Source organism: Hemitrygon akajei, chromosome 20, assembly GCF_048418815.1.
Source record: "Hemitrygon akajei chromosome 20, sHemAka1.3, whole genome shotgun sequence".
NCBI lineage: Eukaryota > Metazoa > Chordata > Chondrichthyes > Myliobatiformes > Dasyatidae > Hemitrygon > Hemitrygon akajei.
The window spans coordinates 11,663,883-11,793,453 of NC_133143.1; the positions used below are offsets into that span (position 1 = coordinate 11,663,883).

At 43.6% G+C, this 129,571-nt stretch overlaps 1 protein-coding gene across 2 annotated transcripts; it reads left to right on the forward strand.

Annotated features, from left to right (window-relative positions):
• The first annotated feature begins 6,666 nt into the window (after positions 1-6,666).
• Positions 6,667-113,421, forward strand: LOC140742217 (solute carrier family 22 member 23-like). 2 transcript variants are annotated; one of them, XM_073073045.1, is made up of 10 exons: positions 6,667-7,473; positions 24,801-24,904; positions 25,726-25,880; positions 61,857-62,025; positions 62,952-63,079; positions 63,179-63,281; positions 74,509-74,735; positions 81,402-81,525; positions 106,012-106,096; positions 112,237-112,338. In XM_073073045.1, exons 1-9 carry the CDS (start codon positions 7,171-7,173, stop codon positions 106,073-106,075), a joined length of 1,377 nt encoding a protein of 458 aa, XP_072929146.1. In that variant the 5' UTR covers positions 6,667-7,170; the 3' UTR covers positions 106,076-106,096; positions 112,237-112,338. The 2 variants fall into 2 exon arrangements, with proteins under 2 accessions (XP_072929146.1, XP_072929147.1); XM_073073046.1 differs by lacking the exon at positions 106,012-106,096 and having other exon boundaries at positions 6,878-7,473; positions 112,237-113,421.
• Positions 113,422-129,571: the final 16,150 nt, after the last annotated feature.

A 129,571-nucleotide genomic window follows, 5' to 3' on the forward strand; every position in this document is an offset into this window, starting at 1 on the left:
CTCTCTCTCACACGCACACTCTCTCACACACGCACACTCTCTCTCACACACGAACTCTCTCTCTCACACACGCACACTCTCTCTCTCACACACGCACACTCTCTCTCTCACACACACACACTCTCTCTCTCACACACACACACTCTCTCTCACACACACACTCTCTCTCTCACACACACACACTCTCTCTCTCACACACGCACACTCTCTCTCTCACACACACACTCTCTCTCTCACACACACACACTCTCTCTCTCACACACACACACTCTCTCTCTCACACACGCACTCTCTCTCACACACGCACACTCTCTCTCTCACACACGCACACTCTCTCTCTCACACACACACACTCTCTCTCTCACACACGCACACTCTCTCTCACACACACACACTCTCTCTCTCACACACGCACACTCTCTCTCTCACACACGCACACTCTCTCTCACACACACACACTCTCTCTCTCACACACGCACACTCTCTCTCTCACACACGCACACTCTCTCTCTCACACACACACACTTTCTCTTTCCCAAACACACACGGCCACTGATTCACATTTTCCTTCTTTCACATTTGCAAATACTCACACAATTACACAAACACATGTACATAGAAAAATTAATATGCACATGCACACTGAAAAATTATATTTAAAAATGGGAAAAGGAACTCTCATGAGATAGAGCCAATCCAATGTAGAAAAGTTTTGTTGGATAGGTGGGTTTTAAAGAGAGAGAGGAGATATAATACTAAAAACAGAATTATGTATTAATACTAGCAATTTAACATCTGATTATTTTGATTCATCTGAGAGGAATGTATCACGTGCTCTCCTTGTAGAGCCTAAGACTAACATATCCTTTGCTTAAAAAGGAACTTACATTCTTTAATTATCAGGGACAACTTCCTGTGGTAAGTTTAGTGGCATATTCAGCAGGTTTTTGAAAATTCACACAAGATGATGGAGAAGGAAGTCATGAAGCAAATGGCAGTCTAGTGTAAATCAACCAGTGAGTTCCATTGGCTCACAGCTGAATGTTAATCTCTTCAGTCTGATGCATTTGCACAATAATGGTGTGGATCATGAACAGGTAATTTTGCTCCTCCACACCAGTGGTTTTCAACATTTGTCTGCTTGTGGCCCACTTTGACTTACATTTCCCTCTGCGGCCCCCACCCTCCATCATCTCTGTTAGTTGCTGAAGTTTTTGATCAACTGTACTAATTATTCTAATATGCAGTCAATATTTATGTTATAACATACTACAGATATTATGATGAGTTAAATATAATGCTATGGGTGTATATAAATAATAAACCTATTTCAAAGCTCTGAATAGAACGTTTTATTTACAAAGCATATAATATTGTTCCAACCAGCAATGAAAAAGTGCTTAATATTGTTTCTTCGGGTATTTGGTGAGATCCTTGCAACTGATGCAAACTGGTGAGTTTTTCAATATCTGGTTGCAAGTTGGTTAAAGATAATTGAAGATCACCTCCTTCACAACATCAAAACAGTTATGAGCTTTTGATAACAGGTGGAGCTTGACAAAAACCACATTAACTAGATGAGGTGAGAAGTCCAATTTAAAACAACTTTGCTTTCTCCCAGAGCCGCGGAAACTTATTTTGAATATCACTAGTTATTCAGAAATTTTGCTTGTGTTGTTCTATCACTCTGCAGTTCAATAAGACACTCTTACAAAGTGATGTTAATATTGTTCACATTCACCCCAAATGGATCCACCACCCAATCGGGAATATGTATCTCCAGCAGGTCTCTGAACCAAAATTCCATGTCAGGGTGCAGATGTTTCAAATGATCAAAATATATAATCAGTCTATATAATCAAATATATAATCTTGCAATTTTATTTTAATTGAGGCCAGTGAAGGAATTTGCATAAACTCACGACAACCAACATTGTTGCTGAAAAGTTTAAGGTTTCCAAGGGAGGTGGTAATAGCCTCTTTGTATATCAGATCACAGGCTTTTCCTTGTAACTATTTGTTTAATAAATTCAGCTTATATATATATCTGACAGGTAAAGTATTTCAGACTTAGCAGTGACAACTTGTTCCCCAAGCTGCTTATCACTTAAAAATGCTACAATAATATCTCAAAGTATAACAAAGTGACAAACTTCTTAACGTGCAGTTGTGCAACTATCTGTTTATCCACAGCATTTGACATTTCATGTATACACCTTGGTACTGATGAGTTGCTCAAGGGGATGGTTTGAATAGTTTCATATGCGCTCTGACTCATAACAGTAGCAATTACAACAGAAACTGCAGGCACAATCAATGATTCACCTATGTTAAGTAGCTTGACAGCTTTTACAATGAAGTCTGAAATCTCATAAGATACAAGTAGACCTTTGTCAATCTCAGCCTCTTTTATACTAAACATTTGCTTTAGTCAACCTTGAGGAAAATTATCACATAGTTTTTTGAAGGCATCCAGTGTCGTCTTTCTTGCCTCCAAGTACTTCCTCAACTTCCGCATGCTTTCATGTTTCATAGAAATTAGATACAGGGGCGTCCTTTTGCACCATGTGGCTGGATTAAAATCATGGGCAAGATACTCAATGGAATATTGCCACCATTTTGTCTTTGCTGCAGTTGCCAGGGATAATCTGATATAAAATAAGAAAGAAAAATGTTCAAATATGCACACACGCACACTTGTGTGTGTGTGTGTTTGTTTATCTGTCTGTATATCTATGTATATCTGAAGGAAAATTATGGTTAGCTTATTCTGCAACAAAGACAAGTCAAAGCTTGGCTCTGTAACGACAATACATAGGCTCTATAGAAAATTAGTAAACATCAAAAAGTTGTAAGTATAATCACATAACCTCACATGAAAAAGCATCAGTATTGAATATACATGTAAAACTAAAACTAGATTTTTAGACAGTATTTTTTAAAATAATTTAATTTTCAGGCAAATATTTTTAAAGTACTATTATAAATGCAAATTTTTGTGGCAATAAAGAGCACGTATTCACCATGAAAGTAAATTGAACTTCCTTTCAAAATATGGTAATTATCAGGGATTGAATGGAAGTTGTAAATGGATTTAAAGGAATCACACCTTCTCACCTCTCTGCAGTTTCTGACAGATGACCCCACTGCAGTAACTGCAGCCTTCATGCCACGTTTTATAAATATTACAAGTATCGCTGGAAGGCAAACAGAACCGTACTCGCTGACTGGCCTTGCTGCAGACCCCCCCAGTCTGCAGTTTGTGATCTGGGGGTAGTTGTGCAGCGGACTCAGCAGGCCACCCTGCAAGGTGTGAACAGTGATGTGTGCGGGAGCAGAGAGAACAACTGATGTGCTACACCACACACACACACACACACACACACACACACACACACTCACACACACACACACACACACACACACTCACACTCACACACACACACACTCACACTCACACACACACACACACACACACTCACTCACACACACACACACACACACACACACACACACTCACACTCACACACACACACACACACACACACACACACACACACACACACACACACACACACACACACACACACACACACACACACACACACCACCCCCACCTGCTTTGTTGCCTCATTTGCATCATCCAGTATATTTTCCCTTTCATTTCAATCAGGGTTCCAATTAAATTATGTATTTCTTTTTTTATTGATATAGTTTAGTAATATTTCATTAAAACAGTAAACTTATCATGGCCCAGACAGATACTCCTGTGGCCCCCAGTTTCTTGGCTTTTGTTTGTAGCTCCTATGAAATCTGGGGGCTGTTGTGAACCACTGCTATACACTGTTGAGTTGGCAATGGTTTTAAGTGGTAATTGCTGAAAACATGAACACTTCAAGAGCTGTCAACAAAAACTGATTACTTAATAATTGAGCAATGACTTACAGAATCTCCTTTATGATATCAATCTGCAGAAAACAAGGCACAAATATTTGTATTTGTTGTTTACTTCAAAAAACCTCTCTGTTGCCAAGAAAGTGCTTCAGGGAAGTTACAAAGTGGTGACTATAAACCTCTGAAAGAAAATTATGCTTATTTATTCTGCAAGGAAGACCCATGTAAATCAAAGCTGTTTTGGCAAAGACTTTACTGGTTAACTGTTCACAATGGAGCCAGGGTCACACGCCTCTAAACTAGACTGAGAGGAAGAGCTTCCAGCGTTCACCATCCAATGGCTGTGCTGCTTGTAAAGGACAGCACTAACTCTCCCTGCAACAGTGTGACAATCTCCAATGGCCATTCTGGTTTCAAGGCCAAGGATCTTGTCTCATTATCAGCTACAAATAATCTGCTGAAAGTACTCAGCGGGTCAAGCAGCATCTGTGGAGGGAAAAGAATTCCCAATGTTTTAGACTTCTGACTGAGAGTGGAAAAGGAAGGTGGCCAGGATAAAGAGGAGCAGGAGAGTAGTGAGATAGGAGCCTGAGGTGATTGGTGGACTGATGAAAGGCAGATTGATACAGGGAGGAGGAGAGAGTGGTTGAGTTGGGAGACAGTGGCAGAGGGATGGAGGCAGACAAAGAGGAAAAAATGCAAGGCAGATGAAACAGTATGAAAGGAAAGGTGGATGAAGGTTGGAGACCACTCTTGTGTCTGCTTGTCTCATTAACAGAGTTCCCTGTACCAGTGGTCCCTGGTTGGTTGTTCTCTTCAAGACAGAGACTGAGAGATTCTTGGAAATCAGGGAATATTGAGGTCGAGATGGCTGAATAGAGTTGGGACCAACACCCTGCCAATGCCTTATGCTCATTGTGGCAATGAAGGACTTTCCCTTTCTTGCAGCTGCATTCTTTTGGAAGAGTGCCCCATTTTCCATTCAGACCCCGTAGCCGTAGGATCTTGCCAACTTCCCTCACCGGCACAAATTGACGAAGCTCACAAGAAGTCATGGTCACTATGACCATGCCCCACAGACACATGCCATGTGCTGGCTGTACTCACGTGCCTGTGATGCTGCTACAAGCAGGTGTTCTTCACTGTACCTGTACCACACTGAACATGTCTTGTTTTGGGATGAAGGACTAAAGAAACCCAATATACTTATAATGTGTTAAAATTCACTGTCTTGTTTTTACCAGTTAACCTGCTCAATCAATTCACTGTTAGTTTAAAAATGTGACTTTTAATTGTCTGGTAACTCAGGTTTTCTCCCAGGCAGGTCATTGAACACAACTGTCCCCTGGTGTAGGTGATGAGTTGATGGACATGAGAGAAAGAAAGTAAGTTACTGTGGAAATTAGACTGATAGAATCACTCTGAAATGGGCTGAATGGCCTCCTTCCCAGTCATAAGAAAATCACAGAGCAATAAATATGAGAAAAAGATATTTTTGTGACTGTGACTGAAATGGGCTGTGGTGAATTCCTGTAGTGCCAAAATGCTCTTGTATCAGCATAAACCAATCATATAGTATTAGTGAGTCAGAGCCTGGAATGAATTGGATTATCATCTATCTGACACCATGGCAACAGCTCAAATCTACATGAAGAATTAGATATCACAGCTCTGAGATTGTGCTGTGCTCCCTGATCCACAACTGTCAGGTAATTGTTTAATCTCAGATGCAGAAGTTAATGACACAATGCTAGTCCCTGACACTCATACATCAGATACCTAGAATATACAATACAAAGGTAGAAATGAAACTATTAAAATGTGGAATTTTAATTTTATGCAGAGCACGCAAGAGGCAGCAGAGAAGACACTCGATGATATAGGTGGGAGACTTCAGGGGAGATTTAATTGAGAATAATATTATCAAACACCCAGTGCTCCTTTAGCACAAAGATGATGGGGCGGATGACCTCATTTTCTGTGAGTTTTACTGATTTCCCTTTGGTTTTTGACCCAATGTTACTTTACACTAAGACTTTTCATAACTTCATAAATTCTTCCCTTCTACCACCCAGCCTGGAGAACAGGAACCTGATTTATCATCATAATTACAGCTCTCCAGCTACTGGCAGTATCCTCATTTTCGGCATCCTGTCGCTGTCTGTAAGGATTTTGCATATTCTCCTCGTGACCACTTGGGTTTCCTCCGGGCGCTCCAGTTTCCTCCCACAGTCCGAAGACATACTGGTAATTGGTCACTGTGAGTTTCCCGTGATTCGTCGAGGGTTAAATCATAGTAGTCAATTGGCCCTTCCAGTCCAATGGGCTGCACCTCCCAGTAACCCTCCTAATTAACCTTGACCTAACCATGGGACAATTTACAACAACCAATTAACCTACCAGCCAGTACGTCCATGGACCGTGGGAGGAAAACGAGCACGCGTTCACGGGAAGGACATACAGAACCCCGAGCAGTAATCGCGTTGAGCAAGCGGCAACGTTACTGCGAAGCCCTGCACAGTTATAGCATTACCACTTCTATTTTATACCTTGGTTAATAAGGGCTATTAATCGTTGGGTAATACTTTGCTGAGTAACTGGTCAGACCATCCATTATCTCCCTGCAGACTCAAGAATTTCTTTACATTGTAAAGAAATTCTTGGATCACCAGAAAACTTCGTTATTCTGCGCCTCCCCCGCATTTACATCTAAATCATTGATCGATACCACAAAATAAAAACGGGCGTCCTGCGCAGCCTCACTGGTTACAACCTTCCAGTCAGAAACAGATCCATCGCCTCGTACCCTTTGTTTCTGAGCACCCACATTGCTAAGGCCTAGAAAGCTAAAGACTGCGGCGTAGGCTTTGGTCACTAGGTATCGGTCATCACTAGGCATTAATCACCAGCTGGTTTTAGTCACCGGGTAATGGTCATTGGGTTATCAAGACCTGTTTTCATTAACCAGGCTTCATCACCAGGTTTCAACCAGCAGGAATCAGCACTCGATTTCAGTATTTCGCTAGGTATCAGTCAAAAGGTTTTAGTAACCAGGTGTCGGCTCAGAGCTGGAGTCCCAAACCCGTTGGTAGGCGGGAGAGGGCGGAGATAGGGACGGGACTGGGAGGAGTCTACAGCCAGGAGTTGCTGGGCGGTTGCACCCAAGGGTGTCGAGTTTTGTCGGCTTTCTCATGTCCGGGCTCCCAATGGATTAATTCCGCGCCCTCTCCTCCCAACCTCCGACCATCACCCCGTGCTGCCGCCGGTTCCGACCGCATGTCAGGAGAGCGGAACGCCGGCACGGGCTCCCCGGTCCCAGCCCGTCGGCTGTCGGCGGCGGCGCCTTGGCCGACCGGCAGCACCCAGCGCCTGCTGTTGTTGCTCAGTTGCCTTCCTGCCATCCTGCTCGGACTCAGCCGCAGCTCCGACTCCCTCCTCACCTCCGAGCCGAGCGTAGTGTGCGCCAACAGCAGCCAGGGGCTCGGCGCGCTGCGGCCGCCCGTCAACGCCAGCGAGTGCCGGTGCACACAGTGGGAGTACCGGCTGGACACTGGGCTGTTCCAGAACATCGTGACTCAGGTAGGAGAGGGGATGGGGGTGTGATGGGGGGCACTGGGGAGCAAGGATCAATGGGAGTGAACGGGAGAAAGGTGGCAATGTATGGGGGGGTGAGTGGACGGGGAGTCTGTAGGAAGCTGGAGGGGCAGGAATTGAACAGGGAGGGAAGGAGGGAAGAGGATGCGAGTGAATGGAGTTTCTGTTTGCACACTACTTCCAGAGTTCTATATTTGTTTCGGCTTTCTGGGTTTATTACCATTTCTGGTGGGCCTGCTGTTGACCCCGGACCATGATGTAGAAGCTTGAAAGGACACCGTGACGTATGCTGTGAACTGAGGTTTGAAATCGAAATGTTTCTGTGTCAGGTTTTAAAATGTTCCCTGTGTAGCCATTGAGGGAAGGATACATCAACACAAGGGTATCTTGTAGATACTGGAAGTCTTAAGCAACTCACAGAAAATGCTGGAGAAACTCGGCAAGTCAGGTTGTTAGACTCCAGTGATCCCTGAAGACAGGTCGGTGGACACTGAGGATGAGCACCAGGCGTCAAGGACTGTGGTCTGTGGGTCCCGAGGATGGGAGCTGAGGACTAGGGAAAGGTTTGCTTTGCTGTTGTCTGTTTTGTTGTAAGTTGGCTGTGTGGTGTTGGGCTGAACATTGTGGCATTTTATGTTGGTTGTGGTGACACTTGCGGGCTGCCCTCAGCACGTTGTTGGAATGTAATTATTGTTAATGCAAACAACACGTTTCACTGTGTGCTTTGGGCTGGTGAGAAGAAAAGAAAGGATGAGAGGTTCCTAGAAAGGGGAGCAGAAAAGGAGAAGGACATAGAAATTCCCTCAAGTTAGATCAGTCGCTGTTCATGCCATCAAGTTAGAGGCCACCCAGACAGAATATGTGGTGGTGTTGCTCCTCCAACCCGAGTGTGGTCTCACCATGAACAGACATCAGAATGGGAAGTTGAATTGAAATGGGTGGCCATGGGGAGATTGGAGTGAAGGTGGTTAATGACGTGGTGTCTCTGTGGGTCTCACTTGTGTGGAGGAGGTTGCATCACACTGTAGGTGACTGTGAAATCTCACTGGTGAGGTGTTGCCTGGTGATAAATAGCAGGAGACAGATCAGTGGGAATGGACAAGGGGTCACATAGAGGGATATGTAACCTCTCACTAAGCACATGTCTGTAAGGTCTCGAGCAAGATTCCTTGTTGACCTTGCTCGCTTTAGAGGCTCCCAATTTTGTGAGTCAAACTCTTAGCAAAGGCTTCAAGTGTGGAAGTTAGTTACTTATTGGACAGGTTGAAGGTAACTGGTGTTTTTAAAGGTTTCTTTGGGCTTTCCTCGTCCAGCAGGATAATGGTGGGTTATCGAGCCAACACTCGAGACTGGTGCAACAGAGCAAAGCTGAGACGTTGAGCAGGAGGAGAGGTTTCATTAGGTTTTTACCTTTCTCATGTAAATCATTTCTCTGAACTGTGGGAACTGGAAAAGGTGTTTCTTGTAGCTGGGCCTCGAAACACAATTTGCCTTTAATATTTATCGGCATGCATGAGCTCCTGGGTGGGGTGTTTAGGCTGGGAGAGAATTGCATGAAATACAGTTGCTATATTAATTCTGCTTGAGCTGAAATAATGTATTGAGTTTTGCAGAGTGCAGGCTGTGACATCTTTTATACAAAATTCTCATAGGCCAATAATATGTAATTTAAAACCAGTTCACAAAACATGTTTGAAATGTCTGCAAGTGGTTTTGTTTTTTTCCAAGTTTAGAGTCTTGAATGCCTGTGATTTCTATTCATTAGTGCTGTTCGCAGTCTGGTGGACAGACAGCCAGGAGGACTTTGCAGTCAGTGAAGTTCTTGAAGTTCAGTCTGTTGTAACGAAGGGACAGTGGCAGCCAATTTGTGCAGGGTTAGCAGCAATCCCACGGTGAACAGGAAATCTGTTTTCCATTGTAATGGTTAAAAAAATAAATGGACGGCAGAGTCCAGCTTCTTACTTACCCCTTTCAGCTGAAGAAAACACAAAAATTGGCCACGTTGTTGTTTTCCACATTTTGATACAGGAAAGGAACCCATTCAGCCTCTCAGGTCAGTGTTGGCTCTGAGATGATCCCAGCCCCCCTCCCCCCACTAATCTTCCCGTAAATATTCTTCCCGCAGTCCTTTAACCTACCCCTCACCTATCCAACTATTCACCTGCACACTGAGGTGGGGAAAACTTGCAGCAGCCAATTAACCTACTGACCTGCATGTCCTTGTGATATGGGAGGAAACTGAAGCACCCTGAGGAAACCCACACATGAAAATTCCAAATAGATGGTACACAAAGATAAGGCTTGGTCCTGGGTCACTGATGCTGTAGGCAGTGGCTCTGTTAAATGTGAATAATACCTGCTATTCTGTGAAGGCTCCCTTTGTGAGAATAGCCTGTTGTTATGGAGTTTTTGTCTGATATGTTAATGAGATTACAGTGGAAGAGTAGGCTCTCCATCCTTTGAATCTTGATGATAGTACAACCCAGTTTCTCAATTCCATTCAGAATAAACTGCAGCTTTGCAGAAACCATTCGCGATAGTCGAACTGTTCCCAGTACAGTTATGAGGGAGTTGCCTGCTCTTACCTGCATTCTTCACTGCCTTTTGTTCGTTTTTTAAAACACACTCTGATCGCGATTTCATCTTTCTCCTCAATCTTGGGAAAGCATAATGGCCATTTTAGCCTTTAAATGCCACTGCTTTTTAAGCCAATTTTCAGTAAATTGGTTTATTAATGTCACATATACTGAGGTACAGTGAAAAGTTTTGTTCGGAGTGGCATTAAGAGATTATTTCATCACATTGGTTTATTGAGGTAGTAAAAGGGAAAAGCAATAACAGAATGCAGAGTACAGTTGGAGAGTGAAGTGCATGGTAAGCTGTGAGATCAAGAGCCCATCTTATTGTACAAGGGATCTGTTCAATAGTCTTATAACAGTGGGATAGACATTGTCCTTGAGTCTGGTGGTATGCGCTTTATACCTTTTGTATCTTCTGCTCAATGGGAGGGAGTATACGAGAGAATGTCTGAGTTGGGTGGGACCTTTGCCTTGGTAAAACAGCCAACATAGTCAAAGAGAAGTATAGACAGTCTAGGGAGTGGAGGCTTGTTCTTTCGTGCCTTTCCCAATCTCAAAGTGCTTTACTTTTTTCTGTAGCTAATCACTGTGGCATGCAGGAAGCAGAGCAGGCAGTATATGCAAATATTGTGGTATACACTGATGCAGTTGATAGAGCTGCTGCACAGCTAGAGACTCAGGCTCAACCCTGTCATCTGGTGCTGTCTGTGTGGAGTTTCCATATTTATCCTGTGACTGTCAGTTTGTCTCTCACATCTCAAAGCTGTGAGGGTTCCCAGGTTGATTACCTGCAATGAATTCTCTCGTGTAGGTGAGGAAAGAGAAAGTGGGGGAGGGGGGGGTTTACTTCTGAGACGATAGGTTGCAGGACTGGGTTTGCTGTGAGACTTGGGAAAGGATTAGATGGGCTGAAGAACTTCATTCTTTGCCATGGGGAAATAAGTGAAATGTATGTGTCTTCTATAGAATGTTAGTGATTCTGGTGTGAGGTTAATCGATCTACAGAACGTGTTGGACTTTGATGAGACAGTGTAGGCAGATGACAAGAGACTTGCAGAGGGAAATCATGGTGAAGGAGCCAGAGCTAGGCTAAGAATTAACTGAGCATCCTTTCAAAGAAAAAATCATTGATCAATTGGCTTCATCCTGGGAATTGATTCCATGAAATCATGAAATACAAGAACCTGTTCAATTATAAGAGCCTCATCTGTTGGAACTAAAGCTTTACCTCGGCAGAAAATAAATGCAAGCTGCAAAGCTGTCAGTGTCTGTTTCAAAAAACAAGTTTGTATTCTGGGAAAAATCTTTTTCTAGACCTATAGTGAGATATGCCTGTCATGTTGTAGTTTGCTCAGTGATATAATTTTCTAATTTTGGGGAGATTTGTCTATATAGGTCGTATTGACTATATTAATAATTCTGTCTAGGTAGCCTCCAACCTGATATCATGAACATTGATTTCTCCTTACAGTGATTTATTCCTCTTCTTCCCCGACTCAGGTCTCTTACCTCTTCTCCTCACCTGCCTATCACCTCTCCCTGTTGCCTCTTCTTCCCTTTCCCCCATGGTCCACTTTCCTCTCCTATCCGATTCCTTCTCCATCCCTTCACCTTTCCCATCCACCTGACTTCACCTATCTCCTAGCTAATCCTCCTCCTTCCCTCCCCCCACCTTTATTATTCTGGTGTCTTGATCCTTCCTTTCCAGTCCTGAAGAAGGGTCTCAGCCCAAATCGTCAACTGTTTAATTCATTTCTATAGATGATGCCTGACCTGCTGAGTGCCTCCAGCATTGTGTGTTTTGCTCTGCATTTCCAGCATTTGCAGAATCACTTGTGTGTGCAGTATATTAATAATTTAATGTTTTGTCTGTTAAGCATCATTGATTTGATTGGATGCTGAATAGAGATTTTCCCATTGGTTAAATTGTTTTGTCCTTTTAACATCTTACTTTTGTGTGTGTCTCTCCAATTATCTCAATCTCTAGAACTCCCCGAGATCTGTGTTCCGTTTCTGGAGTCTTAATCCTTGATTTTAGTTCAATCATTAATAGCCATGCCTTCAAATAAATACTAATTTCCTAAGAACTGGGATTTTCTCCCTAGTTCCCTTTTTCATTCTAGTTGCTTCTTCCTTTTTAGATGCACTTAAAAAACAAACTTTTTGCTTAGATTTTTTTGGCTTATGTATCCTTGCCCTTTAAACCACGTGTCCTTGTTTCACCTTGGTGAAAGAGGTTGCTTGATAATACCTGTAAAATGCCTTGCTATATTAAGGCTTACAAGGACTCTTCAAACAACACACACACAATGCTGGTGGAACGCAGCAGGCCAGGCAGCATCTATAGGAAGAAGTACAGTCGATGTTTTGGGCCAAGACCCTTCATCAGGACTAACTGAAAAAAGAGATAGTAAGAGATTTGAAAGTGGGAGGGGGAGACCCGAAATGATAGGAGAAGACAGGAGGGGGAAGGATGAAGCTAAGAGCTGGGAAGTTGATTGGCAAAGGGATACAAGGCTAGAGAGAGGGAGTGTCATAGGACCGAAGGCCTTGGAAGAAAGAAAGGGGGAGGGGAGCACCAGAGGAAGATGGAGAACAGGCAAGGAGTGATTGTGAGAGGGAAAAAGAGAGAGAGAAAAAAAAATTTAAAAATTATGTATGGCGTAAGAAGGGGAGGAGAGGCATTAATGGAAGTTAGAGAAATCAATGTTCATGCCATCAGGTTGGAGGCTACCCAAACAGAATATAAGGTGTTTGTTCCTCCAACCTGAGTGTGGCTTCATCTCGACAGTAGAGGAGGCCATGGATTGACATCGCAATGGGAATGGGATGTGGAATTAAAGGGTGTGGGAGATCCTGCTTTCTCTTGTGGACAGAGCATAGGTGTTCAGCGAAACAGTCCCCCAGTCTGCGTTGGGTATCACCAATATATAGAAGGCCACACCGGGAGCACCGGACACAGTATATTACACAGCTGACTCACAGGTGAAGTGTCGCCTCACCTGGAAGGACCGTCTGGGGCCCTGAATGGTGGTGAGGGAGGAAGTGTAAGGGCAGGTGTAGCACTTGTTTTGCTTACAAGGATGACTTGTTCTGCCAAGAGGGAGATCGGTGGGAAGGGATGGGGGGACGAATGGACAAGGGAGTCGCATAGTGAGCGATCCCTGTGGAAAGCAGAAAGGGGAGGGGGGAGGGAAAGATGTGCTTGGTAGTGGGATCCCATTGGAGGTGGCGGAAGTTATGGAGAATTATATGTTGGACTTGGAGGCTGGTGGCGTGGTAGGTGAGGACAAGGGGAACCCTATCCCGAGTGGGGTGGCGGGCGGATGGGGTGAGGGCAGATGTGCGTGAAAAGGGTAGAGATGAGTTTGAGGGCAGAGTTGATGATGGAGGAAGAGAAGCTTCTTTCTTTTAAAAAAAAAGGAAGACATCCTCAACTCATTTTCTCGATATGTATTCATTGTTATTTTTTCTTTTTCTTTCCTTTCGTATTTGTAGCTTGCCATCTTTTGCACACTGGTTGTTCGCCCTGTTGGCGTGGCCTTTCATTGATTCTATTATGGCTACGGGATTTATTATTTATTTATTGAGTATGCCCACAAGTAAATGAATCTCAGTGTTGTATATGGTGTCATAAATTTGCTTTGAACTTTGACTGCTTTATACTGTAACTGGAAATTGCTCTGCTCAGTTAATTCCTTTCTTTAAATTGCATGGCAATGCAAGATACACTTGAATGCTTTACTTGAATTTAGAGGACAATGCTTTAGCTGATATTTCTTGACCTTTCAGTAGGAAATCAGTATCACAATGATTCTTCCACTGAGGCTTTTCTTACCTCTCCAAACTGCCAGTGCACAGTGCGACCCTGTCATCAGTTCTGTCTCTCTGTCTCCACAGCTTTCAGTGAAAATTGTTCTGGGAGTTGATATTTATCAACTAAGAATGACATTCTGTTAGAACAGAACAGTGTAGCATAGGAACAGGCCTTCTGGCCCACAATATTGTAGCAAGCCAATTAGCAATCAAATTGCTAACTAAACTAATCGGTCCTGACAAAGGGTCTCGGCCTGAAACGTCGACTTATAGATGCTGCCTGGCCTGCTGTGTTCCACCAGCATTTTGTGTGTGTTGTTTGAATTTCCAGCATCTGCAGATTTCCTCTTTGTTTCCCTCACTTTAATTGGATGCCCTCGGGTATTAGCCATTTCAGTCCTGGGAAAAAGTTAGTCTGTCTACTCTGTCTGTGCCTCTGATCATCTTGCAAACCTCCATTAGAGTAGATCTCCCCTCAGACTCAGCTGCAGAGAAAACAATTTAAATTTGACCAAACTCTAGTTATAACACATGCTCTCTAATGTAGACAACATCCTGTTAAACTTCTGCACCCTCTCCAAAACCTCGACAGCCTTCCTATAAATGGGTGACTAGAACTGTATGCAATACTCCAGATGCGGCCTAACTGGATTTTTATAAAGCTGCAACATTTAACTTTCTGACTTTAGAACTCAGTGGCTCGACTAAAAGCCAAACATGCCATAAGCCTTCATAACCACCCTATCAACTTGTGTAGCCACTTTCAGGGAGCTGTGAACTTGGATCCCAAGATCCCGCTGCTCAGCAAACACTTGCCCTTAACAGCATGCTGCCTCTTTGCATTTGACCTACCAAGGTGTAACAGTTCACATTTGGTCAGGTTAAACTGCACCTGCCAATTCTCTGCCCATATCTGCAACTGATCGACATCCATTCGTATTCTTGCCCAGTTTTCTGTGCTATCTACAGCACTACTGATCTTTGCATCATCCGCAAACTTGCAAACGCACCCATCTGCATTTCATTCTAGGTCACTTATATGCATTACAAACAAGAGATCTCAGTACAGATCCCTACAGACGCCACTAATTACAGACCTCCAACTTGAATAAGTCCCTTCAACTACTGTTCTGTCTTGTGTCTTACCCACTATCCTATGCGCAAACCAGTTCTACATCCAAACAGTTAATTTGACACAGACCCCACAAGAGACTTTGTCAAATGCCTTACTAAAATCCACAGCTTACCTTTATCAATCACCCTTGTTGTCTTGTCAAAAAACTCAATCTAAGTTAGTAAGACACGACTTGCCCCACGCAGTCATGCTGGCTCTCCATAATTAAGCCATAGCTTTCCAAATGCTCCTAGATTTTGTTCTCTCCAGTAACTTTCCTACCACCTACATGAGATTCACTGGTCTATAGTTTCCAACATTATTCCTGGTTCCCTTCTTGAATAATGGAACATTAGCTACTCGCCAGTCCTCTGGGACCTCACTCGTGGCTAGAGAGGACACTAAGACATTGGTCAAGGCCCCAGCAATCTCATCTCTTGCCACTTTCAATTACCTGGGGTAAATCCCATCAGGCCCTGAGGATTTATCCATGCTAATATTCTTTAAGAGACCGAACTCTACCTCTGCCTTTACCTCAAAGTGCTCATTAAGGACCTCATCCACATTTCTGTATGCAAACAAATATTCTTCCCTTTATTCTTGAGCAGTCCTACCCTCTTCCTAGTTATCCTCCTGCTTTTCATGTATGTATAGAATACCTTGGGATTCACTTTAATCCTACTTGCCAAGGTCTTTTCATGGCCCCTCCTGGCTTTCGTGATTCCCTTCTTGAGTTCTTCTCTGGCCATTTTATAATCTTCAGTGGCTTTGTTTGATTCCAGCTTCCTAAGCTTTGTGTACTTTTCCTTTTTCTTCTTGACTAAATTCATCACCTCTATGGAGAGCCAAGATTCTCTTGCCTTGCCATCCTTGTCCTTCTGGAATATTCCTGTCATGTGCTCCGTGCAATTGGTCTTTAAATGCCTTCCACATGTCAGGTGTGGACTTGGTCAAAATCAGCCTTTCCCCGTTAACTCTCCTGGTTCCTGCCTAATGCTCATAATTTGCCCAGCTCCAGTTTAACATTCCTGCAAGGTCCATTTAAAAAAAACACTACCTCTGGCATCGTCCTTGTACCCACTTCCAAGCACCTTAAAACTATGCCCCTCGTGTCAGTCATTTCAGCTCTTGGAAAAAGCCTCTAGTTATCCACACGATCAATGCCTCTCATCATCTTCTACACCTCTATCAGGTCACCTCTCATCCTCCACTCCAAGGAGAAAAGGTCAAGTTCACTCAACCTATTCTCTTTCCTGTCTGATTCCTCCATCTGCCCTTTACCTCTTCCACCTATCTCACATAGCTCCTAGCTTTTTGCATATTTTCCTTCCATCCTTTTCTCCCCTTCACCTACCTTCCTCTTCTCCTGGACTCGCCTATTACCTGCCAACGTGCACTGCCCCCTCCATCCTTTTATTTTGGCTCTGTCCCCTTCCTTTTCTGTTCCTGATGAAGGGTCTCTGCCTGAAATATTGACTTTTTTCCACTATCGAAGCTGTCTGACTTGCTGTGTTCCTCCAGCATTTTGCGTGTTGCTCAATATTTCCAGCATCTGACATATCTTTGGTTTCGTATCGATACTTCTGATTGTGGGGAGGGGTGTGCCAGTGATGTATTAAGGTGAGTCTGCAGCCTTTTGCGTGCCTGACCATTCGAATTGCTGCACTAGACCATCACCTCCCTTGTGACTGCAACTGTGCTGGGTCCATTCACTAGGTTTAAGTTTATTGTTATTCAGCCGTATACATGTATACTGCCAAATGAAACGACATTTCTCTGGGCCAAGGTGCGCAGCACCGTACATATATCTCACACACAAAGCAAGGTAATATTGCCACAGATAAATTGACAAATAATATGGTGCATTTACGATACAAGTCAAAACGTAAACAGTATAATGCTAGTGACACTTCATACAATTCACTACATGAATGCTCTGGAATTGAAAGGTGCTGACCCTCCACTGCTGATTTCCCGGAGTGTGCACTGACACTTACTTGACCTCCTTCCCCAACGTTCAGTTTTTTTCCAGTTTACCTGTTGGATACAGCACAGAACAGACCCTTCAAGCTGTGCCACCCAGCAAACCCTGGTTTAACCCTAACCTAATCTTGACACTATTTACAATGACTAATTCACCTCCTAACTGGTATGTCTTTGGACTGTGGGAGGAAACTGGATCACCAGGGGAAAACCCACATATTCCAAGGGGAGAAAGTATGGACTCCTTACAGGTGATGTTGGAATTGAATTTCAGAGTCCGATGCAATCGCGTTATACTGCTGTTGAGCAAGCAGCCGTTACCACTCAACTTGATGTACTACCTTGCTCTGCGTATTGGCTCATCTGTAATTTGTCCAGCAGCAATGTATGTGTGAGCCAAGAGCCAATTCGCCAGCACTGTTTACAAACTAATCTTTATAGTTGTGGTACTGTATATTGGCAGTCTAAATCAACCCCTCCCCTATCTTGTTCAGATTCCATGTGTTATTCATCACTCCTGTAATGATTCCATTATCACCTCCTTTACATTGCAGATTCAACCCTTTTGTATTGTTTATTGCCTTCCAGCAGCTGTCTCGAACCTGCACAATTTCCCCCCCACCCCACCTTGCTCCATCTGCCCCATTTTTTTCTTCTCCATCTGGCTCCATTCACCTGTTCCTGACTCCCAACTCCAAGCCAATGGTGCAACTTATTATCTTTGAAACAAAACTGCTGGAGGATCTCTGCAGACCAGGCAACATCTATGGAAAAGAGTAACATCTGCCATTTTGGGCCGAGATGTTGACTTTTTATTCTTTTCCATAGACACTGCTTGGCCTGCAGAGTTCCTCCAGCATTTTGTGTTGCTTTGGATATCCAGCATTGGCAAATTTTCTTGTGTTTATTGTCTTTCACGTCTCAGTCCACCAATTCCTTCGGATTCCTGTCTCAGCAATTATATTCCTGTCTTATCTTGGCCACTTTTCCTCTCCATTCAATTCTAATGCAGGGTCCTGGCCCAAAATGTCACCAATCCCTTCCCCACCCCAAACAATTCTGAGTTCCTCCAGCAGATTAAATGTTCTTCCAGATTCCAGCATGTCAGTCTTTTGTCTCCAATGCTGTCCCACCATGGTGTTTGTGGGCACCAGGGGGAGGTGCTTTTTGTAATTTCTGCCCAAGCCTGATGCTTCTCTTGACAGCACTGAGATCTGGAGATCTATGGCTCTCATGGTGAGTTGTCCACGTAAAAGAAAGTTTTTGCATGAGACACCCCTCAGTGTGGAGCAGCTGTAAACCTCTCTAAGCATTTGTTTTGATTTTAGCCAAAGAAAATGTTTCTTCAGTTGAGCTTCAGTAGTGTTCAACTGTTTGAATCCAGAAGTGCAGATGCCAGCATATCTAACATCATGTTGCATCCAGGATTGTGACTTCCATTATTTCAGTGGTGTGGTACAATGGCAGGGAGCTTTGGGGATGCATATTAAGTGAACGTACATCTGTCAGTAGGAGCACTACACATACGTAAGAGTACTCCTGCATTAGAACATCTGTGGGAGATGTATGTCACTTGTCCTCTGACCAGGCTAAAGGGCTTCAGCACCTTCTGAGTGTGGGTTATGGTTGCAGAAATGTGGAACTCAGTCTTTCTAATGATCCAGCTTACAAATAGTTTAATGATGTTGTTCTTATTCCCCTTTATTCCTCCCCGTAGATTGCTGCTTGACCTGCTGAGTTCCTCTAGGATTTTGTGTGTGTTACTCTGGATTTCCAGCATTTGCAGAATCTCTTGTGTTGAAAATATTTTGTTAGCTGGGGACAATCTCTGATTTAATGTGCACTTGATAGTTACTGTGACAGCAATGAATGTGTATGTGTAGATGTGCATCAAAACATTATACTTGAATATTGTGAAACACTGAAGTATCGTGCTGATTGGAGCACACTTTCCTTGTGTTTTTCTTGGCTTAATGAGAGGTCTCAGTAAATAGATTTAGGACTATTAGGGAAAGAGTATTTACTTCAAACACAACTGAATGTTTCTTATTTGTGTGGTGAAGATCATCGTTGTGGTTGATTACTCTGGAAATGCTCTGAAACACACAAAATGCTGGAGGAACTCAGCAGGTCAGGCAGTATCCATGGAAATGAATAAACAATTGACATTTTGCCCTGAGACCCCTCAAGGAGGAAGCCAGATTAAGGTGGAGTGAGGGGAAGGAGTACCAACTAGAAGGTGATAGGTGAAACCAGGTTGGGGAGGAATGAAGTGAAAAGCTGGGAGATCATCACAGGTGGAAAAGATAAAGGGCTGGAGAAGAAGGAATCTGATAGGGAAGGAGAAGGGGATGGAGGAGGTGCACCAGGAGTAGGTGATAGAATGAGGGGGGAAATTACTGGAAGTCAGAGAAATCTATGATCATGTTATCAGGAGGCTATGAACCAAAATATGGGAATGGGGATTGTAATTAAAGTGTTTGTCCATCTTGCTTGTTGCAGATGGAGCAAAGGTGCTTGGCAATGTAGTGCCCCAATCCACATTGGGTCTCACTGACATACAGGAGGTTGCAGCAGGAACATTTAGAATGCCCCCCACTCTCCGCTCTCTGTGATCCCCTTATCTATTTGTCCCTTCTGCCTAATCTCCCTCCACTTATCCCTTCAAGTGAAGTACTACCTCGTTCACCTCCTCCCTCACTTCCCTTCAGGGCCCAAACAAACCTTCCAGGTGATGCAACGCTTCACTTGCAAACCAGTTGGGGTTAGCTGCCGTAGTTGGTGCTCCCGATGTGGCTTCCTCTACGTTGGTCAGACCTGACGTGGATTGGGGAACTGCTTTGTCGAGTCCTTTCTCCCTGTCCACAACAAGCAGCATTTCCGAATGGCCACTCATTTTAATTCCAATTCCCATTCCAACATGTCTGAGAAATGGAGCAGATGCAGGCGAGGACAGTATCGCTGGTGGGGGAAGAGAAGCCCTGTTATTTGAGGAAAGAGGATATCTCTGTTCTAGAAAGGAAAGCCTTTTCTTGGGAACAGATGCAGTGGAAATGGAGGAACTAAGAAAAGGGAATGGTATTATTACAGGTAACAGCACGGGAGGAAGTGTAAATAGCTGTGAGATTCAGTAAGCTTGTAAGATACCAGTAGACAGTTTGTCTCCAGAGATGGGGGCAGGGAGATTGAGGCTACATCCATACTAGACCGGATAATTTTGGAAATGCCGGTTTTGTGTGAAAACGATAGGCGTCCACACACCAGGCGTTTTTGAAAATACCTCCGTCCACGTTAAAACGGGTATTTGCGCAAATCTCCTCCTACTGGGCACGCACAGGACACACCTACAGAGAGCAAGCAAAGAGGAAACGGTATACTATTTCCATTTCCGCAGCGGTGTGGTGCTGTTTCCATTGGTCAAAAACCAGAGTACCTACAACCACAGCGAAAGAAAGTTTTCAACAATGTCTTCGAGGAATACAAAGCAAACCTCCGCTGGAAAAAGCAGGCCAGACTTCTTTGTTTGGCCGTCCGCCGTTGTTGTTCTGGTGTTGGAGGTTGTGTTCAAGTAAACAATGAAATGCCGTGCTGCCGCCACCATCTGTTCCGGCACGTCATGACAGTGTTTTTAAAAAGCTTCGGTTACCCCATCCACACTACACCGCCCAACCAGCGTTTCCAGATTTACGCACTCTGGAGCACGTTTTAGAAATGCTCCATTTTCAGGAAAGGAAAACGCCGTTTCAGTGTGGACGGAGTGTCAAAACGAAGAGAAAAAGCTTCGGTTACGGATTTATCTGGTCTAGTGTGGACTTAGCCTGAGGAAGAGGAGAAGGGCATCAGAAATGGACCAAGTGAATTTAAGGACAGGGTGGAAGGTGGAGGCAAAGTTGGTGAAATCGATGAGTTCAGCATGGGTGCATGAAGCAGCACCAATGCAGTTGTCAATGTGGCTGAGGAAGAGTTGGGACGTCACCAGTAAAATGGGTGTCCTTGCTGTCTACTCAGTGGCCATTGATACACGTGGTGATGTGAAGAATCATTGAAGTCTGACTTCCATCTTGCCAGCATACCAAGACCTGATTGACCATGTTGACAGTGAGGTTTAGCAAATCCTGGCTGTTTATCAGGCCACCTGGTTGGTCCCAGCACAATCTATTCTTTTAAGGATATGTAGCATTGCTGTAGACACGGTTTTCCCTCGCCACATTAACTATCAGAGATGATGATCTAAAAGTAATTTGGATCAAGGCTTTGCAAGTATTGATGCCACATGAAATGGCGTTTGTTAAAGTACAGGACACAATGTACTTTGTGTGCTCGGAAAATGGGCCATTAGGTGGAGTGGGAAGTGCTTCATTGCTCAGTCAGAATTTGATTTGTGTGTGGAGAATGGAAGAGGACTGGCTGAGTAAATTGGCAAAGAGAAGGATGCTTGTAGACTTAAAAAGCTGCAGGTGGTCAATGTGCAAGAAGTCCTCAGTGGATCAGCTGGTATCTTGAGGTAGAAATAAAATTAATATTTTAAACATTGCCCCATTACAAAATAGTCTCAGATACCATTGCTAACCTTATTAAATCTGGAGAATTCCCATCCACTGCCATCACACTCATAGTTCCTTTAACCTGCTTTGAGTGGTTGGTCATTGCTAGAATCAACTTCTGCCTCAGTAAGGACCTGGACCCACTGCAATTTGCCTATCACCACAATAGGTCTACAGCAGATGTGATCTCACTCTCTCTCCATGTGGCCTTGGATCACCTGGACAATACAAATACCTATATCAGAATGGTGACTAAAGCTCTGCATTTAACACCATCATTCTTATAGTTGTGATTGAAAAGCTCCAGAACCTGGGCTTCTGTACCTCCCCCTGCATCTAGATCCTCAACTTCCTAACCGGAAGACCACAATCTGTGCCAATTGGAAATAACATCTCCACTCGCTGACTATGCTGGTGTACCTCAGTGATGTGTGTTCAGCCCACTGCTCTACTCTCTCTACACCCACGACTGTGTGGCTAGGCACAGCTCAAATGCTGAAGTTTGCTGTTGATACAACCATTGTTGGCAGCACCTCAAATGTTGATGAAAGGCCCTACAAGAGCGAGATATACCAGCTAGTTGAGTGGTGTTGCAGCAACAACCTTGCACTCAATGTAAGTAATACCAAAGAGCTGATTGTGACTTCAGAAAGGGTAAGACATGGGAATCCTCACACAAGGGTCAGAAGTGGAAAGTGTGAGCAACTTCAAGTTCCTGGATGTCAGTGTCTCTGAGGATCAAACCTGGACCCAACGTATCGAAGCAGCTACAAAGAAGGCTTATTTCATTAGGAGTCTGAGGAGATTCGGTACGTCACAAAAAGCAATTGTAAATTTCTACAGATCTCCTGTGGAGAGCTTTCTAACTGTCTGCATCAACATCTGGTATGGGGGGGGGGGGGGGGAGGGATAGAGGCTACTGCACAGGATTGAAGTAAGCTGCAGAGAGTTGTAAAACTAGTCAGATCCATCATGGGTACTAACCTCCATAGTATCCAGGACATCTTCAAGGAATGATGCTTCTAATTGCTACCATCAGGAAGGAGATACAGAAGCCTGAAGGCACACTTGGGGATTCAGGAACAGCTTCTTCCCGTCTGACATCCAATTTCTGAATGGACATTTAACCCATGAACACTTCCTCAATACTTTTTTCCTTTTTTGCACTACTTATTTAATTTAACTATTATATATATATTGTAATATATAAATTAAAACATAATATTTGAGCATATGAGTATTCTGCATTGTGCTGCTGCCACAAAGTTCATGACATACACTGGTGATATTAAACCTGATTCTGATTCTACCAAAGATCCACAAATCTGACTGTCTGGATCTGCCTTTTGTCTCTGCCTGCTCCTGCCTCACTGAACTAGTGTCTATATCCCCTAACTCCATTCTATTCCCCCTTGGTTCAGTCCTTTCCTGCTTACATTTGTGGCTCTTCACATGTTCTCGATAGCCTCAAAAACTGTTAATACCCTGACCCTGACTGCCTCATTTTCACAATGGATGCGCAATCCCCATTAAGAAAACTTTAAAATGTTCTGCTTCTTTCTCAAAAGAGCCAACCAGTTCCCCCTCCTCCTACTGGCAGAACTGGTCTTCACCCTCAACAATTTTTCCTTCCGCACTAGCCACGAGCCCCAGCTATGCCTGTCTTGTCTTTGGCTACGTAGTACAATCCATGTTTCAAGCCTTCATTGGCAACGCTCCCAAATTCCTCCTGCTCTACATTGACCATTGCATTGGTGCTGCTTCATGCACCCATGCTGAGCTTGTCAACTTTGTTAACTTTGCCTCCAACTTCCACCCTGCCCTTAAAGTGATTTAGTTCATTTCTAACACATCTTTCCCTATTCTTGATCTCTCTATCTCTGGAGACACTGTCAACCAGCATCTTTTATAATTGTACAGATTTCCATGGTTATCTTGATTATACCTCTCCCCATATTGTCTCCTGTAAAAATGTTCCTTTTCTCAGTTCCTTCATCTCCATCTCATCCCAGGGTGAACTTTCCCTTCCAGGATATCAGACATGTTCTTCTTCAAAGAACAGGGTTTTCCTTCCTCCACCATCGATGCTGCCCTCCCCCACATCTGCCCCATTTCCCAGACATCCGCACTCACCCAGTCTTCCTGCCGTCATAATAATGTCCTCACCTATCACCCCATGAGCCTCCATGTCCAACATATCAGTCTCCGGAACTTCCACCATCTCCACCAACATATCGGTACCACCCCACACCCCCTACTTTTGACTTCCCACAGGGGTCTCTCCCTTCATGAGTCCCTAGTACATTCGCCCCTTGCCACTAATCTCCTTTCTGGCAAATATCCCTGCAAGCAACAGAAATGCTGCACCTGCCCATTTACCTCCTCCCTTACCTCCATTCAGGGCCCCAAACAATCCAACCCTTCACCCGCAAATCCTTTGAGGTAATCTATTGTATCCGGTGCTCCGAATACAGCCTTATCTTCATTGGCGAGACTCGATGTAAATTTGGGGGCCTCTTTGAGCATCCAGCAAACACAGAGTTTCCCAGTGGTCAAACCAATTAAATTCGCATTCTGACATGTGGGTCCATGCCCGCCTCTTTTACTGTGAGTGAAGAAGAGCAATACCTCATATTCCAACTGGGTAGCCTCCAACTCAATGGCATTAGCATCAATTTCTCCTTCCGATAATTTATGTTTTTCTTCTCCTTCTATTCCTTATTCTGGCCCATCGTCTCTTCTCCTCCACTGCCTATCACCTCTTCCTGGTCCCTCTCCATCCCTTTCTCCCATGGTCCACTCTCCTTTCCTATCAGATTCCTTCTTCTCCAGCCCTTTACTTTTCCTTTCACCTGACTTAACTATCACCTTGAGGACAGTCCTCCTTCCCCTTCCCCCACCTTTTTATTCTGGCATTTTTTCCCCATTCCTTTCTATTCTTAAAGAAGGTTCTTGGTCCAAAACGTTGACTGTTTATTCATTTCTATAGATGTTGTCTGCCTGCCAAGTTCCTCCAACATTTTGTGTGTATTGCCCCTTCAGAAGTTTTTTGGGTCATTCACCTGAAACATTAGTGCTTTATAAATGTCACCTGACTATCTGAGTGCTTCCAGCACTTTATCGGGAATAGAGGAAAGGTTCTCCTGGGGCAAAAGTTAATATCAAAAGTAAGGCGCATCAACAAACCTCAGGGCAGATGAAAAAGCGCTTGGTAGTATCGTAAGAGCTTCGATATTGCTAATGATATTAATAATGTTTTTTGTTCATCTTCTCCAGTGGAACCTGATTTGCAATTCCTCATGGAAAGTCCACATTGCCAAATTTTCGTTGCTGGTTGGATTGATTATTGGTTACTTGGTAACAGGAAACTTGGCTGATTGGTAAGTGTAATACCTCTGTTTGTTAACTGTCAGCCCTCCATTGGTCATGGATGTTGCATCCTTGCTGTCTACACAGCCAGCACAATATGATATGGAGAGCAAGCTGTTTCCCATGCAGCGTGCTTCCCCTCTCTACCCGGCTGATGAATCCAAAGGAACGGCAGAGACCTATAAAGTTTGGCCATGGCAGCATCGCAGGAGTTGCCAGTCAGCATTAAATTCAATATAGGACTGCTTTAGGGATTCCAGCTCCAGATTGTTCCCTCTGGGCTTTACTACACAGCCTTCCCCATGAGTGGGTATAGCCACAAGACAGCTGAGGTTTGAGACCAGAGTTTTCTTTCTAGATGAGCTGCCAACTATGGCTGACCAGCCTCTATCTGCTGGAAGTGACTGGCTTTAAAGCGCAAGTCCCTGCCTTTATCCCTTCTGTCAGTAGAAGTGGTTCTGCCGGGCTTAGTAGCTAAGCCAGGAGCTGGACTTGTTTGTCAGAGGCTATTTGAGACACCCACCATTTGGAGTATTTAATAGGCAGTGGGAGTTTATCCCCACTACTTCACTGCCCCTCTGTACGATAACTTTAAGGAACCGTTTTATAACTAGTTTCACAAATAAAAGTAGGGTAAAATATCTTGCTATTGAGTACTCTTTGCTGCACGAGTGAGTACAATATCTTGATGTTTTACATTGAGGCCAAAAGCGTAACTGTTTGGGAAAGAAGCTATGGGTTGATCTAGCAGGTTTTTTTTAGTGTATGTTTTAAAAATTGGAATTTTGCTGCTTGAGTTTAAATATTTAAAAGATTGCCTTTTGATTCCTAGGGTTGGCCGACAGCTGGTTCTGGTTATCTCAGTGTTGTTTGTGTTGATCTTTGGACTGACAGTGGCTCTATCTGTGAACGTCACCATGTTCAGTACCCTGAGGTTCTTTGAGGGCTTTTCACTAGCCGGGGTATTTCTGACACTCTATGTCACACGTGAGTAACACTTTTGATAAAGCAGTTGTCTTGGGTGTCTCTGAATCTGGAAGTATAACTAATGCTGCTTTACACTGTTCTGAACCAGATTCTAGGAACATTGTGTTGTACATCAGTTCAGCAATTGTTAGAGAAGATGGGGAAATAAAGTTAAAATCCCAAACTGGAGATTTGAACATGTGACCCAACTTGTTTTTTGGAATGTGTTGTTAAACCTGTTTCCTGCCTTGGGTGGATCTTAAGAACTTCATGGTAAACCAGCCAACATTTGTGATTCATACATCATCGAAAAGAATCATTGGGTAACTTGAATGGTTATTATGTGTGGGAGTTGTTTGCAGAGGATCAAAACGTCTTGTGTCACAGCTGTAACTGAGCTACAGAAATGCTTAATTTGAAATATGTGAGCATGTTAGTAGCTACGTAATCCATTAATTAGCTCCCCATTGTTGGTTCCTACCACTTGCTATAAAATGATTTGGATTGGGAGCTTGTTTTTTTATAAATGCATTTCGCAACTAATTGGACTGAAAATAATTGGTGGTTTATCATTCAGCTGTTTCTCCAATTTGTTCCAAACTTTTCACGGTCTTTCTATAAGTATGGGACTGGTCGATTGCCACTGCTACTGTTTGGAACTATAGCCCTATATTCTTGACATCCTGGTAAACGCATAGTAAGCAGTGTCTTTAAAGTTTTTTGTAATACATCCCAGAACATGTACACACTATCTTATTACTATCATGACCTTTTCCTCACTTGCATAATCCTATAATCTGTTTAACAAAAATTGAAGACTCCTTTGGGATGTTTAATCACTCTGTTCTGCACTTTCCAAGTATGAAAGGTTTGAACACCGAGGCACCTCCTCCTTGTCCTTCTGTGACCTTTTCTTCACAGCATGCACCCATATGTAATTTTTCTTCTACACACTTCACCCTGTTAAACTAACTGTCTCGTTTCAGACTCCAGGTTCTGAAGACACAAGTGAAAATTTAAGCTGGTTATTCATTATAGAGTGATTCCCAACTTACTGCCCAGTGCCTGTGATTGAATATCTTATTTCTTCCCCATTCTAATATTTGGTCTGAACAACACCTAAGCCTCTTGACCATGTCCGCATGCTTTTGTGTTGAATCGCTGCCACGTGATTAGCTGATTAGATATTTGCATTACTGAGCAGGTGTGCAAGCGTACCCAGTAAAGTAGCACTGAGTGTATCGCAGAAATGGACTGTTCATATGCAGGTGGGAAGCGGATTACCTGAAGTAATGATGGATACATTTTGCAATGCTGGAAGATGTACTGTTTCTCAAGCTTACAGTGACTTATTGGAATAGTGCGAGAAGCCAAGGACTGAGAGATAGAAGTGGGATAGAGAATTAAAGTGACGGCTAACTCCAGACTGAACAGAGGAGCTTGTAAAGCAGACACACTATCTGTATCTGGTAACAAGCCACACTGCAAGCACTAAATGCAGTGTGCTGGATGGTTAGTATTCGAGCAAGTCCTGGGGTCTATGGACTCCTTTCTTAATGGTAGTTGTTTCACAGCATAAAGGTTGGGAACCCCCTGACCTAGGACGGCCTGTTTCCATCAATGGATGATGAGAGGCACAGGGTAGAAGGGCAGGTGGTGCATCTCCTAGGAAGTGATGGTGATGGAAATAGTCCATTTGGATCAATCAAGTTCTGTCTCTGCTAGTGTAGCCTGATCTGTGCGTTCCTTACAGATTTGTACTTCACAGCTGTCCTGCTCTTGTTATCATTCAGCAGATGGCTTCAGCAGTTTATCTGCACAACAGTCCAGTCCTTTAAGGGAAATTACCTTTGTTCCATCCTTCCATGTCCCACCCTCTGCAGTTTTAAACTAACCCAATTTCTATTTCCCAGTTCTGCCGATCATTAATTTGAAATATTAACTTGTATAATTCGTATCTCTTCACAAGACTGCCTCAACTGTAGAACATTTCCAGATTTTATTTAAACTTCCAACACTGATTTTCTTTTACAATGAAAATTATGACTTTTTAATCTATTCTGCAAGTTTTGTGGCTTCCTGAAGCTTCTACATATTTCCTCCTATTTTTATAAGTTTGACATATTTTCCCTGTTCCCTGTTCAAGTGAAATCATCTAGATGTGGAATATGTGTTCTACACCCCTGATAGGTGTGTGTCACAGTCCTCCAGCCAAGCAGGTACTCGTGTTTCTTCTCCCCCCCCCCCCCCCCCAGTACATTAAAACAAACTCTATTGTCATGTTTTGGGTGATACTATTGAGGGGCAGTAGAAAAGAAATGTACTTGTCTCTTTCATATATGGTTTGTTTATAAGGCCCAGAGGTATAAAAGTTGGTTTGTCTACAGCAGAACAAATGCAATTCCATAGTAACTTCATTGGAAGTGCTGTGGTTTTTGATGGAAGAGAGAGCTGGTATTTCAGAAAATTAATGCAAATTTATTACCGAACTTCCTTCGTGTGGTATAAAATCTAAAACCAATAATGTGCATTTTCTCAGATGATAAATGCACGGCAATTGGTCAGAAAAGAGATTTTATTGTTTTGAATGCGAAATATAAAACTTCAGTTGAATTTATCGAGATAGCAAGTTTAAGAGAGAAGAGAAGGCAACATACAAGATGTTGGAGAAACTCTGGGTACAGCAGCATCAATGGAGTGGCAGGCTTGTGTGTCCAGGAGAAAGCATGTCCTTAACTGCAGACCCTGATCAAGCACTGGAAATGTGTGAGGTAGGGCCAGTGTCACAGTGATTCTGAGATCTAACTTCCTGTGGTAAAAGATGGCAGGACTTTATCATGGAAAAGCCAGTTTGGAGCCAAGCCTTTTTTTTGGGGGGACAGGATGGAAACTGAGTGGACACCTTTTCATAAATCAGAGGAGCATCGGGAGACAACAACCCTTAAAAGGTCCCTGGGTCCACGTTTGTCCCCTCGCCCTCTAAACCTCTCCAAACTATTCATTCATTTAAACATTGCTCATGTGTACTTTGACCACTATTTCTGGCAGCTCTGTCCAAATACACATCACTTTTTGTCTGACAAAGTTACCGTGATATCCTTTTTAAACCTCTTGCTTCTGATTTTTAACCACCTACCAAATTGTTTATTTAGCATTTGGTATGTTCTTGTATACTGGAAGAGGCCATTGTTCTATTTGTTTGTGCTGGTTCCTAGCCAAGCAAGCCAATTGGCCCATTTGCTCTGCTATGGCCATGTAACCAGTGACTTCATTGGAGTATTAGATGGCATTAGGAGCCTTTTAGTCCAGTTAGCTGGCTGCCAGGCAGAGAGAGGAAAGTTTTAAAAAGTAGCCACAAAGTCCTTCTCTATTCTGAGTTACCTTGCAGATTTCCAGTCGTGTATGCACAGGCTCATGGCTGCTAGTCGACAGGAGGTACATCAGTGTCCATGTTGTTTGCACCTGGTGTCTTCCTTCGTCTGGTTGCTTCAGTGGCATTACTGAATGAGTAGTGTTGTGCTGTTGGATTACTCGTGTCTTCTACCCACACACAGACTTATTGAGCTGTCCATTGATACTTCATGCTTATGGGTGAGCACATCTACATATCTGATCTGCTTGTTCCTGTAGCCCTGCCTCTTCATTTATTTTTCTGTAAACGTCAGACACTTGGCATATGTTGATCTCTAAACAGGATCACAACTGATCTACTCTGAATCATTCTCCTGCCAGAGTAGATAAACTATTCCAAGTTAAAGGGGTTTTGCCTCCCCGTCTGCCTGGGATGCCGGCTCAAACTTTCCATGCTTTGTGGTAACACTGAATGGATCTATCAGATGGGCATTCAAACTTGATAAGTTTCTGGTTATCAGGGAAGTGTGGAAAGTGGAGTTTTGAACCAGATATTTCACACTGTTTCTGATGTGGCAGCTGTAATCCTTGTTCCTCTGGCCTGTCAGTAATTTCAGCTAAGCCTCTGATTGAACCCTAATTTTAACCAACTTTAATCTCTTTGTGTGTGTGTGTGTGTGTGTGTGTGTGTGTCTTGGTGAAAAATGTGTGAACAGTACAGAAGACTGGAAATTTTCAAGTTGGGCAACATCAATAGGCAGGAGACTAACAGGGTCAGATCCAAATCCTTCATGGCTTTTCAGGTGCCTAGCTGAAACATCAGCACCTTGAAATGTCATCCATTGGAAATGCTGAGGATTTCTTGCATTTCATCTGTTTCTATGAATTGAGTCTGATTCTAATCAGCAAAGGTACAAGCAGTCTTTATCTCAGGGTTGGTCAATTCTACTAGAGGCTGTAAGAGGAACTTGAGTAATGTTTTCATACAGGATGCTAGAGGAAGTAGTTAGGAGGGTTTAATAGCAACATTTAGAGAGATACAAGGACAGGAAGAGCTTGGAGGGATTTGAGTCAAGTACATGCTACTTGGACTGCCTTAGATGGGCATATGGGTTAGCATGGATGGTTGGGATGAAGGGCTGTTTGCTATGCTGTAGGACAGACTCTACTTTTAAAAGTGAAGAACTGTTCTCAATTGTCTCTACCCTAACCTCGTTAATGAGGTTATCCAATGTACACCACTCAATTGAGACCTTGAAGCTCCAGTCCATGGAAGTAATTGCACTGTTTTCTGATAGTGTATTGATTGAACCAAAGGAACACAAGTTACAGAAGCAGGAGAAGATTCTGCAGAACTTCAACCCAGCTCTGCTGTTTGGCCTCCACGCCTTTGCTGTTGACTTCCATAAGCTTAACTTCTCTTCTGTCCAAAAGTCTATCTCCTGGGATAGATTTTTATACAGGTCCTGGGATAAAGATTTCCATAGATTCACAGCTGGAAGAAGAAACCCCTCCTTGCATCTGTCTGAGCTGGCCATGTTACTGTGTGCTGTTGTATTAGATTGCCCATGAGGGGATATGTCTTCTCTCACCATCTGTCCTGTGAAGTTTCTCCATCTTTTGATCAGACCACCCCTCATACTTCTAAACCCTAGTGAGCAAATACTCAAAGCGAGGCTCGTTAAAGAACTAAGATTAGAGCAGTAAGACTTTTCCCCATTCTTGTACTTGATCCAATATTCTATTTTCTTACTGATCATCAAACCTGTATTTCCTGCAGGGCCACTCAAATTTCTCTGAGCATAGATTATCTTGCTCTGTATAAATAACACTATTTTTACCACTGTGGTTGGATTCAAGTTACTTGCATCATCAATCTGTCTATACAACCAACCTACCTGTATACTTTAGCTAATTAATCGTCTTCCTCATAATTCGCATTACCACCTCTGTATCTTTCACAAACTTGGATTCTTGAACAAAAAGCAGAAAACAAGTAAAACTGGGAATGTTGGAGATGATCGGCAGATGAGACTGTATCTGTGGGGAGAGAAACAGTTAATGCTCCATTAAAACAAGTGAAGTCAGAAGGCAAGCTCCTGAGCAGTGGAGTGGGTGTAGAGAACAAAGGACTGCCTCTGGAGTGGGTGGAACCTGCTGCTAGTTATGGTACCAAAACACGGTGGTTCATTACAGCTTACTGCTAAAGGCGATGTAAATATGTTAATGAATGAAGTCAGGGAAGGAAAGAATTCAAAATGCTGGAATGAAATTGTTGCTGGAAATCTGAAGTAAAAGGGTTTGTTGGAAATACCCAGCAGGTCAGGCATCATCTGTGGAGAGGGAAAACACTGTTTACATTTCAGATGAATGACATTGCATTAGAAGTGTCCATTTTTGTCAAAACAAAAAGACAATCTATCCTTAACTATTGAATTCACTGAGTTCCAAGGGCTGTAATATGTCCAGTACTGCCCCTCAAGCTTGTGATGTGCTTTGGAGCAGTGTAAGAGGCTTTACACTGAGGGGTCAGAGTGGGAAGGAGGTGAAGAACTAAGCCAACAGACAACTGGAAGCTCAGGATTACCCTGTGCTGCTGCCATTAGATCTCAACACCGAGTTCAACGAATTTAAAATATCAAAATTGCCACATCGCTATTTACATGTATATCTCCACCTATCTCCTCACTCCTCCTCTCTTGCTGGAGTGTTCACTGAGATCTTTAACTTCTCATTTCAGCAGTCTGAGGTACTCACCTGCTTTAAGGAGGCTTGCTTTATACCGATGCCTGAGAATAAAGGCCATTAGCACTTGCATCCACAGTGATGAAGTGTTTAGAGGTTAGTGACGAAACATATCAACTCCTGCATGAGAAGCGACTTGAATCCACTCCATTTGCCTACTGACACAACAGGTCCATAGCAGATGCCATTTCATTGGCTCTTCACTCAACCCTGGAACATCTGGACAGCAAAGATGCATACATCAGGATGCTCTGTATTGACTACAGCTCAGTATTCAAAACTGATCAAGAAGTTTCAATACCTCCTTGTGTGACTGGATCCTTGATTTCCTCACTCGGAGACCCCAGTCAGTTTGGATTGGCAAGAACATCTCCACAATCTCCATCACCACAGGGCTTTGAGCTTGGCCCCCTGCTCTACTCACTTTACACTTATGACTGTGGCTAAGCACAGCTCCAGTGCCCTATTCAAGTTTGCTGATGTGCAATTGCAAAAAAGGCACAGCAGTGCCTCAAATTCCTTAAGGAGTTTGCAAAGATTTGGCACAACATTTGTAACTTTTACTAACATCTATAGTTGAGTAGAACATATTGATAGGTAGAATCACAGCCTGCTATGGAAACGCTAATGCCTTTGAAGAGAAAATCCTACAAAAATAGTGGATATGGCCCAGTCCATCATGGGAAAAGCCCTCTCCCACTCCCCTCCCCCATTGAGCACATCTACATAGTGCAAATGTAAAAAGAAGAAAAGATAATATAAATGAGCAATAAATATCAAGAACAGGAGATGAAGAGCCCCTGATAGTGAGTTCACTGATTGTGGGAACATTTCAGTGATGGGGCAAGTGACAAAATATCCATTTTGTTCAGGGTAAGAATAATCCTTTTCTAGTTGCTGTAACAGGTGTGTAACACTCTTGCCTTGCTCCAGGACTCGATTAATTAATTGTTGTAATTTGCCCTCTGGTAGAATCTGGGGGGAGTAGGGAGAAAACGAAATGGGATTCTTGATGGTCGGTGTGGACTTGGTACACAGTTTACTTGAAAATCTTCAACTGGACTGGTTGCCTTTTAGCTCAAGACTCTTCATCTGTCCATTTTCCCCCTCCTGTGCTGCCTGACTTGCTGAGTTCCTCCAGCACTTTTGTTTTGCTCCAGCTTCCAGCATCTGCAGTCTCTTGTAACATGTATCTTGACAACACTCAAATTGCCAAACTGTGGATCAATTGCTGGGAAATGATGGATAACTGATGGTTAGCACAGATATGGTGGCTGAGGGCCCTGTTTCTGTGCTGTGATGTGCTGTGTACCATTCAGCTACATCTTCTAATATAGAGTAATAAGTCAAGTCAAGTCAACTTTTAATGTCATTTTGACCATAACTGCTGGTACAGTGCATAGTAAAAATGAGACAACATTTTTCAGGACCATGGTGTTACATGACACAGTACAAAAAACTAGATTGAACTACGTAATAAAAAAAAAACAGAGAAAGCTACACTAGACTACAGACCTACACATAAAGTGCACAAAAACAGTGCAGGCATTACAATAAATAATAAACAGGACAATAGGGCAAGGTGTCAGTCCAGGCTTTGGGTATTGAGGAGTCTGATAGCTTGGGGGAAGAAACTGTTACATAGTCTGGTCGTGAGAGCCCGAATGCTTTGGTGCTTTTTCCCAGACGGCAGGAGGAAGAAGAGATTGTATGAGGGGTGCATGGGGTCCTTCATAATGCTGTTTCCTTTGCGGATACAGCGTGTAGTGTAAATGTCTGTAATGGTGGGAAGAGAGACCCCGCTGATCTTCTCAGCTGACCTCACTATCCGCTGCAGGGTCTTGCGATCCGAGATGGTGCAATTTCCGAACCAGGCAGTGATGCAGCTGCTCAGGATGCTCTCAATACAACCCCTGTAGAATGTGATGAGGATGGGGGGTGGGAGATGGACTTTCATCAGCCTTTGAAAAAAGTAGAGACGCTGCTGGGCTTTCTTTGTTATGGAGCTGGTGTTGAGGGACCAGGTGAGATTCTCTGTCAGGTGAACACCAAGAAATTTGGTGCTCTTTACGATCTCTACCGAGGAGCCGTCGATGTTCAGCGGGGAGTGGTCGCTCCATGCCCTCCTGAAGTCAACAACCATCTCTTTTGTTCACATTAAGAGACAGGTTGTTGGCTCTGCACCAGTCCGTTAGCCACTGCATCGCCTTTCTGTAAGCTGATTCGTCATTCTTGCTGATGAGACCCACCATGGTCGTGTCATCGGCGAACTTGATGATGTGGTTTGAGCTGTGTGTTGCGGTACAGTCATGGGTCAGCAGTGTGAACAACAGTGGACTGAGCACGCAACCCTGGGGGGCCCCTGTGCTCAGTGTGATGATGTTGGAGGTGCTGCTCCCGATCTGGACTGACTGAGCTCTCCCAGTCAAGAAGTCTAGGATCCAGTTGCAGAGGGAGGTATTCAGGCCCAGTAGGCTCAGCTTTCCAATCAGTTTCTGAGGGATGATTGTGTTGAATGCTGAACTGAAGTCTATGAACAGCATCCGAACGTATGTGTCTTTTTTTGTCCAGGTGGGTTAGGGCCAGGTGGAGGGTGGTGGCAATGGCGTCGTCTGTTGAGCGGTTGGGACGGTACGTAAACTGCAGGGGGTCCAGTGAGGGGGACAGCAGGGTCTTGATATGCCTCATGACGAGCCTCTCGAAACACTTCCTGATGATGGATGTAAGTGCAACGGGACGGTAGTCATTTAGGCAGGACACTGAAGACTTCTTCGGCACGGGGATGATGAATAAACTACAACAAACACAGTGTGGATCAAGTTATCAATGTGCTTGCAAGGGAAAATCTATATACTTAACAATGACAACGTAGCTTCAATCTTACAGCTCAAAACAGATTATTTACAGAGTTCGGTAATTCATCAACTTTGTCTTTGAGACGGTTCCATCCCTTAATTGTATTCCTGTCTTATCTGCATTTGCCTTGAATGAGTTGCATTTGTCTTTCATGAAGCGTGTAATATTTATAAGAGAAATCTAAAATGTAAAGCAGATGGTCCGTGTCAGGCAAGATCTGTGGAGGGGAATGGTTTGTTTTGTGCAATGCAGTGAGTTGAAATGGGATGGTAAGGAAGGACCAGCCTTTATGATGGCCACTCACACTGGCCTGTATGAGCATTTAGTCATGGTCATAGAGTCAAAGTCACCAAGCAAGACACCACAGAAACAGGTCCTTCAGCCCATCTAGTCTATGCCAAACTATTATTCTGCCTAGTCCCATCGAACTGCACCTGGTCCATAATCGACCATATACCACCTATCCATGTAGTTATCTGAACGTCTCTTAAGCTTTGAAATTGAACCCGTATCCACCATTTCCACTGGCAGCTCGTGACACTCTCAACACTGCCGAGTGAAAATGTTCCCCTTAAGCATTTCACCTTTCATCTGTGGTTTCCAGTTCTAGGCTCACCCAACCTCAATGGAAGAACCTTGCTTGCATTTACCCTATCTGTACCCCTTATAATTTTGTATACCTCTATCAAATCTCCTCGCATTCTTCTATGTTCCAAGGAAATAGTTTTAACCTGTTCTACCTTTCCTTCTAACTCAGGTTCTCATGATACAGCAACAGCCTTCTAAATGTTCTCCGTACTCTTTCAATTTTACTATCTTACCTGTAGATAGGTGACCAGAACTGCACACAGTACTCCAAATTAGGCCTCACCAATGCCTTATACAATTTCAACATAACATAAAGGGTACAGAGGAGATTTATAAGGATGTTGCCTGGATTGGGGAGCATGCCTTATGAGAACAGGTTGAGTGAACTTGTCTTTTTTCCTTGGAGTGACAGAGGATGAGAGGTGACCTGATAGTTGTATAAGATGATGAGAAGCATTGATTGTGTGGATAGTCAAAGGTTTTTTCCCCAGGGCTGAAATGGCTAACACAAGAGGGCACAGTTTTAAGGTGCTCAGAAGAAGGGTTAATTTTTTTTCCACAGAGTGGTGAGTGTGTGGAATGGGCTGCCGGTGACGGTGGTGGAGACAGATACAATAGGGTCTTTTAAGAATCTCCTGGATAAGTACATGGAGCTTACAAAAATATGGGCTATAGGTGACCCTTGGTAATTTCTAAAGTAAGTGCATGTTCAGCACAGCATTGTGGGCCGAAGGGCCTGTATTTTGCTGTAGGTTTTCTGTTTTTCTGTTTTTTTATCCCAGTTCCTGTACTCAATACTTTCATTTATGAAGACCAATATGCCAAAAGCTTTCTTTATGATCCTATCTACCTGTGATCCAACTTTCCAAGGATTATGGACCTGTATTCCCAGATTCCTCTGTGCCATTGCACTCTTCTGTGTCTGACCATTCATTGTGTGAATCCTACCCTGGTTTGTTCTCCAAAAATGCAACACCTTACACGTGTCTGTATTAAATTCCATCCAATGGCCATTTTTCAGCCATTTTTCCATTTGGTCCAGATCCAATTGCAAGTTTTGATAGCTTTCCTGGCTCTCCACTGTGATTCTAATCTTGGTGATTCGGTTAACCATATTATCATCCAGATCATTGATATAGATGACAAACAACAACAGACCCAGCACTGATCACTACGACACACCATTAGTCACAGGCTTCCATTCAGCGAGGCAACCCTCTTGCTTCTCCTGAGAAGTCAAGTCAAATCCAAGTGACAACCTTGACCAACCTCCCATGTGAGACCTTGTCAAAGGCCCTGCCAAAGTCCATGTAGACAATGTCTTTCTCCTTTTATTTCATCATCTTTCCTGGTAACCTCCTCAAGAAACTATGATTGGTTAGATACCATCTACCACGCAAGAAGCCATGTTGCTTATTCCTGTCCATCCAAATGCCCGTATATCTGGTCTGTTAGAATATCTTGTCCACTACTGACATTGGGCACACTGACCTATAAATTGCCCATTTATTCTTAAACGATGGAATAACATTGGGTATCCTGCTATCCTCTGGGACTTCACTCATGGCTAAGGATGTTTTAAATATCTCTGCTCTGGCCCATGCAATTTCTGCACTAGGCTACCACAAGGTGTGCAGGGAAAAATAAGAAATAGGTGTTGAAGATTAGGACACGAGGTAGTTCATACACAGATGGACATAGACTCAAAAATTAAGATACTAAGAGTGTTGAGTGCATTTTGAGGGGGACTTGAAAAACAAAGTAAAGTGGGTTAAGCTTTCAATTCGGAAATTGGTGCTAGGACGGGTGTGAGCACACCCCTCTGTCTCTTGGCTGAACGGTGTGCACCAGATGCAATATTCTGTGGGTGGAGTGTGGAATGGTCCAGCAGGACGTGCTAAGCCCATGGTGTGGAATGATGGAGAACCCACTGAGCTTCATTCCTTCCGATACGTGCCAAAAGTTACGGTTCATTATGAAATCAGGGTCAGAAACTCCAAAGGAACTCATGGAAGTAGTGAGATGTATCTGAATAATAAATAATCTGCTGGAATTGTTGGTCAAGCAGCATCTGTGGGGCTGAAAAGGTCCTGTGGAGGGTCTCAACTCATATGAACATAAGAAATAGGAGCAGCAGTCGGCCATCTGGCCTGTTGAGCCTGCTCCGCCATTTAGTAAGATCATGGCTGATCTGCCTTGGACTCATCTCCACCTACCTGCCTTTTCCCCATTACCCTTCATTCCCCGACTATGCAAAAATCTTGTCTTATGCAATGTCTTGTCCATTGTTATGCAATGGATCACATAACTGTGTTTTGTTCAAATATGTCAGGAACTGATATAAGAAATTGTTGGTTATTGGAAAAAGCATTAAACCTTGATGCTTTTAGTGAGTTAAGAATGGATAGTTTACCAATCAAGTACTATGCTAATACGAACGTGTGAATGACTTTGGAAATTTTTAACATGATGAGTTGGAATATAGAGCTACAGTGAAAATCAAGCAAAATTCTTCTGTTCATTGACATTTGTACAACTACCCAAATAGAGAATGCCGGAGGAAGATCCAGCTGGAATCTTTCCTGCCAGTGCCACATCCTTGTTGCAGCCAATGGATGTGGAAATCATAACAGAATTTAAAGGTGTTGTATTGCAGAATGTTGGTGAGCCACATTCTCGAAGCAATGGAAAAAAATCTGACTTCAACAGCCAAGGAAATGAGTTGGAAATGAAACCTTTTACAGACAAAACAGTTTGTTGGTGATACTTGGTGAGAAATAAGCAGCAAGACATCTCAGAACTGTTTTGCTCACTGCAGTTTCAAGCCTTCAGGCTTGGAGATGCCAGAAACGGCCAGGATTGGAAATGAAACAATTTCACTATAATGCCATAAGACATAATAGCAGAATTGGGCCTCTCGGCCCAAAGAGTTTGCTTGCCATTCCATCATGGCTGATTTATTATTCCGCTGGTACCATTCTCCTGCCTTCGCTCCTCTTTGATGCCTTGACTAACCAAGAACCAAGCAACCTCCGCTTTAAATATACTCAATGACTTGGTCTTTATGGCTGTCTGAGGCTGTAAATTCCACATTCACTACCCTCTGGGTAAAGAGATTTCTTCTCATCTGTTCTAACTGGACATCCTTCTATTCTTAGGTTGTGCCCTCTTGTTCAAGACTATGTCCCCAACTATAGGAGGCATTCTTACTACATCCACTCTATCTAAGTCTTACAATATTCAATAGGTTTCAATGAGATTTCCACACCCTCCCTCCCCCTCTTTCCCCCCCCCCCCCCGGCAAAACCTCAGCCTTCTAACAGGCCCAGAGACATGAAATGCTCCTCGTCTCCTTGTACATCATCCCTGGAATCATTCTTATGAACCTCTTCTGGACCTCGTCCAATGCCAGTACATCTTTTCTTAGTTAAGAGGCCCAAAACGGTTTACAATACTCAACAACAACAACTACTTCAAGTTAGGAACTATACAGAATTTGAAGGTATCAACAATCATCTTGAGTGTCACAATGAAACTGCTGATTTGGAGGATACAATCGTTGAAAGCATTGTACCAAAACATTAAGGTGGGGAAGACAAAGATGAGGAAAGTGAGAAGTGAGGATGACTCAATTGAACCTGAGTTAGTGACTTCACAGATGCCAGGAAATTTATTGTTGGATTACGAAATTATATCATGCAGGAAGGCAAAGAAGGCAGTCCACTATCTGCACTAGGTGTGTGTGCTGATTTTATTCATTTACAGTCAAAGGAACACGCAAGGCACACTCGATTAATTCCTCTGTCAGTAGCCATTACAAGTTAGTACAGTTTTATAGTAATGTAGTAATATTGGTAGTGTTCTAAATTGTTCTGCATTTCATTTAAATACATAATCTGTTATTCAGTTAAATGGTAGTTTGTCTTTTTAACAACTGCTTAATTGAGCCAAAAGGTACTGGTCTCTCTGTGTCCCAATTAACTGGAATCGACTGTATCCGTGACCTGCAAGTTGAATCAGGTGCCTTTTCTGCAGGGTTGGTGTCGATCTTGAAAAGACTGTGACTAGCTACACAAACAGGAGTCGGGGGCAACTGAGGGAATTATTGGCCAACTGGCTGGAGTCTGTGAGCTGTTGGGGCCATGTCTCCATCTAGGGAAGAAAAACATTAGGAAAAGATGATATTGCTTCAAACTTCCACCATTGTGGACCGACGGCTCCAAAGAGAGCCCCTGGAATTTGGCGCGAGGAAATGATTATAGCTCTGCAGAACCTTGCGTCTCAAGGCTGATGACTCTGTTGTACAACTTATAAACTCTAGGAAATGCTTGGCCTCCAAAGAATTCACCTGATTTCCTTCAGCTTTGTCGCAGATAATAAACCTGTTTTATGCTGTGTTGGAGCAGCTATGACCAGTTGCTTGCTGTTATAAATAAAATCTGCAGGTGCTGGAAATCCAAGCAACACACACGAAGTGCTGGAGGAACTCAGTGGGCCAGGCAGCATGCATGGAAAAGAGTAAAAGGTTGATGTTTTGGGCCGAGACCCTTCATCAGGACCGGCAAAAAGATATAAAGTCAGATTGAGGAGGAGGGGGTAGGGAAGAAGGAAATACAAGGTAGTGGGTGAGTGAAACTGGTGTGGGGTAGTGGGGAATGGTGAAGTAAAGAGCTGGGAAGCTGATAGGTAAAAGAGATAAAGGGCTGGAAAAGGGGGAACCTGATAGGAGAGGACCGAAGACAGTGGAAGAAAGGGAAGGAGGAGGGGCACCAGAGGGAGGTGATGGGCAGGTGAGGAGATAAGGTAAGAGAGGGAAATGGGAATGGTGATGGTGAAGGGGGAGGGCAATTACTGGAAGTTCGAGAAATCGATGCTTGCGATCATGTTGAGTGTAGAGGTTATCTCAGACAAACAAAGCTGGCCCGTAGTTTGCAGTGTTTAGGGTTCACTGTAGCTGACCAGGAGGCCTCTGCAGGACATTGAAAGAGGAGTAGTGGTGCTGTGGTCCTGGCTTTGATCTAATAGAAACACAACATGGGTCTAAGTTTGACCCAAAATGAGAATGGTTGCTGCAGTCACTTGATTCAGAAGGGATACAAAGTTAGTTGTGGCAGCTCAGAGTTGGAAGCAAAGAAATGGGGCCTTTGGGTTCAGAGTATGCACTGATCATCTCGTGCCATTGATAAATAAGCAATCCTCTCCACACCCCTATCGGCTGTTTTCTTCCCTCCTCCCTCAGAGATCCTGCAACCCACCTACATACGAGGGGCAAATTATAGTGGCCAATTAATCTAGCAGGCTACATCTTTGGAGTGTGCGAGGAAGCTGGAGCACCTGAGGAAACCCACTCAGTTGCTGGCAGAAAATGTAAGCACCATGGTCAGGGTTGGACCTCCTCCCTGATGCTGTGAGGTGCCAGTTCTACCAGCTGTACTACTGTAGTGCCCTCTGGTCATGGGCCCCATTCTGCACTGCAGGTAACTGTGATGTTACTGAACAGATCTAATAGTCAACCGGTTAAGCATTGTATTTTCTGCAGAAATTGTATTGTTGGCCTGTGGGGGTGGGGGGGAATGGAGGAGACGGATGAAGATGAGGCATCAGTAGTGAATGGCACTGGAGGTCAGCAGGAGATGCTCATGGAGTGAGCACTGTTTCAGATTCGCTCCATAACCTTTACCTTTTTTAACCTATGATCACCCTTATTTAACTTACTTTTACCTACACCAAAAGATTCTTGCTACTTTTTTGGACTTACCTTTAAGAGTCTATTGTGAATTTTGAAGAAATGAGTACAGAAATGGCTTTGAGATCTAAAGGGCGAGACCCTGGGAAAGATTCTAACGGGAACGGGAAGAAGAAAAAGACCGATCCTAAGCGCACTGAATTGACTTATGAAATGTTATTGGAGCTTTTAAATGAAAAATTTGAAGAACAACGACAAATTTTCAAACAAGATATAAAGGCTTTTCAGGATTATATGGATAAGACTGATTCAGTAGTTAACCAGCAGCAAGCCCTAATCGCAACTTTGCAAGAGGACGCTCGGAAGCGAGACTTGATAATCGAAAAACTGGAGCGGAAATTATCTTTGACGATTAAACAGGTGGAAACACTTAAAGCCAAGAGTGTCGACTTTGAAAATCGGTCCAGAAGACAGAACTTACGCATACTTGGTCTCCCGGAAGGTATCGAACAAGGGGACCCCTCGAAGTATTTTGCTCAACTTTTAAAGGATGCGTTCCCTTCTGTATTCCCAGACAGTCCTCTGTTACTTGATCATAGAATTATACGTCGATCATCAAGTTCTTCATCTAAACCACCGGTTGTAATTGTCTGATTTCATTATGTGCATGTCAAAGAGCAACTTATTTGAGTGGCTCGGCGCTTAGGGATGGTCAAATTCCAAGAATTCGACTTTCGATTAGTGGAGGATTTTAGCCCAGAAGTAATGAAGGCAAGGCTTCTTTTTAAACCTCTGATGTCCGAATGTTATGAGAAAAATCTAAAACCTGCGCTTTTATACCTTGCGAAGCTCAGAATCTCGCCTCCGAATGTACCACGGCGTGTTTTTCTCCCCACATCTGAAGCTCGAAGCTTTCTGGATGAGCATTATTCTACTGCTTGACTCTCGTTTTTAATAAATGAGTGATTTTGATCGTTACAAAACAGTTTTTGTTTCCAAAACCAGATTTTGTTTCTGGCTATTGGTGTAGGTTTACTCTATATTTTATATTCTAATTAAAGTTTTTTTTCGACGTACTAATCTTTTTATTTTATTTACTTTAACCACTGTACTTTATCTTTGGTCATTATTATTAATCCTTCGAAGGTGAATTTTTTTTACTAAGATGGCGGTTTCTTTAAAATATTTTTGGCTTTTTTTAAAATTTCGCCATTTTTTTTCTCTCGTCTTCTTCCTATAATGCATTTCTTATCGCAGTTTAAATTTTTTTGGTTTGTTTGGGTTTTAACCTGATTTATAAGTTACTAGTGATTATATTCTTTTTGGTTTTTTTTGACTAGCAATTATATTAAGAAGTTTTAGTATAGTGATCATTTTTGTTTGGAGTTTGGGTGGATCTTTTTTTCCTTTCCTTTATATACGGAGTTGCCTTCTGCTGATATGGGGGTAGATTTAGTTTCATTCCTTTTTCTTCCCAGCCTTCTCCAGGCTTGGGAGGAGCTTTCTCTTCTTGGGTGGGGGGGGTGGGTTTTTTTTTCTAAATCTATTGTTCTTTTTATCAGTTTTTTTTAAAAAAGTTTTTTCATTTGGGCTGATTTTAAACTACTAAAATGTCCGCAATGTCATCATTTCCGGGTCTGCCCCTTATTTTTGTTCCTCTTCCGGGTGCATGAGTTCATAATTTGGTTAACCCTTTATATACCAAAGGGTTGATTTCAGAAATATGGCTCAGACCATTAATTTTGTCTCTTGGAATACTAATGGCTTAAACCATCCGATTAAACGGAAAAAGATTTTCAAAGTATTCCAAAGACTGAATGCACATATTATTTTTGCACAAGAAACTCATGTGAGGAAAGAGGACAATAATCGCTTTTTTAGGTTTTGGAGGGATCAACAGTACCATTCGAATTTGAATGCTAAAGTAAAGGGAGTTTCAATTTTTATTGACTCCTCTATTGCATTTGTCCAACACGATATTATTTCGGATCCGAATGGTAGATTTCTGTTAATTACTGGGTTACTTTTTAACAAAAAGGTTGCTATGGTTAATGTTTATGCTCCAAATGTGGATTATCCTGATTTTTTTAAGTCCTTATTTACTTCTCTACCTAATCTAAATGAATATAGGTTAATAATGGGTGGTGACTTTAATTGTTGTTTATATCCTTTGTTGGACAGATCTATATCTACTCAGACTTTACCTAATAAGTCGGCCTCTTATATTAATTCTTTTTTGACTGATAATGGATTTTTTGATATTTGGAGATTTCAGCATTCTAAGGACAAAGAGTTTACATTTTTCTCACATGTTTATCATTCTTACTCGAGAATTGATTATTTTTTTATTGACTCTTGTTTTATTCCATCGGTAATTGGTTGTAATTATGATATTATAGCCATTTCTGACCATGCTCCATTAAAACTTTCTATTAAATTTACGGATACAGCTTCTAGTGCTAGACAATGGCGATTTGATTCTACCTTACTGCAAGATCCGGATTTCATTAAATTTATGAAGGAACAGATCAATTTCTTCTTTTCAACTAATTCCACGGATGATATTTCTTGCAAAACACTTTGGGACACTTTTAAAGCATATATACGTGGACAGATTATCTCCTATTCCGTTGGTTTGAGAAAATGCATTAAGAAGGAAACTCTTTTATTGGTTGATAAAATTAAAGAGATTGACAAGGAATATTAGACTGCTCCTAGTAAGGAGCTTTACAAACAAAGGGTTGAACTTCAAATGGAACATAGTTTATTACTTACATCTTCGATTGAAAATCAATTAATGAAAACCAGATCTGATTTTTATATACATAGTGATAAATCAGGTAAACTGTTAGCTAATCAATTGAAGAATGCTTTGGATAAACGCCAAATTATTAAGATTCGTCAGCAGAATGGTGAATTGACAGTTAACCATGATGAGATAAACAAATCTTTTCAAGATTTTTATACCTCCCTGTATCATTCTGAATTCCCTCATGATTATAATATCATGTATGATTTTCTTGGGAAATTGAATTTTCCAAAATTATCATCGGATGATCTTTCAATATTAGAAATTCCTATTACGGATGCAGAAATTAAAGGGGTTATTTCCTCTATGAATTCTGGGAAAGCACCAGGTCCAGATGGGTATACAGTAGAATTTTTAAAGTGTTTTTCCTCTACTCTTTCTCCTTGGTTATGCAGGGTTTTTGAAGAAGCAATTAGATTGGGTAATCTGCCACAATCTTTTTATAGAGCTTTCATTTCTTTAATATTGAAGAAAGATAAAGACCCTACTGACTGTGCATCCTATAGATCAATATCCTTATTGAATGTAGATTCCAAGATCTTTTCCAAGTTACTGGCATCCAGGCTGGAGAAGGTATTACCTCAAATTATCTCGGAAGATCAAACTGGTTTTATTAAAAATCGCTATTTTTTCAATGTTAGGAGATTATTGAATATTGTTTATACTCCTTCACATAGCACTTCAGAATGTGTCATTTCATTAGATGCGGAGAAAGCATTTGATAGAGTTGAATGGCCATACTTATTTACTGTGCTTGAGAAGTTAAATTTTAGTCCGACATTCATTTCCTGGATTAAACTGATATATCATACTCCAGTAGCCTCGGTGCTTACTAACAATCAAAGATCTCCCTTTTTTTCGTTTATTTCGGGGTACTAGACAAGGCTGTCCTCTTAGTCCATTATTATTTGATATTGCTTTAGAACCCTTGGCAATTGCTATTAGAGAATCACCGAACATTTTTGGCATTAATCGTGGGATGGATATACATAAGTTATCATTATATGCAGATGATTTATTATTATTTATTTCTGATCCTGAGAAATCCATTTCTGCAGTTATATCATTGTTGGCTCAATTTAGTAATTTTTCCGGGTATAAATTAAATCTTAATAAGAGTGAATTGTTTCCTTTAAATAGACAGGTTCCAATTTATGGAAATTTACCTTTTAAATTAGTTAATGACTCTTTTATATACTTAGGGATTAAAATCACAAAAAATTATAAGGAGTTATTTAAGGTTAATTTTTTACCCTTAATTGATCAGATTAAATGTTTGTTCACTAAATGGTCACCATTATCTTTATCTCTGATAAGTCAGATTAATGCTATTAAGATGATTATTTTACCCAAGTTTTTATATATATTTCAAGCGGTACCAATTTTTATTCTGAAATCTTTTTTTGCTAATGTTGATTCAAAAATTTCCTCATATATATGGCAGAATAAAAATCCTAGATTAGGTAAAAAATATTTACAGAAGGCAAGGAAGGAAGGTGGATTGGCATTGCCTAATTTTAGATTTTAATATTGGGCAGTTAATATCCGATATTTGATATGTTGGTTAAAGGATTTGGATTTATCTTTTAGCCCTCATTGGGTGAACCTGGAAATTAAATCTGTACAAGGATTTTCATTGGGTTCTATTTTAGGGTCTTCTCTTCCCTTTGCTCTTTCTAAATTGCAGAAATGAATTGACAATCCGATAGTTAAACATACTTTATGTACCGTATATGGTTTCAATTTCAGAAATTTTTTGGGCTAAATCAGTTTGTTTTAAATATTCCTATTGTATCCAATTTCTTTTTTTATCCTATTATAGACCAAGCTTATTCAGCTTGGAAGACTAAAGGATTACTACAATTTTCTGATTTATTTTTGGATAATTGTTTTATGTTTTTTGAACAATTATCTAATAAATATAATTTGCCTAGATTTCATTTTTTTTAGATATTTACAGATTAGGAATTTCTTAAATACTGTACTTCCTACCTTTCCAAATCTTGTGTCTTCAGGTATTTTGGAGAATTTGCTAGAACTAAATCCTTCTCAGAAAGGGGTAATATCAAAACTCTACAATATAATTATGAAGATACGTTTAGAGCCCTTCTATAAGATTAAAAATGATTGGGAAAGAGAACTTAACCTTACTATCCCTATTGAGAATTGGGATAAAATTCTTCAATTAGTCAATTTATCATCTATATGTGCTAAACATTCATTAATACAGTTTAAAGTTGTGCATAGGGCTCATATGTCCAAGGATAAATTGGCTCGATTTTATTCCTATATAAATCCTATTTGTGACAGATGTCATTCTGAGATAGCGTCTTTAACTCATATGTTTTGGTCTTGTCCGCTTTTGAAAAAATATTGGAAGACATTTTTGATATTATTTCCACGGTATTGAACATTGATTTACAACCTCATCCTATTACTGCAATTTTTGGTTTACCAATGATGGACTCAATCCATTTATCTTCTTCTGCTTGTCGAATGATTGCATTTCTTACATTAATGGCTAGAAGATCTATTTTGTTGAATTGGAAAGAAATTAATCCTCCTACCGTATTTCATTGGTTTTCTCAAACTATGTTATGTCTAAATTTAGAGAAAATTAGAAGTGTTGTATTTGACCCTTCTATTAAATTTGAAAAGCTATGGAGACCATTTATTCAATATTTTCATATGATGTAATGTGACCCTGTTCCAAGCCTATTTGTTTTTCCAGTTTTGATTTTACATATGTTGAGAGGATCGGAGTTGACAACACTGATGATTTTGTATTTTTGTTAGATATTATAAACAGCCCATTTTTTTTTCATCTTTTTTTTTCCTTTTTTCTTTTTTTTTCTCTTTATTAGTTATTAGGTTGTTAGATTAGTTTTTCTAGCATAATTTTTTTTCTTTTTCTCTTTTTTGTTTTTTTTTATATATATATTATGATATACCTAGTTTTGCTTTGTTTATATGTTACTTGTATCGTTCATGATTTGGGAAGATTCATTTATATTGTAACTATTGCTTATGTATCCTTTCATGTTCAGTTTAAATTTGTATGTTTGTAATCCTATTATCTATGTATTAATCTTATTATGTTGATATTAATAATAATAATAAAAAGATTGGAAAAGAAAGTAGTGAATGGCACTGAGTGTCGTCAGTGAAGGGAACATTTTGAATCTCCATGGAGTTTATGTGAACATTGTTTTAGTGCTGTCAGACTGGTAAGAAAGTTTACTGCAGATATGAGTTCATAATCTGAAGAGTCGTGATCAGGGCCTTTACAGAGTAACCTAAACTGCTTATTCAGTGGGAGGTTCCCACAGATTGTGGGACATCTGTTGATCGAAGGGGTGTTTTCCTGCTGCTTTTCTGATCTCACATAACATAATCACACTCAAGTCCCCCATCTCCCCTCCCTGGCTGTCTCATCACTCTCTATCCCCAAATCTTTGCACTATTCCCACTCGTTCTCACCTGGCTTCTGAAGAACACAGTCTGTGCCCTGCCAGTACTGACATCCATCAACACTCTCCTTGATCTTGGTGTGATTATCAAAGATTAAGATTTTCTTGGTTACTGCACCTTTGCCTAAAATAACAAGATTTCCAAACACCAGTGGCTTTAGTCTGCTTTTGAAATAGCTGGTTTTCTGTATTAGTATGTACAATGTGACTGTCCTTGATTAGTAATTAGTTTACCATTGTCATGTGCTCTGAGATATCATAAAGCTTTTGGCATGCCATCCAGATAGATCATTGTATTGCGATAGCAAAACGAGAACAGGAAACAGAACAGTTGTGGAGAAATTGGAGTGCTGGTAGACTAAGTGCTGATGAAGTCGATTGGGAGATCAAGTGTTCATCGCTGAGTGTATGAGCGCTGGTCAAGAGCCTGATAACAGCAAGATAAGCTACCCTTTTTAATTCCACTTCCCATTCCCATTCCGATGTGTCTATCCATGGCCTCCTGTACTGTCACGATGTGGCCACCTTCAGGTTGGAGGAACAACACCTTGTATTCCAGCAACACATACAAAATGCTGGAGGAACTCAGAAGACCAGGCAGCACCTATGGACAGCCTGAAACGTTGACTCTGCTTTTTTCCATAGATGCTGCCTGGCCTGCTGGGTTTCTCCAGCATTTTGAGTTTGTGATGCTTAGATTTCCAGCATCTGCAGATTTTCTCTGGTTTGTGTCGTTGGATAGCTTCCTACCTGATGGCATGAACATCGGTTTCTCGAACTTCTGGTAACACTGCCCCCACCAGCCTCTCCTTCACCATTCCCGATCCACTTTTCCCTCTCTCACCTTATCTGCTTGCTTGCCCATCGCCTCCCTCCTTTTCTTTCAACACATGGCCTTCTGTCTTCTATCAGATTCCCCATTTTCCAGCCCTGTTTCTCTTTCACCAATGAACTTCCCAACTCTTTACTTCACCCCACCTCCTCCTGGTTCCACCTATCACATCGTGTTTCTCCCTCCACTATCCCCACTTTCTAACTCTGACTTCTCTCCAGTTCTGATGAGAGGTCTCGTCCCTGAAGCATTGACTGTACTCTTTTTCCATAGATGCTGCCTGGCCTGCTGAGTTACTCCAGCTTTTCGTGTGTGTTGCTGTCTTTGAGCCTGGTTTGTGTTCTCAAGCTATTGTATCTTCTGCCCCGTGGGAGAGGAAAGGTTTGCTTAAATACTTTGGCTGCTTTCTCAAGGCAGTGGGGAGTGTGGATGGTGTTTGTAAATGAGAGTCTGGTTTGCATAAGGGATCAGGCTGCTGAATTTCATCTTGCAATCAGGAGCTTTTGAGCAGTAATGCAGGTACAGACACACGTTTCTTATTCTCCACTCCTTACTTCACTCCTCCTTCGAGCAGATGTTTATGGGTCTCCCTGAATTTCTCCCAGTGCTACCATTACTTGTCCAAGGTTGTGCAGAATAGGATTTGCATTGGGATGCTGTGTAGATATCGGGTACAGATCCCTGTGTGGCATCAGTGTTTTGAAAGATTAAGGGGTGCAGAAGAATGTCTAGACCCTGTCTATAAGTAGCTTTAGGAAGAGTTTAATTGCAGTTAAATCCCCACCTTGTTGGTTTATAATTTAGCATGGCTCAGGTGTGCACAGGGTGAGACTACCTTGGGGATTTGCTTTCCAACCCTTGTGCGGTGACTCAATGGAAAGAAGCTGGATTGTCACGCTGGGAAATGTCCGCATGTGAAACGGAAAACAGTTGTGGTGACGGTGCTGTCAGTGCAGTTTTGTTGTCGCTGTTCCCTGCTTTCTGCTGGTATTCTCACCGCTCACAGTCTGTTGGTCAGCAAGGGGCTGAATTTCACAGCCAGAACACAAGTAATAGCCATAGGGTAATGCAGAACAGGAGCAGGCCATTCGGCCCAGTTAGTCCATGCTGACCAAGATGTCATGAGCTGATCACATTTGCCTCCTTTTTGGCCCATATCCCACTAACCTTTCCTATCCAACTGTCTTTGAAATGTTGGTATTTACCTGCCTCAACCACTTGATTTGGTAAATGCCCCACCCTTTGCATGAAGAATTTGGCCCTCTGGTTTCTTTAAAATGTGCACCCTCTAGTCTTTGGATCCCTTTTTCTGGGGGGAAAGATTGTGATCATTCATTCTGTCCTTGATCCTTGTGCTTTTATAAATCTCTATGGTCACCCCTCAGTCTCCTACAAATCATACTGACCATCCTCTACCCTATAACTCTGGCCCTTGAGTCCAGGAAACATTCGGTCCAACTCATCTCTGCTGACCAAACTGCTGAACTGATCCAGAAAAACCTTATACCATTGAAAAGAAAATCTGAAGATCTTTGGGGGAAATATTAAATTATAAAGTTGACCTACCTGAATGTTGGTATTCACCCTACATCAGCAAGTAAGTCATCCTCTTCTTGATGGTCCAGGATTTCTTTCTTTCATTCTCCTTGCCTTGATAATTGACCATTTGTCTGACCACCAACCGTAACCACTCTCTACACAGATTTCTGCACAAGCTCTTAAATCTCTTCCAGCTGATCGTGTTTCTCTGGCCTCTCCCCTTTGTCTGATCTGTGTTTGTTCACCTGCTTTCCTGAGATTGTCCAAGCAGAGCGTGATTTACAGCATAGGAGCTCACTCAGTCCATTGTGATTGCCATTGAGAGGAGAACTACTCCACCCAATCACGTCCCCACACTGCCCTGCTGCTCGTGGCCTTCGACGGTGCACTGAGGTGCTTGTTAAGAGCCACCATTTCAGGCACAAGTTCCAGTGCACTGTCATAGGGATGGAAAAATACACCTCATTTACATTCTATTAATCTACAAATTTACCTTAACTCCTTGCTATCCGGTATTTGACCCCTCTGCTAATGGAAAAATATAGTTTCTACTTGCTGACGCCAGAGTTACTTGGTCTTTGCACCAAGTAACTCTGGTGTCAGTTGCTCCAGACTCTTTGTGGCTGTAGTTAACGTCATGGAACCAATAGCCCCCTTGGGCAAAGGTTTGATGGACTCTGATCCTGGTGAATGGACTATTTCTGTTGTATTTCTCCGTAGCTACATGTTATAAAAGGGAAAAGATTGGACAAGGGGATCTGCACTCAAAAACAAAGTGAAAACTGGTATTAGAGAGTTAAACCAGAAGAAATTGGCAAGGGGGGTGTCTGGTGGAGGACAGAATGTTGGAATGTGTAAGAAGCAATTACAGTTTGAGAGGGAAGGACTGTAGAGCCCTTTGGTAACGGAAATATTGTGACCTTGTTTCCTCACCAGTCAGAAGGCTCTAGGCAGCTGTCTGCTTGTTGTATTCAGCTGGTGGAGGGAATAGTGGAGAGGAAATGGAGGAGAAACGTTCCATCTTTTCCCAAGCCCTGTCCTGCCTGTACTGAGTATGCACAAGAACGTGTCTGGGTTTTGAGTGGGAGGAGGAAATATTGGTGATTTCATGTAATGGAGATGAACCACCCCTCCACCTACTGGAAAATCATCGGTGCTTTCAGCTCCTGGAGGTTTCAGCGGCTTTGACTGGCAGGCGTGGAGGACAGGAAACATGTACTGCCCAAGAATCTTTAACCCTGAAGCCCTGATCTGGTTTAGATCACTTAAAGCTGTGACTGCACAGAAGGGTTACACCTGTTGTCTGGTTCCTTTCTAAGTCTATAACAAGTAAATACACGACGACTCAGATAATTTAGTATCCAGAATGCTTCAACAGTCAGCTTCAATGTCTGTGCACTCATTTCAAAGAGAGACGGACACTTCTGTACTGGAAGCGTTTTTAATCTCCACCCCACACCCCATATCACTCCTTCCATTTTCAAATCTAGTTGCTTCAAACCTCACTTTATCCGGAGTGTAAGGATAAAAAGATGAGGACTGAAATGTTATAGCTTTGTAACAAGGAAGGGTACCAACTGCAGACTAAGATTCAGTGTTTTGAATTTGCTTTTATGTTAAAATATTATGTGATGACTGTTTCAAAGTAATATAGAGGATACCAGGAATAAATGGATTGAGGGTGGTGATGCCAGTTTGGAGTCCACATTTTATTTTGAGAAATTTATTGGCAGCATTTAAGTGTTTGTTGGAATGGATTAACCCCTGAAAAAAGTTTTTAATTTACTGACCTAACCCAACCCTAGTGCTTTTCTAATTACATTTGTCTGCATTTTGCACAAATAAGTATGTTTCTGAACTCATTTGGGACGCTGGTCTTTAATTACTAACATTAGTCATTTGTTGCATCTACAGTTAGGATTCTGGCAAATACCAAGTTTCTTTTCCACACATTGAAATATTGTGGGGACACAGATAATTGTCAAGTATGGAAACCCCTTCCCTAGACCAGGACAGTCTTTTCTCTTTAAGTTAAATGTAAAATTGAATTTGTTATTGTTTGGGAGGTGCTTATTCAACGAATCACCTAGTTTTCTCAGTCAGAACTAATTATGCTGTAGTGTGTGTGTTCCTCAGGCTAACAGGCTAGTTCGTCCTCATCCTGATTCAGCATGTGGTGTCTGGCAATGTTAACAAAAGGGTGATGTTGTTTAACTGCACTGTGATGGCTGGTCAATGATTGCTTCCTTTCATCCAAATTCTCCGAGCAGACAGTCGATTAAAAGCCCATCATATCTATTTATATACGGCTGACAGCTTGCTGAATCTCCCTTTTACAGCCTTGTTTGTTATGGGCTCTTTGCCAAGTGCACTTAGTTCTGGAAATGAGTGCAGATTGATCAAAGTAATGATAGGACTTGAGTATCATATCTCCTTGTGAGAGCCAGGTCATACCTTTTATGCTGACATGCAGAACTATCCCTCTCCTCCACTAATTCTCCCTATAATCTAGTGACCCACAGTTTGCCACTCACCTATAGAATAGGGACAGTTTACAATGGCCAGGTCTTTAGAGATGTGGGAGCAATCCAGAGTGCCTGGAGAAAACCCATGCGGTCACAGGGAGAACGTGCAGACTGCAGGTGGATAGCACTGATGTCAAGATCGAACCCAGGTGTCTAGAGTGGTGAAGCATTAACTCTCAGTTGCAGTACTGTATACCGTGTTCCATTTCACCAGTTGTGTCCCCTGAAACTTGCAAGATTACAAGCATTTAATTTAAAAATATTTTGCTGTTATCGGTACCTGGTCACTTTCCGTTCATCTACCTCATGTTGGCTACTTGGGAAGTATCTAAGCAGGAGTATGCATTTTCCTGTGAGCTCTGGCTCAGTGTAAACTTCAGAACTCTTCCACTGTTTTGAAGGATGTGGCATTGGTTGTTAATTTTACATCGGACCTTTTTGACAATGAAAGCTAGTAAAGGATAGTGGAAAAGAAATGAAATGGATCTAGGTCAGAACCACCAGGATCTCACTGAATGGGAATGAACGCTCAGTGGCTGAATGGACCCTTTCTGTTCCTCCCAGAGAACAGGAAACGTGTAAACTAACTTTCAAAGTGGATATATTTAGTAAACGCTTTGATTCCATTAACAGAGAAGTTGTAAGGATTCCATTGATCTATTTACAGATCGTTTGTTTACTCAGTTTGTGGAGAGGACAGATCTGTCCCTGCTGTGGCCGTTGAGGTGGTTGAACAGGCCCTTCAGCCCACCAAGTCTGTGCCAACCATCAAACATACATTTTGTTTTATACTAAAAATGAAGGCGGTGCAAGACACGTATTCCAATAAGAAATTTTCAGATGGAAGAAGGGCACTACCGTGGCTGACAAGTGAAGTTAGAGCCAAAGTAAAATCAAAAGAGAGGGTATACAAGGAGGCCAGAGCTAGTGGGAAGATAGAGGATTGGGAAGCTTTTTAAAAACTCGCAGAAGGAAACTAAGAAGGTCATTAGGAAGGAGAAGATGAATTATGAAAGGAAGCTGGCGATTAATATCAAAGAAGATACTAAAAGCTTTTTTTAAGTGTATAAAGGGTAAAAGAGAGTCGAGGGTAGATATAGGACCAATACAAAATGATGCTAGAGATATTGTAATGAGAGATGCAGAGATGGCAGAGGGACTGAATGCGTATTTTGCATCAGTCTTCACAGTGGGAGATGTCTGCAGTATACGGGACATTCAAGAGTGTCAGGAAAATGAAGTTTGTGCAGTGAAAATTACAGCTGAGAAGGTGCTCAAGAAGTTTAATGGTCTGAGGGTGGATAAATCTCCTGGACCTGATGGAATACACCCTTGAGTTCTGAAGGAAGCAGCTGGAGAGATTGCAGAGGCATTAACAAAGATCTTTCAAGAATCGATAGATTCTGGCATTGTACCAGATAACTGGAAAATTGCAATTGTTACTCTGCTATTTAAGAAGGGTGGGAAGCAGCAGAAAGGAAACTATAGACCGGTTAGTCTGACATCAGTGGTTGGGAAGTTGTTGGAATTGATTGTTAGGGATGAGATTATGGAGTACCTGGAGGCATATTACAAGATGGGCCAAAGCCAGCATGGTTTCCTGAAATGAAAATCCTGCCTGACTAACCTACTGCAATTTTGTGGAGAAATTACAAGCAGGGTAGACAATGGAGATGGAGTGGATGTGGTGTACTAGGATTTTCAGAAGGCCTTTGACAAGGTGCTGCACATATGAGGTTAGGGATTGTTGGGGATCAGATTACGGAGTACCTGGAGGCACATGACAAGATAAGCCAAAAGCAGCATGATTTCCTGAAATCCCTTTGTGCCTCTGAATTTTGTAATTTCTCTCCATGAAAAAAATAGTCAACCTTTTCATTTCTTCTACCAAAGTGCATGACCATACACTTCCCAACTCTGTATTCCAACTGCCACTTCTTCGCCCATTCTCTGAATCTGTCTGTCCTTCTGTAGCCTCCCTATTTCCTCAAAACTACCTGCCACTCCAGTTGTCTTTGTATCATCTGCAAACTTTGCAACAAGGCCATTAATTCCATCATACAAATTACTGACAGAGCATGTGAAAGAATCAGTCCCAACAAACACCTGTGAACATCTGTCTATGGCAGCTAACTGGAACAGGCTCCCTTCATTCCCATACTTTGCATCCTGCCAGTTAGCCACTGCTTTATCCCTGTTACAATGTTTCCCATAACACCATGGGCTCATAGCTTGTTAAACAGCCTCGTGTAGCACCTTATCAAAGGTCTTCAGAAAATCCAAGTTCACAACACCAACCAATTCTCCTTTGTCTGTCCTGCTTGTTATTTCTTCAAAGAATTCCAACAGATTTGTCAGTCAAGGTTTTCCCTTGACTGCAGCCTATTGCATCACGTACACAAGGATGAGGGAGAAATCACACCCACGCTTCCTGGCACATCTCTTACACACTGACCAAAGGATGCTGGTCCAGCTGCCCTCTCCGTTTCTTGCTGAAGTTTCTGTTCTCGAGTTTGATAACACCATCAATCCAGTGCTGTGCCTCCTTGGCACTGTTGGCTGTCAGGTCCAGTTTCTTCTTCCTGCCCTTAAAGATGATGGTGAAGCTGCAATCAGTGTGCTTCTCCAAGATCACCTCTACTGGTGACCTGCCCTCAGCTCCTCAATGTCATAGATCAAGACTGAAGGGGTTCGGGGTGGGTGAGGATACGGTAGAATGGCAGCAGAGATCAGAACGATAAACACAATAGATTCAGCAGATGCTGGAAATCCATATTAACACACAGAAAATGCTGTAAGAACTGAGCAGGTCAGGCAGCATCTACGGAGAGGAATAAAGAATCAATGATTGAGGCCAAAAATGTTCTTCCAGAATTGGGATGAGTCCCGATGAAGAGTCTCAGTCCAGGACCTTAACTCTTTGTTCTCTGCATGGAGAGCAGCCTGACCTGCAGATTCAGATTTATTATTGCATGTACATCGAAACATACAGTATACTCAATGACCACCCTCACCCCAGACATGCACGCTTCTGTACTCTCCCAGTAAAATAAAAGAACTTGAACACATACCCCACCAGGCTCAAGGACAACTACAATCCCACAGATAGAGTTTTGGGTGCTTTATTATAGAAAGGATGTGCATTTTTACAGAAGATGCAGGGGAGATTTATCTGGAAACTCCCTGGACTGGAGGGCATGTCTATGAATATAGGTTGAGCAAACTATGGCATTTTTTTCAACATAAATGAGGATGAGAGAGGTGTACAAGATGATAAGAGGTTCAGATAGTTGTCTTGACAGAGGTGTACAAGATGATAAGAGGTTCAGATAGTTGATCACCAGAGATTTTGCCCAGGGAGGAAAATCAGTAACAGGTCAACCTAGTACATGTCATCCCATTACAGGATGGGTGTGAAGACCTTGTAGAGGGTGCAGGAGAGGTTCAGGATGCTGCCTGGATCAATAAGGAGAAGTTGAGGAAACTTTGAGGAGCAAAGGAGCATTGTACTGGATGACTGGAAAATTGCAAATGTTACTCCGCTATTTAAGAAGGGTGGGAGGCAGCAAAAAGGAAACTATAGACCTGTTAGCCTGACATCAGTGGTTGGGAAGTTGTTGGAATCGACTGTTAGGGATGAGATTACAGAGTACCCGGAGGCACATGATAAGATAGGCCAAAGCCAGCATGGTTTCCTGAAAGGAAAATTCTGCCTGACAAACCAACTGCAATTTCTTGAGGAAATTACAAACAGGGATGCAGTGGATGTGGTGTACTTGGATTTTCAGAAGGCCTTTGACAAGGTGCCACACATGAGGCTGCTTAGCAAGATGAGCGCCCGTGGAATTACGAGGGAGTTACTAGCATGGGTGGAACATTGGCTGATCAGCAGAAAACAGTGGGAATAAAGGGATCCTATTCTGGCTGGTTTCACAGGGGTCAGTGTTGGGACCGCTGCTTTTTATGATGTATGTCAGTGATTTGGACTATTGGATTAATAGATGATACAAGGATAGGCGGAGGAGTGGGTAGTATTGAGGAAACAGGGCCTGCACAGAGACTTGGATAGTTTAGGGAAATGGGCAAAGAAGTGGCAAATGAAATACAATATTGTAAAGTGTATGGTCATGCACTTTGGTGGAAGAAATAAACAGGCAGACTGTTATTTAGATGGGAGAGAATTCAAAATGCAGAGATGCAAAGGGACTTGGGAGTCCTTGTGCAGGGCACCCTAAAGGTTAACTTCCAGGTTGAGTCGGTGGTGAAGAAGGTGAATGCAATATTGGCATTCATTTCTAGAGGTATAGAATGTAAGGGCAGGGATGTGATTTTGAGGCTCTATAAGGCACTTGTGAGACCACGCTTGGAGTATTGTCTGCAGATTTGGGCTCCTTATTTTAGAAAGGATACACTGACATTGGAGAGGGTTCAGAAAAGATTCACGAGAATGATTCCAGAAATGAAAGGGTTACTGTATGAGGAACATCTGACAGCTCTTGGGCTGTATTCCCTGGAGTTCAGGAGAATGAGGGGGGATCTCATAGAAACATTCCGAATGTTAAAAGGCCTGAACAGATTAGATATGGCAAAGTTATTTCCCATGGTAGGGGATTCTAGGACAAGAGGGCATGACTTTAGGATTGAAGGACATCCATTTAGAACAGAGATGTGGAGAAATTACTTTAGTCAGAAGGTGGCAAATCTGTGGAATTTGTTGCCACAAGTGGCTGTGGAGGCCAAGTCATTGGGTGTATTTAAGGCAGAGATAGATGGGTTCTTGATTAGCCAGGGCATGAAAGGGTATGGAGAGAAGGCAGGAGAGTGGGGATGACTGGAAGAATTGGATCAGCCCATGATTGAATGGCAGAGTGGACTTGATGGGCCGAATGGCCTACTTCTCCTATATCTTATGGTCTTAATCCCATTTTAATTTCCCCATATTCCGTCAGCTCCTCTCAAGATTTTACTTCAGTACACATTCAGGAGAGTATAGAGCCCAATGAATCCTGCAGCCCTTGCATCTTCAGGATGTGGGAGGAAGATGGCATGCGGTCAGGGGAAGTTTGCAAACTCCATGCAGACAGCACTCAAGGTCAGTGGTGCAAGGCTCCTTTGTGATCAGCTTGTGGCTCTAGAAGTGATTCAGTGCGACATCTGTGAATCAACAATCTCAGAGCTGGTTCTGTTGCTTCTGATTGTCTGGGTTTTGACTATTCACCTGAGAGGTTGAGGACACGTGGTGGTGATATTTGTGATGTTGGGCTGTAGGTCTGATCAACTTTAAACCTAAGCTCTACTGATGGTGGATAAGTCAGAGTTGTACCATCCCTCCTGATGGATTGATAAGTCAGTTACTTGGTAAACCTTCGTGACTGTATCTCTGTATGTGATTCGGCTAAATGTGCTTTTGCTTCCTGACTGCCTCTGTTTTCCAACCCACCTCTCCTCTTCCCACCCCCCCATTCATCTCCATCTGCCCACTATTCTTCACTGCTCCTCAGTCCGCTTGTCACATTCTGGTCTCTGTCAATCCTCCCTCCTCTCCTCTCTAAACCAGCTGTCTCCCTCTTAATTCTGACGGAGGGCCGCGATCTGCAGAGGCCCCGCGCCCCCCACACACACACACAGTTTCCTGACCAATGATCTTTGGAATAGAAAGGATTCCTGTTTACTACTGTAGAAAATGGACTCTCCTCATTTAGGTTTAGGTGAATTGAGCACATTTTATCCACCACCACATTGAGTATCGTTGGATCAAAAGAATAAAGGGACCTGCTTAAAAAGGCACTTCTGTATTCTGAGTTTGTTTGTAATTGGAACCAGTTTTGAATAAAATCAGATGGTTGTATGGAATGCTCGCTGACAAATGTCATCCAGTGAAGAGACTGTATGAAAGCCTGGGGAGGCTTTCCAGTCTGGTATCGTGAGTTGTGTCCTCTGGTATAGCACCATGACTGTGATATCAGGCAGGACTAGTGATGAGTCATCCTCCATGTTGGCACATTGTCAGTGTCTGACGGGCACCTGATCCTGAACAATATCATTTGATTCTCACATTTATTAGTAGTGCTCATTTTGAAGTAAGATTGTTAGATTGGTGAGACCCGTCAAAAACTGGGGAACCACTTTGTCCAGCACCTCCGCACCATCCGCCCCCAGCGGGAATTCCCAGTGGCCAAACATCTTAGTTCCAGTTCCCATTCCCATTTCCATTCCAACATGTCGGTCCGTGCCAAGATAAGGCCACCCTTGGTGGAGCAACACCTTGTGTTATGTCTGGATACCCTTCAACCTGATGGCATGAATATCAGTTTCTCCTTCTGTTAAACAAATTTCTTCTCTCACCCCCCCCCCCCCCCACTTCTCTGTTCCCCACTCTGACTTGCCTATTACTTCCCACTGGGTCACCCCTTCCTTTCCTTTCTTCTCCAGCCTTTGACCTTTCCCACCCACTTGGCTTCACCTGTCGCCTTTCAGCTTGCCTCTCTCCTCCCTCCTCCCCCCCACCCCCCCATACCAACCTTTATATCCTGGCATCTTCCCCATTCCTTCTCAGTCCAAAATCTCGACTGTTTACTCTTTTCCATAGATTCTGCCTGACCTGCTGAGTTCCTCCAGCATTTTGTGTGTGTGTGTGTGTTCCTTTGGATTTCCAGCACCTGCAGACTTCCTCGTGTTAATCTTTGAGATTGCTAATGTAAAGCTGTGTATGGACCAAAGTCGAGGAAATGAAATCCAGTGCTAAAGGGGCAGAGTGGTCTCCTTGTGTTCCCATGTTGATACAGCAAACCTGGAGCCCTATAAAACACATAGGGCTTCTAGTTCCCTCTTTGACATCCATTGCCTCACAGACTAACTTTGCATGAAGGGTGGACCAGTTTTGTGGATGAGGCCATTGGGCCGGGAGCAGGACTGAGCCTGGGATCTTGTGCTGAGATTAAAGGTACAATGTGGGGATTCCTGGTGCTGGGGGGGGGGGGGGGGGGGGGGGGGAGGGTTGCTTGTTGCCTGGCAGTGTGATATCTCAGGCCCATTGTTAGTTGGTTTATAAATACAATATTTGTGTTCTCTCACCAAAGCTACTTTTTCTACCAAGTAGGAACCATATCGAGTTTTATAAATAACTGAACATACTGTTCCTGCCACTGTCTGTACAGAGAGTGTACGTACACCCCATAGGTTTCCTCCCACAGTCCAAAGATCTAAGCCAGAGATGGTGAATCTGTGGAATTTGTTGCCACAAGTGGCTGTGGAGGCCAAGTCATTGGGTATATTTAAGGCAGAGGTTGATACATTCTTGATTAGTCAAGGCATGAAGGGATATAAGAGGGAAGACAGGAATTGGGTTTGAGAGGAAAAATAGATTAACCATGATGAAATAGCAGAGCAGACTTGATGGACCAAATGGCCTAATTCTGCTCCAATTTGTGGGGAGAACTTGTCTAAGCATTCGCATTCCCCTTGGAAGCCCTGTATTGGCCTCTCGAGTTCTGATCCCGAGAGGGTGTATTAAAGCACAGAGTTACTCATGACCAATCAGACGTATGGCAGGCTGTCATGAGAAATTGGAAAAGGTTAATCAGAAGAACTGAATTTGATTAGAAAACAAGATTTGTTATTGGAGACTAGTGATCCATGGAAGTAATTCACTCCTGGTCACTCAACTCTGGTCAGCCGCTTAAGACTAATGGAATTTAGATGATGGCAATACTTTAGTACACAGGCTGCAGAGACAGGGTTGAAGGGCTTAAATTTTTACATGACTGTGAATGTTAGTACTAAACGGGCTTGGTCATCCTTTTGTGCAGAGTCCTGTTGTAGTCACATGTTAACATAGTGTAGTTCATCTATCCCGACTCACTATTGAACAGAGACGAGACCCCTTCCTGAAGAGGAGGCTGCTGTCTGCTCAACCAGAAGTTTAGCTATTCTGGAAAAGACGAGGTTTCACCCTTTCCAAAGAAGTGGATGAGGTGTTGCCCACTGTAGAAGGGAACCTCCCTCCAAGCACCTTGTCAATATGGCAATGTGGCCAATGGGTAAGCCGAACTCAGTGTCTTGCAGAGACATAGAAAGGTCAACGTAGAGTGAGCTGATGCTAGTGTTAGAATTGTATGTCTTTGGAATCCATTGTGACCATTTCCATGGAGTTTGTGATCATCACTAATATTCTACTCTCTTGCCATCTCCTTTGCTATTCCTCTGTTTTCCCCTGCACTCTAAATGGGAAGGACATTTCCATGAAAGCACAATCACCAATCTCAAAGGTGCACACTGCCCAGCTTGTTCACACAGTAGATTGAAAGGAGCACCTTTACTCTTAGACCTTTTGACCCCACCATAAGTTTCCATTTCTCCTGATGGGGAGATGGACATTTATATGAGCCCAAAGGGTCAGAAAGTGTTTACAAGGCTTCAAAACTCAAACATCCTTGTATGGCAAGGAGATTAATATTTAATTGTCATTTAGTTGAACCCACTACAAAGAATTAAAACAGTTGGAAACAAATTCAGTCTACGGTACGTTACAATGTCAAATCACTAAATTTAGTTTATGATGGAAATCTAGATTTACAACTCCAGTCAACATGCTTCACTGCATCATGACAAAAGAAAGTTTGTGCCAGTATGTATTGTGGGTAGAGTAACACCATCTCGTAGTCTCCAATCTAATGTCACAAATAACAATTTGTCTGAATTTGGTAAGCCATCTCTGTCCTTTCTCCACTTTTTCCTCCTTATCCAATTGGATCTCTTCACCCTATCTCCCTCCACCCTCTCAGCCACCTTGTTACTCACACATTCGTCCCACCAGCTCACTTCCCCACCTTGCCTTCATTTCATATTCACACTAACATTTATTATTAGATTTAATCTTCTCCCATCCTTTGTCATTTCCACTTTTACTACCTCCCAGCTTTTTAACATTTCCACTCTCTTCCCTCCCTCTTCTGCCCATTGCCCCTCCTGACCTGGATCCACCTATCACTTGTGAGCTCTTTCTCCAACACTTCCTTCAACTTTTTATGCTGCTAAACTCCCTTTTTACCTGCCAGCTTGTTCTCATTGCCCACCCCCCCATTCCGGTTTCTGCCGCCTTCCTCTCCAGTCCTGTCCTGATGAAGGGCCTTGGCCCAAAGCACCAACTGTTATTTCCCCTCCGTAAACACTGTTTAACCTGTTCAGTTCCTCCAGTGTTCATGTGTGTTGTGTTTCTCGTGTCCACTCTCTTTTCAGCCCTGAAGTAGGGATAAATTAATTTCCCTAATTGCAACTGTACAGAGTCACTAAATCTGGAAAACCAATAAAATTAAAATAAAGCTGCAAAGTGATTTAATGCAGAACAACACAAAAAATTGCTGGAGGAAAGAGAGAACAGTCGATCAAGGAAGAAAGGAACAGAAGAAGAGTGGCCCCAAAGGGAGGTGGTGGGCAGATGAGAACGGTGGCAAGGATAACCAGAATGGGAAATGGAAAAAGAGAGGAGGGAAGGGGGAGAAATTTCCGGAAGTTGGAAAAGTCAATGCTGATGATTCTGTGGATTGTACAGATGTAAGCTGGTACAAGTAATCTTAGTTTCCTTTCTTTAATGACAGGCATTGAGATTTCGCAACCTAACCAGCGCTTCATGATAACCATGGTGGCAAGCTTCATAGCAATAGGAGGTCAGCTGCTCACACCAGGTCTCGCTGCCCTATGCCGCAACTGGCAAATATTGCAAGTTATCATCATCTGTCCATTTACCTTCATGATTCCTTACTGGTGGTAAGTATTTTCACAAATGCGAAAAAGTGGTTATTTTGTGTGATTTAGTTCTGATGCCATTGTAAGGATCGTTGGCTGAGTTAACACCTACCAGGTGCTGTACGCATTTGCGGCTTCTACCGTCACTGATCTAATTACACCTTAAATACTGGGGCAGATTTAGCTGAAAGAGTGTTCACTGGTTCTGCAAAGAGCTACCCGCTTGTTGCAGTTTGCATCTGAAAAGTGTGCCAGACATCTTAATATTTGCCTGTCCACCATCTGTCACCTGATCCGGGGCTATTCTGTAATTCACAGAACTCCAAGGGCCAATCCACTCTGTGTTGCCTCAGGTAACTTCTGGCTACTGAGGTCTTCTTCTGTAGCCCATCCACTTCAAGTTCAACATGCCATGCATTCACTGCACACTCCTGTTGAAACGCATGGTTATTTGAGTTGCTGATACCTTCCTGTCAGCTTGAACCAGTCTGACCATTCTCCTTTTGACCTCTCTCATTAAGTCAATTTTAAATCACTGGATTTTTTTTTGTTTTTCACACCATTCTCTGTAAATTCTAGAGACGGTTGTGCATGACATTCCCAGTAGATCAGCAGTTTGAGTTGCTCAAAGCACCCGATCTGACATCACCAGTCAGTATGTTTTAACGCATTGAGCTGCTGCCGGCTGATTAGATATTTGCATTAATAAGCAGGTGTACCTAATATAGTGGCCACCGAGTGTAGCTGGATTCTGCCATAAGCCTGTTGTTTGCGTGGGGTTGTAAACTGAACATTTGTTTCTAAAATAAAACGAGGCCAAGTGTCTTCAATTTCTGTTCGCAAAGCTGCTGTGCTATTGTAATAAACCCTGCCTTTGGACTTTGCACCTAGGAATTTATGATTTCTATTGCTGTATTTGCTCTGCTAATCAGCTTGATAATTTGCAGTGTTTTCCCAGAGTCTCTCAGGTGGCTGCTCGCCACTCACCAGTTACAAGCTGCTAAAGATTTATTACTGGAATTTGCACACAAGCACCGACTAGAACTGGAGGATGATGTGAAAGAATTTTTGTCAGGTAATCTGGATGGAACTGGTGGTGCATGAGTTCTCATTCCTGCCACCTCTCTGACCAATCTCAGAGTGAAGTAATCATAACACCTTTTCTTTCTTTTAGAGCTTGATAAAGAGCCAAAGCTAAAACCCCAAAAAATATTCATAATCAAGCTGAAATCTACACGGATCCTGTGGAAACATATTTTAGTGCTTTGTGTGACTTCGTAAGTACACTTCTGAGTTGAGACTATTGTTATATATTGTCATATAGACGTATGCACAGATCCAATGAAGACCTTCACAGTTACAGCATTGTAGAGGCATGGGAGCACGATGCTGGTTAGCGCAATGCTATTATTAACAGCACGGCGCCAGAATTCGACGTTCAATTCTGCCACCTGTAAGAAGATAGTACATCCTTCCCGTGAGCACGTGCATTTACTCTGGGTGCTTCAGTTGCCTTGTACGTTCCAAAGATTAAGTGGTCATTGTAAATTGTCTTGTTGGGGATAAATCGGTGGGCTGCTGAGTGCTGTGGCTTGTTTGCCTGGAAGGGCCTGCTCCACACTGTATCTCTAAATAAAGAAGTAGTATTCACAAGTAAGTCTACACAATTTTTACATGGCAAAATGAAGTTAGAACAAAGTTGTGTAAAGTGATCATAGTGCAGTAGGGTTGTTCTGGTTGGTTCAAGAACAGAATGGTTGAGGGGAAGTAGCAGTTCTTGAACACGATGATGTTGAACTTCAGGCTTCTTCAAGAAGATGGCAGGCAGGGATGGTGGGGATCTTTGATAGAATTTGCCACCTTGAAGCACTCCCTACTGATGGTGGGGAGGGACTTACCAGTGATATCTTTTAAAATAATGTTGAAATGTGACTTGGGCCGAATCAAAGGTGGTGATAAATCAGCATACAGGAGGGAGATTGAAAATTTGGCTGACTGGTGTTATAACAATAATCTGTCACTTAATGTCAACAAGGCCAGGAAATTGATTGTTGACTTCAGGAGAGCGAAACCAGAGGTCCATGATCCAGCCCTCATCGGAGCATTGGAGGTGGAGAGGGTTAGCAACTTTAAATTCCTGGATGTTACTATTTCAGAGGACCTGTCTTGGATTGCAAAGAAAGCACAGCAGCACCTCTACTTGGGAGTCTGCAGAAATTTGGAATGACGTCTAGAACTTTGATAAACCTCTATAGATGTGTAGCGGAGATTGTGTTGAATGGCTGCATCAAGGTCTGGTATGGGTACACTGAACAGAAAATTCTGCAAAAGGTAGTGGATTTGGCCCAGTATATCAAGGGTAAAGACCTCCCAACCACTGAGCTCAGCTACATGAAATGCTGTCGTAGGAAAGCAGCGTCCATCATCAAAGATCCTCACCACCCAGCCCTTGCTCTTTTCTCAGTGCTGTCATCAGGAAGAAGTTACTTATGCCTCAGGACTTGCACTGCAAGGTTCAAGAACAGTTACTACCCCATATCCAATGAAGGATGAATAAAGGGGTTAACTATACCCGCTCATTCATTGAGATGTTCCCACAACCAATGAGCTCACTTTAAGGACTCTTTATCTTGTTATTTCGTGTTCCCATTATTTATTGCTGTTTATTTATATTTGCATTTTCAGAGTTTGTTACCTTCTGCACTCTGGTTGATCTTTCATTGATCCTTTTATGGTTGCTATTCGATAGATTTGCTGAGTATGCCCACAGGAAAATGAATCTCAGGGTTGTATATGGTGACATGTATGTTCTAGAAGCCAATTAGCTTCTCATCAATTGTCCCATCCTCAGCAGTATAAATCGAGGTTGGAATATCATCACATGACACCAGATGTCCTTGGCCACCTTGCCCTCGAGGGCTTTGTCAACAGAGGCAACCTTTGCCCAACCATAAGAGTGTCCAAGTATCCCCCGCAGCTGCCCTTGGAAGAAACTTGTCAGGAGCAAATCCCTGGCAGTTCTCTCCCTTGCCCTGAGTGCTGGCCTGGTGTGAAAGCAGCATTCGAGCAACTCCAACCACTTGTATGACAGTCCGAGGAATTCTGTGGGCTTCAGGGTTTCAGATGCTGACCTTCTCTAAGCCACAGTCAGCTCTGCATGCTTTCTGAACCTGGGGATAGTGCAAGTTTGATCAGGGCTTGTGGAGCTAACTAGTGAATCTCTGGGAGGTGAGGCACTCAGCCCTTAAGCTCCCAAAGGCTTGGGCAATGACAGCTGAGACGTGGTGTCACCTGATGAGCATGCAGGTGGGTGGGAGAAGGGAGAGGACGGTGGGCTGGAGGAATCGGGGAAATTATGTAGTTGGATATTTAGGTCTTTATTCTTTGGAGTGTTGAAGGTTGAGGGGGGACTTGATAGAGGTATTTAAAATTATGAGGGGGATAGATAGAGTTGACGTGGATAGGCTTTTTCTATTGAGAGTATGGGAGATTCAAACAAGAGGACATGAGTTGAGAGTTAGGGGGCAAAAGTTTAGGGGTAACACGGGGGAATTTCTTTACTCAGCGAGTGGTAACTGTGGAATGAGCTTCCAGTAGAAGTGGTAGAGGCAGGTTCGATATTGTCATTTAAAGTAAAATTGGATAGGTATATGGACAGGAAAGGAATGGAAGGTTATGGGCTGAGTGTGGGTCAGTGGGACTAGGTGAGAGTAACCGTTCAGCATGGACTAGAAGAGCCAAGATGGCCTGTTTCCGTGCTGTAATTGTTATATGGTTATATGATATTATGGCAAAGAAGGTTATCCAATGATTTGGTGTGGGGGATGTTGGTTGCAGCCACAGATATACCTGGAAAGCCAGTGGGCAAGAAGGGACAGGTGGAGACAAAGCATAAAAAGTTGGAAGTTGTCCATTTGATAGTGAGGAACTGCTCAAGGAGGGAGCAAAGCGGTGCAGCCATTGACATAGTAATGGAGAAGTGTCCTACAAGTGAGTCTGGACAGGGCAGATAGGGGAAGCGACAATCATCCTGGTAGTTATGACAATGTATCAGGAAAGAAATATTTCTACAGTTTACCTACAGATAGAAAAAGAACTTGTTCTCTTTTCAGCTGGGTTATGCTGCAGGATTCTCAATTTTTTTAAATCACAGCCCTACTTATTCATATTGGGTTGATATTTGCCCCTCTTTATGTGCCTCGTGTCAGTGGCTACTCCTTTGATGGAGTTGGGGCTATCCAGGGGATTCCTAAGCGCTTCAAAGCATGAGTAGAGACTTTTTAAAAAAAACTTTAAACTAAATCATAATGTTGTTAAAGCCACATGGACACTTGTGAAGTTTATGCTCCACACAAAATCTTCGTACTGTGGGGATATCACCTACAAAGTTGCACCTGTCTGCGTGATTTTATTGTTGGGGGTAGCTCTATGACATGTGAGCCCCTTCAGCCCACAAAGTCCAGTCTGACCATTCAATATTAATAACTTGTACCAATCCTCACCCAACCCTTTTATTCTTCCAGCATTCTCATTGACTTGACCCCTCCCTGATTCCTCAACTCACACCCAGAGGAAACACACATGGTCACAGGAAAATCACACAAACTCCACGTGGTCAGGACTGAGCCAGTGCACAGTAGCTTTACCAGCTGTGTCCCTTCTGTGCACTTTTCTCTGGAGGTTTGGAGCTCACATAACATCAAAAATCAATATTTATTTCATTAGTCACTATTTGTTTAATCAGCAAATGACATTGATGCAATTTTGCAACAGTTAATAACAATTACATCAAATTTCACAGGTAAATTTAGTTTGTACATTCAAGGAGATCTGATGAACAAAATACCCTGGTATTCAGTGTATCTACTAATATCAATTCAGTTCCCTGTTATCTGAAGTATTCCAGCCATCTGCTCCTGTTGGTTAATGAAAAACAAACACAATTTTCAGATGGCAATTGCCAAACTGCCTGATGTTTGCTCTTCAGCTCAAGGTAGCCTTTGAACTCAATAATTGGATTGCAGACTTGTAATTCACAGCCCTGAAACAAACATGTTTGAAACTGACATTGTGGGTAGGAAGATTGGTCATCCTAAAATCATTTTATAACTTTAGTGCAGTGGCTATTCAGGTAAAAGTTTGTGCGTTCTGACAAAGAAATAGATATATAATCTTGGACTCTAATCTTGCAGGAAGGGCAAGGTTCTAATTAGACCTCGGTTAAATGGAGCGTGTGACTTGCAGCCTTCAGCTGACTGTTCGGGCTAACACTACTTCAAATTTAGCTCATGGCATTTAAAGTAAATTATTTTAAATGGAAGATGTGATCTCTCCAGACTGAGTTCCCCTTTGCTCTGCAAAAGTGCTTCTTGTCCTTGCTGTGAACTTTTACTTGGAAAATGCTTAGGACCTGGTGTGAAATGGTTACAGCTGATCTTAGGTGCTAACATTACACATTCCTCACTAGCCCCGCCGTGTCACTTTTGCATTTAAACACCATTGTGATGCTAAGCAGTTAAGCATTTCAAAACAGATGTCTTTTCAATTAATTTTGTATCTCAGTGATCTTTAATTTCATAGGTTTAATTTTACGTTAATTAGAGTTTTAACAATTTCTAAGTAACTATGAATTTGAAACCATTGAAGTCACTCTCAGCTTTTATAGCTGGCAAAGTTAGGGTTGGGGCTTTGTGACCTATCAGGCTTCCGGGAGAAGGGGAACTGAGAAAGACACTTGGAATGCACTGCCCAAGAAAGTGATGGAGCTAGGTACTCAGCGTTTACAAAGCATCTGGATGAACTTTTGAAGGACCAAACTATAGTGGGCTGTCAAATAGGAAAAGGGGGGGGGGGCAGCTGAGGAATTATGGGCTTAATAAATGAATTATTTATTATAAGCATTTGATCATTGGTACCTCATTGATTACAATGATCATGTAAACACCTCACTCTTGTAATCACTGATCCCTTAGACTTTGCTTTTCAATTACTATAATCAAACAATGTATTTCTGTATTTGGCATATCATGAGAAACGTGGACTGGAGATACCGAAAAAGTTCCTAACTAAGGTTTAAAAACTGGAGACATTTAGTGCAAAGATAGCGACAGTAACGGAACAAAAGTTCGGAGCAGCTAAGCGATCGCCAACTTACCGGAAGTCCCAGAAACGTGGACTGGAGAATTCATGTTATGATTTTTTCAATAATTTTCATCCTGTACATTATTGCTGTTCACTACTTTAGTGCAGTGTAAGCTAGTACGATTGAACAGTACTTTAAAGTAAATAAATAAGTCAATGAGAAACAAATACCAATTTTGCCCAGTTCATTGGGTTTAAAGGCATGCAGTTTGCCTAGAAATTTGACTGCTCCAAACAAACCAGATGAAATGAGTTTTGCTAATACCATGAAAGTGCTGTAGGAACGTTTAGAACCAAAACCATTCTTGAACACTTTTGATTTTATGAGCAGAATCAGAAGGAAGAGGAGTTTATTTCAACTTAGTGGCTGAATTGAAGAGATTGTCTGAGCATTCAGTTCAATGATGAGCTTAATGATACACTGAGAGATTGGTTAGTTTGTGGAATCTTAGAAGAAAGTATTCAATAAAGGATGCTAACTGAAGCCCAGCCTGCATTTAAAAGAGCAGTTGAAGTAGCCGTATCAATGAAGAGCTTAGCCAGGTGCAATTGAGTTGCAGTCAAGAATATAAGTGAGCATGCAAAATCGCAGTGTCTAAACGGAAACCAACCTAACTGAACAAGTTGTGTTACCGTCGTGGCAGGGTCTCACATACACCCGACCAGTGTAGGTTTAAAGGTGAAGCTTGCAGGAAATGCAACAAATACCATGTTGGGCAGACAAACAGAAATGGGCTGCACAAGGAAGAATAAAATGAGTTCCACAAAATCAGTTTGAACAGCATTTCAAAGATACTGATCTGAAACCTGCAGATATCCAACTAAGAACTTGTACTGGAGAAAAGATAACTCCCGTGGGAATGGCGTACGTAACAGTGAAATACAACAACCAACAAGCCACATTGAGCTTGTATGTGGTAAAGACCAAAGGACCGGCATTGTGGGAGCGTGATTGGCTGAGACAACTACAACTCGATTAGAGATCCATCCACTATTTGCATGCCACATCCCCTATAATAGTTAACTGTAAGCAAATGAAGAAAGACACTGGATGATGCCACAACTGTCTCTGCTGTATGCCATGAACCGTGGGCCAGCAGAGGGCAAACAGGTGTTGGTGCCAACTGGTTGGAAAGCATCTTGGAACAAGGAAGGACCGTGCTGCTCAGGAAGCATGGAAGTGACGTAAGCCCTGGTCTGACTACAGCAGTTTTTGTAGGCAACATATCTGAGAAAGCATCTGATATGTTAATCAGGCAGTTACTTGTGAAATGTGGCTTGGTTTTAAGCTGGAAGAGAGTTCAAAGAGCTTCAGGAAAGTTGCAAGTATTTGGCTTTTGTGAGTATAAAGATCCAGAATCTTCTCTGCATGCTTTCAGGTTATTGCATGAATTTCAACTGAGAGACAAAAAGCTGCTTGTAAAAGTAGATCCAAAGGCCAAACCCAGCTGGATGAATGGAAGGCCAAAAAGAAAGGGGTCAATGAAGACATGAAAACAGAGGATTTGTCAGGTGATGTTGTGATGCGGAAACCATGAGGAGAAATCAGATTGTAAAGGGAGCAATACAAGGTTTAATAAAAGAATATGCCAGTGAACTAAGTACACCTCAAGGTGCACACACTAAAGGAAATGGGAAGGAGGTGAAAGGTGTCCAGTCTGTCGGAACCACTTCGTGCAGCCTCAGACAACTCCTACAACCACTACAGAGGGCCCCCAGAACCTGAGATTGTTTTGACACCCACAAGTCTCATCTGCCAAGCAGAGTGACCTCCCTTATCAGGAAAAACATTAGCCCACAAGAGTAAAAATTCCTCCACAGAAGTTAAATGGGACAATTTAAAATTTACTATGCTGTGGACATCTATGTAGTAGTTATATTGCATTCTGTGTATATAGTCAGATGCATTCTATCTTGAGTTGGACTTTATAGCTAAGCAGGGAGGAGTGTTGTGTATTTAAATGTTAGTAATGTTGGTAATGTTTGAGTAATATTGTAAATATATTTGATTAAGCATTCTTCATTTAAATAATTCATTGTGGGTTATATGTGAAAAAAAAAGTGGATTGCATACGTCACGACGCCACCACGTGCCTCACTTAAAGAGAACATGAACTAAGACTCTCATCTCTCAGTTCCTTTTTTCCTTTAATTTAATGTTTTGGAGACACGAAACTTAACACTTAGGTAACAGAATTTGCTCTGCAGTTGGATGAGTCAACTTTGGCAGGAAACGAATCTTTGCTTCTCGGCAATGTGCGCTTCATAAAAGATGAACATGGTTCAAGAGTTGTTATTTGGAAAGGGAGTAGAAACAGTTATGAAGGGGAGAGAGAATTTTGGGTTGTTGAGCAATTTTTCTTAGAGAAGAACATTCTGCTCACTAACAGTCTTCCTTTTGCCACAGATAAAGCAACAGCTGTAACTGGATACCACTGTGGGGTTATTACTTCAAGTCAAGTCGAGTCACTTTTTATTATCATTTCAACCAAAACTGCTGGTACAGTACACAGTAAAAACAAGACAACGTTTTTCAGGACCATGGTGCTACATGAAACAGTACAAAAACTACACTGAACTATGTAAAAACTACACTAGACTACAGACCTACCCAGGACTGCATAAAGTGCACAAAACAGTGCAGGCATTGCAATAAATAATAAACAGGACAATAGGCACATTAGAGGGCAGTAAGTTGGTGTCAGTCCAGGCTCTGGGTATTGAGGAGTCTGATGGCTTGGGGGAAGAAACTGTTACATAGTCTGTTCGTGAGAGCCCAAATGCTTTGGTGCCTTTTCCCAGATGGCAGGAGGGAGAAGAGTTTGTATGAGGGGTGCGTGGGGTCCTTGATAATGCTGTTTGCTTTGCAGATGCAACGTGTAGTGTAAATGTCTAACGGCGGGAAGAGAGACCCTGATGATCTTCTCAGCTGACCTCACTATCCGCTGTAGGGTCTTGCGATCTGAGATGGTGCAATTTCCGAACCAGGCAGTGATGCAGCTGCTCAGGATGCTCTCAATACAACCCCTGTAGAATGTGATGAGGATGGGGGGTGGGAGATGGACTTTCATCAGCCTTCGCAGAAAGTAGAGACGCTGCTGGGCTTTCTTTGCTATGGAGCTGGTGTTGAGGGACCAGGTGAGATTCTCCGCCAGGTGAACACCAAGAAATTTGGTGCTCTTAACGATCTCTACCGAGGAGCCGTCGATGTTCAGCGGGGAGTGGTCGCTCCATGCCCTCCTGAAGACAACAACCATCTCTTTTGTTTTGTTCACATTCAGAGACAGGTTTTTGGCTCTGCACCAGTCCGTTAGCTGCTGCACCTCCTCTCTGTAAGCTGACTCATCATTCTTGCTGATGAGACCCACCACGGTCGTGTCATCGGTGAACTTGATGATGTGGTTCGAGCTGTGTGTTGCAGCACAGTCGTGGGTCAGCAGAGTGAACAGCAGTGGACTGAGCACACAGCCCTGGGGAGCCCCTGTGCTCAGTGATGGTGTTGGAGATGCTGCTCCCGATCCGGACTGACTGAGGTCTCCCAGTCAGGAAGTCTAGAATCCATTTGCAGAGGGAGGTGTTCAGGCCCAGTAGGCTCAGCTTTCCAATCAGTTTCTGAGGGATGATTGTGTTGAATGCTGAACTGAAGTCTATTAACAGCATTCAAACGTATGTGTCTTTTTTTTGTCCAGATGAGTTAGGGCCAGGTGGAGGGTGATGGCAATGAATTCGTCTGTTGAACAGTTGGGACGGTACGCAAACTGTAGGTGGTCCAGTGAGGGGGCAGCAGGGTCTTGATGTTCCTCATGACGAGCCTCTCGAAACACTTCATGATGATGGATGTGAGTGCAATCGGACGGTAGTCATTGAGGCAGGACACCGAAGACTTCTTCAGCACGGGGATGATGGTGACGGCCTTGAAGCACGTTGGAACGAAGGCGCTGCTCAGGGAGATGTTGAAGATGTCAGTGAGAACATCTTGGAATATCTTTCTTGGAAAAAAGCTGTAACTAACATATTTACCATTCATTCTGAAATTCAGATAACTTTCACAAAAAAAACCTAAGCAAACAGCTGCACAAATCATTAAATACTATTATCACAGAAATGAATAAAATCAAGTCCCATGCTCCCAATTGTCAACCATATCAAGAGATTTGTACTGAGAGTGATGGACAGTTACTGTTGCACACAGAAATCAGATGGTTCTAAAAAGAAAACTGCCAGAGGCACTTGGGTGCTTTTCGAAACTGTGATAAAATTCTTTGAAGACTCGAATCATCAAAGTCAAATCAGTCATCTCTACGTTGCTGTCCAAGCTAACCCTATTTAAGTGTAATATTGGCCGTCTCAGCCTTTTCCAATTTCCAAGCTTATCTGATGTGGAAGAGAAAGAAGGAATACCAGATGGTGATCTTTAAGTATACTGTGCCCACCTGGGTGAGCTGCATAAAGACGTCACAGAGATTTCAGGATCTCCTCTCGATCCAAGTTCCAGATAAACCCATTCCTGACTACTTGCAATGAGGAATTAACGGGAAAGATGGAGGAAGAATTGCTCTTACTACAAAATAACTTTGAATTGAACCCAAAGTTCCAAAAATTACATTAAGACTTTTGTTGCGGAAAGAAATCTCTGAATGGTTTCCCACACTGTGGAAAAAGATCAGGATGTTCATAATGGCTTTTCCAACATCATATTTAGTGGAAGGCAGTTTCAGTGCAGTTGTTCAAATCTTTCAAAGCAATGGGACAGGCAGCAAATTACTGAACATGGGGATCAGAGACTCCTGACAGACATTCAGCCTGATGTCAAGAAGCTGATTTCACTGTACCAAGCCCAGCCATCTCATCGACAGGTGAAAAAGTAACAAAATAGTGAATAGTTGGATGACTAATGTATGCTCTACAACTGTTGACGAAAATAGTTTTTAAACTGTAATTAAATAATTACTTTTATCTGTAGCTTTAAATAGATTTGCATAACTTTTGCAATTATTTGCCACTGCTTTGAATTTGCAGTTCCTATTTTCTTTCACTGTGTATTGTAAGTCAAAATTCTTTAATGGCCAGAAAGGGAGGGGGGGGGGGTGGGGTGCTAAGGGTAAGGTGAGGTGAGATGGGTGCTAAGGGGGCGGTAAACCAAAAATGTTTGGGAATCACTGGTGTAGATGGATTGGTGATAGTCAGCCTGGATGCAGTGGGCTGAAAGGCCTGTTTCTCTGTTGTATGATTCTGACCACAGATGTGAGGATCTTCCTCCTCTACCCCAGGGACCTCGTCCATACATCCAAGTCACTCCAAACCAGGAGAATAAACACTCTATATTTGGTTCTGGTATGGGCATGAGGGGACCACAACAAGAGGGACCTACCCAGTCAGATTTTTCTACCTTTTTGCAGAGAATTGAGTCACTTTCAAAGCTTTCATTGTTTTCTGTTGGTAGAAGAAAGCATTTGATTAACCCTGGCAAACAATATCTAGGCTCAGAGTTTCATTTATTGACAGCTTCAGTAACCAGTTATAGTTGTAAATATTGTGCTCCTGAATTTTCAGTATCAACTTGATTACAGAAATTGGTTCCTTCACTTGAGGTGAGCCACTGGCTTTCATTGGTTCTGGAAAAGTTGTGTTTGTAGTCTCTCATGTCTCCAATAGTTTATTTACTGAGATACAGTACAGAATTGGTCCTTCCAGCCACTGATTTAATTCTGGCCTTGCGATGCCTAATTAACCTACCATCTGGTATGCCTTTGGACTGTGGGAGGAAACCCAAACGGTCACGGAGAGAGCATACAAACTCCTTACAGGCAGCGGCAGGAATTGAACCCGGGGTGCTGTTACTGTAAAGCGTTGTACCAACCAGAGTTGTTTGTTTTGTGGAGGAAGTGCAGCTCTGATTGAAGCAACAGTGTAAGCGACATTGACACTTACTTTGGGCATCTTTCTGTCAGAACTCAGCCTGTGTAATGGGATGAATGGCAGGTCAGCACAGTGCTTATCGTAATTATCCCTCATCTGCTGCTACTGAGCAATGGTTTCAGCAATGCTGTTTTCTTGAATAAATCACCCAACACTGTCCACCTTGCAGCCAGTATCCTTATTGCCGGTTCATAACCCCTGAGAAGGAAGGTTGTCAGCTAGGACTCAGTGATCCTTGTGATGGCCATGATTGTACAGTATGCAGCACACAGCTCACATGATGGGTAACCTAAAGAGGCTGTCGTCCCACAATGGTAGGAAGTTGTGGAGGTTAACTTCTACTGATGATCTGTAATTTTAAATAGACCAATAGATAAGGTCATGAATTCTTTTGGGTGCAAGGTGCATTCTGACTCTTCCTGTCCTCTTGATTTTGTTCTGCAGCCTGGCAGGATTTGGGATCCACAATTGCTTTGCAAAGAGCCTGATGGATCATAAAGGAGAAACGCTGAGCAATTTCTACACCCACTACTATGTCATGGAACTGATTGGGATTCTGTCCTGTGTAGTCATGTGCTTACTCGTTGGGCTGATCGGGCGAAGAGGTACCCTGCTGGTGTTCACCATCCTGACAGCACTCGCTTCCCTTCTACAGCTGGGCCTCGTAAACAGTGAGTCCTATTCTCCTTCCCTCCACCTTGACTGAAATAATCACCTACATTTTGTGCCTACTGTCTATTACTTGGTATGTTAGTCCAAAATGTCACCTGTTCATTTCCCTGCCTGACCCACTGAGTTCCTCTAGCACTTTTGTATTGCTCCAAATTTTCAACAACACTACTGCCTTGTTTTCAATAATTGGGGAGGTGTTGAGCAAGGGTGGCTGATTTTTGAAGGTTATACCCTACCTGGGAGAAGTATTGAGATACGTTGGGATGTTTGGAAGTTGAGGGTCAGTTAACAGTGAACAACATTTTATAAATCCCAAGATCCAAGTTAAACAATCTTTTCAAAACATGATTTCTCTGTTGCAGGATGCCAGGAGTTGAACTTGACCACAACTGTTCAGATTTTTTGTGTGTGTGGGGAGAACAGGAATAAAAAGCAATGTATTGGATATGAATGTGTTCACACTTCATCCTTCTCCCTCCCTCTGGGCTAATCATTACATTTTGTGGCCTCTATAGAATAACGTGTCCGTTGCTTGGCTTATCACAAAACCTGAAAATAAGTGGGGAGCACTAGAAGAACTGGGGCCAAGACATTTTTAAAAAAATATGTCAGTGCTACTTCCATCTTCAAACCTGTGGACAGATATTGTTAAGAGTTCAGCAGAAAAATCTTGACAAACTTTCAAGAAAGAACACAATTAGAACAAAAACAAGTCCACTTTAGTGCCAAGGTGTCTTAGTGTTTCTAAGCTAGTGGTTAGGGTTGAACAGGTTAGTTCAGTAAGTGAATGTTGGAATGGAAGTAGCTGTTCTTGAACCTGGTGGTGTGGGACTTCAGACTTCTGAATCTCTTGCCGAGAGCAAGGAACAACCGGAGGTTCGGGCGATTTAATTGCTGGGCGGAATTGGAAAGGTCGGGTATGGGCCAGAGAGCGTCCCAAAGTGTCAGAGCCTGGGTCCGAGAGCAAGGAACAACCGGAGGTTTGGACAATTTAATTGCTGGGCCAGATTGAAAAGGTCAGGGTGTCAGGGCCAAAGGTGAGGGACAGGACGATTCAGTTAGCTACTCCATGAGGTTTACTTGTGTCTGCACTGAACTGAGACTGCGGCCTATGTTATGTGTCTGGCAACAATGAATATAGAATTGAGTCAGGTTTTATAAACAAATAAACTTTTATTAAACTCTGCTCAAAAAGAAATAAACAAATGACTAACTTAACCAGAAGTTAACTGCTATACAGCAACTCTGGAACAATTCTTAAAGTGGTAAATGTGAACACAGTCTTAAAAGTGGTAAATACGAAAGTCCAAGTAAATACAGTCAATTAGGAGAAACTTTCCTGAAGTAACAAATTCCTTGATGATGTGACGTTACTGCTAAACCCAGCCTAAATATGCCTTATCCGAAGGATTCATGACTAAGGAAATAAAACCGGCTTAAAGGAACTGACCTTTTCCTTGGTGAATAACACTGCACAACCCTTTCTACTCTTACAGGCAGGGGTTATCTCAGATGCAGGTCACTATTTCCTGTACGAAGATTCAATAAGGTCAATCCTGTATTAAGCCACTGAATTTTACTCGATCCTTTGGGTTCCCATACTTTGGTAAAGTCTTCACTCTCCAATACTTAAACTTTAAAATTAAATCAAAGATACATCAAACAAAACTGGCAGCGATTGGTGAAACTGCCAGCACAATGATTCTGTACCTTACAATAGAAAATAAAACTCCACTTCAGAACGAAACTGCATCATGAGACAAATACGCAGTATAACGGAGTCACTGACGAATTAAACGATGACTCAACTCAAAAAAAACTCCTGCGTCACAGCAGACTTTCCCGTTTTATACCTTTTGAAACGTCATCACGTGACCTCACACTGGCGGGGAAATTACATCATCCCACCATCACAAGACCACTACATCATGCTCACAAGATACTCCATTACATCATGGTCATAAGACAGTCACAAGGTACCCACGGGGTATGTAACACCTGCAACTACTGGGCTCCTGGATGGCTGCAATGATGACTGGCCTCGTGGCTGGACTCACTTTCATTGCCCATAGTTGTTGTTTGCACAGTGTGTTCTTTTTTTCTTCACATTGGGGTTTGACTGTCTTTTTTAAATGGGTTCTATTGAGTTTCTTTGTCTTGTGGCTTCCTGTAAAGAGACAAATCTCAAGATTGTATAAGGTGTACATACTTTGACATGGTAGCTGCAAGAAGATGGCATGGTCCAAGTGGGTTAGCTGCCTTGAGGCAGTGCCTCCTGGAAATGCTACAGACTGGAGGGGGGTATGCCAGTGATGTGTTGGCCAAATCTATTACTGTCCACAGCTTCTTGCATTTGTGCACTTTTAGATTGCTATACCAGCCCATGATACAACTAGTTAGGATACTTCCAGCAATAGCTCTGTTGGAAATGCTGGAATCTGAAGCAAAACCAAACTGCCAAAGGAACTCAGTAGGTCATCTGTGGAGGCAAGGTTAACATTTCACATCAGGACCCTGATTAGGACTGAAATATTCTGTTGTCATTTTAATAACAAATATCAATGTTCTACTGGTTTAACGTTACATTTAACACTGCAAAGAGCAAACTCTTTTTCATTACTCAACAGCTCTGTTTTAAATAATACTACTTTTAAGAACTTCTGCGTTTAAGTGCTGCAACATCAGTGGAGTTTTATGTCAGAGGGTGACTCCAATAATTAATACTCATCACATTAGAGGGGTGACAAGCTTGAAATGGCTAGTTTACTGTGCAAGTTCACTCTGTTCGATGCAATTCAATAGGCAGAGAGTAGGGATTCTAATGGCAGAATGCAAGAGCCACCAGCCACTGTTAATCGTTTGAACAGTATGTTATCTGGTTCCCCAGATGAATTCCACTTTTTTTGCAAACTACCATCCCTTCTCCATACACTGCTTTACATTGGCTTCTGATTTAAGAAATGCCTCAACTTTAAAATTCTCATCCTTGTTTTCAAAACTAGCTTTGATCTCAAAGTTCCCTAACAGATATCCACTTTCTCCACCCTGGCTATCCTGAGGTAAGTGCATCCAATGCTGGTACCTGCTCATCACCTCTGCTACCAAAGGCCCCATTGCCTCGTAACCTTTCACCTCTCCTTTAGTATGCCTCTTAATCCTTCCTCTTCACCATCTGCCTTAATACCCTAAATTGCTCTGCGCAGCTTTGATCTGTTACCATCACGAAACACATCTAGGTGGGGGAAAATCAGATGCCATGACTTACTGCAGAGGTCTGTGCACAGCCGAGGGATCGTGATGCTGCCTTTAGATCGGGGGATGTGACAGCTCTCATTTATACCCCGTTTGATACACAGAACAAAGTGGTGGTGAGGAAGGCACCCCTCCCTCAGGGGAGCAGACACTCCGTCTGGCTAAAGCTGAGGTGAAGAAGACCCTGGCCAGTCAACCCAGGCAATTCTGAATAATGTACCAGGTCAGGTTCTGAAAGACTGTATAGACCAGCTAAGTGAGATGCTGATGGACGTTCAATATCTCTCTGGAACAATCCGTTGTCCCCTCAGTTTTCAAGGCGTCACCATCATTCCAGTGCATTAAAGTCTGACTCCCAGCTGCATTACACCCTTTCTGGTTGGCTTATCACTCAAACCGATCCACTGATGACGTAATAGCCACTGCCCTCCGCTCTGTCCTGTCCCACCTTAAAAAAAATTACTATGCCCTCAGCTGGCTGCAGTTCACACTGCTGACGCATGACTGTGTCGCAGGATCCAGCTCAAACCGGGTCACCAAGATTGTGGATGACACCTCAGCAGTTGCCTCATTGAGGATGATGAGTCGGAGTACAGAGAGGAATTGAAGCAGCTGGTGGATTGGGGTGAGAAGAACTACCCAAGTCTGAACATGGGAAGACAAAGGAAATCATTCTGGACTTCAGGAAGGTGCAGACGAACCATTCCCTCTGGGAATACATGGTTGCTCCGTAGAGAGTTGTGCACCGCTCCTGGGAGCTCACGTCATGGATTACCTCACCTGGTTCCTCAGTATCACCTCCCTGAACAAGAAGGAACAGCAGCATCTCCTCTTTCTAAGGAGATTGTGACAAGCAAGGCTCCCCCACCCCCAATCTTAACTGAATTTATAGGAGCACCATTGAAAGTGATCTGATAAGTCCATCTGGTATGGGAGCCGATGAGCATCGGGCTGGAAGTCCCAACAGAGGACTAAGAACTGCTGAGAGGGTCATTGGGGTCTGCCTTGTCATCTGTCAGGGAGTTTTATCAGAAATGCTGTGTACAAGCAGAGCCCTTAGTAGACTTTCTACCATCAGGCAGGAGGCTCCAAAGCATTAAAAACGTTTTCTTCCCTCAGGCCGTTAGGCTTCTGAACTCTCTGTCACATCACATTCAAAGTTTCACTGGTTAATCTGTTTTGTACCTGTGATAATATTTAGTTTATGCACTTTATTTGGCTTATTTATGTGTAATTCATCTGTAGATTTTATCCTTCAAGTAATTGTATTTTATATGTCTGTTATGTGTACTGCTGTGTTTTATATCCTGGTTCAGGGAACGTCTTATTTGACAGTATACTTGTATGCAGTTAAATGACAAAGGCTTGACTTGATGGGCTGCTGTTTTTACATAAAGCAGCTATGTAAATGATCTGATGTAGTTCGAGATAACCAGGGCATTTGTCAGCAAGCTTCCTCGGTGGCTTATTGATGTTGTAGGACACTGCCAGCATTTAAGGTTTCAGTGCTTTGATGATCCGACCTAACTCACACTGAAAACATTGCCGGAGAACAGCATCATCTTGCATTCTGCACGAACCCCAACCTGGCCACAATCTTCTCATCTGTTGTATTCAGTTCATTCCTGTGACGTGTTGTGGAGTTTGCCTCTGGCTTTCTAAGGATGGGCGATCGTTTGGATCTGCTGTACGAAATGCCAGTGAGGCTTGATATTCCCGGACACACCATCTTCATTCTGGGATTGTAGATGAGCGGGAGCTGCTGGTGTTAATGTGTTGTATTCACTGTGTGTAATTAATCTCCAAACGTCTATGGATTACTGATTAGTGCTTCCTGTGGTGCCGTTGGACCTCACAGTTTTGTGTTGAGATTAGAGATTGCCATGGATCCCATGGTCCTCCTTGTCCTTGGGACAGGAGCAGCTTTTTTGTTTGTGGAGGGGAACCCTCTATCACCATCCCAACGTATTGCTTACAGCCTGACCTAGAACCAATGCAGTTATATTGCTGGCACCGTGAAGACCAAAGACCCAGCAGAGGAACACTTGAAGTGGTGTCAGAATATGGCCATTCAATGCTTTAAACCTGTTCAAGCAGTAAGGTGTGTGGTCCCCATATTCTCTAATTCCTCCTGATGTTCATTTGTTATCACCTCTGCCCTCAAGACACTTAACTTCACAATTGCTACTCATTGAGCAGGAGAAATGCAATGAATCATGACCCACTGCTTAAAGTAATTGTTCCTCACCTCAGTCCAAAATGACCAGCCCCTTGTCCTGTGACCCCCTAATTGTGTGCGCTGTAACCTGCAAGAACAGAATTTCCTACCAGTGCTTGTGAAGTCTCAAAGGTCCCATTGAATTCCTCTGAAGCCTGTCTTCCTTCTCTATCTCATCCCCACCCCCAGTTGTTTACTTTGCCTTGTGTGTTACTTAGACCACATGTCTCAGATTGTCACCGTCTGGAGCAAAGTCACACCAACAAGCATCTCCTCCTGGTTGCTCTACGTTGGCTCGGTGGAGGGATGATGCAGCTGGCTCAAGATTTCACCTGCTTTGTGGAGTATTCAACAAGTGTGCTCATGAACAAGTGCACCCTGTCAGCCCGCTCAATTGTCCTGAAGTACAGACGCCAAGGTTACCTTATTTTCCCTGAGATTGTGCACTTGACCCCAAACTTGATCGGACCAGAGAACAATGTGAACCTTAGGGATGACCCTTAAGAGCTGCCTACTGCCAGCCACTCTGATCTTTTCCGTATCAGGCTTGCAATGAGCAGCAGAGTCGTGGAGTGATTAAATCGAATAATACCCCAGTCACCCAGATGAGAGTTGTTTCCTGCTGCGTAACACGCACAAAATGTTGGAGGAACGTGGGTCAGACAGCATCTAGATTTCCAGCATCTGCAGAATCTTTTGTCTTTGTTTCTTGTGGTCTCCTTCATTTAAATTCTTTTTTGCTTTGGATTTGTGAAACATCATGTCTTTTGATGACTGTAGTGTTAGAGCACCGAAATGGACCATTTCACTTGAACTTGCAGGCGGTCACAATCTCACAATGAGATGCACATTGAAACACTCAGGATGACGTACGAGTTACATGCACAAGTATTTGAACCTTTAGCTCCAGGAGAGCTGTGTGAACCAAGCCTTCAGTCATTGCATGGAACACCGGATACTGGCGTCAGGATGACAAATGTAGTGCAAAGGTGGCTGATGGGCCGTATTTCAGGTTGAGTTTTACTGATGTTATTTCCTTGTTTATGAGATGTTATGAAAGGTTTTCCTGCTTTGTTTTTTTAGTGGGTGGGGACTGTATTGCCTGTTGTACAAGAAGATATGATCTGGTATTTACCTGGATAATAAACGATTGTAAGCAATCATTCTCAATATTGTCATGTTCTCTCTCTCGTAGACTTGGTCACATACCTGCAGCAGCCATTTTCTCTTGTGTTTTCCATTGTGGGTTTGTTTTCATCCCATTCGATGGGCAATCTGAGCATATTCGTGTGTGCTGAGCTCACGCCCACTGTTATCAGGTAAGACTCTAATCAAACAGACATTGGGGTTTTTGATTCCCTCTGCAAAGTGAAGTTTGAGTTTGAGTGAAAATCTGTGTAATTCACCACCTGTAGTAGATGGCATCTGCAGGATGTTCCTAGTTGCAAGTAAACACGTAGGGGAGTTGTCACGAATGTTCACAGAACCTGAGGCCATTCAGCTCCTGTTTCTCTGGCCCCTTTTTCCATCACCTTGTAAATTGTATTGTATTCAGTTCCTCTGGAAGGCTTCATGGGACCTATCTAAATCACACCGGACGGTACATTCCTGTTTCCAACTGCATAACATGTAAAAGAGCTTTCTCTCAAATCCCTTCCTATTTGTTTTCTGCCTTTCACCCCCGGTTTTCAACAACTCCAACAATGGGAACATATCCTACTGTCCACTTTGTCCTGACCCCTCAGCATCCTTTCTTTAAATCACCCCTCAGTCTTCCCTTAACACACTCAGCCCCTCTATTCTCTGCTTGTGAATGTGTCTTCCCCCATCCCAGGAAAAATTTTATGAATCTTTTCTGGACCTGCTCTGGTGCAGAAATTGGTACACTTTTCCTGTATTGAATTAAATGGACTTACTACTTACATCCTTCATATACATGAGGAGTAAAAATCTTTACGTCACATCTCCGTCTAAATGTGTAATTTATAGCAATTTGTAATAAATAGTACGTACAACAGGACAGCCAATATAACATAGAAATACAATTGTATCAGCATGAATTAATCAGTCTGTTGGCTTGGTAGAGGAAACTGTCCCAGAGCCCGTTAGTCCTGGCTTTTATGCTGCGGTACCGTTTCCCCGATGGTAGCAGCTGGAACAGTTTGAGGTTGCGTGACTCGGGTCCCCATTGATCCTTCGAGCCCTTTTTACGCACCCGTCTTTGTAAATGACCTGAATCATGGGAAGTTCACAACTACTGATGCACTGGGCTGTCCGCATCACTCTCTGCAGAGTCCTGTGATTGAGGGAAGTACAGTTCCCATACCAGGCAATGATGCAGCCAGTCAGGATTCTTTCAATTATGTTCCTGTAGAAAGTCCTTGGGATTTGGGGACCCGTGCCAAACTACTTCAACCGTTCGAGGTGAAAGAGGCACTGAAGTGTCTTTTTCACCACACAGCCGGTATGTACAGCCATACGAGATCCTCGGTGATGTGTATGCCGAGGAACTTAAAGTTGTAGTGGGGCAAACAGAATTGTACACAGTTCTCCAGTTGACCAGCGGTTTATAAAGATTCAGCATGACTTCCCTGCTTTTATACTCTTATGCACAGAATTGTGTAGGACTTCAACCATAAGACATTGGAGCAGAATTAGGCCATATGGCCCATCGAGTCTGCTCCAACTTATTGTCCCTCTCAACCACATTCTTCTGCCTTCTCCCTGTAACCTTTGACACCCTTAGTAATCAAGCACCTATAAACCTCCACTTTAAATATACCCAATAACTTGGCCTCCACAACTGCCTGTGGCAATGAATTCCACAGATTCACCATCCTCTGGCTAAAGAAATTCCTCCTCATCTCTGTTATAAAATGATATACTTGGATTCTGAGGCTGCGCCCTCTGATCTTGAATCACCCACTATAGGAAACATCCTCTCCACACCCACTGTATCTAGGCCTTTCAATATTTGATAGTTTCAATGAAGTTGCCCCCCCCCCCCCCCCACACACACACACACACACACACTATTCTTCTAAACTCCAGTGAGTACAGGCCCAGAGCCATCAAACATTTTATGTTAACCCTTCATTCCTGGGATAATCCTTCTCTGGACTCTTTCCAATGTCACCACATCCTTTTTGGATAAGGGACTTAAAACTGCTCACAATACTTAAAGTGCAATCTAACCAACCACTTGTCAATCTGGTCTACCTCTCGCAGTGATTTGTGTGCCCACACCTCCCCAGGAACTCTGGTCTGAACCCTTTTGGAACAAATCCTTTTTTAAAATACTGTCTTACACTCTTCCTAACAAAATGTCTCGCCTCACACATTTCCACATTGACTTCCTCTGCTGTGTCTGTGCATTCCGTCACCCTGTTCATTTCCTACTGCAGCATAATCCATTTTCTTGCCATTCACGATCTTGTCGAGTTCCATGTCTTTATCAAATATAGAAACTGTGGTTTGAGCATCAACTCTAGATCACTATAGATTTAAAAAGAAGTGACTGCCTTCCTGCACTGAGAGAGAATTATTCACTTTGATGCTCAGTTTCTATTACTTGGGTGATTTTGTGGTAATGCTGTCAATGTCTTTGTGCCAAATGCTTCAATTTTGAGTCCTTTACATGGCACCTGATCGAAAGTCTTTTGGAAATGCAGGTACAGCATTTAAACTGCATTCTGGTCTATTTAAGAAAAAAAACTCTTATGAAATTGTTTAGAGGATTTGACTTTAAATTTATGCCGGCTTGTTTTAATCAATTTTTATCCATGTAACTATTAGTCAACCTTAGCATGAACTGTTTCCTCTGCTATTATTCTAGAAGCACTACCTTTCCGGATAAAGACAAATACAAAGTACTCTTTTAGTACTTTGCATTCCATTATATTAGCAGCTCACCTTTGTTTATACTCTCGTCGCCTTTCACTCTCCTTTTGTTTGGCCTGGTTCTTTTTGGTTTTTACTTTTTCCTTCAGCCTTCACTGAGACGTCATGTTTCCCCTGACATATCCACCCCATTGAATCAATGGTGGCTCTCTGCAGGAAGTACAACATGCTTGTCATAAGCAGCCTCTTGTTATGCTCTCCTCTCTTGTCATCCAACAAGCTCTAAATTTATCTTCCTTTGTCCCTGATGGAAATGTGCCTCTGCTTCTCCTGAATCATCACCCTAAGGGGTGGAGAATAAGGAGGCTGGCAGTGCTTGTCTTGGGGTGGGGGGAACAATTGTTAACTGCAGCTGGTGTCCAAAGGTTTTGCTTTAATTTATTGGATGAGGACCTTGCAGGCAAGATCAGCATTTAATTCCCACCTTTAACTGCCCCTGAAGGTGCTGTTGAGCATCATCATGAGCCAGTGTAGTCCTTCTGGAGTCACAGTTCTGGTGTTGATGGGGTGGGAGTTCCTGATTTTAGTTTGATAGTGCATTGCCATTTTTCTGAAGGAGGACAAAAGACCGATTCCACGCTTTGTCAGGAGAACGCTTCTGCGTTCTGACGACAGATACATTTATTTAAGGTCATCTTTATTCCCATTATTAATTCCGCAGTTTCATCCCGAGGTATCAATGTTTATTTGGCCTGTTGCTCTTTTTAAATGTGTTCTTGACAAAGCTCTAACTATGACATTGGATTTCTTGCTAGTTCAATCGTATATCCTGTTTTCTTTCTCTATATTTGTTTTAGTTCAAAGTAAATATTATCAAAGTACATGTACGTCACCATATACAAACCTGAGATTTATTTTCTTGTGGGCATACTTAATAAGTCTAAAACATAGTAACCATAACAGAATCAATGATAGACTGTGCAAATACAAATACAAAAGGTTTAAAAAGGAGAGGAATTTTTCAACGGTCTTTTTAAATTGAAGCAAGAGGCTGAGAGGGAAGGAGTAAAGACATCTCGGAGAGAAGTCTTTTTTTTACTGCTTGGGGAAAAGAGGCTGGACTGTGCAGGCATGTGACGTAGAGCGCCAAAGGTTTAAAAAAAGACCGCCATATACAGCGGCCGTCGTTGGAGTGGACTGAGTCAGAGTGGGACGGCTTTGGCTCAACAGGCTTCGGCGTCAACAGGCAGAGGAGAGGGTAGGTTCCGGTAAGTTTTGTTTGTTGAGAGAATGCCAGGCAGGATGTTGGAATGCTTCTCTTGCAGGATGTGGGATGTCAGGGGGACCTCTGGTGTCCCTGACAACGACACCTGCAAGAAGTGCATCCAGCTGCAGCTCCTAACAAACCGCGTTAGGGAACTGGAGCAGGAGCTGGATGACCTCCGGATCATTCAGGAGAATGAAGAGTTTATAGATAGTAGCTACAGGGAGGTAGTTATGCCAAAGGAGCAGGGCACAGGTAATTGGGTTACCGTCAGGCGAGGGAAGGGGAAAGGGCAGGCAGAGCAGGGCTCCTGTGGCCATTCCCCTCAACAACAGGTATACCGATTTGGATACTGTTGGGGGGGATGGCTTACCTGGGACAAGCTGCGGCAGCCAGATCTCTGGCGCTGAGTCTGGTTCTGCAGTGCAGAAGAGAGGGTGGAAGAAGAGGAGAGCAGTAGTGATAGGGGATTCGATAGTTAAAGGTACAGACAGGAGGCTCTGTGGTCGTGATAGAGACTCCCAGATGGTTTGTTGCCTCCCGGGTGCCAGGGTCAGGGATGTCTCTGATCGCCTGCACAACATTCTGAAATGGGAGGGTGATCAGCCAGATGTTATGATACACAGCGATACCAATGACGTAGGAAGAAAGAGTGAGGAGATCCTGAAGGGTGAGCATAGAGAGCTTGGTAGGAAGTTAAAAAGCAGGACCTCGAGGGTGGTAATCTCAGGATTGCTACCTGTGCCACATGCCAGTGAGGGTAAGAGTAGGATGCTCTGGTGGATGAACACGTGGCTGAGGAACTGCTGTTAGGGGTCAGGGTTTCAGATTTCAGGATCATTCAGACCTCTTCTGGGGCAGGTGGGACCTGTACAATAGAGATGGGTTACACCTGAACTAGAGGGGGACCAATATCCTTGCAGGGAGGTTTGTTAGTGCTGTTGGGGGGGTGGAGTTTAAATGGCAGATGGAGTTTAATACAGACAAGTGTGAGGTATTGCACTTTGGAAGGACAAACCAAGGTAGAACGTACAAGGTAAATGGTAGGGCACCGAGGAGTGCAGTAGAACAGAGGGATCTGGGAATACAGATACAAAATTCCCTAAAAGTGGTGTCACAGGTAGATAGGGTCGTAAAGAGAGCTTTTGGTACATTGGCCTTTATAAATCAAAGTATTGAGTATAAGAGTTGGAATGTTATGGTGAGGTTGTATAAGTTATTGGTGAGGCCGAATTTGGAGTATTGTGTGCAGTTTTGGTCACCTAATTACAGGAAGGATATTAATAAGGTTGAAAGAGTGCAGAGAAGGTTTACAAGGATGTTGCCAGGACTTGAGGAACTGAGTTACAGAGAAAGGTTGAATAGGTTAGGACTTTATTCCCTGGAGCATAGAAGACTGAGGGGAGACTTGATAGAGGTGTATAAAATTATGATAGGTATAGATAGAGTGAATGCAAGCAGGCTTTTTCCACTGAGGCTAGGGGAGAAAAAAACCAGAGGACATGGGTTAAGGGTGAAGGGGGAAAAGTTTAAAGGGAACATTCGGGGGTCTTCTTCACACAGAGAGTGGTGGGAGTGTGGAATGAGCTGCCAGATGAAGTGGTGAATGCTGGCTCACTTTTAACATTTAAGAAAAACTTGGACAGGTACATGGATGAGAGGTGTGTGGAGGGATATGGTCCAGGTGCAGGTCAGTGGGACTAGGCAGAAAAATGGTTCAGCACAGCCAGGAAGGGCCAAAAGGCCTGTTTCTGTGCTGTAATGTTCTGTGGTTCTAAGAAATAATAATATAAATAAATGTCAAGAACAGGACATGAAGAATGCGTGAAATGACTCCGTTCATTGTGGGAACATTTCAACGATGGGGCAAGTGAAGCTGAATGACGTTATCCCTTTTGGTTCAGGAGCCTGATGGTTGAGAGGTAGTAACTGTTCCTGAACCAGTTCTCGTTCCTAATGGCAGCAGTGAGAATGGAGCATGCCCTGTGCGGTGGGGGTCCCCGAGATGGATGCTGCCTTCCTGCAACAGCCTTTCATTTAGTTGTGCTTAGTAGTAGGGAGGCCTTTACCCATGATGGAGTAGGTCGTATCCAGTACTTTCTGTAGGGTTTTCTGTTTGAGGACCATGCCAGGCTGCGATGCAGTCAGTCAATATGCTCTCCGCTACATGTCTGTAGAAGCTTGCCATGCTGACTCTCCGCAAGCTCCTGAAGTAGTAGAGGTGCTGCTGTCGTCTCTCTCTGGTTTCAGAAATTCTATAACCCTTTTGACCTGTAATCTGCAAAAGACAAAATGTATTGATTTGATACCATCCTTAAGTTCTTTGCTTGGTCACATTCAGAAAATCTGCATTTCTCAACGTAGACTTGCATTGGATCTGCTTTATTGCCCGTTACACTCTATATATAGTGCCTATAAAAATTATTCACCCCACCCCCCCCCCCAGAAGTTTACATATTTTATTGTTTTACAACATTGAATCACCGTGGATTTAATTTGGCTTTTTTGTTACTGATCAGCAGAAAAAGACACTTTCATATCAAAGTGAAAAACTGATCTCTACAGAGTGATCTAAATTAATTACAAATATAAAACAAAATAATTGATTGCCTAAGTATACACTCCCTTAAATATAGCACACCAAATTGCCACTGGTGCAGCCAATTGGTTTTAGAAGTCACATAATTAGTTAAATAGAGATCTGCTTCTGGAGACCTGTGGTACAGTCAAGGTGTTTCAACTGATTGTAGTAAAAATACACCTGTATCTGGAAGGTCCAACTGCTGGTTTGTCAGTAACCTGGCAAAAGCTACACCATGAAGACAAAAGACCACCCGAGCAACTCGCGAAAAGGTTATCGAAAAGCACAAGTCTGGAGATGGATATAAGAAAATTTCCAAGTCACGGAATACCACTTGGAGTACAGTTAAGTCAATCATCAAGAAATTGAAAGAAAATGGCACAGCTCTAAATCTGCCTGGAACAGATCATCCTCAAAAACTGAGTGACTGTGCAAGAAGGGTACAAGAGAGGGAGTCCACTTAGAGACTTATGACAACTCTGGAGGAGTTACAAGCTTCCTTAGCTGAGATGGGAGAGACAGCACATACAGTTGGCCCTCCTTATCCGCGGATTCCGCATGCGTGGATTCAACCAACCGCGGACCGGGAAAACCCGGAAGTTCTCGCTCCAGCACTCATTGTTTAAGCATGTACAGACTATTTTTTCTTGTCATTATTCCCTAAACAATACAGTATAACAACTATTTACTTAGCATTTACATTGCACTAGTTATTATAAGTAATCTAGAAATGACTTAAAAGTACAGGCAGTCCCCGGGTTGTGAATGCATTCCATTCTTAAGTCCGTCTTTAAGTCGAATTTGAAGTCAGAACAGGTACATCCAGTATTATTTAGCGTCAGTTAGTCAAACGTTTTTCTTAGCATATAGTATATATTTTACCTTTCTATGCATATAAAACACTTAAGGAACATACGTATTTCAATAATTAAATCACTGCGTTGCTTAGTAATAATTGTAGCTTTCATCAGGGTAGGACCTTTCACGTGCTTCATTAAAATTGTTCCGATCGTTGACCGACTGTAGCCTAACGCTTTTCCAAAGACTGATGGCATTTCACCTCTTTCCGATCGCTTTATTACTTCCACCTTATTTTCAATCCTGATTGTGATTATTTTCGTGAACAGAAACACTGCGGATTCAGAGCTGCACTGCCAGATCCTAACATCTGAGAAATGTTAAATAAAGTCCAGGGTTCTCCTGGGTCCTAAAGACCACATACTGAGGCAGGTTAAGTAAGGGACTTGAGCATCCGTGTTTTTTGGTATCCACGGGAGGTCTAGGAACCAATCCCCCGCAGATAAGGAGGGCCAACTGTACAATAACTGTTGCTTGGGTGCTTCACCAGTCACAGCTTTATGGGAGATTGGCAAAGAGTTGGAAAAAAAACTCTCATGAAATCTTGGCTAGAGTTTGCCAGAAGGAATTTGGGAGACTGAAGTCAGCTGGAAGAAGGTTAAAACACAGATTTTGTCTATCAGACTGAACACTACATTTGGAGTAAGCCAAACACCACACTTAATTTTAAAAAAAACACACCATCCCTTCTGTGAAGCACGGTGGTGGCTGCATCATGCTGTGGGGATGCTTCACTGCAGCAGGCCCTGGAAGGCTTGTCAAGGTAGAGGGTAAAACGAATGTAGCAAAATACAGGGACATCCTGGAGGAAAATCTGATGCAGTCTGCTAGAGAACTGTGACTTGGGAGATTTGTTTTCCACATTAGTTTTCCAGCAAGACAATGACCCCAAGCATAATCACAAAGCTACACAGGAATGGCTTAAAAACAACAAAGTTACTGTCCTGGAGTGGCCAAGTCAGAGTCCAGACCTCAATCCAACTGAGAATTTGTGGCAGGGTATGAAAAGGGTTGTTCACTCATGATCCCCATGCCGTCTGACAGAGCTTGAGCAGTTTTGTAAAGCAGAATGGGGAAAAATTGCAGTGTCCAGGTGTGCAAAGCTGATAGAGACCTATCTGCACAGACTCAAGGCTGTAATTACTGCGAAAGGTGCATCTACTAAGTACTGACTTGAAGGGGGTGAATACTTAAGCAATCAATTACTTGGTGTTTTATATTTGTAATTAATTTGTCGAGATCTGTTTTTCACTTTGGCACAAGTCTTTTTCTGTTGATCAGTGTCAAAAAAGCCAAATTAAATCCACTGTAATTCAATGTTGTAAAACAATAAAACATGAAAACTTCCAAGGAGGGTGAATACTTTTTATAGACACTATGTTCTTGGCTATTAATCATCCTCCCCTTCTGTTCCCCCCCACCCCCCACCCACAGCTTGGTCATTTCTGTATCCACATTTTTTAATTGTCATCAAATTCTAACTCTGTTATTTAACACAGATTTCATCATGTTGTGATTCATCATCGTCAGGGGATCCTTTACTATGAGATCATTAGTTAATCCTGTCTCATTACACACACCCAGATCTAAAATTCTGTTCTCTTCCTTAGCTCCAAGGAAGGCTCCTAATTTCACACCATGAATTTGTCCCAAGTTACCTTTGCCAACTGACTATTGCACAACTTTTTCTGCAAGCCTCCTTTAAACTCCAATCTACACTCTTTTATATTGTAGCTGCTCCTGCCAGTAATATTTTCCCATTCTATTTGACTCTATCCAAGTAGATTTTGCATCAATAAACTGAATGTTGGAAGAATTCAGCAGGTCATCCAGGATTTGTGGAGACAGAAGATGTATGTCAATACTTCAGATTGAGACAAGACCCAATGCACACTCTCAGCCAGATCCCCTTTCTTCCACAGATGCTGCTTCAGCCACTTGGTTGCTGTAGCCTTCTGGTTTTAGTTCCATATTTTTCTTTGGTCTTGATTTGATGCCAAGGTTTTTGAGCCGGATGATTGCTTTCCTACTCCACCGATCTCAGTTTTTATGCGAGCTTCTTTTCCTACCTGCCATCCTTCTGAAATGTTTGTACCCGATGGTTCACTCCCAGTCTTGGTTACTTTGCAACCTCATCTCTGCAAACTGTATCCATTTATTTCTGTAGGTGCTGTCACTGCATATATTGTCTAATAAATGCCATGTGAGTTCAGGTAAAGAGATTCAACTTTGTCTTCCCAATCTAAATATTTATTTATTGAGATACAGTGTGGGCAGGCCCTTCAAGCCATACCACCCATCAACCCCCAATTTAACCCACGCCTAATCATGGGACAATTTACAATGACCAATTAACGTGCCTATCGGACTGTGGGAGGAAACAAGAGTATGTGGAGAAAATCTATGCAGTTTGGAGAAAGTACAAACTCCTTACACTGGCTGGAATTGAACCCAGGTCACTGGTACTGGAAAGCACTGTGCTAACCATTACACTTCTGTACTTGTGTTTTATACCTCATCCTGTCATCCTGATTATCATTCAGTTTCACTACTCTGCTGCATCACCTTGTTCTTTAACCATGTCAGTTTGCTCTCAGTGGCGTTCTGTTCACACAAACCATCTACAGCCCTAGTTCCCTTCAACCATTTGGTTCTTGAACCAACTCTCACAATTCTAATCTACCTCAGTTTGCATTTCAAGGGATGTTTTCGTATTCTAATTATTATTTCTTGTATAATTTACGTTAAACATAAGAGCATAAAAAAATAGGAGCGGGAGTAGGCCATTTGTCCCATCGAGCTTGCTCAACCATTCAATAGGATCATGACTTTTCTGACCATGGACTCATCTCCATCTACCTGCCTTTTCCCCATAACCCTTAATTCCCCTACAGTGCAAAAATCTATCCAACTCTGTCTTAAATATTTTTACTGAAGTAGCCTCCACTGCTTCATTGGGCAGAGAGTTCCACAGATTCACTACTCTTTGGGAAAAGCAGTTCCTCCTTATCTCCATCCTAAATTTACTCCCCCGAATCTAGAGGCTATGTCACCTTGTTCTAGTCTCACCTACCAGTGGAGACAACGTTCCTGCCTGTATTTTATCTATCCCTTTCAGAATTTTGTTTCTGTAAGATCTTCTCTCATCCTTCTGAATTCCAGTGAGTACAGTCCCAGATGACGGTATCTCTCCTCATAGTCTAACCCCCCTTATCTCTGGAATCAACCTGGTGATTGCTCTGTCTGTATTGCTGTTACAAATCAATTAATTTTAATTGCATTTGTGCATGTGGTAACCTTTGAGTTTATTTGTTTGCTTCCCCAGGACACTAATCCCAGTCCGATTCAAGGAAAGCCTGTTGCAATGGAGAAGTTCCCATTTTCTCCAGAACTGGTTCCCTGTTTTATTTATTCATTTTTTATGTGGTTTTTGCAATGAGTGCCAGCATTTATTGTGTTGAGTTTAGGAGTTGGACAGTTGTGTGCATTTGTATGCAATGTGGAGTACTGTGTGGAGTTTCCAAAGGGTTAAGATGTCGCTGTGTATAGCAGTGGTGTTGCAAGCTCTGTTCTGACTTTACAGTATACTGCTAATTTCTGCATTTCTTGTTCAAGTAGCTGATAGTCACATCAGATATGATAGACTAACTCTTCTGAGCATTGGGAAGATGGCATTTACCCACAATGTGCTGCCTTTTCTTCACTGGGAACCCCTGCTTGCACGATCAATGGGAGGCTCACCTACTACACTGCCACTACCTCGGGAGCGGTGTCGGAGGCGAGGGAGAAGGGCCGGCGTCCTGGTGAGGTTGAGACAGTATGCTAGTCGGCTACCGCTGCCTAGCATACTCCTGGCTTGCGTCAGTCCCCGGACAACAAGCTGTGCGAACTGAGAGCCAGAATCTCCTATCAGCAGGAAACAAAGGAATGTAACGCTTCGTGCTTCGTGGCTGGCGGATGAGATACCGGATTATGTCATTGAGCTCTCTGGGTTCTCCCTGTTCCAGGTGGGCAGGTCAAAAAACCTCTCTGGGAAAGGAGGTTGGGTATGTTTCCTGGTCAATAATGCCTGGTGCAACCCCTGGAATGTGCATGCCCTCAAATCCTTTTGTTCCCTGGATCTGGAATACCTTGTATAGAATTTTTCTGGCTGCCCAGGGAGTTCACGGCTGTTATTATCACAACTGTGTACATTCTGCTGCAAACTGATACTGACCTGGCTCTCCAGGAACTGTACGAGACCATAGGATCATGAGTTTCATCCAGAAGTGTATCGAGGACGTTGTCCCCCAGAAATCAGTCAGTCTCTATCCAAACCAGAAACCCTGGATCGATAGTTCCGTCCGCGCTGTACTTACTACACGAGACAGAGCTTTCGCCGCCGGTAACCATCAGGAACTCAAGAAATGCAGCTATGACAATACAGGGACAAGATATTCCAGACACAACTCTGCACCTACACACGCAGCTTATGGCAAGATCTGCACAGCATCACGGACTAAACGCTGTGGAGTGGCCAACATTGCTGCCTCTCTCCCAGATGAGTTAAATCTTTTTTTATGCTCAGTTGACATTGCCGACACTGAGCCCCGAAGGAGAACTGCCTTCACCTTCACCTTGGTCATCTCTGAGGCTGAAGTACACAAGTGTTTCCAGTGAGTAGACAGTCGCAAGTCTGCGGGACCGGACGGCATCCCAGGGTGGGTACTCAGGATGTGCACGGCACAACTGGCTGGTGTGTTTACAGATATTTTTAATCTCAGTGTAGAGTGCCCTCCTGCTTCAAAACATCCTCCATTGTCCCTGTACATGCCTTTAACGACTGGCGTCTTGTCGCACTCACCTCAATAATAAGCAAATGCTTTGAGAGGCTGGCCAAGGACGACATCTGCAGCGTGCTGTCATTGTCGTGGTTACTTGAAATGACTTGGAGACGCAGACAATTCTTCAAGAAAATTAAACCTTTATTTGCAAACAAAGGCTGAGGCAATCGATGAACTTGTCACCGAAAGCCCGCCGAGCTCCGGTGTACAGCATTCTTTATAGTAATTTCTTATCTCAGTTACATTTCGGTTTCATCGCCATACCCAATCAAGTTTTAATTGCATATCATCTATATATTAATTAATCGCTCTTGCCTAGCCCGCGGTGCGCCACCATTATATTTCACCCGTTCGCATTGGGGCCTTATTCGTGGCCAAGATTATGTTTTTCAGACAACCTCCATCACAGTATATTCCTGCTCGCAGCATCCTGTCCGCCACCGTTATCTCGTACTAAACAAAGGCTGAGTGTAATACATGGGATACATCGCAGCTAATAGTGTTGCAAAACAAACAGGTGTACTGTAAGTGCCATAATATGCAGCTAAGAGAGTACAAAGTATCTAGTGAAAACAACACATAACAAAATGTGCGTAGTAAAATAATACATATTAATATTCGGTACCTAGAAGTGATTACATAGTATAGTAAATAGCTAATACATAGTGATTATAGTTCAGGTATATATAATGATTACATCAGGTATATTTCTCAATATAATCCCCCCTTTGAGACCCACAGGGTCTCACACAGAAAGAGAACACTCTTTGGCACCAAAGCCAAAATAAAGTCCAGCATTTTAATCTCAAATTTGGGTCAACTACAATTTCCATACTCGGAGCTCAAAATGATCTCTCTCTGTTATCCTAGGCTGTTGAGCCAAAACCCTGTTCCTCCATAGCTGAGACAGGAAAACAGACTCAGACACCCTTACAGACTAGTGTCCACATTATTAACACCTTCCAGTCCGCTTGATACATCGTGCAGACTGTAACAGTACATCATCGGCTTTTCTCCTTGTCTAGGGTCAGATTCATCAATTTCCAGGAGCATCGGGAATTGTTTTGCTGTCGCACGCATTATCAAAGTCTTGAGACTTGGAAAAAAAACAGCACAGAATAAATGCACAACTTATCAGCACAATGCCTGCAGTCATTGCCAATATAGTCAGCGACACACCCCATCCCCCGAGTTTGCTTTCTAACCAGTCAAACCACTGATGCCCAAATCCTGCATTCTGTTTGACCTCCTTCCGCAGATCCTTTAATTTATTCATTGCTCTGGTGAAAGACCCTTCTGGGCTAGTATTGTTCGGTATGAAAGTGCAGCATTGATCTCCAAACATCACACACACACCCCCTTTTTCTGCCAAAAGCCAATCCAGTACCTGTCTGTTTTGCCACGCCATCCTGCTAGTTGCATCCAGCTGTTGCCCTAAGGGCTCCAGCGCATCGTCGGTGTAGTTGATGAACCTTTGTTGATTGTAGTATATATAATTTATCCATTCAACATTTTTGCTTATCCCTATCACAGGTAAGAGAGCTTCCCAGCCTGCAGCAATCTCATTCCGCACCTTGAATTCATTAGGTATACCTCTCGGCTGTCCTATACTGTCAATCCGGATTGTCGGGTTAGGTTCATATTTTCTCTTCCGCCGCAGCAGTGTCTGCTGCTCAGGGAAGTTAGCGCTGGACTGTACTTCAGGGGACATTATAACTTCCTGAAGCAGCATGACACGCGTACATGTTCCTGCCCAATTGAGGGGGAGCGTAGATCTCAGACCTCCTTTCTGTCCACACAGCCACCAAGTGTCTGCTAATGGGATAGTTTGAGAGTCCAATGCACCCTCAGGAGGAGGGGTACCCATTGTATGTTTTTTACCTGGGGTGACATCCCACGTCTTGAGTGCAGTTGCCTTGGAAATGGCCAACCGGGCGAGTGCCCACCCGCATGAAGCATTCATAACTCAGATGACCCTGCCTTTTAAATTGTTCCTGCATAGGTGTTTGGCTCCTTTTATTTATAGCCCAGGGTCTACTATAATTACAGTGATAGGCAAGCTTGTTTTGGTCAAACTGCGAGGACGCCTGATATAGCATACACCAATATGGGCACATGGGTGCATTGTTCAGACAGTTTCGATAACAGGGATCAGTGTTTACACAAATCCTCATGTAACAAGCCCTGGCACTGACTGGACCAGGACATCGTTGCCCACATCGCTCCTTGTGTTCCCTACGCCACTGCGCACAAGTGGAAGAATTATAAGGCATGGGGACTACGTGCTGCGCAGGGTTTGCCTTTGAGCACAGGTAGCAATTCTGTCTTTCCATCGTGCTTGCTGTATACATTGTCCATTGGTACCATGTGTTCTCTTGTCGTGGCAAAACGGGTGTGTGTGCTACTTCTCTTACTGCGTGCTCCCGAGTTTCCCAGGGTTACATCATTCCCATGCCATATCCTCCATGTTGATGGTTTCCAAATCTGCGCTATAGTAGGCAAGTGTGATACTCTGTGGGGCAAAACTGATTGCACCCAAACCATCCCCATTATCTGGAGGAATACTACTATCCCCAACTTCATTCCCAGAGTCATCAGAATTACCAAAGACCTCCCTTACCACCTGGTCAAATTCCTGTGCTGCAGTGCCGGCTTCTTGTTCCTCCTGGCTGGCCTCTGCAATCTGCTCCTCCTCACCACTTACCTTGGGTTCCGCCTCTGACTGTACCTGCGGAACTGCCCGAGTGCAGTGGTTGAGATGATACCAAGTGGAACGCCATTCCACCTGAACCGCAGTGGGTGATGCTTTGATTACCGTGAAAGGCCCTTCCCTTCTTGGTTCGTTCCACTTCCTTCGAAACGCTCGCACGTAGACCTGATCTCCCAGTTGGATTGGTCCTTCCCTTTGGACAGTCTCCGGCTCTTTCTGTTTTTCCTGTGTATAAATAGACTGATGTATCATAGTTAATTGTCGCATATATTGTCTTAGTTCAAGTTCCAATTGCTCTAAACTGGGTCCCTTATATGGTCCTCTCCATTGGAGCACTGGCATGGGTCTTCCAGTTAGCATTTCATGTGGTGTCAAGCATGTTACCCGATTAGTCTGCATACGGTAACTCGTTAGTGCTAACGGTAATGCATCAACCCAATTCAGTCTAGTCTCTGCACAAATTTTGTTCAGCTTGGCCTTCAGAGTGCCATTGATTCTTTCCACCATGCCCTGTGACTGTGGGTGGTACACACATCCAAACCTTTGTTTTATTCTCAGTACTTGTAATACCAATTTGACCACCCTTTGGATGAAGGCCGAACTGTTGTCCGAGCTAATCTCCGAAGGTATTCCAAACCTTGGGATCACTTCATTTGTCAGGAACTTTACCACTGTTCCTGCCCCTTGATCCTTCGAGGGTACTGCCTCTACCCATCTACTGAACCTGTCAATTACCACCAGAATGTATCTTTTTCCTCTTACCATCTTTATCATATCTACGTAGTCGATCACCAGATGTCGAAATGGTCCTTCAGGCACGGGTATGTGACCTATTGGGGTTGCAATCCCCCTTCGAACATTATTCTGTGCACAAACCTCACACTGTGCTAAAATATAGTCTACCGAAGCCTGTAAGTAAGGCGACCAGAAACCATCCTTTTTTATTTTCCTTATTACTTCCCCCCTTGCACAATGGTCCATCCCATGTGCTTCTGAAATCAGAATCGTCAGTAGAGGGGTGGGCGCTACCAACAAACCGTCTTCCATGCTCCACAAGCCTTCTGAGTTCTGCTTGGCCCCCCGTCACCTCCACATTGTCTGTTCTGCCAACGTTGCCCTACCTTGCATTTCAACCAGGTCCTCTATCATGGGTTCCGGCTCTAGGCTTACCTGGGGTGCAATAGCAGCTGATGTACACCCAGACGCTTTCCTGGCTGCTTCGTCTGCAGCTTGATTTCCCTTTGTTATCACATCATTCCCTTTCTTATGTGCCTGGCATTTCACTACAGCCAGTGCTTGGGGTTTCATAAGTGCTTTTATTAAGTCTGAAATTTGCTGACAATGTTGAATGGGGTCTCCATTACTTTTCCTGAAACCTCTCTGTTTCCACACTGCCCCAAACAGATAAAACACCCCATGGGCATATGCCGAATCAGTGTAAATATCTACTTTCTCACCTTCCTTCATCTCACATGCTGCTGTTAAAGCCTTGAGTTCTGCTAATTGGGCGGAGCACGGTTGTGGACAAGCTTCCACTCTGATGGTCTTGAAGCTGGACTGGTCCTGCTGTACTACTGAGAATCCTGCATGATTCCCATCATAATCCCTATAGCAAGAACCATCTACAAACAAAATCTTTTTATCCGAATCCTCTAGTGGCTCTGACCGTAAATCTGCTCTCAGCTTGGCAAATGTCATCGTTTTCCCTACACAATCATGGGGTTCTCCTTCGCAGCTCAAAGGGACATAATCAGCTACGTTACTGGTGGTACATCTTTGTATGGCTACATCTGGAAATGTCAACAGCATCTGATACGCTGCTATCCTGGCTGGTGTTAACACAAATTTCCCTCTATCCAGCAATTCTGCTACCTTGTGGTGTGTGTACAGTATCACAGGATAACCCATAGTTACAGATGATGCCTCCTCATACGCATAGTACAGTGCTGCCAATCCCTGATAACAAGGTGGATACCCCTTGACCACCTCGTCCAGTTTTGCACTGTAGTACGCTATTGGCTGCTTCGCTTTCCCTGTACCTGTCACTTGTGTCAGCACTGCTGCGGCATAGCCTTCCCGTCGATTAGATACATACAGATGGAAAACCTTTTCATAGTCAGGCAATGCTAACGCCGGGGCTGACTGCATTCCTGCTTAATAGTGTTGAAAGCTATCTCCGCTTCCTCATTCCACTGCAGACTAGTTCTCAAATTGGTATGGCCTGCTTCCTTCATTATCTTTCTCAGTGGTGCTACAATCTCAGCATATTCTCTAATCCAATCTGAGCTATATCCTGTCATTCCCAGAAACGTCATCATCTGCCCTACTGTTTGGGGCTTTGGAGCCTTCGTTATCGCCTCAATCTGACTCGGCGCTACTGCCTTTACGCCTTTGATACCATCCTTCCTAAATATTCCACCTGCTGCTTACAAAATTGCAGCTTTTTCTTAGATACTTTATGTCCTCCATACGCCAGTTTCTCTAAAAGTATCACAGTATCCCGTTCACATTGCTCTTCACTTTCAGAGCAAATCAACAAATCATCCACATACTGTATCAGTGTACTTTCCAGCGAAATGCCATCCAAATCTTCCTTCAATACTTTATTAAAAACATGTGGTGAATGCTTAAATCCTTGTGGCATTCTAGTGTAGGTGTACTGGTTGCCTCTGTATGTAAATGCAAACAAATACTGACACTGTTCGGCTAGGGGAATGCTGAAGAAAGCCGAACACAAATCAATTACTGAAAAGTAGCTTGCTTCTGGCGGAATATTAGTCAGCAGTGTGTGTGGATTCGGGACCACTGCTGCCAAATCCTCCACTACCCCATTCACTGCTCGTAAGTCATGCACCAGTCTCCACTTACACTTTCCGCTTTTGGGACAGGCAACAGCGGAGTATTGCAGGGGCTGTTTACTCTCTTATGCACTCCTGCCGCTAACAGTCCCTGTATTGTCGGCGCTATACCTTCCTCTGCTTCCGGTCTTAAGGGATATTGTGGTCTCCTAGATGGAACTGCTCCTTTCTTTAACCTTACCTCCACCGGACTGGCTGTTTCTATTTTCCCCACGTCCGTGTCATGTTGCGACCACAGAATAGATGGCAACTTGTCCAATATTTTATTTTTCTGCCGACCCCTTGCCTGCCCCAACAACGGCATGTGTGGCTGAGGAGTTACTTCGACCTCCTTCACAGTTCCTGTCACATTTATGTTTACCCCTATTTTAATGTAGTTGTTGTCTCCAGATATCCATACCTCAGGCATAACCTTTCTCCAAACCGTTACGGTGCTTACCTGCTTTACCAGGGGTCCTAAGTCTTTAGACTGATATCCCTCATTTACCAGCAGGGTTATGTGGGGTACAGCTTCCGGTATCCTGTACCATTCCTTCAAGAAGGTACTCCACCTGACTTGCAGGGCTGCCCCCTGCTTCCCAATTACAATGGCTTCCCCTTTTAGGTGTTGTCGAATATCTGTCCTCATGTTCCATCTCCTCTCTACCTCCTTATTCTGAGCCTCATCGAAAATTACAGTACAATGTAACTCAGATTTGGGCGCTACAGCCTCAGGTAATATGGCCTGCACGCCCTGTTTCCACTTTTCCCAGGTAACCCAGATCTGGTCTTCTATGTCCCCTATCCAAAAAACATTGGCTCTTTTAACTTCTCGCACTATCAATTGAGCCCCTGCTCTTTCCACACTTAACCCATTTCTGGTGCATTCTAATTTTAATTCCAGTTTCAATAAAGCATCTCTGCCTAACAAATTAATCAGAGTTCCTTTAGATACTAGTACTGGTAAGACAATTCCTTTATTTCCCATTTTCAAATGCACTGGAGCCGTGCACTGTGTTAACTGTGTTTTCCCCGAGAACCCTACCGTCTTAATAAATTTTCCTGACATGGGAAGGTGAAGGGCGTACGGTGGCTGCACGCAAGTGTACGTGGCTCCAGTATCTATCATCATTGGTGTCAGCTGCCCTTCTAACATAACCTGAACCATAGGTTCCTCCTCTGCCTCCCTTGTTATCATTGGGTAATGTCTCTTCCCACTCGAGTTCTCGGGGCACCCCTAATACCTTGCATAGGCGTTTACAGGTCCGCTCGGATCCCCAGGAGCCGGCATGTAGCCAAACTGTGGCTCCCTTGCCATCGGCTCCTGCTGATACGAGACAGGCCATGGTTTAACTGGGCAGTCTCTCTCCATGTGTCCAGGCTGGTGGCATCCCCAGCACAATCTTTCTGCCTCTCTTTTCCCCTGTCTCCTCTCTAATCCTCTTTGCCCATAACTCCTCTGCCCCCCTCCTCAGGAGTTCCAGTCCTGTCTGGGCTGTTGCTTAACTCTACTCTGTCCCCAATAGGGCATCTGTGGAAATGTTCCGCCGGAGACATTCATTATTGGCATGGGGTTTTCTGGCCCTTGACTGACAGAATGACCGGTTCCTCCATCTAATGGTGTAATGGCTGTACTCACACTGGTGATGGCTGGCAGCATCTTTTTGCTTTTTTCTTTGTCCTTCTTTTTCAGTTCTTCGAGCTGCATTTGCAATAGCTTTCGCTGCACCTCTTCTTGCTGCTCAGCCAGCTTTCGTTTGTCTTTCCGATATTTCTCCACTGCGTGGACTACGTGATCACTGAATGCTCGTGGGGTCAGTGATGACAGCCCAACCACCTCCTCCAATTTAGACTTGACCTGCGGAGGCATTGCATCCAAAATGCTGTGTTGGAACAGTGAGTTCAGAAACAAGCTATTTTCCACCTCTTGCTCAGTCTCCAGTCTCCACTTTTTCAACTGGTTTTCTACATAGGCTGCTGGGTTTTCAGTGTCTCCCAGTAGTTCCCCCTTTAAGGCTTTGGGGTCTACTCTGGGTGGATAAAGCTTCCTGAGGGCCTGCCATACCCTCTGTCTCACTGGATCAAAATTGGCCCCATCAGTCTGTGGACTGTCCACATTCTGTAAGCCAGCCATTTCCAACAGTTCTTTCAACTTGGAAGTTCCCATCAATCTTATCAGCAGTGCCTTCAAATCTCCCATAGCCAACAATCGTCCCGTTGTTTCCTCCTCAAAGGCTCTAATCCACTTTCCTGCCCCCTCGTGCAGACTAGGCAGAGTATTTTTCAGTCCTTCCAGGTCCTGGGATCCCCAAGAGATATACTGTACTTGTCCTAATCCCTTTACCAGCAGTGGCAGCATTTCCTTCTCCCCGTTCCATGTAATCAAGCTTCCTTCCTCACTTGGTTCTTTATCTATTGCTGGCCCTAGTACTACTGGCTGCCACTCATACCTTCCTGGGGTATACCTTCTTCCTTGCTCCTTCTCCACTCTAGTCCCCTCTTCCATCTCCAATATCTGCTTCTCCGTCCTCTCTCGTATTTCTTCCAAACTCTCGTCTCCTACCTTCCTCCAACTTCCTCTCAACTCACTCCATTCTTGCTGTCTAGATGATTCTTGTTCTCTTCTAGTCTCTGTCTCTACAGTATAACCGATACTCCTCATAATCCCTCTTCTCTCTCAGCTGCTGTAGCCTTTCCACTTCTCTTTCCATCTCCCTTCTTTCCTGTTCTATCTTTATCTTTTCTCCCTCTATCTTGTTCTTCAGCACCTCTCTCACCTTCTCATATTTCCTTCTTTCCTCATCAGGGTCCCAGACCTCTACTTCCCCCTGCAGGCTTACTGTTCCTGATATTATGGGGCATTGCTTGGGTGTTCCCTGCTCATTATAGGGAGGGGGTCTTTCTACTTTTTTTCAGATCTGGGTATAGAGCTGAAGCCAGGCTTCTGTTAGATTTTTCCTCCCCATCACCCGACTGTTTTTCCTGTTCCCTTTTGTCTTTTTCGTTTATTATCAATATCCTACCTGTTTTTCTCAATCTCTCTCCGTCCATCCTAAAAAGTTTCAATACTTCTATCTCCTGCTCTCTCCTTTCCTCCCTTTTCTTGGACTTATCGTTTGGTTTATAATTTTTAATTAGTGCTTCCATCTCTTCACACAAGCTTACATCGAATGTCCCTTCTTTTGGCCATTTCGTGCGCAGGTGTTTGGTTCTTTTTTCCCATTTCTCTGAAATTGCAGTAATCTCACCTCTACTTACCAGGAATTTCTTGCACAGTATGTCTACTGCTGTTCCTTTTTCCTCCGCCATGTTATTTTCTCCTTCTCTTAGGTACTATTTCTTAAAAGTCTCATAGTTCAAATACTTCCCCGATCCTATCTTTACGCCTAGCCCTACAGTTTATTCTACCAGTATTTAAGCAATTTATCAGATTCTTCTTACCTTCTATTCCGTTCTGCCCGAACAGCCCTCAACCTAGGGCAGTACTCACAGAAGATTCTTTTTCACTCTCCCTGCCCGTGCAGCCCTTCGCTCTGTGCGAAGCGGTATCCACAGGGATTTACTCTACTTTTCCTTACCCTGCCCGTGCAGCCCTTCGCTCTGTGCGAAGCGGTATCCACAGGGATTTACTCTACTTTTCCTTACCCTGCCCGTGCAGCCCTTCGCTCTGTGCGAAGCGGTATCCACAGGGATTTACTCTACTTTTCCTTACCCTGCCTTGCGCAGCTGGATCCTGGACTTTCTGTTAGATTGCTGGCAGGTGGTAAAAGTGGGCTCTCTCAACTCTGCCCCCTGACCCTCAGTACAGGTGCCCCTCAGGGCTGTGTACCAAACCCCCTCCTTTAATCTCTGTACACCCATGACTGTGTTGCCACCCACAACTTCAATCTGCTAATTAAATTTGCTGATGATACTACACTGATTGGCCTAGTCTCAAACAATAACGAGATGGCCTGCAGAGAAGTCACCACCCTGACACAGTGGTGTCAAGAAAACATACTCTCCCTCAATGTTGCAAAATCAAAGGAGCTGGCTGTGTACTACTGGAGGAATGGAAACAGGCTCACCTCTATTGACATCAATGGATCTGGGGTTGAGAGGGTGAACAGCTTTTGGTTCCTTGGCGTCCACATCACTGAGAACCTCACGTGGTCTGTACACACTGGCTGTGTGATGAAAAGGGCACAACAGTGCCTCTTTCACTTCAGACAGTTGAAGAAGTTTAGTGTAGGCCCCCACAACCTAAGAAGTTTCTACAGGGGCACAATTGAGAGCATCCTGACTGATCGTATCATTGCCTGGTACGTGAGCTGTACCTCCCTTAATCGCAGGATTCTGCAGAGGGTGATGCGGACAGCCCAGCAGATCTTTAGATGCAAACTTCCCATTATTCAGGACAATTACAGCGACAGGTGTGTAAAAAGGGCCTGAAAGACCATTGGGGACCTGAGTCACCCCAGCCACAATCTGTTCCAGCTGCTACCATCTGGGAAATAGTGCTGCAGCATAAAAGCCAGGACCAGCAGACTTCAGAACAGCTTCTTCCACCAGGCATCAGACTGATTAATTCATACTGATACAATTGTATTTCTATGTTATGTCTGTCCTGTTGTACATACTGTTTATTACAAATTACTGTAATTTGCACATTTAGACAGAGGTGTAATGTAAAGATTTTTACTCATGTATGTATGAAGGATGTAAGTAATAAAGTCAGTTCAATTCACCTACCTATGAGAAAGTTGTCAATAAGGTTGAAAGAGTACACAGAAAATTTATAAGGAAACACACACAAAATGCTGGGGGAAATCAACAGGTCAGACAGCATCTATTGAAATGAAAAAACAGTTGATTGAAGAAGGATCTTGTCTGAAATGTCGACTGTTTATTTATTTCAATAGATGCTACCTGACCACCTTAATCCTCCAACATTTTGTGTCTGTTCCTGTGAATTTACAGCATCTGTGGAATTTCTCATGTTTAAAATTTACAAGGATGTTGCTGGGATTTGAGGACCTGAGTTATAGGGTGTCAGTGATTTTTGGGTTTAGGACATCTACATTTAGCAAATAATTTTCAGGTCTGGGTATAGATTTTGGATTTAATTTGGAGTGCAGCTTTGAACAATGGGTTCCTAAAAGCCATGAATTGCAGATCAGACAATGCTGATTAAAATTCATTTAGGTATCTATTGTGTGGGTGCGAATCGGAAAGTGTGAAGTTTGTGTGTAGTTTTAAAGAAAGCATTGATAATGCATTGTAAATATGAAATTGTCCTTTGTTTAGCAGACAAAATATCGAGCCCCATGTTGGGCCAGATAGACCTTTTGACTGAAAGCGTCTCTTGATGATGCCTGCAGTACCTCGTTTTGTCGAATAACAAAGCTGTTTTGTATCTACCAGTTCCTTTCTCTGGTGACTTCATTCATGCAACAACATGGGGAAAGGTTCATTAGGTTTGGACTTTATTACTTAGAGTGTAGGAGATTGAGGGGAAGTTTAATAGAGGTACACAAAATTGAGGGGCACAGGGTAAATGCAAGCAAGTTTTTTCCACGGAGGTTGGGTGAGACTAGAGCTGGAGGTGAAATGATGAAGGGAAAGATTAGGGGGAATTCAGGGGGTAGTGTGAGTGTGGAACAAGCTCCCAGTGGAAGTGGTACATGCAGGTATGATTGCAACATTTAAGAGAAGTTTGGATAGGTACATGGATGTATGCCAGGTGTGATTGGGCAAGACTAGGCTCAGCATGGACCAGGTAGGCTAAAGAACAATAACTCTCTGACTCTAAACATTCATTTTCTACACTGCTTGTTGGAGAACTCACCCAGGCAGGAGTAATGCTTTCAGTGCAAGAGGTGGGAGTATTGGAAATGGCTGTTGTCTGAAGCTTTTAGTTAGAATGACACCTGTCCCTTTCTATCTCGTGCTTGGATGCTTCCCTGGTCTTGCTGAATACATGCACCGTCTGTTTCATTTGCTGAGGAGTGTGAATGGAACTCAACGATCCTCAGTGAAAAGTCCCCATTTCTGACTTAGTGAACGGAAAACCATTGAGAAAGAGGCTAAAGGTGGTTGGACGTGGAATATCCCCTCCTGAGGAGCACCTGTTTATAGGCAGGTGCGAGAAGTTGAGGGGAAATGGGAATAGAATAGATACGATTGCTTCCTGGAAGCCAGCCTTGGCCAATGGGTGGCATAGCTGCCTCCTTGTGTAATAGTCAATGAAATGATTAAACCATTGGATTGTTTGTCCCTTAGTGCTCATGGTTTTACTAGAGCAGTTTGATGTTGCACTTGATCAGATGAGACTTGATACTGACAGCTGTCAAAGCTGAATACTGTCAAGTACTTGTCAGCACAGCTACAAAGAAAACCCTGCAGCAGCACATATCATCACATGAGCAAATTATGCACAATCCACTCTCATCTCAACTCGAGTTCATCTGCTTGGCCCGTGCATATGAGGCCTAGAACTGAGTGGTGCTGTAGGGCATCAGTGCATAGTTTATTAGTGTGTCAGTGGAACATGATAGAACTGAGAGACATTCAAGATGGCGCCAGTGAACAACGCAGTTATCGCCAATGTCATGCAGACAACTGCTTGTACTACTTTCAAAAATGACTCTACTACCAAGCTGTATGCAGTTGGAACATGTGATTTACAATTTGATGGTGTGTTTTTCATTAATTGAGTGATCTGGCACTTTGCTGTCTCCAAGGAAGTTCAGTGAGGTTTAGAGTGGAGTGTGCAACCTGGAGATGGGGAACAGGCTGATGATCAACACCATGGCTTCTCTCTAATTGAGGTGCCAAGCAAGTTTGAAGGACGAGAGTGGAGGATGGTGTGTGTTCAGTGCCTTTTGACGGGTCTTCTTCTCCCTCTTGCTAGCTGCTGTTGGAGGAAAGTGCAAGATTCTTGGGATCTACATTGTAAAGATCAATCGAGGCTGTGAACTCATTTTGAGGGACTTGAGGTTCGTGTTGCATGTGTTTCTGGATTGGTTTACTCAGGACAATTGATGTGGACTGGGGAGCTTCGATGAAGAACGGCTCTGCGGCCTGCAGTGTGCTGAACTGAACTAACCTGAATACCACTGGACTCCTGATTTGATGTCTGATATTCTGTGTGTTGTTCAATCACATTTTGCCGTTTGAGCAATTTTGGTTTTTTGCACATTTGGGTGTTTGATGTTTTCTTCAACTGGTTAGTCATAGAAGAGTTGAGCACAGAAACAGGCCCTTAGGCTGATCCGGACTGTGCCGAACCATTTAAACTGCCTGCTGCTATCGACCTGCAGCAGGACCACAGCCGTCCCTACCCCTGCCGTCCATGTACCTGTACGAACTTCTCAAACGTTGAAATAGGGCTCTCATGTATCACTTACTTCCACACCTCACAACCCTCCTGAAGTTTCCCCTCATGTTCTTTCATCCTTAACCCACGACTTCACCCAACCTTAGTGGAAAAAAGCCTACTTACATTTACCCTATCTATACCTCTTTCCCCCCCCCCCCCCATTATTCTGTAAACCTCTATCAAATCTCTTAATCTTCTACATTCCGAGGAATCAAGTCCTAACCTATTCAGTCTTTCCTTATAACTCGGGTCATCTAGTCTCAGCAACATGCTTTTAAATTTTCTCTGTACTCTTTCAACCTTATTTATATCTTTCCTGTAGGTAGGTGATCAAAACTGCACTAGGTACTCCAAATTAGGTCTCACCAATGTCTTATACAACTTCTACATAACATCCCATCTCCTAATTTGATTTATGAAGGCCAATGTGCCAAAAGATTTCCTTACTCCCCTATCTACCTGTGACATCACTTTCAAGGAATGAGGGTCCTGTATTCCCAGCTTACTTTGTTTTATCGCACTCCTCATACTCTACCGTTCACTGGTTGGTGAACTGGTTCACTGGTTGCTTTGCATTTGTCTGCATTAAATTCCATCTGCCATTTTTCCAGCTGGTCCAGATCCCATGGTGTTTTTGTTCATGGCTGCCTGCCGTAGGACCAATCTCACTTTTATTCTGTATTTATTTCTTCGATAATAAATATACTTTGAATCTTTGTTTTCCACACCATTGGTTGGTTTTAGATCTCGTTGAGTTCATTGTCAATCTTCCATCAACTTTGAATTAATTTTCTATCCCTGTGCTCATCAAGGTGCAGTCCAGCAATACCTCATCTTTCTTTCTGAGCTCTCCATATTTAACCACCTCCAGCCTCCTGAGATCTGAGGTGCCCAAATCCAGTCTCTTCATCTCTAAATGTAAACACCTTACCAAGTTCTGGGATACTCTTTCCTTCCCTCAATCCCCATGTTCTGCTAAAAAACTTATTTTCACCTTCCCCTAAACAAAGATCCTTCGCATCCTGATCACTTTTCCTCTCTTTCCTCCTCTTCCCAACCCCAATCACACAGAAGATCCGGCTACCACACTACAGGATACTCCTGCAGTCATGCTTTTAAAAAAATTAGCACTTGATATCCCAATCTACCTCATGGTGGCCCTTTCATTCTGTCTGTCTGCCTGCACTGCACATGCGTTGTAACTGCCAGAGGATGTTCTGCATTCAGAATCAGGTTTATTATCACCAGCATGTGACGTGAAATTTGTTAACTTAGCAGCAGCAATTCAATGCAATGCGTTGTCTAGCAGAGAGAAAAAATTAAAAAATAAAAATTTAAAGATAATTAAACAGGTAAATCTGTTTATTAAATATATTTAATAGTTTTTTAAAAACATGCAAACACAGAAATACCGTATTTTGAAAAAAAAGTGAGGTAGTGTCCAAAGATTCAATGTCCATTTAGGAATCACTTGGTAGTGTGTGCCTTCAGGCTTCTGTATCTCCTGCCTGATGGTAACAGTGAGAAAAGGGCATGCCCTGGGTGCTGGAGGTCCTTAATAATGGACGCTGCCTTTCTGAGACACCACTCCCTGATGATGTCCTGGGTACTTTGTAGGCTAGTACCCAAGATGGAGCTGACTAGATTTACAACCCTCTGCAGCTTCTTTCTGTCCTGTGCAATAGCCCCCCTCCCCCATACCAGACAGTGATGCAGCCTGTCAGAATGCTCTCCACGGTACAACTGTAGAAGTTTTTGAGTGTATTTGTTGTCATGCCAAATCTCTTCAAACTCCTAATGAAGTATAGCTGCTGTCTTGCCTTTATAACTACATCAATATGTTGGGACCAGGTTAGATCCTCAGAGATTTTGACACCCAGGAACTTGAAACTGCTCACTCTCTCTTTCTTTTTAACACATGACTGTCGGGGTTGGCACATCTATAAGTTCACCTAATGCAACACCGTTGGTAGAGTGTCAAACAGTAGGTGTACAGGAGTGAGATGGGTTGGCTCATTGTGTGGTGTTGCAACAACCTTGCACTCAGTATCAACAAGCAATTGATTGTGGACCATGAAGGGGAGGTTGGGAGAACATACACCAGTCATTGAGGGGCTCCTGCGTATCAACGTCTCAAGAGGATCTATCCTAGCCCAACATATTGATGCAATCACAAAGAAGGCATGGCAGCAGCTATATATTTCATGAAGATTTTGAGAAATGGTATGTCACTAAAGACTAGTAAATTTCTACAGATGGAGAACATGCTGACTGTTTGTGTCACTGCCTGGTACGGAAGCTCCAATGCAACAGGATCAAAAATAGCTTCAGAAGGTTGTGGACTCAGCCGGCTCCATATCAGCACAACCCTCACCACCATGAAGGCAGCATTATCAAAGGCCCTCACATCTTCTCATTACTACCATCTTGGGAGGAGATGCAGGAACCTGAGGACCCACACTCGATGTTTTATGAATAACTTCTTCCCCTCCAACGTGAGCACTGTTGCTCTTTTTTTGCACTGTTGAGTTATTTTATGTTTTTCTGGTAACATATGGCACTTTTTAATGTATTGCAGTACCCCATGGTGCAAAACAATAAATTTCACAACATGATAAGTCTGATTCTGATTAGATTAAGCACCTTGAGATAATTTACACTGTTGAGGGTGAGTATTGGACATGCTATAAATTATTTTGAGAAGTTATCAACTGTTGTGGAACCTCCACATTCAGCTCTTTAAAGCGTCTTGCAATTTCTGACATACCTGGATTAATTAGATGCATGCAGTGAGCTCCATTTTTCCACTCTGAACATTGTTTTTCAACAGTTTTGCCTTGGGTTAATCCAATTTTCATGTCATCCTGTTTAAATTTCATAGCCTTTAGTTAATTTGGCAGTGGTGTTTATATTGGTTTTGCTGGTGGACACACCTTAGCAGAAGCATTCATAAATAAAGACTTTAATTGTGTTTCCTGAGCTGCAAAATGGTTTTTTGGATTTAAAACTGTTGTGGGAAATTGGAAATTAAAGAGAAATTGAGTCTCATGAATACGGATGGAGTTCAAAAGTATGGAATACTTAACAAGAGATGTCATGCCTACTGTAGCTTTCCTGCTCTATGGGGATTCAGTGCTGGCAAATGAGGAATGGGTTGGGATGATAAGTATGTTCAAGCCTGTTAGCTTCCCAGATGCAGGAGTGAAACTTGTTTCAGCCAGCGTTTTGTTATTGTAATAACACAAGCAGAAAGTATACAGTTCATGACATTCAGCCGCTCAGCACGGGAAAACAGAAGTTCATGGTTCCGAGTTGGACACATCATTGGAATTGGATATTTTGGCAGGGATCCAGGCTCTCCTGTAAAATGCTGAAATAGCAGATATCAATTAAAGAAGCAATTGATGGAATGAGAAAGATTAAAAGGGTTGAGAGGCTCATCAGATATTCTCAAATTCAAAATAGGACTGAATATCCAATGGGGCAAGGTGAAAGTGAAAAATGACACTAGGTATAGACTAAACCTCTTGGGTCTCCAATCCAGAACTGGAATCTCAGGTCCCTGCTATGTATCCTCCTCCTTTATTTGATTCTGATCAGATTCCACCATCTACACCCTCCACCTGTCACTTCCCAGCTTCTGTTGTACCTCCGCTCTCCCCTCCTCCGCCTGTCGCCTCCCAGCTTCTGTTGTTATCTTCCCCTCCCCTCCTCCGCCTGTCACTTCCCAGCTTCTGTCGTCATCTCCGCTCTCCCCTCCTCCGCCTGTCACTTCCCAGCTTCTGTCGTCATCTCCTCTCTCCCCTCCTCCACCTGTCACTTCCCAGCTTCTGTTGTTATCTCTGCTCTCCCCTCTGCCTGTCCATTACTTTTTTTATTGTTGAGATAGAGCACAGAATTGGCCCTTTGTGCCACACCACCCAGGTAAGGCTCCTTTCATTGACATGATTCTATTTCTTGAGAAGACAATTTTGTTCCACGTGCATTGGTGGCCATTAATCAGCCAGTAGCAGTGAGAGGTGAGGGTGGTGGATTCACTGTTTCCATGGTGGGGTTAATTCTTTATTCTGAAATCCTGCCAGTGCTAACCACTGCATCTGGGCTGATCCTGTCACCCACCTCCACTGCCTCCAGTCTCCCCATCCAAGGATTTAATTCAGGTAGCTGTGTCCTGACATTTGAAGAGTTAGTGACCAGATGAATGTACCTTATTGTGATGGAGCATCTAACACGAAGACCAAGTGGACTTTATTGTTAGATACAGGGGGATAATGAAAAGCTTACTTGCAGCAATATCTCACAGTATCCACAAGAAAAACAGAAATTAATCATAAATGATCACTTTTACAAGAAAGAATGAAATTGGGACAACTTATTTTAGGTCAAAGTGGGAATGGTGTAACTATACTGTTGTGATTAGGGTTTGGCCAGTTGGTTCGAGAAATGAATGGTTGAAGGCAAGTGGCCCTTGAAGCTGGTGGTGTGGGGCTTTACGCTCACGTCCCTCCTGCTCAGTGGTAGTTGTGAGAAGATGGCATGGCATCAACTGTCGGGAATTATCAGTGACACCTTGTGACGGGAGAACAAGGTTTACCAGCTGCCACGGTCTCCCTCACATCTTATTCAAGGGAACCGGTTTGGAATATTATCTCTCAACAGTTCTGGGCACCTGTAAATATCCAAGTGAATCCAACAAGGACACACAAACACTGGCCTCTTACACTGAAACAGGGAAATGAAATTACTGCTGGAGGAACTCTACAGGTCAGGCAGCATCTGTAGAAGGAAATGATCAGTATTTTGGCTCAAGGTCCTTCATCTACACTGAAAATAGAGGACAGATGGCTGGTGTGAAAGGAGAGGGGGTGGGATGAGCTCTGCAGGATAGTCTTAGGATTAATTTTCACCTAGACTGTCAATCTGGAATGTCAACTGTGCATTCACCCCACCAACACCACAGATATTACTTGGCTGCATTTGGATTGACAATACTTGGATGCTGTGAAGCTTCATTTCCCAGCTCCAGTCCAACACTCAGCAGGGCAGACAGCATCTGTGGGGCAAGAAGCAGAGTTGACATTTCAGGTCATTGGCCGTTTGTCAGATTGCTCTGTTTTGAGTTTCTAACATGTACAGTCTCTTATCTTCGGTCAGTTTCCACCTCTGTGGAGGGTGGACTTGGAACTGTCAGTGGCCATCCTGTGGAGAAGTCAGTGTTGTGCAGGCCAAGAGTAGCAAAACACCGAATGTCAACCCAAGACAGCTTTTGTTTGTGTGACATCCAGACAAACCATTCAACACATGACAGGTAGAGGTAATACCAGAGGGAAAGGGTGCAGAATCTAGTGTTAAATTGACAGATAAAATCCACTGTAGGGAGACAAATAAAATGAAAGGGTCTCAAAGTAGACTGAGATTGAATTCACCTTTATCATACAGGAGTTTAGTTCCAAGAATCTGATGGTGGGATAGAAGCTGTCCTTGAGAGATGGGACGCATTTTCGTATTGTCGTCCGAAGGGAGGGGAGAAGAGGGAATGACCAGGTGGGAATGTTTTTTATTATGTTGGCTGCTCTCTAGAGGCAATGGGAAGTGTAACTGGTCCTTGGAGGGGAGGCTGCTTTTCGGGATGAATTCACTAGTCTGCAGTTTTTGGTTTTTGTTTTGCAGTCTTCATCAGAGCTGTAGCGATACCGAGCTGTGGTGCATGGGGATGTGTGCACTCCTTGTTGACCGGTTTCTCCTTTTCCTTTCCAGGAGCGGAGGTCTGGGTCTGGTGATGGCCAGTGCAGGCTTTGGGCAGCTCACTGCTCCCATCATGGAACTCCACAATCAGAAGGGCTACTTCCTGCATCACATTATCTTCGCCTGCTGCACTGTCATCTGCATCATTTGCATTCTGTTCCTGCCCGAAACCAAAGGACAGAACCTTCCGGACTCCATGGAGGATGGGGACACCTACCCCAGGCATCCCCTCATCCCTGCCAGAAGGGCAGAGCAGCCGCTGCTCTTCAACACAGAGCTGAAGCGATACTCGGGGCTGGGTCCTGGGCAGACTGAGGGGGTCCCCACTGCTAATGGCACAAGCCCCACGTGACCCTCACTGTTCTCTTCACAGCTGCATCTAAAAGTCAGTAGGCTCTTTTTTGAGAGAATCAATTGGTCAAGGGTTTTAATTTTGCACTGGGCAGCTTTGTGGACTGTGCTGGAGCTCGGTGCTGGCACCTGTGCTGTTGAAGGTTGGAGGGCAGTGTTGGAGATACAGCCTCTATAGGACTGCACCGAGCAAGGCAAAATCTTCAGGGCAGAGGGAGATATCCCTCACACTGTCAGCTTCCCTACATTGTCCCCACCTTTCCCAGGCCTGGTCCACCTTGCTATGCTCCTCCCTCTCTCATTCCACTGTCTGCTGCTTCCCTCAGCTGGTGACCCCTGCCCCCCTCCTCAGCCATGGACACCAACTGCATCAACACTACACAAAACTGCTTCTTATTCCTCGGAGATGGGTGATTTCATTCAGCTCCATTCATCCCTGGACAGTGCTAATCTTGTTTTAATACCAGTATTTCCCTCCCTTCCCCTACTCTTTAGGGTGTGTTTTGTAATGTTCAGGTTGTGGTAAGCAATTAACTTTTTAAAATCATGTACAGGTGTAAATTAAAAGTAAGCATTGTTTTTAAATGTTTCTCCCACTGACACCATTTGTACGACGGTGCCTATTCTAGATGTTACTTTCAGCACCTGATACCTCTCGAGTCACTCCCCTTTCTTCATCTGTCACTTTACCACTGAAAATGAGAGGCCCAGGTCTTCCTGCTTCCTGTTGTCTCTTGGGCTTTGTGGTTCAGGCACTGACATGTTTTCTGACATCACTGAAAGTTCTGCATATCACCAGGTTAATATTTTAAAATAGAAAATAAAATTCAGTTTCATGTACGGCAACCTGCTTTATCTAACTACTCTGTAAAATTGAGACCAGGCAGAGCTAGGACGTGCCAGTGAAAGGTAAACACAGTACAGCATAACACCAGGCCCTTTGGATTTTTGGTCTGGATTTACTAGTAATTCAACACCTAACTAATCTGTTCTGCCTATGCAATATTTATACCCCTCCATTACCTGCACATTCATGTGTCTGTCTAAGAGCCTCTCAAATGGCTCTTAAATTTACATCTGCTGTTACTGCTGGCAGCGTTTTCTAGGCTGCTGCAATTCCATAACAGGCTTAATACGGTATGAGAGTTATTGCCCTCATAGTTCAAAGTAAATTTATTATCAAAGTGCATATACTTCACTATATACTACCCTGAGATTTATTTTCACTCACAGCGAATACAAAGAAACACAATGAAAAACTACACAAACAACCAAGAAAAGAAACTGCAAGTACACCAAAAAAAACAAATGATGTTCTCATTATTGTTTATTTATTAAGAATGAAGTGAGCAGGGCAGGGGGGTAAGCACACAGCCTTGTGGTGCACCTGTGCTGATGGAGATTGTGGAGGAGATGTTGCTGCCAATCCGATGACTGGGATCTCTATCTGAGGAAATCAAGGATCCAATTGCACAAAAAGTATCGAGGCCCAGGTCTTGGAGCTTCATTGATCAGTTTTGAGGGGATGATGGTATTGCATGCAGAGCGGTTGTCAATAAGGAACATCCAGATGTATGCATCTTCACTGTCCAGATGTTCCAGAGCTGAGGGAAGAGCCAATGAAATGGCGTCTGCTGTTGACCTGTTGTGGCAGCAGCAAATTGAAGCAGATCCAGCTCACTTCTCAGCAGGAGTTGATGTTTCATCACCAACCTCTCAAAGCACTTTACTGCAGGGGATGTAAGTGCTTCTAGACGATAGTCAATGAGGCATGTTGCCATGTTCTTTTGCACCTGTATGATTGAAGCCTGCGGATTAACAAAGCAAGAGGGTAAAGATGTCAGTAAATACTAACTAGTTTATCAGCACATCTTTGGTACTCAGCCAGGTACACCATCTGGGCCGAATGCTTTCTGTGGGTTCACCCTCCTGATTGATTCAGCCTCAGACTGAGTTGTCAGAGGCTGTGGGAGATTGTGAAGGTCCCTCCATGTTCTGTCAGTCAAAGTGAGCATTGAGTCATCTGGGAGCAAAACTTATGAAGTTTAGAGCTTTATAGACATTAGTTCAACTGAGGGACAGCAGCAGGTTGACCCTCGAACTCATGCATGTGGCAAAGGGGTGAATTAGCTCAAGCCTAACAATTTTCTGGGATTCCACTCCTGCATAGAAGTGTCAGAAAGCTGAGCATCGGCATTAATAATCTACAAATCCATAAAACGAAATCATAATTGTGATAATCAGAAGGTATATTTGAAGTCTTGTGATTAACAATGAAAATAGAGAAACTGGTATGAAGTCTGATTTTAAAAAAATTAGGTTTGACTAACTTGGAGTTCTCTGAGCATGTGACTAGTAAGGGGAAGGCATTGAGTGTGGCATTTTGGGTTTCTGGAGGTTTTTGATGATGACCTCAACAGATAGGTTGGTCATGTGTAATTGGGGGTAATATACTGGCAAGATTATTAAATAAAAAATAGACATTAATGGATAATTGAGGTTGGCGGGCCATGACTATTGGAGACCGTAGCTTGGAGTCCAACAATTTGGCAGAGCAGACCAAATGTCATAATTCCAATAATTACTGAAATACTGGGTGTGCTTGTGAATTTATCGGAGGCGAGATGTAGTGCAGGGAGAAATGTCCTGGCTGGGAAGACGCACAAATCATTGAGGCCATCGAGCAAGTGTAACAAGTAATTTGGAAGACAAAAGATATGATAATTTTAAAACAATAAGCTTTGATTACAGGAATATGTTAGTCTGATTGCAAAGTATAGTGGAAGTACAGGAGACTGAAGGAGCTGGAATTAAAGCAACTCAGGAGGTCAGGCAGCATCTTCTAGACACAATAGTTATGGATTGGCAAGTCAGGGGAACCTGTAGCTGTGTTCCGATGCACCTGAGGTCTTTGGTAGAGGTCACAGGATTGGGAGCTATTGCTGGCTGTGTCTGGGTGAGTAAAGGCAGTACATTTAGTGGATAATGCATACTGGGAACTCAATGATGCTAATGTCAATAAATATTCAAGAGATGTTTAAATTCTGCATTGTTGAATTGATCATTGTGTGGCATTCTGCGACACATAACTTGCCACCTAATTAGCTCTACCTGAATGTTGTCTAGGTCTTGCTCCATGCAGGCATGGGCTGCCTCGTTGGTCAAAGCGTTGTGAATGGAACTGAATATTGTGCGGGTATCTGACTTATGATTGATGGAACGATTAAAGATAGTTGGATTGGTGCACTGGCCTGAGGATTACCCATAGCCCTCTATTTTTCTAAGCTCCATGTACCCATCCAGGAGTCTCTTAAAAGACCCTATCGTATCCGCCTCCACTACTGTTGTTGGTAGCCTATTCCACACACTTACCACTCTCTGTGCATATTAAAAAAAAAACTTACTACTGACATCCCCTCTGTACCTGCTTCCAAGCACCTTAAAACTGTGCCCTCTCTGTTAGCCATTTCAGCCCTGGGGAAAAAGCCTCTGACTATCCACACAATCAATGCCTCTCATCATCATCTACTACCATCCTGTGGGGAAACCATTATGAATCCATGCAGGCAAGTTTCTTTGGATCACATAACTCCTGGCGTTCTAAGTAAGTCTAATATAGGGAAGCTTGTCAAATGCCTTACCAAAATCCATATACGCCACATCCACTGCTATGCTTTCATCAAAATGTTTTGTCCTCAAATAATTCAATCAAGCTTATGAAGCACAACCTGCCTCCAAGGCTGTGTTGACCATGCCTGATCAGACTATGCTTCTCCAGATGCTTCTTGTAATCCTATCTCTAAGAAGCCTCTCATATTCTTTGTTACCACTGACATAAGAGCCATTGCTCAACCAAAGGAATAACATTTGCCACCCTCCAATACATTACTTCTGTGGCTAATGAGGATGCATTGATAATTGCCAAAGGTGCACCAATCTCTTCCCTTGTTTCCTCTAGTAACCCTGGGGTATATCCTGTCTAGCCTCAAAGGCTTATCTATCTTAGTGTTTTTCAGAAGTTCTAACATGCTCCAGCACAGTTTGTTTTACCTTTGCCCATCAACTTCAGTTTTACTCAGGGTCCTCGATACCACAGGCAAATTCTGCATTGATATCACTCACCTCACCTCTGGAGTTCAGCTTTTCGGTCTATATTTAGAGCAAGACTCTGAGACCTGGAGTCAATAGTAACAGGGACATCGAGGAGCAGATAGGGAGATTTATTCTGGAAAGGTGTAATAATAACAGGATTGTTGTGGCAGGAGATTTTAATTTCCCAAATATTGATTGGCATCTCCCTAGAGCAAGGGGTTTAGATGGGGTGGAGTTTGTTAGGTGTGTTCAGGAAGGTTTCTTAACACAATATGTAGATAAGACTACAAGAGGAGGGGCTGTACTTGATCTGGTTTTGGGAAATTAACCTGGTCAGGTGTCAGATCTCTCAGTGGGAGAGCATTTTGGAGATAGTGATCACAATTCTATCTCCTTTACCATAGCAATGGAGAAGGATAGGAACAGACAAGTTAAAAAAGCGTTTAATTGGAGTAAGGAGTAAGTTCCTGAAGCTATCAGGCAGGAACTTGGAAGCATAAATTGGAAACAGGTGTTCTCAGGGGAATGTACAGAAGAAATGTGACACATATTCAGGGGATATTTGCGTGGAGTTCTAGTGAGAGAGGGGAAGTATGGTAGGGTACAGGAACCGTGGTGTACAAAGGCTGTTGTAAATCTAGTCAAAGAAGAAAAGAAAAGCTTATGAAGGGTTCAAAAAACTAGGCAATGACAGAGATCTAGAAGATTATAAGGCTAACAGGAAAGAGCTTAAGAATGAAACTAAGAGAGCCAGAAGGGGACATGAAAAAGCTTTGGTGGACAGGATTAAGGAAAATCCCAAAGCATTCTACAAGTATGTGAAGAGCAAGAGGATAAAATATGAGAGAATAGGACCAATCAAGTGTGACAGTGGAAAAGTGTGTAAGGAACCAGAGGAGATAGCAGAGGTACTTAATGAATACTTTGCTTCAGTATTCACTACAGAAAAGGATTTTGGCAATTGTAGAAATCACTTACAGCAGACTGAAAAGCTTGAGAATGTAGATATTAAGGAAGAGGATGTGTTGGAGCTTTTGGAAAGCATCATGTTGGATAAGTCACTGGTACCGAACGAGATATACCCCAGGCTACTGTGGGAGGCGAGGGAGGAGATTGCTGAGCCTCTGGTGATGATCTTTGCATCATCAATGGGGATGGGAGAAGTTCCAGAGGATTGGAGAGTTGCAGATGTTGTTCCCTTATTCAAGAAAGGGAGTAGAGACAGCCCAGGAAATTATAGACCAGTGAGTTTTACCTCAGTGGTTGGTAAGTTGATGGAGCAGATCCTGAGAGGCAGGATTTATGAACATTTGGAGAGGTATAGTATGATTAGGAATAGTCAGCATGGCTTTGTCAAGGTCAGGTCATGCCTTATGAGCCTGATTGAATTTTTTTGAGGATGTGACTAAACACATTGATAAAGGTAGAGTAGTAGATGTACTTTATATGGATTTCAGCAAGGCATTGATAACGTACTTCGTGCAAGGCTTATTGGAGGCATGGGATCCAAGGGGACATTGCTTTGTGGATCCAGAACTGACTTGCCCACAGAAGGCGAAGACTGGTTGTAGACAGGTCATATTCTGCATAGAGGTTGGTGACCAGTGGTGTGCCTCTGATCTGTTCTGGGACCCCTACTCTTTCTGATTTTTATAAATGACCTGGATGAGGAAGTGGAGGAATAGGTTAGTAAATTTGCTGATGACACAAAGGTTGGGGGTGTTGTGGATAGTATGGAGGGCTGTCAGAGCTTACAGCAGGACATTGATAGGATGCAATACTGGGCTGAGAAGTGGCAGATGGAGTTCAACCCAGATAAGTGTGAAGTGGTTCATTTTGGCAGGTCAAATATGATGGCAAAATATAGTATTAATGGCAAGACTCTTGGCAGTGTGGAGGATCAGAGGGATCTTGGGGTCAGAGTCATAGGACACTCAAAGCAGCTGCGCAGGTTGACTCTGTGGTTAAGAAGGCATACAATGCATCGGCCTTCATCAACCATGGGATTGAGTTTAGGAGCAGAGAGGTAATATTGCAGCTATATAGGACCCTGGTCAGACCCCACTTGGAGTACTGTGTTCAGTTCTGGTCACCTCACTACAGGAATGATGTGGAAACTATAGAAAGGATGCAGAGGAGATTTACAAGGATGTTGCCTGGATTGGGGAGCCAGCGTTATGAGAATAGGTTGAATGAACTCGGCCTTTTCTCCTTGGAGCAACAGAGGATGAGAGGTGACCTGATAGAGGTGTACAAGATGATGAAAGGCATTGATCGTGTGGATAGTCAGAGGCTTTTTCAAGGGTTGAAATGGCTAGCACGAGAGGGCACACTTTTAAGGTACTTGGGAGTAGGTACAGAGGGGATGCCAGGAACAAGTTTTTTATGCAGATAGTGGTGAGTGCGTGGAATGGGCTGCCGGTGTTGGTGGTGGAGGTGAATACAATAGGGTATTTTAAGAGACTCCTGGAGCTTAGAGAACTAGAGGGCTACGAGTAACCCTATGGAATTTCTACAGTAAGGACATGTTCAGCAGCTTTGTGGGCCAAAGGACCTGTACTGTACTGTAGGTTTTCTATGTTTCTAAATGATATTGGGGCAATCAAAGATAGATATTAAGCAGGTTATTGGAGAGTAACTGCTGCTTGTCAACACCTTCCAGTACCAATGATTGAGAATCGACTGCTAGGGTAATAATCAGGCAGACTAGATCTGTTCTGCTTTCAGAGAACAGTTTGTAATTTTCCCTGTTGATGGATGACTAGTGTTCTAACTGCACAGGAAAACTCAGTGAGAGACTCTGCTGTGTCTTGGAGGGCCTTTGGTGTCTCCAGTTCTCTCAGCCATTATTTGACATTGCATGAAGTGAACTTGCATGAAAGCTGGCTTTTGTGAAGATGAGAGTGAGGGAGCCAAGGTGGGCATCATGGGAGCGTAATGGTTAGCGGGCCAGATTGAACTATTTGAGGACAAAATATCTTGATGAAAGCATTGCAGTGGACGTGGTGTATATGGATTTTGGTAAGGCATTCGACGAGCTTCTCTATAGTAAGCATGTTTAGAACGTCAGGAGGCCTGTGATCTTGGGAAACTTGGCTGCATGGTTTCATAATGGTTAGAAGATCAGGGTTTGAGTTTGTGCATTACCCTGTGACCAAATGGGTGTCCTCCAGCTGCTCTGGTTTCCTCTCACATTCCAAAGACATTCACGCTAAGGTTACTGAGTCGTGGGCATATGCTATGTTGGCACCGAAAGTGGGGCAGGTTGCCCAACACAGTCTGTATGATATAGAAAACCTACAGCACAATACAGGCCCTTCGGGCCACAAAGATTTAATGTACATGTGACAGCTAAAACCTTTAATCTTTTTTTGTAGCTCAGCTCTTGTCAGTGCTTCAGGTGTTCCAGGAGCACAACTTCAATGGAGATGCGGATATTCCTGAAAACACATTTCACTTAGCTTTTTAATGGTCCACTGTAGTTGAAGACTAGATGTGGCAGGATGGCTAAAACTGTTGGGGAGAGTTTAAACTAATTTGGCAGGGGGAGGGGAGCCAGAGTGATAGGGCTATTGGTTTACAAGCAAAGGCAGTGTGCAGTGAGACTGCCAGGAAGAACAGGCAGATGATAGGGCAAAATTACAGACACTGGGAAGAGTAGCAGTGTAAAAAGGGGACAAAATCAAAAAGGGTGACACATACAGGACTGAAGGTGATAGTTGAATGCATGCAGTGTATGGAATAAGGTGCTGTAGATGATCCTGTAGCACAGTCAGAGATTGTCAGGTATGATGTTGTGAGCACCACTGAGTCATGGTTGGAAGATTATAGTTGGGAGCTAACATCCAAGATACATATTGTATCAAAAGGACAGGCACATTGACTGAGGTGGTTTAAAAAAATATGAAATCAAATTCTTAGGAAGAGTTGACAAAGGATCAGAAGATGTAGATTCCTTGTGGATAGAGTTAAGAAATGTCAAGGGTACAAAGATGCTGGTGAGAGTTATATACAGGCCTTCGAATAGTAGTCAGGATGTGAGCTGCAATTTACAATGGGAGATAGAAAAGTTGTGTCAGAATTGCAAAGACATGAGGGATTTCAATATGCAGGCAATTTGGCAGATCAGGTTGGTGCTGGATCTCAAGAGAAAGAATTTGAAGAATGCCTCCAAGATTGCTCTTCCGAGTAGCTTGTGGTTGAGTCCACTAGGGGATCAGTAATTCTGGATTGGGTGTTGTGCAATGAACCAGGTTTGATTAGGAAGCTTAAGGTAAAGGAACCCTTAGGAGGCAGTGACCATAATATGATAGACTTCACCCTGCAATTTGAGAGGGAGAAGCTAATGTCAGTTGTATCAATATTATTGTGCAGTGAAGTATTCAAAAGTCAGGATGACTTGACCATGGCTGACTAGGGAAGTCAAAGCCAATATAAAAGCAAAAGAGAAGGTGTGGCGACCCACTTTCTGCGCAGGCGAACTGGCTCACAAATAGCCAGTGCGCGGGGAGAGACTTTGGTAATGCACCTTTGATGTCATTTCCGCCCGGAGAGGGCAGGCGCTAGGGATTAAATGCCAGCGCCGTGAAGTTTGAATAAACTAGTCTCGAAACAACTTACCGACTGCATGTCGTTATTTCAGCGCTGTGTGTAGCACATCGCTACATTGGTGACCCCGACGGTCCAAACGGGATTTGGACCAAAGATGACCGACGCAGTTTCGCTAAAACTGCCGACTTTCTGGACGCTGCGACCACACGTGTGGTTTAACCAAGCAGAAGCCCAGTTCCAGATTTGGCAGATATCCTCTGATTCCATGCGTTACTAACATGTGGTAAGCGCCCTTGACCAGGAGACGGCTGCCCAGGTTGCGGATTTCATACAGTCGCCCCCGGAAGAAGGCAAATATGAAGCATTCAAAGCGCTGCTCATTGGGACCTTTGGCCTCTCGCGGCATGAGAGGCCACCTGCCCACCTGCTTCACCTGGACGGTTTGGGAGACAGGCTGCCATCAGCATTGATGAACGAGATGCTTGCCCTGGCTGACGGACACAAACCCTGCCTCACGTTTGAGCAGGCGTTCCTAGAGCTGCTGGCCGATGCAGATTTCAGCGACCCCCGGAAGGTGGCGGCCCGGGCAGACGTGTTGTGGAAAGCCAAGAGGGAGAGCGTGGCGTCCGTCGGTCAGATTGCCAGGCCATGCGCCCAACAGCAGACCAGACCAGGCCCAGCAGGGGGGTGCACACAACAAAGAGGCAGGAGTGAGGAGGACAGTGAACAGTGGTGTTTCTACCACCAGCGGTGGGGCACAGAAGCCTGCTGTTGTCGCCCGCCCTGCAAGGACCAGGGCCAGTAGCCGTTAATGACTATGGCAGCTGGCCACCAGGATAGCCTCTTGTACGTCCGGGACAAACAGTCGGGACGCCGCTTCTTGGTCGACACTGGAGCGGAAATCAGCGTCTTGCCCCCGATGGGGTACGACACCTGCAACAGGAAGCCAGGACCCACCCTGAGGGCCGCAAACAGCAGCACAATACGGACCTACAGCACCCGCACAGTGCAGCTGCAGTTCGGCGCCAGCCGGTTCACGTGGGACTTCACACTGGCCGCCGTGGCCCAACCACTCCTGGGGGCGGACTTCTTGCGAGCTCACAGCCTGCTGGTCGACTTGCAAGGGAAAAGACTGGTACATGCCGAGACTTTCCAGACGTTCTCCCTGGGTGAAGCCAAGTTGCCGGCCCCACACCTGGACTCCATCACGCTGTCGGACAACGAATTCACCAGAATCCTGGCGGACTTTCCATCGATTCTGGCACCGCAGTTCACGGCAGCCATGCCCAGACACGGAGTACAGCACCACATTCTGACCCAGGGACCACCCCTCCACGCCCGCGCACGAAGGCTCCCCCTGGAAAAGCTCCGCCTGGTGAAGGACGAATTCCAGAGGATGGAGGAATTGGGGATCGTACGGAGGTCTGACAGCCCATGGGCCTCCCCCCTGCACATGGTGCCCAAAGCAGCCGGGGGTTGGAGACCATGCAGCGACTACCGCAGACTGAACGAGGCTACCACTCCGGACCGCTACCCCGTGCCGCACATACAGGACTTTGCAGCAAACCTGCACGGGGCAAGAATATTTTCCAAAGTAGACTTCGTCCGGGGATACCGTCAAATCTCGGTGCACCCTGAAGACATCCCCAAAACAGCACTCATCACCCTGTTCGGCCTGTTCGAGTTCCTCCGAATGCCGTTCGGCCTGAAGAATGCCGCACAGACATGCCCAGACATGCACAGTGGCTAATGGATGCGGTGGGACGCGACCTGGACTTTGCGTTCATCTATTTGGACGACATCCTTATAGCCAGCAGAAGTCACCAGGAGCATCTGTCCCACCTCCGCCAGCTCTATTCCCGCCTGAGTGATTTCAGCCTCACGTTCAACCCGGCCAAATGCCAGTTCGGTCTCGATACCACTGACTTCCTGGGCCACAGGATTACCAAAGACGGGGCAACACCTCTGCCCGCCAAGGTAGATGCGATCCGCCACTTTGCCCGGTCCAACACGGTCAAAGGCCTGCAGGAGTTCGTTGGTATGGTGAACTTCTACCACTGTTTCCTCCCCTCAGCAGCCCGTATCATGTGCCCTTTGTACACACTGATGTCGGGTAAAGGCAAGGACATTACTTAGGACGAGGAGGCCGCGGCCGCTTTCGTTAAAGCCAAGGAAGCCTTGGCAGATGCCGCGATGCTGGTGCACCCCAGAACGGACGTTCCGACCGCCCTCACGGTGGACGCATCCGACACAGCAGTCGGTGGGGTGCTGGAGCAGCTCATCAAGGGGCGCTGGCAACCCCTGGCATTCTTCAGCAAGCACCTACGACCACCTGAACTCAAGTACAGTGCTTTCAGCCAAGAGCTGTTGGCACTGTATCTGGCAATCCAGCATTTCAGGTACCTCTTAGAAGGCAGACCGTTAACCGCGTTCACGGACCACAAACCGTTGACCTTTGTGTTCACGAAGGTGTCCGATCCCTGGTCAACTCGCCAGCAGCGACATCTGTCCTACATCTCCGAGTACATGACGGACATCCAGCATGTCTCGGGAAAGGACAACGTCGTGGCAGATGCACACTCCAGACCAGCTGTCCAGGCCCTGTCCCTGGGGGTGGACTATGCAGCACTGGTGGAGGCGCAGCAGGCAGACGACGAGATGCCCAGCTACAGGACCGCAGTCTCGGGTTTGCAGCTGCAGGACTTTCTCGTAGGCCCAGGTGAGAGGACCCTCCTGTGCAACTTGGCTACCGGCTAACCTCGCCCCATCGTCCCGGCAGCCTGGAGGCGGCGAGTTTTCGACTCCATACATGGTTTGGCGCACCCATCTATCAGGACAACCGTCCGGCTGGTCTCCAGCAAGTTCGTGTGGCACAGACCGCAAGCAGGTCAGTGAATGGGCCAGAACATGCGCGCAGTGCCAAACAGCCAAGGTGCAGCGGCACACTAAAGCCCCGCCGCAGCAGTTCGAACCCACCGACCGGAGTTTCAACCACATTCATGTGGATATCGTGGGCCCCCTACCAGTGTCCCGAGGAGCGCGGTACCTCCTAACTATGGTAGACCGGTTCACGAGGTGGCCAGAGGCGGTCCCGCTCACCGACACATCTGCCGATTCCTGCGCCCGAGCACTGATCGCAACCTGGGTAGCACACTTCAGGGTACCGGCCCACATTACCTCCGACAGAGGCGCCCAGTTCACCTCCAGCCTGTGGTCGGCTGTGGCCAGCCTGTTGGGAACGCAGCTACACCACACTACTGCCTACCACCCACAGTCAAACGGACTGCTGGAACGCTTCCACCGTCACTTGAAGTCGGCTCTCATGGCCCACCTGAGGGGACCTAACTGGGTGGACGAGCTTCCCTGGATTCTGCTTGGAATTCGCACAGCGCCCAAAGAGGAGCTGCACACCTTGTCGGCCGAGTTGGTGTACGGCGCACCCCTGGCCGTCCCGGGAGAGTTCATACCAGCCCCAAGGGGGCAAGAGGAAGAACCCGCAGCAGTCCTGGATAGACTACATGAAAGGCTCGGCAACCTGGCCCCCGTACCGATTTCACAGCACGGACGGACCCTGACCCATGTACCCAAAGACCTGCAGAACTGTAAGTTTGTGTTTGTACAAAGGGGTGGACACCGGGCACTGCTACAGCAGCCGTACGAGGGGCCGTTCAAGGTGATCAACAACAACGGGTCCACATACGTTCTGGACATTGGGGGGAGAGAGGAGGTTTTCACGGTGGACCAACTCAAACCAGCCCATGTGGACTTGGCGCAGCCGGTCGAGGTTCAGGCACCACAGCGCAGAGGCAGACCTCCCAAACAGAGGCTGATCCAGACTGTGGACATTGGGGGGGGGGGGGGGGGGTTATGTGCCGACCCACTTTCTGCACAGGCGAACCGGCTCACAAATAGCCAGCACGTGGGGGGAGACTTTGGTAATGCACCTCCGACGTCATTTCCGCCCGGAGAGGGCGAGCGCTAGGGATTAAATGCCAGCGCTGCAAAGTTTGAATAAACTAGTCTCGAAACGACTTACCGACTGCGTGTCGTTATTTCAGCGCTGTGTGTAGCACATTGCTACAATGAGTTGTTTAAAGTTCAAAGTATGTATACATTACACAACCCTGAGATTCATCTCCTTACAAAAGAAAGCCAAAAGAACCCATAAAAAAGACAGTCTAACTCCTAATGTGCCGAGAGAGAAAAAAACAAATCATGCAAACAATAAAAGTAAGCAATGATGAGTCAGGATGAGAGTGAGTCCATAGACACAAAGCGCGGAGCAGGCCACAGCTTCAGCCTCAGTTTGCCGCAGAGCCGAATAAACATTTTGAAGCAGTGAGCAGTACTGGCCTGACCCTCACCTCTAGTCCTGACACCTTGTCTTTTCAATCCATCTGGCCTGGCATTTAAATTGTCCAAACATCAGGTTGTTTAAAATGGACTGGACAAGTAGGTCAGCTGATTTTAGTTCATAATACTCATCAGCAATGTATCCTAATCAGAAAGATGAAAATTGTGAACTTTTTGGTTAAGAAAGGAGGTCAAGGAAACTATTACATCAAAAACTAGAGCATTGTTAACTAGAGGGGTTGTTATTACTAGGGAGAAGGTGCTTGGAAGGCAGTAGAAAGGGAATTATAGGCTAATTAGCCTGATCTCAGTGGTTAGGAAGATGTATGGATGTGGTTTTGGGGTATTTGGGGACGCATGATTAAATTGGCCAGTGTCAGCATGGTTTTCTTAAGGTAAAATCTTACCTGATAGATCTGTTAGAATTCCTTGAGGAAATAAGCAAGAAAGACAAAGGAGAATTTGTGGATGTTGTGTTTTCAGAAGGCCTTTGACATGAGGCTGCTTAGCAAGATGAGAGCCCATGTCATAGGAAAGACACTAGCCTGGCTAGAGCATTGACTGGGGGCAAAGAGTGGAATAAAGGGAACCTTTTCTAATTGACTGCCGGTGACTAGTGGTGTTCCACAAGGGTTGGTGTTGGAATCACTTCTTAACATTGTATGTCAGTGGCCAAGTTTGTGGATCAGTATGAAGATGGGTGGAGAACTTGGGGAAGCAGGATGGCTGCAGAAGGACTTGGACAGATTAGGACAATGGGCAAAAAAAGTGGCAAGTGGGATACGGTGTTGGGAAGTGTATGGTCATGCACTTTGGTAGGAGGAATAAAAGCAGAGACTATTTTCTAAACGGGGAGAAAATCGAAAAATCCAAGGTGTACAGGGTGCAGGATGCCCTAAAGGTTAATTTACAGGTGAGTTGGTGATGAGGAAAGCAAAGGTCATTTTGAGAGGACTAGAATATAAATACAAGGATGTAATGCTGAGGCTTTATAAGGCACTGGTGAGGCCTCTCTTATATAAGAAATAGGAGCAGTAGTCGGCCATCTGGCCCACTGAGCCTGCTCTGCCATTCAATAAGATCATGGCCAATATGGCCATGGACTCATCTCCACCTATCTGCCTTTCCCTATAACATTTAATCCTCTTACTATGCAAAAATCTATCCAACATTGTCTTAAATATATTTACTGAGGTAGCCTCCACAGCTTCACTGGGTAGAGAATTCCACAGATTCACCACTCTCTGGGAGAAGCAATTCCTCCTCATCTCCATCCTAAGTCTACTCCCCGAATCTTGAGGCTATGGCCCCTAGTTCTAGTCTCACCTACCAGTGGAAACCTTCCTGCCTCTATCTTACCTATCCCTTTAGTAATTTTATATGTTTCTATAAGATCCCCTCTCATTCTTCTGAATTCCAGCGAGTATAGACTCAGGCGACTCAATGTCTCCTCATAGTCTAACCCCCTCAACTCTGTAATCAACCTGGTGCACCTCCAAAGCCTTCCACAAGTAAGGAGATCAGAACTGCACACAGTACTCCAGATGCAGCCTCGCCAGTACCCCGAACAGCTGCAGCATAACCTCCCTGTTCTTAAATTCAATCCTTCTAGCAATGAAGGCCAGCATTCCATTTGCCTTTTTGATAGTCTGCTGCACCTGCAAACCAACCTTTTGTGATTCATGCACAAGCACTCCCAAGTTCCTATACACAGCAGCATTTTTTTACCATTTAAGTAATAATCTCCTCTTCCATTTTTCTTTCCAAAGTGTATGACCTCGCATTTACCAACATTGTACTCCATCTGCCAAACCCTTGCCCACTCTCTTATCCTATCTATATCTCTCTGTATTTTCTGTACAATCTGCTTTTCCACTCAATTTACTATCATCAGCAAACTTAGATGCACTACAATCGGTCCCCTCTTCCAAATCGTTGATGTATATTGTGAACAGTTGTGGGCCCAGCACTGATCTCTGTGGCACACCACTCACCACTGATTGCCAATCAGAGTAACACTCATGTATCCCAACCCTCTGCTTTCTATTAGTTAACCAATCCTCTATCCATGCTAATACATCACCCCCAACTCTATGCATCCTTACCTTATGGATAAGTCTTCCATGTGGCACCTTCTGGAATCCAAGTAAATAACATCCATCTGTTCCCCTCTATCCACAGCGCTTGTTATATCCTCAGAGAACTCCAGTAAGTTTGTAAAACAGGACCTGCCTTTACTGAATACATACTACATCTGCTTGATGGATCCATTTCTTCCAGATGCCTTTCTATTTCTTTTGTAGCTTTGAGCATTTTCTGAACTACAGATGTTAAGCTAATTGGCCTATAGTTACCTGCCTTTTGCCCACATCCTTTTTTGAACAGTGGCATGACATTTGCCGTCTTCCAATCCACTGGGACCTGCCCAGAGTCCAGAGAATTTTGGTAAATTATCACCAAAGCCTCGACTACAATTTAAGCCATTTCTTTCAGTACCCTGGGATGCATTCCACCAGGACCAGCAGATTTGTTTTGTCTTCAGACCCGTAAGTTTGCTCAGCACTATCTCTTTAGTGATAGCTATTATACTGAGATCCTCGCCTCCCATCTTATCAGTAACATCTCTTTGGCATGTTAGGCGTGTCCCCCACTGTGAAGGCTGAAACAAACTAGTCATTCAAAGCCTCTGCCATTTCCCAATATCAAATCCCCCTTCTTGTCCTCCAAGGGATCTACATTCACTTTAGCCACCCTTTCCCACACTCCATAATTATAAAAACTTTTACTATCTGTTTTTATATTTTGTGTTAGTTTATTTTCACAATCTATCTTCCCTTTCTTTATTGCTCTTTTGCTTTGTTGGTGGTTCTTTGTTGCTTTTTAAAGTTTTCCCAATCTTCCAGTTTCTCACTACTCTTGATTACTTTTATTTCCTTAGTTATCCAAGGCTGGCTCTCCCCACTCTTACTGTCCTTGCTTTTAATTGGAATATACTTTTGTTGAGCACTGTGAAAAATCTCCTTGAAAGTCTTTCCCTGTTCTCAACTGAGCCATCATATAGCCGGTGTTCCTAGTCTACACTAGCCAAATCCTCCCTCGTCCCATTGTAGTCTCCATTGTTTAGGCACAATACACTGGTTTTAGATCGAACTATTGCGCCCTCTATTTGTATGAGAAATTCATTCATACTGTGATCACTCTTTCCAAGAAGATGCCTAACTACAAGATCACTAATTTTATCTGTCTCATTGCACAGGACCAGATCTAAGATAGCACATTGCCTTGTGGGTTCAGTAACATGCTGTTTAAGAAAGCCATCACGGATGTATTCTATTAAGTCTTCCTCAAGACTCCCTCAACCAGCTTGATTCACCCAATCTATGTACAAGTTAAAGTCCCCCAACTTTAAATGCTGTTCCATTCTTGTATGCCTCAGATATTTCTGTTTATTGCCTGTGTCATTGTAATGTTATTATTCGGTGGTTGATAGACAACTTCCCCCCAGTGATTAGTTTTTCCCTTTACTATTCCTAAACTCTACCCAGATGGATTCAACATTCTACTCCTTAGACCTTACACCACCTCTTTCACCCTGGTCTCATCTTTAATTAAGAGTGCCACCCCACCTCCCTTACCTTCCTGCTTATCTTTCCATATTACCTGATATCCTGGGTAGTTAATTCCCAATCCTGTCCAATCTCTGGAATGTCCACTAAATCGTACCCCTTTAAACCGATTTGTGCCACAAGTTCACTCACCTTGTTTTGAATACTACAGGCATTCAGATAAAGTGCTCTTACAATCATTGTGTTTTTAAAATCTTGTAATCTTTTACTCTTTTGCACTTGACTTTTCTTCACTCCACTCTTACTTTTCTCTTTATCTGTTGCTTTTTCTTTATCATTATCCACACTTTTCCTTTTCACTTCTCCAATCTGTTGAATTCCCCACCCCACCCCCTCGACCAGCCCCCTACTATTTAGTTTAAAGCCTTATCCAC

Coding starts and splice junctions, on each gene's coding strand:
- LOC140742217 (XM_073073046.1), top strand. CDS start 7,171: ATGTCAGGAGAGCGGAACGCCGGCACGGGCTCCCCGGTCCCAGCCCGT. Junction 74,736..81,401: donor ACAGCTGGGCCTCGTAAACA/GTGAGTCCTATT, acceptor TCTCTCTCGTAG/ACTTGGTCACATACCTGCAG. Junction 81,526..112,236: donor CTCACGCCCACTGTTATCAG/GTAAGACTCTAA, acceptor TTTCCTTTCCAG/GAGCGGAGGTCTGGGTCTGG.